The sequence below is a fragment of the Rhinolophus sinicus genome, linkage group LG05 (assembly GCF_036562045.2).
Source record: "Rhinolophus sinicus isolate RSC01 linkage group LG05, ASM3656204v1, whole genome shotgun sequence".
Taxonomy (NCBI): Eukaryota; Metazoa; Chordata; class Mammalia; order Chiroptera; family Rhinolophidae; genus Rhinolophus; species Rhinolophus sinicus.
Window position 1 is genome coordinate 134,667,934 of NC_133755.1, and position 144,179 is coordinate 134,812,112.

At 36.2% G+C, this 144,179-nt stretch overlaps 1 pseudogene; it reads left to right on the top strand.

Moving 5' to 3' along the window:
* Positions 1–1,840: 1,840 nt before the first annotated feature.
* Positions 1,841–114,318, top strand: LOC109449066 (inactive serine/threonine-protein kinase TEX14; annotated as a pseudogene).
* Positions 114,319–144,179: the final 29,861 nt, after the last annotated feature.

A 144,179-nucleotide genomic window follows, 5' to 3' on the forward strand; every position in this document is an offset into this window, starting at 1 on the left:
AAAATCTGTTGTGTTTCTATACACTAACAATGAACTATCAGAAAGAGAAATTAAGAAAACAATGTCACTTATAATTGCATCAAAAATAATAAAATACCCAGAAATACATTTAAACAAGGAGGTGAAGTACCTGTACACTGAAAACTATAAGACCTTGATGAAGAAATTGAAGGTTACACAAATGGAATTGTAAGAATTAGTGTTAAAATATCCATACTGCCCAAAGCAATCTATAGACTCAAGGCAATTCCTATCAAAATTACAATGGAATTTTCACAGAACTAAAAGAAACAATTCTAAAAAGTGTATGGAGCCAAAAAGTAACCCAAATTGCCAAAGCAATCTTGAGAAAGAAGAACAAAGCTAAAGGCATCACACTTTTTAATTTCAAACCACATTATAAAGCTAGAGCAATCAAAAGGGTATGGTATTATCATAAAAAGACACATAAATCACTGGAACAGCCTAGAAAAAAAATCAATATAAAGTTCAGAAATAAACCAATGCATATATGATCAACTACCTTATGAGAAAGTAGCCAAAAATGTACAACAGTTTCTTCAATAAATGATGTTAGAAACACTGGACAGCAACATGCAAAAAAATGAAACTGTACCACTATTTTACACTATACACAAAAATTAACTCAAAATTGATTGAATATAGGTGTTAAGCTCCTTGACATCAGTATTGGCATGATTTTGTGGCTTTGACACCCAAAGCAAACAAAAGCAAAAATAAACAAGTGGGGCTACATCAAACTGAAAAGCTTCTGCACAGTGAAGAAAACCATCAATGAAATGAAAATGCAACCTGCCAAATGGGAAACAACATATTTGCAAATCACACCTGATAAGGGTTTAATATTCATAATATATAAAGAACTCACACAATTCAATAGAAAAAAAACAAATAATTTAAAAAATAGGCAGAAGACCTGAATAGACATTTTTCCAAAGAATACATACAGATGGCCAAGGGGTACATGAAAAGGTGCTCAATGTCACTAATCACCAAGGAAATGCAAATCAAAACCACAATGAGACATCACCTCACCCATGTTAATAAAAAAAAATTATAAAAAAGACAAATAACAAATGTTGGTGAGGATATAGAGAACAGAGAACCCTTGTGTACTGTTAATGGGAATGTAAATTGGTGTAGCCATTATGGAAAGCGGTATGGAAGTTCCTCAAAAAATTAAAAAATAGAACTACTATATGATCCAGCAATTCCACTTCTGGGTATTTATTCTAAGAAAACCAAATCACTAACTCAAGAAGATATATGTATTCATAAGTTCACTGTAGCATTATTTACACTAAACAAGACAAGGAAACAAACTAAGTGTCTGTCAACAGATGAATAAAGAAAATGTGGTTAGGCAGAAAAAGAAAAGTACTGTACTATCTCACTTATACTGTGATCTGAAAAAACAAAACAAAACACAGAAAACCATGAGCTTATAGATACAGAGAACAGATCAGAGGTTGCCAGAGGCAGAGTGTGGGATTGGGTTAAAAGGATGAAGAGGACAAAAGATACAAACTTTCAGTTATAAAATAAATAAGTCATGAGGATAGAATGTACAGCACCATGACTATTGTTAATAATATTTATAGTTAATGAGTATTTGAGAGTAAATCTTAAAAGTTCTTATCACAAAAAAATGTGTACCTATGTATGGTGATGGGTGTTAACTAGACTTAACATGGTGATCACTTTGCAGCATAAACAAATATCAAGCCATGTTGTGCATCTGAAACTAATATAATGTTATATGTCAACTTATACCTCAATAATAATAATAAAAAAAAAAACAGTGCTACAACCAGATGCCATGATCCTCTCAGGAATAAGGGGCTTTGCACTGGGGAAGAAGAGCAATAACAGAAAGGTAGCTGTGAAGATCCAGGAGAATGCCAATGTCATCTGCCCGAACTTTGATCAGCCTGCAGCTAAGCAATCTACAGGAGGAGTGCAACCGGGAAGTGCCATGCTTCGGTTAGGGTCTGAAGGTATAGGGAATGGTGCATGGGAGCTTGCTGGGATGGAAAGAGGATTCCTAAGGGCACTATGAAAATATTATGGAAGGAGTGGGCTACATAGGTCAATGAACAAGAATCTGAAAGAGGCTGAATGACAAAAGGTTTACATTTGGGGTGAAACCCAGGGATGAGTGGCATGATTGAAATTAATTGTCCTTGGAGTTTCAAATGAAATCTTTATGTAGTAGCATAGTGTGAGGGGGGTGGTGGTGAGGCAGTGAGAGGCAGATTAGAGTTGAGGAGTAAAAAGGGAGCATTAAAAAGGAAGAAGTCATATCATAATGTTCCTCTCAGCCTCAGACCATTACAAAGGAATCAAGATTAACAGGACATTAGCTAAAGTGATGATGGTAGGTACCTTATTAATTTTCATAAATTAAAATATTTTTAACTTATGCTTTAGAGTTTACATAACTGATATCATTTAGAATGATATTTTATGTTTTGTCAAATGCGGGGAGGTTACAGATGTTTGTACCAGGTGAAAATAGGAGAATTTAGAGGCTCTAAATTTTGAAATGGAAAGGGACCTTATGAAACAGTAAAAGGGAGTACAGGCCACACTTGACTTACGTTGTCTTGCATAAAAAGCTGCTTTGATGCAATATAGAATTTTGGTGAAAGCTGGGTAATATTTCTCCTCAAGCTGGAAATTGAATATTGTCTGAAAAAGTCTTCCCTTTCTTTTTAATCAGTCTAAAGTTCCCTTGACAGTAAGGCAGAACATGTAAGGTATATTTTAAGCTTTAAAAAAATAAATAAGATTAAACTAAAAACAACAAGAACAAAAAATTGTTAGTGAATTCAGTCAAAATACCAAACAAATCTTAGTATACGCAGCCTGAATTTTATCCCAATAGTCTATTTACTGGTAGCAATTGCAAGTGACATGTTCAGCTTACTTATAACAATTGATTTCCATTGAAGTGAATCTTTTCTCAAAATTGAGTATTTTTTCTCATTCATTTATTCAATACTAATACAAAATATATTTACTCAATCCTTGCAATGCACCAGGAACGGATTAGGTAATAGATCTGCAAAGGTAAATCACACGTAGTCCCTATATTACCATCCCACACAGTGACATGGGCACCAAATATGGAAAATCACATGATTAAATAAACAAGTTAAAAAGTTTTCAAAGATGATTAAAATTTTAAAAATCCAATTTTTTTTTCACATTAGCATTTTCAACTGGGTGCATATAATATTAAGTGCATACAGACTTTTTAAATTTGTAATATTATGTTTCCCCCAAAATAACACCGGGTCTTATGTTAAGGTTTGCTCCAAAAAACATATTACGGCTATGTTCAGGGATGTCACCCTGAAAAATCATGCTGGGGCTTATTTTCCGGTTAGGTCTTATTTTCGGGGAAATACAGTACTTATTTAATATTTAATAGTTGCCATATTCCATCTTAGTCAAATCCCTAATAACTTTAATGTTGAACCCAACCCAAAGATACTTTTTCTTCCATTTCAATGTTAACATAAATTTTCTGTTTATCTCTAGACATTGCTCACACTTTAATGTGTAACCATGTTTTATTCCCTTATCTTTTACTTCTATGGCTTTCTCACAGTCATAAATCAATAAATGATTGCATAAAAAGTCAATATTTTCTGACAGATGTGATTTTTATACTGGATAGAGGAGAGATAAACAGTATATACCAGAGATGTAATTGCCAACGTCAATTTAGAGGGGATGAGAGTTTTGGTCTCTGTTCTACCTGTTATTATCACATTCCAAATATGGTTGCTAACAAAATGTATACTGATGTCAAACAAGCAATTCACTCCCAGGGTATTCCATTCTATTTTATTTGCAACTGCTATTATCGTATCCCATATGAATTGAGCCCTGCTTACATAAGTGGATTGTACTAATTTTTAAATATGAACTCTGGCTTTGTAACAATTTTCATAAAATGGCTGATGTGAAACATACTGAACACTACTTTTAGGAATGACAGGGTATATATCTTATCCTATAGTTGCAGATTTTTTAAACTAAGGTTGAAAGGCTCAAAGGATATACTAATAATAAAGTCAAGATTGTAGTCTATGTATTGCTATGCCATACTACTCCATTATGAACTCAGAAGCATTCAGATAACACAAAATAAACTTTGTTTGAACCCATAAGCTTGTGTGCAGTAAATATGTTTTGTAGCTTGACTTTACAGTTACTCTACCTCTTTTTACATTTTAGTTTTTTACATTTTAGCTCTTCAAAAGACATTTGTGTAAACAAAGTACTTAATTTATATATAATGCATGAGCATTTCAGTATTTCATTTGAAAATACCACACCTCTACATGTTTATCCTATTTCCCAAAAGTTAACGCTGATAATGTATTTTCAGTTCATAGTGCTACCAGTACTTGTGAGATGAACTCCTCATTTACCAGAAGACTTAATTTTCTGATTGAAAAATTTCTGTTGATAAGTAACTGTTAGAAACACTCATTTCTCTTGTCTATTGTCAGCTATGATGTACAAAAGCAAATTATGCTTAAATTATAATGTTTGACAAAATGAATTAAATAAAAGGCAGCTACCAATGAACTAAGCACACTATATTTTCTATTTTCTTAAAGATCTGTTCAAAAATTTATTATTTCATTAATTCATGACTAAAGCTGCCCCTGACTGATGTTAAAAACAATCATCTGTTCTCTGCAAAATTATTCAGATTCTTGTCTCCTTTTATATACAAGTATTTTTTTAAGAAGACCAGTGAATTACAGTGTTTAAAGTGAGGGAACCTAATTATTTTTAAAGGAAAGTTGCAACTTATTTTTTGACAGAAATAAATGATTGCACCTTTTCTCCTGTGTTTTGTTTGGTTTTTTAAAAACTAGCTTTTAAAGTGGAAGCTAAGCAATGAAAACATTACTGTGTATTTGATATTAAAAAGTACCAATAAAGTACTTTATTACCAAAAAAATCGTCAATACAGTGATTTTTAAAAAGTCAAACCAGTTATAGTAATTGGAGAAAAATAGGCTCCCTTTCATCTATTCCATTAAAAAGTGACTTTCTGAGGCAGATATGACTCATGGTACAACATTTCCAATTTTAGGGTGGAAAGGAAACATTAATTCAATTTTTTCATTTTTGAAATGTTTCTATTGGTGTTAAATGTCTTACATAGAGATTTATAGTCAAGTGGTGATATGATATGCATATTCTCACATATGTGAAATTATAACATAGGAGACTGGATAAATTCAGTCTTCATTTCAAATTCATCGTGTTTTATAGTATGCATATATTTCTATCTCCAGGCTGGATTTCCACATAGATAAGATAAAGAATGATGAAATAATAGAGTTCATCACTACATAAACATGGTCCTGATGAGTTCAAATATCACTGGAAAATGCCAATTATTTATATACTCACTTTTCAGGCCCATTTATATATAATTAAATCATAAGGATGGAATTTTTTTCAATATTCCCATATTTTTATATTGGCTTATATCCAGTATATTCAAAACTGAATTGGTTGTTTCAGATATACTTTCCCTACGAAAATAATTGTAGATGGTTTAGCTGGATGCTTACTAAAGAATATAATTAAAAATAATATGAGATTTGAAAAACATGCAGACATAGCATTTTAATTAAGATCGCTCTTCCTTTTTTTAACAGATAGAATTCTGTCAAGACATACCATTCTTGTCTGTTCAAAATACTCCATTTTTTTGTAAAGATTACAAAACAATTGTTAGGTAAAAGCTGTGTGTGTATTTAGCCACAGCTGTGAAGGTTTTCTGTAAAGAACAACTGGCAGCCACCTATATGGCTTGCTTTCTGAAAGTGGGTATAGTTTCTGTTCCATGATCAAGCTCCTGTGATGTGAGTGAATGCAATATGCATATCAGTTTTCATTACCAGTGGTGTTGCTTGCTCCCCAATTTTAAAGAGTGCATCAAAAGATAGTCTACAAACATATGAAAAAAGTGTGCAATAAAAAGGTACACACAGCCTTTGGAATATGAAAGTATGGTAAATATACTGTGTCTTGTTTTATATTCAGAATAATCCTATGAGATACCCTGGTATTATTACATCAATAAAGGAGGTAGCCAACTTTCCAAGAATTAAAGTAATTTTAAGATACTTTTCACATTGGGGTACATAAGCCCTTCTACGTGATTGAATTTCCCAGTATGGAGAGTGTCCTAGTTTTACGTATGTGTTGTAAATTCATATATGTAGTAGAAGCTAACTATTTTGTGGTTTTAAAGGATTATCTTGGTGGATTTTTGATATTGAGTGATGAGGAGGGGAAGAAAAGGAAAGGTGAGTTAGCTGAAAGAGATTACATCTTTCTGATTTTTTAACTTGACCAAAATACACAGCCATCTAGATACTTTTAGTATTTAGCACAACAGCATGATTTGCATGCCTTAAGAAGGGGATAGAAATGTAAATGATACAGTTGGGTTAGTCAGAGTTACTGGAAGTCTTTTATAGGTTCTAATGAGGCTGCAGCAAATTGTTCATGATGTGATATTTGTCATCTGATCACATATCTATCAACACAGTAAAATGTTTGAGAGGAATGCAATATCAGCACTTGAGCATAAACTTCAATTGGTTTCTGGTAAAATGAGAAGCTGAGGCTTTTAGAGGAACAGATGCAAAGCTAGCAGAACATTTATAGTAATATAAATAGGAGGCCTGGAGTTAGCAAAGGAGTAAAGAATTTGGCAGAAAGCTTGTTCTAAGGATCGTGTAGGGAGTGGTCCTTAAGTTAAATGGCCAAGAATCAAAGAGATTATAAGAGTTGAAAACACAAGGTTACAGAAAATAACATGATTAGAGATAAGCGACTTCAAATTAAAGAGCTCGGAAACAGCTATGTAATAGAAGTTGAAGAAAGAGAAGAAAGAACAAATGGAGGAGAGTAAATTTTAAAATCAATAATACAGAGAACTCCCCCTAACCTGAAACAATACTTAATTCTGCATATTGAATGGCTAAATGAGGCCTTGGATAGAGTAATTTTATAAGCTCACAGGAAAATTTAAGTGTACTGTCAGAATGACCAGTGTCCCTGCCATCACCTCCTTTGCCCTCAAAGGAAGGAAATCCAATTAGTACCAGACTCACCGTCATTGCTTCAAACTATAAGCTAGAGTTAGGTGAGAACAGCTGCCATTTCTGGGTTTCTAGTAGCATATTCTCTGCTTCTCACATTAACTTATATCCCTAAAAATAGCTGTTAGCAGAATTTAAGATGATAATATGGCATTCACCGGGCATATCATTGTTTTATATTTTTCATAACACTGGGGGAAAATAAGAGTGTTATCTAATAGGCACCCCTGAAAACCAAATAAAATTTTAAATATGAATTTTTTATATTTAATATTTTTACAATAAATTTCGTTTTACAGAAAAGTTAGTACAGAGCTCTGTTTTACCTCAAGCCCTTTTCTCTATTATTGTTTTCTTTTTTTTTTCCAGATTTACTTGTATAAAATTGACATACAACATTGTGTGTGAGTTTAAGGTATACAACCTGACGACTTGATATACACATATATTGCAAAATGATTAACACAATAAAGTTAGTTAACACATTCATCATCTCACATAGTTATCTTTTCTACGTGTGTGTGGTGAGAACTTTAAAGATTTACTCATTCAGCAACTTTCAGGTATACAAATAGAATATTGTTAACTACAGTTGTCACGCTGTACATTAGATCCCCAGAACTTATTCATCTTATCACTGGAAGTTCACACCCTTTGACTACGTTCACTCATTTTCCCCACCCCACTCCATCCCTGGTAACCACCAATCTAGTCTCTGTTTCTGACTTCATTTTTTGTGGGTTTTTTTCAGATTCCTTATATAAATGAGATTATACAGTATTTAACTTTTTTTTCCGACTAATTTCACTTAGCATTATGCCCTCAGGAAATACCCATGTTGTCACAAATGTCAGGATTTCCTTCTTTTTTATGGCTGTATAATATTTTAGTGGTGTGTGTGTGTGTGTGTGTGTGTGTGTGTGTGTGTGTGTGTGTAGCACATTTTCAGTGGCCAGGCTCTTCCTATGGGAAAGACCAGAGGCTATGCTCAGAAGTTGGGTGGGCTTTTGAACTTGCTTCCCTGTCCAGGTGAGACCCGGAATGTACCATCAGTACAGCCCATTGGCTGGGGATGCAGACTAAACAGAACTGCCAACCAAGCTCCCTGGCCTGATAGGGCCACTGGCTCAGCTTTGCAGATGGGCAGAGTCACTCACTGTCATCTATTTGGATGCCACCTCCAGCAAGAACACTCTGCCAAGATCCCAGCTCTGGTTGCTGTAAACACTGACCCCACCTTTCTCTGTCCCTATCTGATTTTGAGTGGTCCAGTCCTGCAGATTTTCCACAGTGATCCCTGTGAGGTGACATGTAAGTGGGCCTCCTGGGAAGCATCCCACAATGTTAGGGAAGCTGGAAGTCCGTCTTGGGCCCTTCTTCTCACTGGAAAATCAGTGGCCCATGGAGGGGCACTCCTGCAGCAGCACTGTTCCAGCCTGGAGAGGGGTGATATACTCACCCCTTTTATTATCATTTTATATAAGTTTGGGACATGAGTTATAATTAATGGACCAATACTGATACATCATTATTAACTAAAGTCCATATTCAGATTGTTGTTTACTTAATGTCCTTTTTAGTTATCATCTAATGCTCTTTTTTCTCCTTCAGGATCCCATCCAGTACAACACATTACATTTAGTCAACATGTCTCTTTAGGTTCTTCTTAGCTGAGAAAATTTCTCAGACTTCCATTTTTTAAGACCTTCACAGATTCATACACATTTAGGGTTGTTATGTGTTCTTAGAGAATTGACTACTCTGTTATTATATAATGCCTCCTTTTTCCCTGGTAATCTTTCTGTGGTGTAAGTCCAAAAATTATGGTCCATTGTCATATGCTGCCTTGATATCTGATAAACTTGGGAGGGCCTCAAATGACTAAACACAACTTCCCCTCCCCATTTTGCTCCCTCAGATAAGGTTCTCCTAGCCCAACAGCCCTTACCTTAGGGACCAGGCACAGGTCCTACTTATCCCTAAACAGCAGGTTTCGCTCTCTTGTGTACCAGAGGAATTACTAAACAGAGCTAAACGCATTGTGCTGCAGGAAATACGGAACACAACCTCTTGCCTCCACAGCCCGTTTGCTCACTTTTTTCTGGAATGCACTTCCCATATGGTCCAGTGTAGTGTGCATGTCCTCCTCCCCTGGGCTGTGAGTATATATGACTAATAAACTACTGTGCTTTCATCTGTCCAGTGTTAGGTATTGTGTGTTCAGCCATATTCTCACAGCATGGTCAACAGGAGGTGACTAAGCACTTCCCTGTTCTTAAGTTTGCTTAGGTGAAATTAAAAGAGCTACTCCAACTTTCTTTTGATGAGCGTTAGCACGCTATACCTTTTTCTAACTCTCATTTTTAATGTATCTGGTCTTTATATTTAAAACGAATTTCTTGTAGACATTATACAGTTGGGTCTCAAATGCTTTAACCATTCTGAAAATCTCCATCTTTTAATTGGTATATTTAGGTCATTCATATTTAACGTGATTATTGACATAGTTGGATTAATATTTACCAAGTTTATAACTGCTTTCTATTTATTGCATTTGCTCTTTGTTTCTCTTTTGCTCCTGTTTTTCTGCCTTAATTTTAACTGAGCATTTTATATTTCATTTTATCTCAACACATTTTATTTTATCACAGACATTACGCTATACTCTTTATAAAAAATCGTTTTAGTGGTTTCGCTAGTATCTACAATATACATTTTTAACTAATATGAATCACTTCAAGTAATAGTACACCACTGTAATTCCTAATCCTTCCTTCCTATCCCTTACAACATCACTGCTATTCATTTTGCTTATCCATAGTCTATAACCACACAATTCATTGTTACTATTATTCCTTTAAACAAATTTTTAAAGCAAGTATGAATGACAGAACTAATTTCAGACAACGTGCAATGCAAGACTAAAAGTACTGAATGCAAGAGAGGGTTGTTTTCCACCTATAAGAAGTATATTGTATACTTAAACTTAAACATTTAGAACATTTTATGAGCAACATAGCATATATATGTGAGTACATAAAATTAATATTATTAGAATGTCACGAAGGATTTAAGGTTGTTGTGATTGACATTAACCTATTTCTCAGCCTTTAAATCAGCAAGTAAATAAATAAATTAGGACATGGAAGTTTTGTTATTATAATAAAATCATTACGTGACCTATAAACTGACAGTGCAGATTTATTTTAAGCAGTTATGAAACATTTATACAAATTAATCAAATTAGGTCACAAATATTTGTAGCATTTATTCTCTGACCTAAATGTTCTATAATTTAAAATTACTAATAAAAGTTTAAACAAAATACCAGATGATGGAGGAATTTGAAATGTTCTTAAATAAAACTATCAGGTAAAAGGTGTACTTGAAAGCATAACATACTTAGAAAATGATGAAAACAACCATACAATTAATCAAGAAATTATATATGCAGACAAAAAAGGGTTGAAACCCAAAGTAATTATAATTACCTTAAATGATTTTATTATTTAATGAAATATTTGACTCAAATGTAATTTCAAAAATCTAAGAAATGTAATTCATTCATTTAACCGATAGACATTGCTACCTACTAGGTGCCAGACATATTATAGGCACTGAGGATATAATACAATGCTTCACCAGTAGACATTGCCCCTACTCTCATGAAGCTTACCATACTAAAATTAAAAGCTAAAATTATTCAAGAGTAAATAAAAGCAAAATTGATTAATAAATCCAAAAGATAATTGTAAAAGGTATCAAATATTAAATTAATGCAAAACATTTAAAAAATAAAGCAAATAATATGCTGCAATAATTTATTTAAAAATAAATTTAATTGTAAATATAACAATAGCCATAAGTTATTAGATTAAATAAATACTACACATAATATACTTGAACTTTTTGTGTGTGAAATTTATGGTTTCTCAGAAAACATAAATAGCCCAAATTGGCTCATAAAGAAGTCCACAAGCCTGCAATAAATCAAGATATTAACCAAATATTTCTTTTAAAAAAAATCAAAGTTTTTAAAACTCTAAAGTAGCAGTATATTCATTATGTCACAGAAAAAAAAAGAGAGAGATGAGAGGCACAGATACCATTAGAATAAATCTGATATCGCAAGTAATATTTTTAATGACCATACTGCATAGGATTCAAGAAGAAAACTTTGATAACATAATAAAAACTGTTTACTTTAAACCAAAATTAACATATATCTACTACTAAAATGACAGTAATATTGTCATTAAAATTGGGAACAAGTTACCTATTATCATCATATTATATGAAATCGCTCTGAAAATATTTGCTAATTCAATAGGACAAGGAAAAGAAATAAGAGGTACAGATGTACTCCACTAATAAAACTATTATAACTGGTAAAGGAATTTAGTAAAGTAGCAGGATACAAAATTAATATTCAGAAATCAGTTGCATTTGTATGTACCAATAATAAAATATCAGAAGGAGAAATTAAGAAAACAGTCCCATTTACAATTGCTTCAAAGACTATAAAATACCTAGGAATAAATTTAACCAAAGAAGTGAAAGACCTGTATTCAGAAAATTATAAAGCACTGAACAGAGAAATTAAAGAAGATACAAATAGATAGAAACACATATTGTGCTCATGGATAGGAAGAATTAATATCATTAAAATGTCCATACTGCCTAAGGCAATATACAGATTCAACACAATTCCTATCAAACTACCATGACGTTTTTCACAGCAATAGAACATATAATCCTAAAATTTATATGGAACCATAAAAGACCCCAGCTAGCCTCAGCAATCTTGAGAAATAAGAACAAAGTGGGAGGTATCATGATACCTGACATCAAATTACACTACAAGGCTACAGTAATCAAAACAGCATGGTACTGGCATAAAAACAGACTCATAGACCAATAGAACAGAATAGAGAGCCCAGCAACAAATCCATGCCTATCTGGTCATTTAATCCACAACAATGGAAGCAAGAATTTAGGCTGGCGTAAAGACAGTCTATTCAATAAATGGTGCTGGGAAACCTGGACAGACACATGCAAAAAAAATGAAGCTGGGCCACCTCCTTACACCATGTACAAAAATAAATTCAAAATGGTTTAAAGACTTAAATGTAAGATCTGAAACCATAAAATTCCTCGAAGAAAATATAGGAAGAAATTTTACAGACATTACCCGGAGTAAGATTTTTACTGATATATCCCCTCGGGCAACAGAAGTAAGAGAAAAAATAAACATGTGGGATTACATCAAACTAAAAAGTTTTTTCACAGCAAAGGAAACCATCAATAAAACAAAAAGAGATCCTACTGAATGGGAAAAGATATTTGCCAATGATATATCCGATAAGAGGTTAATATCACAAATTTATAAAAAACTCACTCAACTCAACTCCAAAAAAAACAAACAACCCAATTAAAAAATGGGCAGAGGACATGAAGAGACATTTTTCTAAAAAGGACATACAGATGGCAAACAAACGTATGAAAAAATGCTCAAACTCACTAACCATCAGAGAAATGCAAATAAAAACCACAATGAAATACCACCTCACCCCAGTCAAAATGGCTATCATCAATAAATCAACAAACAACAAGTGCTGGTGAGGATGTGGAGAAAAGGGAACCCTTGTGCATTGTTGGTGGGATTGCAGATTGGTACAGCCACTATGGAAAACAGTATGGAGGTATCTCAAAAATCTGAAAATGGAACTACCTTATGATCCAGCAATTCCACTCCTAGGTATCTATCTGGAGAAATCCAAAACTCCAATTCAAAAAAATGTATGCACCCCCATGTTTACTGCAGCACAATACACAATAGCCAAGACACAGAAACAACCAAAATGCCCATCGGTAGACGACTGGATTAAGAAACTGTGGTACATTTATACAATGGAGTATTACACAGCCATAAATAAGAAAGAAATCTTACCATTTGCAACAACATGGATGGACCTAGAGAACAGTACATTAAGTGAAATAAGTCAGTCAGAGAAAGACAAATACCATATGATCTCACTTATATGTGGAATCTAAAGAATAAGATAAATGAACAAACTAACCAGGAACAATCTCAGAGACATAGAGGAAAAACAGAGTTGCTAGATGGGGGGAGGGGGGAATAAGGGAGAAGGTGAGGGGATTAGAAAGCACAATCAGTAACCACAAGATTGCCACGGGGATACGAAAGTCAATTTGGGGAACGTAATCAATAATGTTGTTAAGATTTTGTAGGGTATCCGATGGACACTTGTCTCATTAGGGAGACCACCTCAGGGAAGATGTAGATGCCTGATCACTGCACTGTACACCTGAAGCTGAAGCTGAACAACAATGAATGTCAACTATAATTATATATATATATATATATATATATATATATATATATATATATATATATATATATTCACAAGAAGTGGAGTACAGCAAAAGGAATACAGACAGCGGAAATGTAACAGCTAAATGCAATGCCAGAGGGGTAGTAGATTGGGGGAGAGAGGTTATCACTTTGTGAGGGGTATAAATCACAAATGTCTAACTATTGCTGTGTTTTGTACACATGAAACTAATTAAAAAAAAAAAAAAGAGGTATAAATCTTAGAAAGAATAAAATATTTTAATTATTTTCAGAAAATTGTTTTATATTTATTTATAAGATTAATTATGTAAATTTTAAAAAGGAGGGGAAAGGTGAAGGGGAACAAGAGGTTCAAATTTCCAGGTATAAAACCAATAAGTCATGGGGATGTAATGTACAGCATAGGAATATAGACAATAATGTGATAGTATGTGATAGTACGGTGTCAAACGGTTGTCGGACTTATTACGGTGATCATTTCTTTAGGGATATAAATGTTGAATAACTATGGTGTGCACTGAAATCAATATAATATTGTATGTTAGCTATATTTTAATAAAAATCATTTTTAAAAGTACAATAAAGAAAAGAATCACCTATTTAAAAAAAAGCTTGATTATGTATATCTAAAATCCCCCCAAAAATAAAGAGAAAGGTTAATTATGTAAATCTAGAAATTTCAAGAATTTCAAGTGAAAATAGCATTCAGAAGATTTTCTTGTGTATATATATATAATGCAAATGGGAAATTAGTAATTTACCTTCATAACATCAAAAACAAAGTACAAAATATAGTGGAAAACTCCTCCAGTCAAAATATTAATACTAACTATTAAATACCTACAAATAATCTTAAGAAAAATATGCCAGGGCCTATAAACCAGCCACAAACATTTACAGAGAAATATGTTATGCTTAAAAGAGTATATCATGGTTCTACATATGCAGATTCTTTTAATATTTTGATTCTTTCTTTATTATTTCATAGAATTAATAATCTTCAGTCCAAAATTCCTTTTGGAATTTGACAACATAATACTAAATTTCATTTGGGAGAAATCAAGACTGATGTTAGAAAATAAATGTGAAAAAAGGGTAAAAAATAAGAAGGCACTTGACATTCTAGATATAAAAATACATTATGAATAGACAACAAGTATATTGTCATTGGCCTGTAATTTAACTAGAACTCTTCCCCCCCTCAGCAAGGGACAATTTCCCTATATATTTAACAAAATAAAAGAGTAAAAGAGTATCTGAGTAAGAAAGAAAGATTATTTACTATATGGTAATGGAGATATAAGGCTATTATTGAAGGACAAAGTTTCTTTCTTCGCATCATGCTCCAAATTATATCCTAGATTGATTATCATGAAATTCAAAATAACAATATTGTTATACATAGTTTAATATCTAATTTAAGGGTGAAAATAGACCTTCTAAGTATAAAGACATTAAAAGAAAGCAAAAAAGAAAATTCAATGGATTGATCACATAATACTTACAAATTTTTTGTACCTCTTCAAGGTACAAAATTTTACACCACCATTTGTCCTAAGTATGACAAAGTTTACTATTCTTATTATTTGAAGATCTTATACAAATCAAACTTAACCACTAAAAACGCAATAGAATAAATGGCAAGCAACATGAAAAGACAATTTATGGAAGTAATTTAAATGTTTAATAAATATTTAAAATTTTCTTTCTCAATAATAATAGAGAAGCAAATTGAGATAATGAATACAATTTTTCACTTATCAAATTAACAAAATTTTATTCAACTATTATAACCTAATTTTGGAAAAGCTAAAGTAGCATTTTCCCTCTTATACACTGGCAGAAGAATTTTTATCGTCAGATATTTTAGGAAGAATAAATTTGATAGCAATCCTTTATATATTTATATGCTTAGAACTAGAATTTTATTTCTAATGATTAAGTAAATTATAAATTCAGAGGTGATTATATGCCAAGCTATTTATATTACCTATATTATCATAATTTGTGCTGTGTAACAAATTACCACAAACTTAGGAGCTTTATAACACCTATTTAATAGCACACGGTTTGGTAGGTTCGAGGCCTAATATGGTGTAGCTGGATTCTCTGCCCAAGGATGAAATCAATGGGTCCTCAGGCCTGTATGTCTTTCTGGAGTTTCCAGGGAAGAATCCACTTGTAAGCTCAGTTTTGGTTTTGGTAAAACTCAGTTCCTTGCAGTTATAGGACTGAGGTTCCTTTTCCTTACTGGTTGTCCCTTGTTGTCCCAGCCTTGTTGTTTGGGATCAGTCAGCTTCCAGAGGCCACCTGCATTCTTTAGTACATGCCCCGCACCTCCCATCTTCAAAGTTAGCAAAAATGCATAGAATCCTTCCTGTGCTTTCAATCTTGTCAATTTTCTGCCGTCAGTGGAAGAAAAAAATCTGCTCTTAAATTGACGCCTTCAAAATTCTGCTCTTATGTGATTAGATTAGGCCCACCTGGATAATTTCCCTATCATAAGGTCATCTGTGGCATATATGCAATGAAATCCTGGGAATGGTATCTCATTGTCTTCACAGGTTCCAACAAAATGGAGAACAGCAGAAGGGGGACACTTTTAGAATTCTGCATGTTACAGCAGCATTATTTTTAATAATGAAAAAATTCTGTAATAACAGCAGAATACTTAAATAAATTAAGATGTGGCATCCATCAAATTGATGGCTTCAAATAATAATTACCTGGAAAAAATGCTTAAAGTCTAATGTTAAATTAAAAAACAAAATTCCTAAAACATATGAAGCTAAGTTGGTACAAAGATATATGTGTACCTTTTTTTTTTTTACTTTTGGACTGTTTTTAGAATCTAATAAGAGCTACAAATCTTTTTATAAAATGTTCAATATAGACCATCCACAGAGCCCCTAGGCATCCCAGATTAAGAACCTCAACTAATTATATGCATTTTTAACGATAATACTAAAGGCAGTATGTTCTACTACCCTCACTTTAATAATCAACTACTGCAGACAGCTCCCCCATTCTGTGTTCCTGCAGGCAGTCTTTTATCGTGTTCTTATCACTATTTGTGAGAATCTTCAGGGAAGATCTACATGCTCCATAAATCTATTCTCCTCATCCCTTTCTACCTCTTGTTCTGGGCTACTGCTCCTAGTTTCTTGGTGCCTGGTAATCATTGTGCGTGCGTGTGTGTGTGTGTGTGTGTGTGTGTGTGTGTGTGCAATTGCAGCTATATTCATATCTAATGAGCCACAAATGAAAACACAGTCTCCTTCTTGAGTGCCCTTAGAGAGCTCAGTTAACACAAGCCTTAGAGTTTAAACAAATTTTATAAAAGGCTAGCCAATATAAATACGCCACAAGACAGAAAACAAAAGCCCAAAACACTTCTAACATTAAACATTGAAATAAATGTGAGCTATACATACATTTTTTAAAAGATTAATAAAAGCAAGTGGGATCATTCTTTTCCAACCCGCTTATTCCAGTTTAGGGTCATGGGTCCTATTCCAGCAGCTCAGGGCACCAGGTGGAAGTCACCCTGGACAGGACGTCCTTCCATTGCAGGGCGGACACACACACACTTACACACACTCACTCACTCACTCAAACTGGGGCAATGTAGATACACCAGCTCACCTAACATGCACATCTTTAGGATGGGGGAGGAAACAGATTACTTGAAGAAAACCCACACAAACATGGGAAGAATGTGCAAACTCCACACAGTCAGTGGTCCTGGCCAGGAATTGATTTTTTTTTTCATCAACATCATAACAAAATGACGTTACCTGAGGACCTGCTGTACTTAACTTGCTCAGATACACACTAGGAATGTAAAGACCTACCAAGGAAAACCTGCCTTGCATAGTCGTGAATAAAAGACTCCCCAACAGTTTCCTTTCAGAGCAAAGGCAGGGCTTAAAACAAACATGAGCCTCCACTCTGTATAGAATGCCACACTTTGGGAAATGGCAGTTTTCTAACAACATTCAAGAAATCCAAACATAATCGACGGCAACAGTAAAAACATATTGGCAACTTCACCTGTTTTTAAAAATATACTAAAAGAAAAGGCATAAAAAAATAGAGTTGCCATTTTATGACTTTTAGTTTCTGTTTTCTCTTATACTCTTTATGAAATACATACTCACTTAAGAATATATTGTTAAAAATCAATACAGACATATTGGACGCAGTTTAATCCTTATGTAGACACTTTATAAGATTCCCAGTAATAATTATTCTTTTTAGGCTAATATTTTCACTATGTTTAAACTGAAAAACACTGATTTTTTATTCCAATGTGAATAAAAATTTCAGAAATAAAAGAACAGTAGGAGACCAAAGATTGTTGAAACTGAAAATGCCTAATAATTAATCAACCACCTATAATAAGAAAAAATAAGAGTCCAAACAGTCCTCCCAGACCTAGTGGTGATCATTTGTTTGCTATATTTTGACCTGCTGAATATAACTGCTCTGTGCTTTGACAAATGTGACACCAGGAAGATGTTAATTTTTACCTACTTCAGAAACATGTTTTGGAGGAGGAATTATTTAAATATAGGCTGTAAATAAACTGTTAAAATAACAAGAATATGAATAGGTTTGGCAGCTGAGCAACTGAAAACGCAATCAGGAATGAGTGACTTACTGTTTACATGCTTATTCTTGATGATGGGCATTCAACACTCAAAGTTAAATTTAACATATAAGGCAGTTTCTTAGCATGCTAAAGAGAAGAGGGACTTCATTTTAAACCCGCTAACCACCTCAACAAGGGAAACCATTGTAAGCCATCTAAAATGGTGGCATCTTTAAAATTGTGAAGACCTGTTGAGACAGGATAGCAAAAAGAGCAGTCAACATGGCTATACCTCTCCGAAAGCTTTATATTCCAGAAACAACATAAGGATACAATTACAGGTTCTTTTGTAGTTCACCATCTTGCTTTGTTATTTACATCCTCAAGGAACCAAATACTAAGTGAAATCTGTTGTTCAGGAGTTTACCCTGAAGAAGTTTAAGGAGCTAAGCAGAGAAAATGTTCCTAAAGCAAGCGCCATCTTCAGTAGCAGGTAAATCTGAAGACGGATTGGTTCTAGGAAGCGGAGGAGAGGAACAATCTGTTGAAAAAGGATTTAACACCAAGTTTCAAGAATAAGGAGGGCTGAAAAATAAGCTCTTAAATTTAAATGACTCCAATTGCCCTGTTGTTTTCATTAGCTTTAATCAAATTATAGTAATATCCCATGCAACACATTTGTCCATACAAAAGTAACACGGCTTGGTTAGCCATGAACATTGTATTCAGACAATTATTCCTCTGGTTTGGGCTCAGTCCTTTATTTCAATGAAAGCCTAGTAACAGATCATCTTAACAATTTCTTGTGAGGCCACGTTCCCACATAGCTCTAAGTTGACACCTAGTCTCAGAACTATCCATCTTAATGTATTAGTTCCATGCTCATATATTTTGACCCCAAATATACATCAGGTCAAAAGCTATATTTAGGATTTGATATATAAAACTATACAGTTAATAGCTTCTGAACGCACAGCCTGTCAACTTCATAGCAATAAAGAACATCTTGATAAGCTTCATTTGGGGCCTATTTAAAACTAGATATAATGTTCACCATCAAGTACAAAGCTGAACTGTGGCATAACATATACTGTATCAAAATTGAAACCAAAACTAAAATAGAACAATTCAAAATCAGGCATATTTTAATTGGGATGCATTCTCATGCACTGGGGGAAAAATGTATTAAATACCTGTACTTTCCATTCTAACACTTAGGACAATTTAAACTAAATAAGTGTTAATGTAAATCTTAGTTCATTTGTGCCTTTCATGATAGAAGAAGCCAATTCTGTCATACTCCTGTTATAACTCCACTGCCTGGCATATTGTAGGTGAATTATTAAGTGATTAATAATTAAATATTAAATGGATGAATATGTGAGGGCACATATGAAATAATTCTCTAGTGTTTGTCTCCTGCTGTTGTAGATAAAACCTCATTGTTAGCCTAATTTACCTTGTTTCCCAGCTTCCCCTCCATGTGCTCATCCAATTCACATAAATTGTGTTATTTCTTTTTCAAAATCCTACTGTTTTGATTCTTTCAGGAAAGGAAATGGTATCAAATATTCACATTTAACATAAAAGTACGAAAAACTCTCATGATTTTCAGTACTACTACTAGATTATGGAAGTGAAGGAGTTTTCCCAGATTATAGGACTTCCCAGCATAAGCAGCCAGTGAAGGATACAGGGACTATAGCAGCTGATAATTCCAGGAAAGAAACAACAAGACATTCTTCCCTCTTACTTACTTGCTTCCACAGAATCGTGTAATTTTTTAAACAACTCAAAATACTTGTATGCTAAAATTTGGATTAACATCAATATACAGCCACTTCTCAGATTCTGGCTGCTGGTTAAAAATCTATGTGTGATTTTTCAGATCTGACCGTAGGCAATTACAAAGGCTTTACCTGGCAGGCCTCAAAGGGGAAGGATGCCATCCTCACATCCACCAATGCTTTAGTCTCTGTAGGGAGCTGCAGTCATGAACTCAGGTATCCCTGGCTAGTCATGATCTTCGTTTACATTGCCAGCCCCAGTGCCTTTATTCCTAAGTCTCTTATTTGAGGACTTGGGTCTTCAAGTCACTTCCCTCTGATTTAGTACCCAGTGCTTTTCCACTACTAGCCCACCTCACTCAAACTCTCTTTGACCCAGGGTCCATAAAACTGCCAGAACCTTTAGTTCTGTGCTCTCCCAAGAATGAGATGACCCCTACCTCACATCTGTGCTGATCCACCTGACCCTGGATCAGTGTATAGTTATATGGGGGAAATGGAAGAGCAGGGGATGTGTGTGGGGTGCTGGGGATGGGGGGAGAGTGGGGTGTCGGAATTTTCTCCAGTTTTAGCTTCTTACTTGTACCATCACAGTAAGTCATTCAAGGCCTAACTCCTTCATTTTTTGCTTATTGCTTCACTGGGCTTCTCTGACACCTGACAGCTCAGCTCTCTCCTCCAGCGGGCTGAGCTCCTGACAATCCTTTCTAAGAAGGGAGTGAAGACTCCTGAGTTCAGAGTCCCTTTCTTTATTCCTAGCTCTGTGATCTTGAACAAGTTGCTTAATCTATGTAAACCTCAATTTTCTTACTTAGAAAATAGGGATAAATATAGAGATAACTACCTAAATGTAAAGGGTTCCTGTGAGGATTAACTAAAACAAGGCATATAAAATATTCAGCACTGGAGAATTTTCAATACCAAGATGAGATGTTTGTACATTGCTAAGCAAATGTAGTTAATTGTGTTTCTTTTTCGAATAGGTAGTATATGGACAAGGTAAAAAAAAAAAAAATTGCTAAGGAAAAATATATACATAACCTAAAGATAATTCTTACTTCCTCGTCCCTCCTCCTCACTAATAGCACATCTGTAGTATAATCCTGTAAATTTGTATCACTCATAGATAAGCAGAATTCTTAGTCTCCCCAAAATGTATATTTAAAAATGTAGTATACTATAGTTAATGTATATCCTGTTTCAGTCCTTCTTTTTTTTCACCATCTTAAACGTCATTAAATGAAAATCTTCACTATACTTCTAGAGGCTAAGAATGATTTCCTGAGTGCTATACCTTGCCGATAAGTTATATAAAGCTTTTTGGAAAACAAATACCAGTTTTTCCTTTGAAATATATTAAAATATTTAATGTACCTAGAGCAGTCCTTTGTGTTTTTACACAGGAAAGGCTTTTCTATTTAAGCAGAAAGAACAGTGAAGTTTATCAATTAATATGTCTTGAGAAAAGGCTTTAGTTTTCATTCTTAAGGTGATGTGGATTCTTCACTAGCCATTATTATTAGGAATTATCTATTTGGTATATATGAATGTTTCTCGTGTTTAAGTACCCAGTAATATTATTTGAAATCAAAAAGAGAAAATAGATTCATAATAAAAATTAAAGAAATTCATTTACTTTTGAATTCATTTATCTTCCATTCCTAAGCAGAATAGCTAGAACAAACGGTATATACATTTAACATTTCTGCCTCTGTCATGAGAGATAAGTAAGGAGCTCATGTACTTGAAGTAAGTCTGCCCCAACCCTGGCTCCCTTTCTGGAGCCATGTGGAAGTTCCAGAGTCTGCACGCTCTTGGCAAGTTACTAAGCCACTTCTCCTCAATACTCACTATACTTATCTCATTATGTCCTTTTCCCTTCTTTACATCAATCTCCACAAGAAACTCAAGTTGCCTTCTTCAGATGTCATCCCCACACTATTGTGCACACCCCCTCCTCAATCTACCATTCCTTCCCAATTCATTAAAACCCTTCCACTGAGTCATAGGTAATTCACAGCTGATCATTAGTTAAACCCTAAAATCCCACTGCATCTCTAATATTTATTTTCTTTCCTTTGTCTAACTGAAATTTGTCCTCTGAGGAAATTGCTCCCCCGAACACTACTTAAATATAGACATGTTCTCTTCCACAGCCCCCCCAACACCAGGAATAATGATAGATTAAAGAAGATGGAAATTAAATGCAATGCATAATCCCAGATGGTATTTTGGGCCAGGGAAAACCATACAGTGGATCAAACGGTATTATATCAATATTAATTTTTTATTTTGATAATTATCAAATAATTATATCAGACATATATCACATAATTATGCTGTGATGTTATAAGATATTGTCTGTTTTGGGGGAAAATACATACTGACTTTTTTTAGGGGCGAAGGACATAATGTCCAACTTACTCTAAAACATTCCAAAAGCTATGTATATATTGAGTGAGACAGACAGAAGAGATTAATAAAAAAAAAAAATGAGGCAAAATGTGAACAACTCCTGAATCAGGATATCTGGCATACAGGTGGTAACCTTGCAAAGTTTTTGTAATAATTTGAAATGTATCCAAAGCAAAAATGACAATCAATCAGTCAATCATGGCTGACCCCAAAGTTTTGAAGCAGAATGATGGGAAGATGAGTGGTGCCGCCAATAATGCAGGAGGGAAATAAGAAAGGTGGAGGGGAAGATAGGATTGAATTGTGAACAGGTGAATTTTGAGGTGTGACACATTCAGTAGGATATTATCTTCAGGCAGCAACTGGAACTTTATATTTGGAAAAAAGACAGTGGCAGCAAGACAGATGCCTTATCATTATTATGAAGGAGCTAACAAATACATCCAAAACTCTCCAGTGGAAAAGGTGTTAAGAATGATTATGTGCAGGTTATTTTAAAAGGCCAGCAAACCAATCAGAAATCTCTCTGAATAAGACAACTCAATGAAATAAATGTATTATTCACAGTTCAGAAAACTGCAGAAAAGCATCTTAAACTAAACTGATTTAATGCAGGCTGATCACTGTCCTTTGTTTTTCTACATGGTGTTAACTCACAAATCTTGAAGGCTGGATGGATGTTAGTTGTTACTTTAACTGTGTGCAGAGAATAAAAGGGACATTTCATACTTTAGCATTATTATTTTTATTCCTGACAGCACCAGAGAATATGTGGCCTGTAAATTATACTTTAGAAGTAGCTCAAGATTGCAGACTGTGTTGCATATTAATAGACAAGCTTAATTGACTCCTGTTCTTGAATGACTGATGTGTGGTCTCTCTGGTTATGCTGACTACCACCTGTTCTATAACCATTTTAATCATCGAATTGCCACATGGCACCAGTTATGGATGCTACCAGTCTGTAACATGACAGACATTTTTAAGGGCCATTTGTTATTCTATTTAAATTGTACTGATAAATTAAATTTGAGGAGATATGTATGGTCCAAAGGGGACTGATTTAGGGTAGGGATGCACCCTCATCTCTAAAAGAGTGCTTCTCTAAAACCCAAGAACCAGTGAGCCCTTTCACCTAATCAAAGAAAATATGTTTGTTCGCTAGAACTGCACAAATGTAAAATTGGTCTGAAACTGTTTTTTTTTCTCTCCCAAAAACAAATATGTCTTATTAGAAAATTGAAATTTTACTCACACAAACAACTATTTTAAGAAGTGGTTGCTATAAGGATGCTGCATACTGGAGGGGATCTTTCAAAAACTTCAGTCTCCAGTGCAAATTCTTTTCTTAGATCACACCACACAGCAATGCAGTAAGTGTATGTGCTCTTGGCTATAGCTATGGCACATTTTTTGAAGGAAACCTCCTCTATGAAAATTATCAGTCAAGGGGTACAGAAAACAGACTAGAAATTCCACTCCATTACTTTTGTGCTTACTGCTTTCACATGCTGTACTTTCATGCTTGCTTGTCCAATAATCATATATTTATTTTAAAAGAATTGGCTTTATTGTATATCTAAAATAATACAAAGCACATAGAACAAGTACCTGTGGGAACAGGAAATGCTACTCTTATCATTTGAACACAATGATGAAGTGTACCCCTATTTTGAAGCAAAAACATTTGTGGAAAACTATCTTGCTATTATCTTTCCTTTGTAGTGGTTGTCTTAGCACTAACCTTGGCACCAAAGCACAATTCAGTTTATTTACTTTTCCAACAGTACTACTGCTAACTGTGGGGGATTTAAGTAACACAGGAGGAAACCTTAATCAAAATCATGTTCCCATTGCTTCAGAGTGTATTTTACAATGGTATTTCTAGTTTTTATGGAGTTACCCAGGTTGCAACTAAATTAATTCTTTTAATCATTTTATACAATATTTACTAAAGTAAAACTGTTACACAAAGCATATTTTCTGCTTTGTGAATATAAAACTATAGTAATTGTATGGTTCATTTACTACACACACACCAAAAAAAATGTGTTTTGTTAATTAAAAGGAACATATCTATTATTTGTTCCAATGGTATATACTTTACATTTTTAATGCTACTGATAGTAAATTTTGCTTCCAACTCATTATACTAGAGTCTATATGGTATTTTCAAATGGGAAATGACACAACCATTCAGACTATGGTGACATTACATGACTTGTTAAAAAGAAAACCACAGGCCCAAAATGGCATCACTTGTAGTTTGACCTTCACCAAGAATGATATCTTACTTAACCATTCTGTAATTTTCTTGTCAACACCAATGAGGTAATTTGTCACAATGGCCACTAAATTCCCCATAGGAAGAAGAGGCAATCTGCATGATAAACCCCCTGCCATTACCTTCCTGCTGAAAAGGAGATATCCTGGACTAAAAATAACCCTTTCTTTTCTTTTGCTAATAGCTCTTTTGTCCCACCTTTCTTCCTGTAAAATGAGCAACCTCTTGTAATTGCAGAAGTCAAATGTGACTTGTATTCATGACTATGTGTTCCTTTGAGGGTAGTTATTCCTCCAAAGGGTCTGAAAAAGAGGCACTTTAAAGGTTTATTAACCTAGATATACAAAAATAATGGACAAAGCTTGCTTAAGGCAAAGATAAACCTTTTACTAAAGAAATTATATGCCTGGGGCATGACTACCCATCATGACCTGCCCAGTTAAGAATTTAAGATCAGATTACGCTGTGAGGTTACATTCAGTTAGATTTGTTATAGCACCTTTTTCATCCATACTTGACAACAAACTGATATTTATATATTTAGATATTATATAAAAAGGAACAGACCTATTAAAACTAAGGATTGTCTCTTATTTCAAACTGAAAAAAACACGTTTATTTTTATTTGTATTTTTGGGGGTTGTTTTCTTCATGAGGGTGATTCGTTCTACAGATATTGCATTGAGGAATACTCAGGAAATGAAAATAGTGTTTTACACAGTTAAAAATATAGGAATAAAGCCCATAATTGAGGGTATGTATTTGAAGTCATCTGGAGAGTAGTGGTAGTTAAACTCATGAGAAGGATCAGGGTTTTAAAAGAAAACGGTGCATAATTAAGGAAGGTAGAGGGTTAAGAATGCCTATGAAGAGTGAAGAAAGTACTAGAAATAGAAATAGAGGAACAGAAATAGAAGCGGGCAGTGCAAGGCTACAAAGGCCAAAGTGGAATGACTTGTACTAAGAAAGTGCTGTCTAATAATATATACTGTACAGAGGACACACAAAGTAGAAAAGTCATCTCATCTGGCATATGTCTTTAAAGAAATACTTTTAGTATCTGATTGGGCAGATACCAGTTTAAAAGAGGAATAGGATGCATCTTTACTTTATGTTAATCTTTGGAAATACCTAAGTATGTTTTAAAAGAGAGGGGATGAAGTGATTGAGAAAATGAGAATTAAAATGTGAAAGAGCAGTGGTTGCAAATGCAGGAAAGATTAAAACACAGAGTAGGAGAAATAGCCTTAGAATCCTCTCTCTGTCAAAGTGAAAAGAACTGGTAAAGAATATGGTTAGGATACAGGGATGTTTTGGTGTTAAAAAAAAAAAAGAGGGAATTTCATTGGCTCAGATTCCTTTTTAAGGAATGTAGTTCTTAAAAGCAATAGAGATACAGCAACAACCAAAAGCCACAATGCCCTGCCCTCTCAGAATCTATCCAACCTGGTGAACAGCAGCCATTGAACAAGAAGGAGCTGATGCAGGATGCTTGAAAAGGAGGAAAGATGTTTGAACTAATGTGAGAAATGTGATAAACAGTTAACAACAACAACAAAAAAGAACTGCCAAATAATAGCTTTTGCTCAAAGATAAAGTTCAGAATGGACAAAACCTGTGGGGTTATATGAGTTTTTCCAGTTAATTTTTGATAATCTAGATGCAGGAAAAGATAAAAATGGCAGAAGTTAACGAATGACATTTCTATGACATGTGGATTGTTTTTCTTTTTTACAATAAGTATATTTTTCAATGTTAAGTAGAACAAGACTTTTAAAAGTCTTCGACAAAAGCCAAGAACAGAAACTACTACTTTACATAGAATAATGGTTAAAAAAGCTAATCAGTGAATGAAAACATATCAGCTATAGGATTCAAAAACAAAGAAATTTGATATTAGAAGTCTGAGAAAGATGAAACTATATCTGAGAGATGAAAAAGAAATATTAAAGGTCAAATCTTGCTATGTCTATCCTGGCACAGGAAGTCAGTTTTTTCCACACAAAAAAATAACAATAATATTGATAAACCTCAAAGCATGAAGATAAACTGTGGAAAAGTATAAATACCATAACTAATACTATTGTTAGGAAAGGATGTTGTTAGAAAAGGGCTGTGTTAAATACGGGTTCCACTGGCAGTTAATTCTATTCACGTAAGCATGAAGCAGAGTATTTATCTAGAAAGCTGATGATCACAGATTAGCATAAAGCTGAGTTTTTAATGACAAAGCCTAAAGTCCAAGAGAAACATGTAGCTGAAAGAGAAATAACATGTTACAATCACTTGGTTACCTAAACAGTGATTAGTAGGAGCTAAAACTTCATAACGTTAGACAAATTAATGTTTGGTTTATGTATTTGTTTATTTTTCCTTATGGGCTAATTTTATGCCTTTTTAAAAGTTAAAGTCTGTATCAGTGAAGGTTAATAATTTCATGCATGTTAGGATTTTTAGAATACCCATGAGCAATTCTTCTGCTTTATCCACCCAAGACCTGAACCTACTGAGACAAAGGAGTCGGACAGATGGTCATCAAAATTGTCAGCCTTGTCACTGATGGAGCTTGTAGAACAAGGCTTAGTTTAGGGAAAATATAGTCTTCCTAATAATGAACCTCTTAAAGAGGCATATTTAGAAAACCAATCACAGCAAACTTGGAAATGGAAGGATCCCCTTAAAAGGTGAGGGATGCAGATTCCATATTTGCCACATGGCCAAGAGAAAGTCAAAGCTTTCATTTCTGGCAGGCAGTCAAGTGTCAAAGACTAGAAAGAGAGACGGGATGAGCCACGTATGCAGACCCATTTCCCTCTTTCTACACACCTAGGGTGGTAGAGCTAACACAGGTGAAGAGTGAACAATAATGGAGACATCTTGAGGGTGCAAAAGGGTAAGGAGGTTCTCAGTAACAATGCAGAGCTATATTCCAGTGGGAAAAAAAAAATCTTTATAAACTGGGTATTCTCTCAGGAAAGTTGCAAATTCAACCTCAAAAAGACTGATCTTACAAAGCCAGAAACATCCCAACCTTATGTGGTCTGGATAATTGCCACTTCCCACTGTCTCATTTTGACACCAGAAGACATGAAATGGGATGTACCTGATTAGACTCAATTACATTATGAAAAAAAGCACATTCATGGATAGCTTCTGGAAAGATGATGATTTTATCATGCTCATAGCATTTTGAGCTCTGGAGAAATGTTTATTATAATCCTATGTTTAATTCTTTATGTAATATTATCCCTTTCTCTAAACACAGCCAAGCCTAATCCCCAGAAATGCAGTTTTTAAAAAAGGCAACCAAGCATGTCATATAAAATGAATGCCAGTATTCACAGCATGTGAATCCAAGTTCAAAATTCTTATCTTTCAGCAAGTCTGGGGAAATTCTGATGGGTCGCTAGACCATTTTTTTAATCTCCTCCAGAATCTTTTCCAACATGAGATCCAAGTATGACAAGACACCCAATCAAGTTCCAAAAAACTCCAAGACTTTGAAAAATCATCACTTTAATGGACATATTTTCATTCTATTCCTGTCAGTGATAAACAGAATGATTATGGCAGGTCCTTTGATGGTTGTTATTGTGTTTCCTATAAGCACAGGGTCTGACAGGAGATACTGCATTAAATCTTCCCTCATTTCCTCCTGTTTTTCTTTTTCCCTCATTTCGTTTTCTCAAAGTAATATTGTGTAGCTGACATTTTATTTGAGAAGGTGCTTCATCAATTTCAGTTTTTATTAAAAACATTAGTATTATAACTATATCAATTATTCCTTTCCTACTATGTACAAAGAATTGTGAACTGTGGGTGGAAAAAATCCTACAATCTGACCACTGCCTTCAGGGTGTTTATAGCATAACTGGAAAAAACAATGGTAAAAATGCAATATGTAAGGACCTAATCCATGATATTAAAATCCACTCAAATGCATGTAGAATGAGACTCTAAATAATGCACTGTGTACTTCAAATATTTGACACTTCTGATGGCCAGATATTTTAATTAGCCTCACCTTGCCACATTTTCAAACTATGAACTTCCTTTTTTATTAAATGACTTAAAATTTTCTGAGGTAACAAACCAAAATTAAGATTGATTTTTAATTATCATATCCTTTTAAGACATTTATAAGTAAATCATTAAGTTTCCTTAAACACAAATTTAGCAATTCTGCTTTTATATTAGAATTAGAGTTTTCCGCTTTATGATTAAATGATGAATAGAAGATGAATTAATTTGAAAAATTAAAGGCTTTCTAATATTTCCATTACAAATGTATTTCCTCCTTGATTTCAGAATATGAAACTAACTATTTGAAAATAAGCACCTTTTACATATGCTGAATAGATCATTGTAGAAGCTATAGAATACAAGACTAACCTTCAGAACTCAAAATAATTCACAAAATAATTGAGTAGAAAAATCCACTATGCTCTCTTCCTATAAAGAAATTACTTTCTAAGATTTGAGATGGCTAATAATATAAGGAGCCTTATTATTCAAGCAAAAGGGTTACCAGCTTAGCATAGAAAGATTGGTATTTTGTGGAGTACAACATAACAGATAATCATGACATAAATAAAAGCACTTACAGAACCACATTATAGATAGAATTAAACTGAATGTTGCTGGTTAGTATCACAGGATGAGAAAAGAAAAAACTGAAAGGAAAAAGAGGCATACATTAATCTTAATATATATTTTTCACTATAATCTTGTGAAAATTAAGGGTTCCATAACTTTAAAATGTCTTAAAATAATCAGATCATTTGTGGAGAAAGACAAAGCACTACTTACAAGTTGTCAGGATCAGAGAGGTATAGAAACATCAGTGCTTTTGATCATTCAGCTGGGGTGAGAGCAGTGATGATGAGCTAGGGCATTTGAAAATGTATGAACCCTAACAGACAATAAGGCAGCATGAATCATCAAACTTTGGCTTTTTGAAGGCAGTTAACTGAAATTTTCCAGCAGCTCCTATAAACTTATTTACCTACTATTTGATTCCGTTATGTAAGAACTAAGAGAAAATTCATGTTACCAATAAGTTTATTCTGTATGTAGAAAAGTATATGTTAGATGGCTAAATGGGTAAATATTAAGACTCATTAATATAGCTAACATTTTGATAACTTGAATTGGTTTCTAAAGTATTCCACTTATAAGGTTACATAGTAATAGAGTTTTTGCACATCTAGATCTTAAAAAAAAAAAGAGAGAGACCCTGCAATTTGAATGGCATGTTTTTTTGATGGAAGTATCTACCTACTCTTTCAATAATAAAATTAGAAATTCTGGAGAGAGATTAATAATGTAAATAGCAAAATTCTATAACAATTTTTGCTAAAATGAAGTCAGTTTTTAAAAATATGATCAGTCAATTACAGAGAAAGGCATAACAAGTATGGAAATAAGAAATCGATCACTTATTAGCACAGATTGCTGGTGATCAAGAAAAGTTAATGCAAGGTGAAGTGAAAAAAGTTCCAAATATCTTAAGGCACACTTTTGGAGACAAATCTGTGTTATTCTAAGTCATATGTTCTTTTTGTATTTCAGTAGACAAAATTCTACAGTGCCTCCAGCAAGAACATTATTTACAGTAAACTGCTTTGTTACATTTCTAAAGATGTCAAGTAGGATTTTTAACTGTATTATATTTCAGTTAAAGCTTCTCTATTTCACATGACTCTAAAAGAAAACTAAATAATTCTTCCATTGTTATTGTTTATAGCCTATCTTGAAATAAGGAGGGCCACAATTTCTCATTGATTTGATTAAACAATAAGCTATATTATTTGAACATTTCCTCCAAAGTTGGTACTTCCAGAGACGTAATTATTCCAATTATCTCCTTGCAGTTGGTTAAAACATTCCCCTAGTTGACCCAAACTTTCTCAGTACAAGTGACCCAAATTCAAACAAAACCTCTATAATTATACAGAGAATGACTTGTACTTGTAGACTTTATCACATAGTCTGTAGCTAACCATCCCAAAAGATGTCACTTACCACTAACCAAAATTGAAAGTTTGTTTTTAATTCGTTATCCAGCACCAACCATTATTCACCTAAAAAACGATCACTCATCACTGCTTTCCAATATTTTTCCTTTCGCTGAATTACGACTTTTATCATATTTTCAGGATGGATTCATTTGCATTCTTAAGAAATAAATCTCACTCTCTAATTTATTGCCTATGTTTGTAATCTAAAGGTATTCATACAGCTTCAAGTCATATTTGCATTTGTAGATTTTTAATTTCTTTAAAACACAACTGACAATAAATTTTATTATGCCCTTAAGTCTCTCATATAAATGTTACAACTACACAACTTCAAAGTCCAGAAGAGAAGAGTTTGCACGCTTAATGCTTTGAAGTCTCACCTTAAGTTTGACATAACTTGGAAGTCTCAAAAAGCCATACCAAATAAATGTTAATTGGAAGTACCAGTATGTTTCCCAGGTACTGGGAGAGGAACACAGAAGGCGTGCTGAGAGATTATATCAAATATTTCAAGAAAACATTTAATACTGGCCTTGTCCACAAGAAAGCAGTGGGAAATTCCCTTATATTTCTTTTTCCTAGAGTTCTTTCTCTTCTGCAGAGTTCTGTGCTTTTTACACCAAGCGATCAGTCCAGTGCTATTAATACTTAGAGCATTATCATAGACCACTGTGGTCTGCTACGAACATATCAATAATTTATTTGTAGTTGGTTTATTCATCATTTATTGAGCACCAAGTAAATGTTACATATGAAGTGTGATAAAAAAAACAGTGAATGTTTAAATTAAAATTTATTACCGTAAAAGATACACTGCTTTTAATCCCCTTTAAAATACCACTCCCCACCTCCTTGCTTCAAACACACTTAGTCCATCGTTCTTGCCACTTTCTGAAGCAGTTCTGGAAGTCCTCTTTTGTGAGTCTTTGGTTGTGCTGCCATGGCTGCCTCGATGTCCTGAATCAAAGTCAAAATGTTTTCCTTTCATGGTCATTTTGACTTTGGGAAAGAGCCAGAAGTTTCATGATGCCAGATCTGGTGAATAAGGTGGATAAGGACACACATTCTGTCAAATGTTTTTATTGTACAGAAATTGCCATATATCAGAAGCGATGTGTGACACAGAGCGTTGTCGTGATGAGGATGAAGTAAAAACACTTACAAAAGAGGACTTCCAGAACTGCTTAAGAAAGTGGCAAGAATGATGTGATAAATGTGTTCGAAGCAAGGGGAAGTATTTTGAGGGGGGTTAATAGCAGTATGTCTTTTACTGTAATACATTTTTTAGTTTAAACATTCACCATGTTTTTCTATCACATCTCATGCAGCATTGTTAATGAATGAACAAAAATATGATTAGTGCCCTTACCTAACTAATTTCCCAGGGAAAAGGCTGACATTTAAACTAGTAAATTCCAATACAAAAGGGATACCTGCAGGATATATAGGACAACTTAATGCCACCTGTAATCAGTTCTGAACTCCAAATAGTTGATTTATAAGTGACTTTTTGAAAACATAGCATAACTCATGAGTCAGATATTGTCTCTATAAATATCCCAGTACCATACATATAAATATTAATTTTGCAACCTAATTTGAAGGCTCTAGAAACCAAAAAAATCATTAAGTAAAGATTAATAAACAATGTTATTAAGTCTGCTTATGACCCTTCACAGAAAATTGGAGTATAAATGTAAAAAATAAAACTTGAAAATAATTATTCAGTTCCTTTGTTTGCAAAATATTAAAAAGATACTTTAGGAGAATTAGTTTTATTCAGAAACTAAACAGTTAAAGGGCAGTGTTTTATCCCGGCTATTGGCTAGTTTTGACTCTTCAGTTTCTCAAAGTCATGCAATCTGCACAATTTTTGTGGTTGTTTCTCATCATTCTTACCTGATACGCATCCTCAGCCCTGACTAGGGATGTGAACTGTCATTATTTTAAGCACTTTAGTGCCGTCAAAGATTTTAGTTTCCCTGAGGCATCATACTTCATCAACAGTTCGACAAACCTGCAAAATGTTTTACTTATTCTGAAGGAAAAACACGTTTAGAAAATATTAACCCCTTAATACTTTGAGGACTTCTATGAAGTGACTCTCCAGTAGGAATAAATGTCAAAAATAGAACCTTTGCTCACAATGTCAAGCTCAGCCAGATACAGTGTTTCTTGTAACCGATTGAATGCGGGGATTTATATCATTCTTCCTTAGATTATATTTTATTCCTATTTTATTATGAATGGCTTTATTCTGATTTGTTGGTAAAATACAGTGAGAATGAAATCAGTCTCAACTATAAATACAGAAACAGAAGAAGCAATATATGGCAGATACATCTCTATACCGTCATACCCCAATTGACATAGAGTTACTGAAGTCTTCTACTGATATATTTTTAAATATAACTCTATTCATTTTACAACAAAAAGTCATATAAACCAAGGTTATTTATGGCTACTGAATGTAAACTGCATGTGAGGGGTAGACTCCTGAAGATACACAAAAGTGTAAATGTAGCAAAAGATGCTTTGTCAAGAATTCTTCCCATTACTTATTTTTAACATACTAAGTTTGATTTAACTGAAGATCTGAGGTCAATCCCAAAGAAAAGGTGAATGTCATTCTCTGAACTACTTGAGGAAAACATATTTACACTAAAAAATTTTCCCTGAGACACACTAAAAACTCTATGACACACTTAAATTACTTAGAAATAATACAGAAAGACATTCAGAAGGAGAAAATTATTAGCATTCAAGGATAACTTTTTCTCTGTCATAATCTATTTATACACTTGAAAATACAGTTTGAAACAAATCCGTTATATCTTAAATCATGAATCTACAAAAAATTTAAAGGAAAATAGCTTGTGATTTATGTTATCCTCTCTAGAAGAACAAATAAAATTCATTTCAAAATTCCGTACTCCATTTTTTAATAGACTGTATTGATGATATTTCTTTCAAAGAGATAACAAATCAGTAAATAACTATAGGGAAAGATATGGGGAAAAAGCAATTTGGTGAGGTAAATTTGGGCATTGCTTGTGTCCTTCAGGTATCTGATTATTCCAGAAGAGGCAGGTAAGAGGCTGAGAAGCTTAGCAAAACTTCTGATGAGATTTCAACAGTATCATTGGGCTAATAGACAAAATATTGAACTTCAAGCAACTGATTTCAAAATGTGCCAAGAACACCAGAAACATAAATACAGCAAACTACTTACTCCTAGGCACACTGTGGAAAAAAGCAAACAACAAAATAAATCTTTAGAACAGCCAGAGGAAAAAAAGACATAACCTGCAAAGGAGAGGCAATCAGACATACAGTTGACTTCTCAACAGAAACAGTGGAAGCTAGAACACGATAAAATGATATCTTTAAGGAGCTGAAAGGATATAAGTACAGACCTTAATTCCATCGCTAAAAAAGGTTTCATGAAGACCAAACATAAAGACCCCCACCCACCGGAAAAAAAACAACATTTCAGACAAAAGAATTGACAGAATTCATTATCAGTAGGCTACATTCAAGATGATTTTTTAAGAAAATGAAAAATAATATTAGTTGAAATACAGATGCAAATGGAAATGAACAAAGGAAAGGGTGAATAAAATATGTAGTTAAATCTCAATGTTTATGGAATGAAATAATAATTATTATAGTTTGTGGTATGTAAAATGTGTAGAGAATCACAATACTTGAGACTTATAACACTTAAAACCACGCATGACTTCATTTGTATCACATGCATTCTGTGTCAATCCAAGCTCGCTTTGCTTATTCTGATAGAACTGTAACTCACCTGCATTCTTTCCCCAAATCCTCCTACCTGTTCATACACCGTATGTCCACTCCTTTTAATCATTAAGCCCCTAGGACATTAGGTTCTGGTAAACACCAAATTTATTTAAGAATAAAGCTTCAACAAATGAGAAACAAAAACTCATAGACACAGACAATAGTTTAGTGGTTACCAGAGGGTAAGGGGGATGGAGGGTGGGAGATGAGGGTAAGGGGGATCAAATATATGGTGATGGAAGGAGAACAGACTCTGGGTGGTGAACACACAATGGAATTTATAGATGATGTAATACAGTATTGTACTCCTGAAATCTATGTAATTTTCCTAACAATTTTCACCCCAATAAATTAAAAAAAGAAGAACGCTTCAGGTCTATCAATCATGACCAAGATACAATAACCAAACTTCAAACTAGAATAAAGTTTTAGTCAAACGAAGATAACACCTTAGCCTTAATTATGTCTCAGCTCCAGACTCATGAAAGCAGAACAGCCCCAAGGACTGTACCCCTGGGAACTGGACCGAACAACACCATTACTGACACCAGGACCTGAAGCCTCGATCAATTGCTCCCTGCTTTAGCCCCGACCAATCAGTAGAGCCCATGACCCCAACTCCCATAGTAACTGTAATTCATGACTTTTCCCTTCCATAACCTAGATACTAGAGGCCATCGGGAGCCAGGTCTGAGAGCCCTAGCTCACCTGTGCCTCTGGGCTTGGCGCCAACTCCTTAAACAAACCTTTACTTTCTTTGCTGAAAATTCCTTCTCGTGTTTTCTTTGGACTTGGATGCGCTGCAGGCAAACAGACCCCTTTGAGTCTGTGGTAACACACTTAAGTTGAACATGTTAGGCCATATTTAGGCCAGGAACAGGAACCTTCTTATCTTAAAAGCCATCTTGTCTTGCTTCCTACCTTGTACCTGCCGGCTTGTGTTTGCCTTAAGCCTGGAGAAGCCGCCTGGAATGTGGAAACCATCTTATCCAGTCTTGCTTTGTACTTTGTCTAATAGACGCTTGTGATCAGGGGACCTGGGAGGTCTGAGATGGAAGCCTGGGGACCAGGGTGTGGAGCCAGAGGGCTTGGTCAGGTTCCGAAACCCTTTGTAGCTAGAGACAATGCAACGAAAACTGCCTGAAGCATTGAAGGGGGAACAGCCTATAAAACTCCATACCCCTTTTTGCTTGGGGAGGTTATGGTCTTTTCTAGCGTGACCTCCCACAGCTCAAACACGCCAAATAGATTCTAATAGACCAATTTTGGTCTCCCACAACTCATTCCTCTGGCCATGCGGAACAGAACAGGTAGTAAATTATGTTCAAGTATTTTAGGGTTTTTGCACTCTCAAGGAAGGGGTAAAAGTACTATTTATATTAGACATTAACAAATTAAGGAAGTATTTTGTAGTGGGGGCAATCAAAATAATAGTTTTAAAACAGCATAAAAATGCCACCCTGCTTGAGGAGAGGGAGAATAATAGAAAAACAAGATTATTTACAAAAATCATAACCAAAATAGAATTTAAAAAAAATTCTAAGTAGAAAATAAAAGGTTGAACAAAAGAGCATATAATGAACACTAACGTATATGGAAAAATTGATAAAATGCACTGTATTAAATTTTAGAACTTATGTTTTTCAAAAGATACCATTAAGAGATAAAAGGCAAACTGCAAAGCAGGGAAAGCTATTTACAAAACCCATATGAACAAAAAAGGGGTTTAATTGAAAGTAACCTCACTGGGTTATCAGATCTTAAATTCCTAACTGGGCATGTTATGGTGACTAGTCACGCCCAGGGCACATAGCTTCTTAGTAGTAAAAGGTTTATCTTTGCCTTAAGTCAGCCCTGTCCATTGTTTTTGTACATCTAGGTTAACACACCTTTAAAATAAGCATAACAACCCTCAAGAGAGCACATGCTCTTGTTAACCATCCTGTAATCCAATCCCCCGCCTCGCATTCTCCCACCTTCATGTATTCTTCTGTATGTTCCCTCCTTAATTTTAAATGCATAAAAGAAATCGCAAAACTGTCATCCTCCTGAGCATTTGAGATCTTGCTTCCCAGCAACTGTCATCAGTTCTGCCTCAAATAAACTCATAAAAATTCTCTACAGGTTTGGATGTTTTTTACATTAACACTGCCCAGTCTAGGTAAAATATATTAAATACTTCTTATGTGCCAGTCTCTGTACTAAAAATTGTATGTATGAAATCTAACTTGATTCTGGCACAATCCTGTAAGATAAGGGCTATTATCTCCTTTTTCTGATGTGGAAACTGAGGCACAGCAAGCTTAAATAACTTGCCATGCCCCACAGCTAGAAACTGCTAAAGCCAGGTTTCAAAATGTATCCTGTGATTTGAGAGACTGTGTTCTTAACCCACCCACTAGCCAAGCTCTGACATATTCTTGAAACATATTCCCACCCATCTCTCAGTGTAGTCGATCTCTTAGAGCCTCTTAGGATTTCTCTGCTTGTTATCACTCTTCTCCAACCTGTCTGTTATGTCGCTTGATATCTTTCTGAATACCTTCACTAATTGCCACTAGTCTACTGTTTGTTTTTTATACCTGTAATGGGCAACATTATCAGGAATTAATAAGAAGTGTGGTGTTTTCTTTGAAAATTATTTGCAGTTGAACTATGTAATTCCATCCATTCGAGTTAATTATATTAGCTAGAATAAGTGCTTGGGGGAAAAATTAGCTTTAGTAAATGGATTTACCAGTATATTTGCCTTTTAAAAAACTGTTTTCTGATTTTCTTCCCTGAAGCTAAAAGCACATAATCTGTATGTGCAAAAAAAAAAAAAAAAAAAAAATCTAGGCATTATGACTATGTACTCTTTTTTTATATTTTTAACCCATTTACTTCTGAGACTTGAGAGGGTTATTACATTAAAACAGCTGGGCAGGAGGACAAAGACCAGAAGAAAAGCTACAACTATACATTTGCTGCAGCTGAACACTGAGTATACCTCTGATCAGTGTACTGGCTAACAAAAACAGGGTGTTGCATCAGTTTTCTTTAGGCCAGGAGAAGCATGCATGCACCAGTAGTTAATGTCACAGCCTCTACATCCCTGCGTGGGATTCCTCACCTTAAAGGGATGAATGCTGAGTGAAAACACTGCACTAAAAAGCCAGCAGTGATTTAACTTAATACTCTCTTGGGCCAGATGGCTTTCCGTTGTCTGTTAGAAGTAGACCACAGAATAAACTCTCTTTTGTAGTGTTCCTACCAAGGCTCTTTACCTTCCGGCCCCAAACCTGCCTCTGAGCCTTATCTCTACCTTACGCTACCTCCTCTTTGGCCAGGACTGCACCATGGGCATCCCAGTTGGTCTCTCTGCTTCCGCTCTTACCCTTCCTACAGTCAGTTATCCTCCAAGTAGATGGGTTATCCTTTAAAACTGTAAACTTCATGTGGGCATGGCCTTGTTCAAAATCCTCCAATATTTCCTAGTGCATTTAAAATGGAATGCAGAATCTCGTCCATGGTCTACAAGCCCTACATTATTGTTGCTTGTCTTCCACTTTGACACCATCCTCTACCATCCATTCCTTACCACTGCTGGAAGATACCAACACTCTCCTACTTCAGGACCTTCACATTTGCTACTCCCTGACTAAATTGTTCTTGCATCAATTATTTTATGATTTCTACTTCATTTATCTCCAGAGAGCCTTCTCTTAGCCCTCTTAGCTAATAAAACATCACTCATTATTCCCCATGTCCCTGCCCCTCTTTATTTTACCATCTAACACTTATCACATCATCAGACATTATGCTATCTATTTGATGATGTTTTAATAGTCTTTCGTCCTCTTCATAATGTTAGCAGGAAATTTGTCTCTGTTGTTTAGACTATTGAATTCTAAGTTCCCAAAATAGGGCATGCGGCATAGTGGGTACTCAATAAATTTTCAATGAATGAATGAATGAACATATGAATACAGCATATGGCTTACCTACATAAAAACATTATTGTCTTTAGACAGAGGCATTCCATGTCTCTCTCAAAGAAGCTCCACCTACCTTCTAGTGGCTTTACATAGCCTTCTGACTTACAATTTACAGGGCTGCCGTTGACCACTTGCTATTTCCTAAGAGGCTTCAGTACGTTGTATCTTTACACTTTCCTTAAAATAAACCATCTTCCTAGAAATCTATACCCTCTCTTCTCCTCTTAATGAAATTCTACTCATCTTTCAAGATTCACCTAAACTATTACTTCCTTTGTAAAGGCCCCACTGGAAAATGTTTATCTTCAATTAGTAATAAGTATGGTTTTAATTGTATAATACCTGTCTACAAAAGGACATCCATTACTTCTTTTTTTGAATGGTATTAAATTTTCATGGAATCCACCTTTGGCCCAACTAGTGGGACATTCATTCTCAATCATTACAGGATTTTCTCTGGGTTGTAAATGAGGGTCTTGGAATCTTATAAAGTCCACATAATTTGTGGAAATGTTCTGTAGTCTTCAGAACATCCTGAGATCTGCCAACATGACTATTGTCTAAGCTGGATTTTTTCTGGAAAGGGGCAGCTCCAGGGCTTGTAAATCAAGCTCAGACCCAGACTTGTAATTCAGAAATGGTTAGTGTTTGATGTCTCCAACATAGAGAGAAATCCCCCATCTAGTACCCAGCATGTAAGTGCCGCCTAGGTGTCTACTCTGGCTAGATTCTCAACTCCAGAAACCTATCACTTCTGACATTTTTATCCATGCTCTTAGTCTCAGAGATTCTTTAGATATTTTACTTTCACTCATCTGACCCTAAAATCTAATACTCAACTCAGTCCTTTCATCTTTCTAGGACATTCTAATATATACTCATTAATTAGCTAAATCAAATATGGAGGAAAGGCCACAAAAAAGTCAGGATACCTTCTTGAGTTGTGTAAGGAACAATAAAAAGCAGTGAGAACAAAATAGAAGTTAACAGCAAGACATTATTCTTGCTACCTAACACTAGATAACAGTGAATTTAACAAGAAGTCAAGTACTTCTAGATCCACAAATAGATACAGAAAAATCACTGAGAATTTTATTATTATAGGACCATTTTTCTTCAGAGCAAATATAAGACAAGTAGGAAATACTCATTACACGAGTGAAAAGGGTAATATAATTATTGAAAGCTGCCCTTCCATATGACTTTGGTATGCTTCCCTAATCATGATAGTTTATGGGATAGTGGATAAGAAAATCTATACAAGGAACAAAGAAGACTACTGAGAAGGAAATGCCTGAGACCTCTATTACTTCAAGCAATTCACAATTAAGAAAATTTAGTTGGACAAGGTGGTCCTGACTAATTTCTGCTGACAGGACGGGACTCCAAAATCCCCACAGTGAAATAACCAGGAGGGAAGGAGGAGTAGGTACTTATGACTAAGCCTCGGCATAACACACAAGCAATTCAGGGGAAAAGGCCAGTTCCAAGAGCACACGCAGTTAACCCAATCAGCTGTGAAATAGGCTGAGCTTGAGAATGAACAAACTGTATTCTTTCAGTGGGCATTAGCAGGGAAAGGACAGGTATCCATCAGACTCTGAAGGAACAACATTGGACAATGATACCACGCTTTAAGCAACCAAAGAAAGGTAATCAGATTTCATAGTTCAGACATATTTCCTTGGCCTACTTCAATTCCAGGATGCTTGAAAAATCAGAAAGAATAAAGGCACACAGGGACTTGCATAATTAATCGGAAAAAATTATAGACACGTGACTATATGTTTCCAAAATGGAGAAGCAGATGATACTATTTAGATGTCTATATCTCCAAATAGACTGAAATCCTTATAGCTCTAGATTGCATTTTCTTTTCTTTGAAAAGCTAGTATGAAAAAAAACAAAGTTCAGTAACTTTATTGAAAGAACAGTCGAATATTTTTCATTTTGACACTCTAAATGAGACGGAATATGTATCTTACCTTATCTTATTTAGTCAACATCCTATCAGTCATTCAATGTTGGCAGTTCTTAAAACCTATTCATTCCATGAACCAGATCCCAGATGCACTATTAATTTTTCTTTTCTTTCACCACTTATACCTTACCTCTTCTAATTCTAAAATCCTGGTTTGACTGAGCAAAAATACAACAGTATATTCAGTTTGCTCCCCCACCTCCATGTTTTCAGTATATCATCTTTAAAAATCAGGTTATTTGGGTTTCATTAAAATATTCATATGTACAACGAATGGGTTTTTTTGCTGAATATTTAACAGCACAAGACAGAATCTGTGTTTTGTCCAAATCATATTGGTAATTAAAACAGGAAAAGGTTGTTTTGTCATAGAAGAGTTCTCTGTGTTCGTTCCTACTTCAGTTCTCCTCTGTCATGAGTTAAAGCAGATTTTCAGGATCCTTGTCCCCACAGACAATTGCTCATCCATAGGTTCCTGGAAACACTCATTTGTGTTCTGCTTTGACTGAGGGATCATTTATGAGCAGCCTACTCAGAGCAAAACATCCATTCTCTCATTGCCTGAGACACATTGATTGTTGGGGAGAGAGTGACACACTAGTGAACACAAGGTAAGCAGCTCTAAAGTGGAAAGACATCACCCCCATGAAACACACACAGAAACACACAGGTACCATGTGGGATCTCTATAAATCAGAAAGGAAATTCTTTACAAGCTTCTTCCTACCTGTCAATATCTATCACCCAAAGAACCAGGAAAGCCTTAGGCAAGCAACAATTATTTTAGACTCAGCAGGCTGGCAGGTTCACTGACACCCACCACTGGAACTGATCCCATCCGAATATTATGAATGTCTTCCTTCTAAGCTACCTGATGTAAGTGTCTGACTCTCACCATCTCTCTGCTCAGATATAGAATGAAAAATGGTCAAAGTTTTAAACTACTCTTTGGCAATACTAAGTCTGTTTAAGCTCCTCTCAAAGGAGGACTGGCCAAAGGTATGATGATTTAGCCTGACTTATAGCTTCACAAATAATACGTAAATAAGAAAGTGACTTTGGGTTCACCAAATCAGGAAACACCACAGTATTGGCAAATTCCAAGGGAAACAGACATTGTTATACAATGATAGAGATAAAAATTGACCTGATTTATAGGCAACACCATTATCAATAGCTATTAAAATAAAAAGAAAATGTGCATCCTCTTTAATCTGGCAATGCTACTCTTAGATTTCCTCAAACAGATAGCTCTAACTGCATAATGACTATAAAAGGAAAATGGAATATGGTTTGGGGCTAGCTGATTTGGGGGATTCATCATTATTTTGTAAGTGTGATGAGGATATTGTTATTACACGGTTAATGCCATTTGTAGAAAATGTATACTGAAGTATTTAGGCAGGAAGTTCCATGAGTTCTAAAGCTCATTTTCAAATGGTCCAGCCTACTTCTCCCCCCAAAAGAGACCTTGGTAAGTAGAAAAAGCAAACATGGCAAAATATCAGTAATTAGATGGTGAGAATATAAATGTTCATGTTACATCCATCAGAGTTTAATCAAAGATGTAGAACCACCATTGAGCGATACAGAATAAAGGAAATAGACCTTTGCCCTGTGGGAGCTGAGGGAGCAGTATATGCGCTGCTGGCCCTGTGTCTAGGGTAGAGCCTCAAGTCGTTATTGATATACAGCCAGATAGGCAGCTGGAAAGGGAAGCTGGGTACGGACAAAAACGAGGGCAAGATGGAAGTTACAAGGATGAACTGGAACTCCATCGGTATCTCAGTATCTCCAGCCTCACTGTCATGGTAACCTGAAGGAAAAGCTGGCAGCATTTCCCTCAGAACTACCTGTGTGCTTTCCCAGAGATGGAGAAGCTAGAGGAGGGGCTCTAGCAGGAGTGGGGGGAAAGGCCAGTCCAGGTGCGGTCCCATTCCTGAATTCAGCAACAGTATGCCTGGCACCCTGCATCAACTTCAGAGCATAAAATCAAAGCTGGTGCTTCATATGTGCTTTCCAAACATTATGCATAAAATGTCTTTTCTGGTTAGGGCTAATCAGAAATCATAAAAGGATAAGATTTCTGGGAAATTAAGTGCACACAATGCAAAGCCACCACAATTCATTCATTTGTATGTATACAAACTTTCAAAACAAAAGTTAAGAAAATCCCTTGCTATCCTTTTAGCATACAACAAAAATCTTTATAAGCTAATGTTTATAATTTATATGTGAAAACTAGACTTTTCAAAATGTTCACCTTCGTAATCCTGATAAGTTAGAAAGGGTAGGAACAATCCTCTGACAAATTAAATTCCTATGTAATTATTGTAAGCTATGATTGTCTTTTCTTACCGTAAATAAAAGCTTGAATGTAGATCAACTGACACATAATTAGTTTAAATAGATTCATGTCTACCCACTAAAGCAAATAGTTAAATGAGAACCTTTCTTTTCCTTGATGATATAAACTAGAAATTGCTAATAATGTACATAGATTGATCATTTTCAGAAAGCAAGACTTAGCCTCACTTACTCAAAACAGTGAATTTGACAACCTTTCCTAAATGGTAGTCCTAAATCATTTCGTGTGAATGAATTAAGTGATTAAAGTATCCAAACAAGTGACTAAAATAACATAGGCAGTTTGTTTAAAAATCAGAAGCTCAACAGGGAGCTCAGTCTTGGATGCATGTAGAATCCCCTGGAGGAAATCTGGGTCCGACCTCACAAAACCACCTGAGCCACAACCTCACGGAGGCTGAACCCTGACATGTTGTGAGAAGCTCACGGGCTATTGTAATGCCCAAAAAGTGTTAAGAACCATTGGAAACCAGGGTGGGGAAGTAATTTCTTAAGACCCAAGAGGTTAAGTACTATAATTAGACAAAGACAAATGGAGTTGGAGATGGAAGAAATTAATCCTAAATGGATGACTCTGAAAAGAATTTAGTGAGGAGGTAGATTTAACTTAGATCTTGAAAAATAGGTATAAATTCATCAGATGGATTTTGAAAGGGAAGGTCATTCTGGAAATGATCGGAGCTTAAGCAACAGACTGTGGGCAGGAAAGTGTAGCAGAGGTTGGAGAAAAAGCAAGGAATCCTATTTCCAACTGAATGGAAGCAAGATGACAACATAAGGAATCTAGGAGTGGTGACTTTGATGGACATGGTTTACCTTTTTCAGAAGACAATCTTTAAAGTCAAGAGGAATGTCTAAGATAAAAGCAGAGATTATTTGAGGTGTAAGCAGAACCTCTTCATTCTAAGGAGGGTACTGTTATGGCTACACTTCCCCAAAGCTAGGCTGACATTTCTGGGACCCACAGGCTGGTTGTCTTATCTGCAAGAAGCCGGCTTATATCACAGCATCTGTAGAGACAGTTTTCTTCTGTAAATGTGCCAGGACATGAGAAAATTTAAGAAGCAGTGATCTAACCTACACAACCACTTTGCTTGATCCAGGGCCCACTGCCTGACCTTGGAATTCCCATTTCCTATTAAGCCTAAAAATTAAATAGAAAAGTAAAAATTAAAATTTTAATGAAAATAACCAAATATATTAAGTAAAAAATATAGTAAAATATGTAAGGATAAAAAAAAATTTATTTTAACAAAATATAACTCAGTGAATTTTTAATCTTTTTTTCCCCCCAAATAAGTAACACATTCCTTGGTGACAAAATAAAAAGGATAGAAAAGAGCAAATGTTGAAGGAGCATCTTTAATCAAATGTCCTCCTGTCTTTCAGTCATTCAATTACTTTTCCCAAAGAAAGCACCATCACTAATTAATTTTTTTTATGGTTCCAGGGATATTCTATACAGAAGCTGTGCAGAAAAAAAGTGAATATAGCAGGCCTGAGACAGCTGGCCTAAGAAAGACTCCTTGCAAGGCTGGCCGTCAGCTGGAGTTTGGGAACTTGGATTTGTTCTCACCACACCCTCACTAATAAGAGTAGTCTACTCTGCCTAGACTGTTTGTGCAATCATTGTGGCTTGTGGTGAACAGACTTCTGGAATTTTGATATGTGTTAGGCAGGGGTGCCTATGTAACCATCCGCCCATAAAAACCCTGGGCCCCAAGTCTCTCCTAAGCTTCCCTGGTAGATAACACTTCACACATGTTACCACAGTTTGCAGCTGGAGGAAACTGTGTGTCTTTCATGACTCCATGGGGAGAGGACTCTGGGACGTTGGCACTAACTTTCCTCCAGGTTTTATTTCATGTGCCTTTTCCCTTTGCTGAATTTGCTTTGTATCTTTTTCTGTAATAAATCCTAGTCATGAATATGGTTAAATACAGTCATACGTTACTTAATGACAGGGACACATTCTGAGAAATGCATCATTAGGTGATTTTCGTCATTGTGCCAACATCAGAGTGTACTCTACTTGCACAAACCTAGGTGGTATATACGAGTACAGCATACGACAGACTTAGGCTATGTGGTGTACCCCCTTCGTACATGTGTTCTGTCATTGACCAAAACATTGCTATGCAGCACATGACTATACTGAGTCCTGTGAGTCTTCCTAGGGAATGACTGAACCAGGGATGGCCTTGCGAATCCCCTCACCTCCCAATAACACAAGCATATATATGACATAATTGTTACACAATGGCAGCACAACATATACACTGTTCTGAATATTAACTTTTTTATATAGTGTGTCTTGGACATTTTTTCTTATTGGTACCTATAGGCCCAGTTTATCCTTCTTAACAGCTAAATAATATTTCACTATATGAATGTATTATAACTTATTTAATTAGTCCTTTATTTAGGGACATTTGGGTGTGTCCAGTCCTTTGCTATTACAAAAGAAAAACAAACAAACAAAAAACAAACTCTGCAATGAGTACCTTTGTAAATTGTTCACTCTTCCTTTAAGTGGGTAGATACATCTGTTTGAGGAAATCTAACAGTAGTACTATTGCCAGATCAAAGGGGATGCACATTTTTAAAATTTTAATAGCTATTGATAATTGTGTTCCTTATAAATCAAGTCAATTTTTACCTCCATCATTATATGAAAATGTCTGTTTCCCTTGGAATTTGCCAATACTATGTTTTTTAAAATTATTATTTATTTATTTATTTATTTAAATTTCTTAGCATGATATTGGTTAATAAAATTATATAGGTTTAAAGTATATAATTCTATAATATATCATTCATATATTGCATTGTGTGCTTACTACCCAGAGTCAAATCTCCTTCTGTCATCATATATTTGACCCCCTTTGCCTTCTTCTAACTTCTCCCCCTTACCATCTGGTAAGTAACCATTAAATTGTTGTCTGTGTCTACAAATTTTTATTTGTCTTGTTTGTTTGTTGCTTTCAGTTTTATATCCTACCTATGATTTCAATCATAAGTTCTCAACTTTTTCTGACTTAATTTAATTTAGTATACTGTGTTCTTTAAGTTGATATTTTCTAATCTGAAAAGTGAGAAATGACATTGTAGTTTCAACTGACATTTCTCTTAATTATCAGGCTGAGCATTTTTTTTTATAAGAATCATTTGTAGTTTGTTTTTTTTTTGTTTTTTTTTTCTGTTAACCCTCTTATGATTTACAAATATATCCCGCCTGTTGTTTATCTATTGCCTTTTTTTAATGGTAAATTTTAAAGTGGAAATAAATTTTCATGGCTTCTTAGATTTGTGTCAAAATGGGATTTTCCTTAAAGTATAGTACTTAATGAATATAAATAAAACATTTATGTCTCAGACTTTTTGCCTGAAATAAAAAAGTATGAAAGCAATAATAATAATAATAATGAAACATACAAAAGTGTTTAAAATAAAAACACTAAAATTTCTTAAATTCTATTTCAAGTAAACATAAATTGGTAAGTCTGTATCACATCTGTTTCACCCATTCCTGATCAACCATTAAAAACATTAACATCCCAAATGACACTTACTAAGGACACCATATTTCAATTGCTTTGGCACTAATGTATACAAAAATATTAATTTCAGGCTCTCGTTGACATTTCAACTGGCTATTATAAATTACTTGAATTCTTTTATAAGTGAATTTGATTTAAAAGTCCCTAAAAGAAGCTGATGGACAGGATATGACAGTGGTCAACTTCTATATTAGTACAAATTTCAGACATGCATATCTGAAATCTCTCAATACTTATTTGAGAGATTTGTCTGGCAGGAATTACATTTAAGAAAAAAACTGCATGTGCACACCATCTTTTTATGCAGTATATAACTTCAGAGATTCTAAATTAAAACACAAAAATAATAATTTTGTTCTGATTGACTATTTCCCTCCCTCCTTTCCCTGCTTCCTACATTCTTTCATTCTTTCATCTCTCCCTTCTCCTTCTCTCCTCGCTCCTTTTTTCCTCCATCCACCCGCCCTTCCCTTCCTGATACTTAGTCATAACTAATGATAAGAGCTAATATAATACCAGCTTTATGTTCAGATCTGTGCTAAGTGGTTTACATGCAGATAGTGTGAAGTGGATTATCCTCATTTTACGTATGAGGAAACTGAGCTCGACACTGTTAAATAACTTGACCAATATCATACAAAAAAAATGAGAAACTAGGAACTGAAATCCAGCCGCACGTTAACTCCAGCTCATACCCTTAACCTACGCTTTCTGGTATATTTAAGTGTAAACCATCTGACTATATTTCATCTTTTAATTGTTTTGTTCAAGTACTTGAATCTTGTTTTTATTATTACATACAAGCAGAAACAAAAGAACCTAAAAATTCATTAAAAATCAAAAGGAAATATTATGTTACCCCAAAATATTCCTCATGGGAAATGAGCCTTCAATTTATTCTACATTCCTCACAAAACAATCATAAATTAGTGAAATAATGTGGTCACAGGCCAACAGTTGCCTATCTCCCTTCCCATTAAAATACAATCTCTTGTCTGATTCGACAGGATTAGAACCTCATCAGAGGCTCACAAAGTTGAGCTGGCTGGCATAACTTCCCAAGCGTTAACATTTTAGTTTATAGCACCATCTTGACTGTTTTAATTTTTTCCTCTCTCCCTTGTAACATTTTACTTTCCCTTCATCAGTTAGTAAAATCCCCTCTTCCTAATCCTATCTTTTCTTCCCTCCAGCCCTTATTATTCTAAATTGCTTTCCTTCTGTGTCTAGTCTTGATGAATTAATTAATGCCTGGGTTTTCACAACAGTCCTTGAATTCTTTCCTTCTACCCTGACTTCAGTTATTTCGTCTAACTTTTTTTGTGAAAATATCCAACTTTATTAAATTTTGATTTACCTAATAGAGTATGAATCCTAAATTCTTAAGCAATAGTTCCCCTCATACCCAGAGCTTATAGAGAAAGGAAACTAACATATATTGCCACTTACTACGCATTAGACATTTTAAATACATTATTGAAACCTCCCTAAGATAAAGACCTAAAACTGAAGTTCAGACATTTTAAGTAATACCTCCACTATCACACAACTAAAATATGGCAAAACCAGGATTTGAATCTGTATATTGCTTTAAGTTATTTTCTTTTTATTCTACCACCCAGACACACAGTTTTCTGCCTTTGTGGAATTCTAAGTACTGAAATTTTTGTCTGAATCGCACCTATAAGAGAAGAGCCCTTTGGTTGTTCATTTGGATTAATTCTTAGACTCTGAAAATCTCAAAATACTTTATTTTTTATTGCTTTTTCTTTCCTTGTTCATTTTTGAACATAGTAGATGCTAGGCAATTTGATAGATTTGTTGCATATTGTCTCCTTTATATAGGGTTTTCTTTTATGTCTCATACTATATTATATGAATTTTTTAGCTCCTCACAGTTATGTATAGAGATACACATATTAGACTCTCCATTTGCTAGTTTGTTTATCTTAAGTATCAGCATACGCCCTTCATTCATTCAAGGTTCACACTGAGATTTAGTCATAAAGTGCCTCATTCATTATTTTCAGTTTCCCAGTGTTACTGTATAAGAATTCACATGCTATATAATTGATCCAAATAGATTAAACAAGCAAGAAGCAATGTTGGAATTCAAGCAAATTTTTGAATATGAAATTACACTAATAATAAAACTTGAAAATTGTATTGTCCTATCATCATTCATGCTAAAATATATATATATATATATATATATATATATATATATATATGCTAAATATATTTAAATAAAATTTAAAAGTTGACCATAAAATTACAGTCTTGGTATTCTTAAAATTAGAAATCCTTACTACGCAGGTAGAATGACTCAGCCATATCCTGAAATTTCTTAAAGATTATCGTATCTATCCTTGTTAATAAAATTCAGATGCTTAATGCTAAAAATCACACTAACAAAATTTAAATAGTCAATAATCAGTATGATTAATGATTTAAACTAAATGGAAACTTTTTTTTTCTCCTGAGAAGTTGCTGCCAACCTCTTTTCATAATACTTGGCAAAAGTCTATGTTATTACAATAACCTCAACTACGGATGACGTAATTTTTATTTAGATGAATGCAGTCTTTATTATATTTTCCTTTTTAAGTAGAAGTACTATGACTTCATACTGACTTTTTCCCTTTTGGCTTGGTCTTACCCTCTAATAGCTATAGCTTATAGTAATGTGAAACAACAAATCCAATCTTCAAACAAGTAGAGCCCTAAATTCATCTTTACACTTTTCATAATTTTTATTTTAATTCATTCACCTATAAAAGGACTTATTGGACTAGATGATTTCCAAAATCTTTCTAGCTTGAACATTCTATGTGCCTCAAGTTGATGGAAAACAATGTAGTGCCCAAGCATAGAAAACAATTTTCAGGCTTAAATACATATTTCAAAATATCAAGCCCAACAGTTGCTGCCATAAAATTTTGCCCAGAGTTTTACATCTTGAGTAAGGGCACTTCCATTTCAAATGCAACACGTTATATGTAAGTGCCTGTTTCACATGTATGCAATTATGTACAGAGCAGTAGGATATAAATGTTATGTTATAGTACAATCAAGAGTTAAATTTTAAGAAAACTTAAAAAGTGTTGCATCCTGCACAACACAAGCAGTGGGGAAAGCGAGGGAGGCGGCAAGGGCTAAATTCTATTATAGAAATAAAGAGACCAGAGACACTGAATGCAAAGAAACCACAGAGGACCAAGGGACTCACAGCCTCAAGGGACTGGAGCCCCGAATCGGGTCGTCGTGGGTATTTATTGTTTTTTTACAATAGGCATCACATGATTCTGGGCAGGGTCTGCAAAACTCTCACACCACTATTAGCATATATCCAATACCCAATCATATTGTCCCAAAGCAACCCATGCATGCCGTCCCCACATGATCAAGGTGCGGTGTGTACAAACCCTGGGGGAGTAGGTTTCTCAGAGCAATTACCTCATGAGCTAAGCGGGAAGCGAGATAAGTTCGCTCAGTAAACGTTCCTTAGCACAATAGGGTGCCGGACATCAGAAGCATGCGTCAGCAGCTTCCAGAAAGCATTGGAGGAGGGGCATCCCTCCTACTTTCACATTAACTCATGGGGGTCCCTGGGGTCCCGTCTGGCTTAAGTCGTTCCTCCCTTGAGGAATCTTACTCGTCTTTGACTGCAGACCCAGCATACTGGGACCAAGAGAGGAAACCTATAAAACTCAACCCCTAAGAGGGACAACCCCACAACCCTCTTTCCTTAAGGAAAGGATGGTAGGGACAAACGGTTAGGGTGCTGTGTGACAACAAAAAAGAATTGTGGAAGTTTGCCTTAAAGCCATCACACACCTGTCTTTCCATCTTCCTTGACAGCTTCCTTTTCCTTCCCTTTACCCCAAATCTTCCACTAAAGAAGTAATGTGTCATTTATCACAAAGGAAAATTTCTACGGGTGTTTCACAAGAATTTCAGTCACTACTTTTGTTTACTACATTCTTTAATATATTCCTTGGCAGATGGTAAAAGCAAAGTAATTAAGGAATACAGCTTTATTACTGATTATAGATTTCATATTTATGACTAGAAGATAATTTATAATCTTTGATTCTAAATACCATTATCCAAAGCAAATGTTTTATTTACACATTCAAAGGCACAGTAACAAGATATTAAGGTGCACTGAATGAAAATAAAAACACAGACTTGCAAAATTTTGACATTTGTCCTTAAATACTCATATTTCTAAGTTCTTAAATAAAAAAGTTTAAAGCCATGAGACTTTTTATTTACTATTTGTTTCAAGGTGATTTCACAACAATTGAAAGAGAAGGGAAAGTAGATGAGTAATAGAACTTCTACATGACAAGAGAGCAGAGGGAAAGACCTAGGAAAGAAGTGAAAAAATGAAATATAAAATCTGGCTAAGAAAGCCCCACAAGAGAAAAACAAGGAGTCACACAACATTTCAAGACCTGTGATGCAGATTTGGGGGTTGGGTAGGGAGGAGGAGGGCAGGAAAACATAATTCACAGAAATCTTAGTTAGTATGTGAATTTTGTAAGGAAGAACCAGCCAAACTAAACTCAAGATAATGAAGACACAGCTGTAGTTTATAAGGAAGCCTGTAGTTGGGCTAAGATGAGGTGAATGCATGATACTAGGATGATTAACAGACATATCCTAGTAAAAATGTATGACTACTGCAGTCATCAAAATTGAAAGAACATTAGTGGAGTCTTAGGTTACATGGGTGCAAGGCTTTTCCTTGCAGTGTGTCATGTTGTTTTGCAAAAACTTGGGTTTTTTAGAGCAGCTTTAGGTTCACAGCAAAATTAAGAGGAAGATACAGATATTTCCCATATACTCTTTTGCCCCCATATGCATAGCCTCCCCCATTATCAACAACCCCCACCATAGTGGTACAATGGATGAAGCTATATTGATACACCATTATCACCCAGAGTCCATTTGGTTTACATGGTTTACATTAGGGTTCTCTCTTGGTGTCGTATATATTCTATGGACTTGTACAAATGAATAATGAAGAGTATCCACCATCACGGTATCATACAGAGTAGTTTCACCGCCCTAACAATCCTCTGTACTCTACCTAATTATCCCCCCCTCGCTCCTAACCCCTACCAGTCAATGAACTTTTCACTGTCTCCATAGTTTTGCTTTTGCCAAAATGTCATAGGATTGGAATCGTATAGTAGCTAACCTTTTCAGATTGGCTTCTTTCACTCAGTGATTTGTGTTTAAATTTCCTCCATGTGTTTTCATGAAGGATCATATTATTTTTAAAAGTGCTTTTGTAAACACAAAAATATCATTCAGAAGATCACAATGATAACACAATAGGAAACTCTGGACAAGTTAGGCTGCCTGAAGGAATAAGTGGATTCATCTCTTACTTTGAGGCAAGTACGATTGCGTGGAATGGTAGGCAGATTCACTCACACTCTTAAAATATTTTGTTTTTGCTGAAAGGATTTTTTTTGCGTTTTATTTTTAAATGTTTTATTTTTGTCAAACCCTTAGTTTACGTTTTTGTCAGTTTAACGCAAAATTATATGAGTACATCCTATGATGACTGTTTGTCTCAATAGAATTATTAAATGGCATTATGAACAAAAATTAATAGAAGAGATTTGTACAGGAAAATTCTTCTTTCTGTATACTGTGTAGAAAACATGAGTTAAGGGTGAAGTAACCTTGAAAGGTGTTACCCTCTGCTCTCTGCACTGGGACAGGCTTTTATTTGTACAGCACCCCACAGTAAAAGTTACAGAGGATATAGAAGATGGGCTTCCGTAGGTACTCAGGCATGCTGGTAATCTGCAGCACCAGGATTTTCATTCATCATGGTACAAGAGATGTTATTTCCTTTAAGTATGGTGATAAATAGCAAGTGCTATGCAGGAAGATCAGCCTAGCATTGTCAGATTTGTTTGATGATGCAAAAGAAGCTGGAAATTCAGATTTTTTGGGTAATATATCTAAATTTTGGCAATCAATTCTGTGCTGGTCAACAATGTCCCAACCAAATAAAGCACATTTTCAGGCTGGAGGCTGCCTAAATCAAAGGGGCAGGTACAAAGATGTGAGTGAGGCTGATCCAAATGAAATCATTGAAGCAGAAATCTCAACATTGAAGCCACTTCTGATCAAAAGTGTGTTTCCCTGAAGAAACATTATCAGAGACAGGGTCTCTCTTGAAAACACCAAAAAAAAAAAAAAAAAAAAAGAAAGAAAAGAAAAGAAAACACCATGCCCATAATCCCTCGCATACTGACCTCTACACGTACAAGCTGAAAACCCTCCCTGTTCACGCCAAATACAGAGTACTTAGTATGTGCCTGATAATAACATCTTCCATTCCCCTCCCACTCTGTCTTACTAATATGTGTCCCAGGGACATAAAACAAGAAGATGAGGCAAAACTAGGTAGAAGGAAATGACAGAGAGAAGCACCCTAAGAATTAGACTGTGATACTGTAAACTAGGCACAAAGCAAGTTGAAAGAGCTCAGTGGTTTTTAAAAATAAGATGTCAATATTTCTTCAAAAAATTTTTATTAGAGAAATTTTTATTAAAAATCTATCTATGATTGTAGCTAATTTAGTTTCGAGTATATTCTAAACTTTTTTACCTTCTTGCCTTATATTGCTTCATATTTTTATTAATACTTAGCACAATAAGTTGCACAAGGCAGATATGGTAAGTTGATGAATTGATTTGTCATTGCAAAGACAGGAAGAATATGTACTAAAATACATCTTTTTTCTATCTCAGTGCAAAATATTCAAAAGAAGACTTACGAGTCCCACAGAAATCTAAAACATTTAACAAAAAAAATTAAAGGAAAAAATACATAAGTAGTAAATAACAAAAAACATGACCATTTTATTCTAGGTTTCTTTTTCTAATTAGAGCTGTTTTGAATCCAAAAGTAGTTTGAAATTACAGGAGAATCAGTCCTACTTTGCTTGTAAACAACGGGGAGGAGCAGTAGGAAAGAGATAGGGGTGCTCAGTATCTAACAATCTTTAAACATGTATGTAGTTTCTCATACATATAGAAGAGTTACAAAAATAGTACAAGGCTTTCTCTACATGTTTCATCCAGCTTCTCCTAATGTTAATAAATTGCATAACCATTGATGGTACAATAAGGAAAACTAAGAAAGCAACATTGTTATTGTTGTGTTAACTATAGACTACAGTTGAATTTCACCTATTTTTTTAATGTTTTTTTTCTGTTCCAGAATTCAGTCCAGTGTTTCATGACTCATTTAGTTGTCATATCTCTTTAGTATCCTACATCTTTGACACTTCCTCAGTCTTTTCTTGCCCTTCATTATACTAACACTTTGAGTAGTACTAGTCAGGTATTCTGTACAATGTCCTTTGGTTGGGTTTGTGTGATGTTTTTTCGTGCTTAGCTCGAGCTTATGCATTTTGACAAGAATTTTGACAAGAAAAACACAGAAGTGAAGTGTGCCCTTCTCAGTGCATCACACCAGGGAATGGCTCATTCTCTTCAACAACTGCTCACATTACATTATATGAAAGTCCACAGGTGAGCATTTTTGATTGTCTCTATTCTTTTTATAAACACAAAAAACAATGTTACCATAAATATCTTTATATCTCTATATATCTATACCTATATCTATATCTATATCTATATATATATATACACACACACACACACACATACAGATACATATATTATGCCTGTCATGTGTGAGTATATCTGCAAGACAAATTCCAAAAATTAGGATTTCTGGATCATGTAGAATTCCTGGGTCTTTTGACAGACATTGCTAAATTGTTCCCCATAATGTTAGCACTAGTTTACAGTTTCATCAGCAATGTTCTCCCCACCAATTTTTAACTAATCCATCCTTTCCCCCTAATTTGAAATGTGGCTGTTTTTATTCTACTTTATATTACAGTAATTTGCACACAGTTTTTATCTTCCTTAATATATTGTCAACTATTGAATCTGTGTTTCTAAAACAATGTATTCCACGTCAGAAGAACTCAGTAAATATTCATTAAATGGATGAGTAAATAAGGTTGTCATTCGACTTTAATTCCAGGTGATTTTGCTCTAGGCACTAGATCACAACAAGTGAATTGCTGTTTCTGAATAAACAATAGTCCAAATATGCAATCAGGAGATGTGTCAAAATATAAAGAACTGCCTCATAGCTCTTAACTGGACCGATATCGTTAAACAAATCAGCATTATTTTCAAATAACTTGGAACATCAGCGTCTCTTTAGGCTGTAGGAGTTAGACACAGCTCTTCTTACAGAATTTCTATGTTCTTGTATGTTCAAGTCTTTCATTTGGGGAAGGGCACTGGTTAGAGAGGTATAACTGGTCCCAGCAGCTAGAAACCCATTTTAATGTAATTACATTATTAATGTAATAAGGTATTATATGTAGAAAGAAAATTTAATAAACCTCACCTAAGTTTCACATTATTAAAAATGAGAAACATTCAACTGGCAACAGTTTTAAATGATTTTTTTCTTACCAGTGGTAAGATAATTGTTCAAGCAGATTAAGTCATTGGCTTTAAGAATGCTATATTGAGTGACCTGCCCTCAGTAAGAACTGTTTGAGTAAGATTTTATGTTCAGAGCAACCTGCTAAGGCACGATTCTCAGTCAATACAACCTGTTCACTGTGAAACTACCACACTATAAAGACTGTTTGAAAGGGCAACAGTTTTTTCTTGGGCAACTTCTCAACCAAAAATCCCTGAGAGCTGAGCTTCTTCCTTAGGGCACAGATCAGAATTGTTATGACGTCTAAGTCCTTTGAAATCTTAAAGAGGGGGACTGGAAAAAAAATTTAAAGGTAATATATTAATTATAGAATTATACTGTAGCATTTCCATTTTCATAAAAAACAACAACCTCTGTTTGAGACTCATCCCATAACCACAATGATAGGATAAGACAGTATCTATAAATAGCTACAACCGAGACTGTCATCTCAAAAGGGAAAGGTTGTCTTAGACTCTTCAAAATTATAACTTTAGATGTCATCAAATGAGTGTCTACTTGACAATTAATGCTATTATTTTGTTGGAAAAAAACAACCTTGTCAAGCTACACTTTCTTCACTTTCTTTTTATCTTTTTTTTCTTAAACAGGGAAGGGTTCCCAGCAGTAGTTTTGGCTTGATATAGAGCTTTTATCATATTTTGATATATCTCCAAAAGGTTTTAATTAAGTTCAGTTATAACCAATTTTGTAAGTCTACCACTCCCATGTTTTATTTCCTTCAAATCTGAGGTCTATTCGGAGCAATGAAGTGATTGTGACTAATATATATGTCCCCTTGTGATACTAGATACTGATGTCTGATAAAGAAAACAGCCTCAGATACTTTTTTTCTGATAGTTTCTGATTTCCAGTACTACACAGTCACACGCACAGAGATGACCCTTCATGGTAAATCCAAACTCACTCTCTAAATCAGTTTTAGCCTGAATGGTCCACATTAGGGCTTCAACATTGTTACTTCATATTGCCTCTCTACACAGTGGCGCATTAATTTAGGAAATGTCTTCTATTCCATAACTACAGTTCACTTCATTGACGGAAAGTTACACATGAAAAACATGTTGTTCCTGTCTAAACAAAATCATGAACTTGGAATAAACTAACAGGTTAGCCGTTTGGGTTTTAAATATTTGAAAGCTTAAAACTACCTCTCAAAGCAGTACAGCTATTTAAACCTCTAAATATAGTAATGAGCAATAAACACACACAGTTTGATACTTAATAACCCATATGTACTCTCAATTAAAATGATTGCATCATAATGAGTTTTGCCTGATAGCAGGGGAAACTTGTCTAAATCTGTCATCAGTATTTCAGATTAAAGTCAGAGTTTTACATGAGAATGTCATTGGAGATTGCAAATTCTGTGCATACATTTTGCTGTGGAAAAGATCGTCATTATTAAGTAATTTTTACTCATTCTGAGCTGTACAGAGTTGGTCAAGAGGATGCACAGTTTTTGACCATTATTTGCCTGTCTAAAGACTGCCCAGCCAATCTGCCCAGAGCCCATGAGCCTGACAGCCAGACCTAATTTGCAAGAATCTAACAAAGGCTGCAGACTCTCAATCTATGTAAGCACGGAAGAGTACAGATTTCAGCAGACAATTATCTGCCTCGATTTTAAACAATTTTACCCGCTCATAGAAATAAGCTGTATTTCAGGCTAAGATATGTTCTTTTGGAGGAGCAAGTACTCATTCTGTCTAAAGAATGCCTAACAAACAGGTTCATGGGTAAAGAGAGGGTCATCCCCTGACCATCAGTTAATAGATGCACTCAGGGTGAAAATTTCCAACCCTACCCTCTTTGAAGGAAGCTCAGCTTTTCTCCTCTGAGAAGTATAAAAGAGCAGCTTCTGCTAAAAGCAGGTCATCACATGTTTCCCCCCTTCTTGCCTCTCTTTGAGCCTCTCTGATACAGAGATACACTGCAGTGTCTCTGGTCACGTGTGCTGGAAAATGGTCTTCCCTGTTCCCATCCAGCAGAAAAGCACAAGTTGTACTAATGCTGCCCATGTAATAGTGGATTTGATGTGATTAAATGAGAAACCTCTGAGATATTTCAGCCAAGGACAATATTTGATGATATTGCATGAGAAGGATCAAAGCCTCTTTTTGTTTCTCCCCACAAAGTCACTGTTTTCAGTTCAAGACTGTCTAGAAAGTTCTTGAAAAAGGAGCATTTGGGGATTCTTACTGAGCACCCTTTTGTGACAAGACATTCTACAAACACCTATGGAGATGCAAAGAGAAATAACACATGGTATCCGTTTTCAAGATCACAAAGGACAAATTTCCACAAATAGCCACACAAAAATGGACTAAGAAGAAAGTTAAGTCAGCTTTTCACTAAAGTTTATAGACTATTTGAACCTAACCCAACAGAGTTTTTCATCTTCTGATCCTGAAACCGTCCAGCAAGAATATTAAAATATGATTCCAAATTAAAATAAAATAATATGCCAAATAAGTTACATATATTTAGGACAAAGTTGAGGCTGCATCCAATTTGAACATATGTCCTTGTTAGAGACCTCAATTTTCATAAAGGACTGTCGGCACTCTCCCCAACCTAGCTAGTTGTTAAAGTGAATTTCTTGACATTGATTCATTGACCCAGAAGAGCTGCTCTCTAGTCACTTGTTGGGGAATATAACCTTGGCTCACTGTAGCAAAACTTGGAAAATAAAAATAAATAAATACCTAAGGGAATTTGCATTTGCTTAAGCTCATTTAAGTAACAGACACCTCCTTCCTTCCATTCCTTATAGGAAACAGAGATGTCTCATGGAAGCCAAGAACAGGGATATAATCAGGTCTCAGAAATGAATTCAAATCTTTTCTCATGTATTCTATTCTTGGTATACCTGATGCATGGCTCTATCTACAGGTCATCTTCTGCTATTTGGGTTCCTAAAGCTGTCTAATTATGATTAACCATGAGCTTTTTTTACTTTGTAAGTTCAACATCCAGAAAAGAGATCGGTTTCTCTCTTCTCTTCTCTTTCTCTGACTCATAGTGAACTGATAAATTATGGGCAAGGAATAGAATGTAAAGATCAGCTTAGTCCATCTTGAATCAGTCCCCTACTTCTGATTACTTCTGATCCAGCCAAGAGGTCAGGACTATGTTTTGCAAATTGCCTTGTGGGTTGACTGTTATGTGAATCATGGAGAAGAGAAAGCAATCATAACATGTGGGAGAGTGAGAAATGGGAAGGCAACACATTAGGGTCCACAACAGATATTCAAGGCATCTATTTCTATAGAAACTCTAAAATGTAGTGTTTAATGAAGCAAAGGGTGGCTTACTCGCTTATATCAGCAGCAACCACCCTGAGTAGTGTCATGGCCGATGCCTTCAGCCTACCAGGAATCCCTCTAGGAGAAACACCTTCAAGGCGCACCCTGTGAATTCCTTGTTGTGGACCTTGTTTACTATCTCATGCGGGCAGACAAGAAACAAGTCTCAAGCATCTCAGTACTGAGAACAAATGTTTTTGTTTTATGAGTCTTGGGGTATATGTCAAAAATTGTGTTGTTCGCTTCACATTTGCTACTGGAAATCCAGAAGTGCTAAGTGTATTTTTAAATATCTTTTATATATCATCCTTCTACTTTGATTCACCTTTGCCTACGATCCCTCACTTATTTTAAATCTTTCTTTATCTATCTGGAGATTTTCAGTGCAGTTTAAGCTGTCCCTTCTATGTATTGTATTTATTTGATTTTAGCATAGAAAATTTTTTAAACTTTAGAAAACAATCTTCATGTTCATATCTATATCTCAGTTAAAATAAATTTTTAAATGACAAACCTGTATGGTTTTGTTCATATAAAAATGCAGAAATTTTCCCAGGCTTGGTCAGCAAATTTCAAGTTATTTTTTCTAGTTTGGTAGTCCTAGCGAGAAATCCTTCCCCTTTCTATGTATTTTCTTATGTTCTGTTTTAATTACTGCTTCCTGGTCCCATAAGCCTCTTCAAGCTTCCTTCCAAAAGCAAAGATAAAAAAAAATTCTCATGCGGTTAGAAATTTCAAAACATACCCAAAAGGTACAAAATGAAGAGTAATGCTATGTTTCAAGCAGCTTTCAAGTGTCAAGAAAAGAATGCCTGTCCATGTTTCACTCCTCAGGGAGCCAGGCATATACGTGACCCTCCTCTGAAGTGGCAACTACATATAAACTCTCAGAAACTCTTTTACCCCACCCCTGTACAAGCTTCTATTGAAACACAAGCCACTCAGGTAAGTTTTCAGCATAGGCTGGGTAGCCAGATTAGAAAGCCATCTATCTGGAAGTGCTGCCTGTTATCAGAGGCACTGCAGTTAACTTGTGCTCCTTAGCTCTCCAGAGAGACAGGGTTTCCGTCTTTAGTTCGAGCAAGGTGCAGAGGCTCAGCCCTTTGGCATCTCTATTGAGTCATGGCCTCACAGCATGGCATTCTGTCTTGTTATGTCAAGTGCCACTTTACTAGGAAACATCTTAGCACAATTGGACAAAACATTTGCTTTCTCCTCAACATGAAAATATGTTTGATCTGTTAGAATCTATTTTTTTAAATGCTAAAATAGTGATGTAGTCATGGTTAAACTCATAGAAAAGCAGGTTCTCTTGGAACTCTATTTCAACTACATTTCTCTTTTCAGAAATCCACAGTGATGATGATTCCGATCGCCAGCTGAGGAGTAGAAAGAATTATTGAATAAAGTAAAGGTGATTGAGCTTTGACAGCAACTCACTGCTGACATTTTAAATATTAATCATCTATTCTTTTCCATTCTCTCTATAAACATGTATTAAGACCCTATCATGCAGCAAGCATTGAAGTTACAAAGGTTAACGAGACATATTTTTCTCGTCCTTCAGCAGCTTAGAGCCCAGTGTAAGAGATAAAAATGTAAAGAATTAAGTTCTGACTAAATGTGTAAAAGGAAAAAAAATGGAAGCAATAAGAAAATGCTCTGTTTGTAGAGCATTTAACAGGGCAAAGAAACCAACTTGGGATAACATCTTTAAGAGAAATTGTCCTCTTTAGGAGCTGAACTGAGGTTTGGTAACTAAAGAAAGGAAAGTCACAGCAGATGCCTAGGCAGGTCCTGTGAAAAAGTGAAAGGTTGAAAATGAATCAAATAGCAATTTTTTTTAACTTTTTCAAATTTTAACAATAATAAAATAGCAAACATTTTTTTAAATTGACTTGGATCTAATGTAATAATATGAAAAATTCTATAAAATAGAATGAATAAATAATAAAATGAATAAACAGCATCATGTATAAGATGATCCATTTGTGATCAAAGAATATATTTGTGTGCATGTCTACAAGCATATGTAACTGTACAGGCAAAGGAAAGAAAAGGATACACCTCTAAGTGATAAGAGCATTTACCTCATAAATGGAATAGCTTTTATAATGAAAATGTATTAGTCTATTATAGTTAAAGATTTAAAAATATTGAAAAGTTAAAAAGTAAATGCGCATGGCAAATATTTCAGACAACATGGAAGGTTACAGAAGTAAAATAATTAATACTCCCACCACTCACAAAGAACCACTACTGATATCTTAATGTATAAACTTCCAAATATAAAGCTTTGCATACACATTGCATATTTCTTATAAAAATTGTATCACACACATATACCTGTATACAACCTTATATTTATCACTTCTATACTGTGTATATTTCCATGTCTATCAATTTTATAGATGAACTATAATCTGTCTAAATTTCTCTTATTGGTCATTTTATTTTTTCACCTTATAAACAATGATACAGCACTATATACTTATACCAGCAACTTTGCATATTTGTGCAATCATTTCCTTCTATGAAAATGACCTGTTCACCAGGATTTCTTTTAAAGTGATTCAAGTAACTTTAGTCCTTAGCCACATAAGGACAGCTTATTTTTACCCTTTTTTCTCTGTGGCTCCAGATAAACTGGAGTTCATTTGTCTGTAAAACATGTTCAATTCTCTTTCTTTTGTCTTCTGACATATATATCCCAAACAAAAATTTTAATTCAAAGTTGCTGTAATAGATGCTAAGTTCTGGAGACGCCATTTTTAAGACATTATATTTCATACTTAGTTTAGGCTATTTGAGTTTCCCTTTCCAATTATTACAAAACAATCATAATCACAGGGCAATACTTCAGGAGTCAATTCCTTGGTACCTATAGATAATTGGTGGTCTGAAAATACCTTATGCCTAATAAATATAAATATATAGGTAAAAAGCTCTTCGGAATAAACAATGAGAAATATAGATGGAAATTTAGATGTAAAAGAAGAAATATATGTCCAACATCGTATATTGAGCTTCGCACATTTGAGCTGATACAACACAGATCAGATAAACTCTAAGGTCATTTTTGACTCTAACATTCTACCATTCTATGATCAATATGCTTGTCTTTCAGTGTTTTCAAAACCCACATCCTGGGATATGCTTGTCTAGTTATGTTAGATGGTTGGATCTTGATATATTTATCTGTATGCAAGCGTTAATGCTTCATTTATCAGAAATGACAGGAAACAAAGTTTATCAACTAAACTACTAACCCGCATTTTCAAGGTGCTATTCTTAATACCTTTAGGTACAAATATGCTTTAGAGGTTTGTTACAAATTTTCAGTTGAACATTTACCATTGCTTATTACCTTATATTGATAAATGTTCACTAGGGAAAATTACTGAAGTGTGGCAAAGTATGGCAACTTTAGAAGTTTTAGCATTTGTAGAGCTGTTTGCCTCTATAATATCACACACCAATTAATGTGATAAAATCTATTAGCTAAACTATATGTATGCCAAATCTTTTCAGATGAACTTGTCTCATTATCCAAAATTTGTTTTGTCTAGTTCCTATGTTGATTTCTGTCACTTTCCATGCTGCCACTGTGTTTTGCTTGTAAGTCTGTTTCCTTAGTTTATATATAATAACTTAGGGTTACAACACTAAGGTTCTCTGAGTTAAAATATATGAGTTTAGTGATATTCATTTGCTATTCATGTATTTTTTTCAATTATCTCTTGCTTTATTCTATATTCTAAATTTCGATGTTACTGGCTAAAAGGAGTGAGATTTTAGAGTGTTCGTTAGTTTCCTCTTAAAAATATGTATTGTAGTATCACCACTATTAATCATTTTATAATGATATTCTGAAAGCAAAGCTGCTATAGACACAGTTATAAGGAATTTCACTGCACACTATGAAAAATGTAGGAGAGAAAGGGGAGAATTACAAGATCCCTTGTGCCTTACCAATACAAATATACTCTAGCAAGTTTCCTGTCTCTTTTGACTATCATTTTTTCCTTTCTATTTGGTCATTCCCTCGCACATACAAAGATACTGTTATTTCTCCCATCTTAAAAATTCCTATCACCACTCTCCAACTGCTTACTAGACTCTCTTTGGCACCAAATGCTTCAAAAATTGCCTATACTCAATTTCTCCAATTCCCTTTATTCCATTCTCCCATTTTTCAATCTGGCTTTTGTCCTTTACCTCTCCACTAAAACTGCTCCTTGTAAAGTTATCCAATGATCTCCATGTTGCTGACTCCAATAGTCACTCTCAGTCCTCATCTTACTCAGAATAACATCAGCATTTGTCAAATCTAATCTCTCCCACTTCATACACTTTCTTAACTGGGATTCAAAAATATTTCCCTAACTGTTCGTTTTCAGTCTTTCTGCTTGTTCTATTTCATTCTCTTAGTTTTGGAAGGCTGCAGAACTGAGACTTTTGTTTTCTTTTTTTTGTCAGTACTCACTCCACTAGAGCTGCTATTTTCTCAGTCTTAAGTACTCTATGAGACTAACTCCCACATTTATATATCTTGTCCAGCTATGCCTCCCAATTCCAGAATTATATATCAGACTATCTACTCAACATATCCTCTTAAAATTCTAACTGGCATATCAAGTATATATCAAAAATTGAACTTCTCGTGTTCCCTCAAACCTGTTTTGTACAGCCCTCCTTATTTAAGTTTATTGCAATACCAACCATCAAACTGCACAGGCCAAAAGCCTTAGAGTAATCCTTGGCTCCCACATTCCACAGCCAATCTGTCAGGAAAGTATCCTTGTGTTATTATTGTTCTATCATAAAATACAGCCAGAAAACAACAAGAAATAGGAAAAAAACACAAAGACTAAAATAATTTTGAAAAGAATGATAAAGCCTTAGGAAGTGTTAAAACCTTAGAAAGACTGGTCAATAAAAAAGAGAAAACCCAAATTACTAGGAGTAGGATGAATTGGTAGCGATCTTTCAGACATTAAATAATAGATAATATGCACAACGCCATGCCAAAATATTGGACGATTAAATAAAATTTAAAAATTCCTTGAAAAACACATCTTACCAAAACTAACAAGAGTTAATTGAAAAACCTAGCAAAAATCTTTCACAAAAACATCTTAAGGTACAGATGTGTGAACAAAATTTTAGCAATCTAGTGATATTACTCTTTTCTTTCAGTTTTGTATGACTATTCTAGCCAATGCTATTAGTCAAGAAAAAGTTATAAAAAGTGGAAAGGAAAAGATTAACACACCATTATTCAAAGACAACATGATTATACCTATAAGAAACTAGGAGAAATAAATTGTGCAACAAGAGTTGATAGAAGATCAATATAAAAAGTGTTTCTATATACCACAAAATGTGAGCTATTTATTAAGGTTACATTTATAATAGTCTCAAAGACATCAAATATCTAGGAAAAAATTAATGAAAAATACATAAGCTCTATACAAAAGTTACAAAACTTTGAGAAATTAAAGATCACCTAGATAAATGCAGGGATATACCATGTTCATGGATTGAATCACTCAATATTGTAAATATAATTTTTCCCAAATCAATCTTTAGGTTCAATGCAATTTCAATCAAAATGTAAACAATATTTTTGTGGAAATTTATAGGCTAATTATAAAGTTTGTTTATAATGTGCCATTTAAAACTATATTTAAAATAAATGTGATACTTAAAACTGTATAGATATAAAAAGAAAATGTAGGATAATATTTTTATGATCTTCAGGTAGACAAAAAAATATTTCTTAAGCAGGGCATAAAAAATGCATTAATTATAATTAAAGTTCTTAAAAATTAAGAATTTCTCCAATGTTCATTGCAGCATTGTTTACAGTGGCCAAGACATGGAAACAACCAAAATGTCCTTCGATAGATGAATGGATAAAGAAGTAGTGGTATATATACACAATGGAATACTATTTGGCAGTAAGAAAAGATGATATAGGAACATTTGTGACAACATGGATGGATCTTGAGAGTGTAATGCTGAGCGAAATAAGTCAGGCAGAAAAAGCAGAGAACCATGTGATTTCACTGATATGTGGTATATAAACCAAAAACAACAAAAGAACAAGACAAACAAATGAGAAACAGAAACTCATAGACACAGACAATAGTTTAGTGGTTAACAGAGGGTAAGGAGGATGGGGGTGGGATATGAGGGTAAGGGGGATCAAATATACGTGATGGAAGGAGAACTGACTCTGGGTGGTGAACACACAATGGGATTTATAGATGATGTAATACAGAATTGTACACCTGAAATCTATGTAATTTTACTAACAATTGTCACCCCAATAAATTTAAAAAATAAATTATAAAAAAAAAAAAGAAATTCTCCACTACAGCATTATTTACAATAGGCAAGACATGCCTAAGTGTCCGTTGATGGATAAATGCATAAAGAAAATATGGCATATATACACAGTAGAATATTATTTAGCCATAAAAAAGAAAATCCTGCCATGTGCCAATATGGATGAACCTAGATGTCAATATGCTAAGTGAAGTAAGTCAGAGAAAGACAAATATAGTATGATCTCATACATGAAATCTAAAAACCGAACTCATAGAAACAACAAGCATATTTGTGGTTGTCAATCTAGTAAAGAGAGAGTAGATTGGTGGGGCTGTTGGAGGGAATGGGTGAAGGTGGCCAAAGGGTATAAACTTCCAGTTACAAGATGAATAATTTCTGGGGATGTAATGTACAGCATGGTGACTCTAGTTAACAATAGTTTATTATATACTTGAAATTTGCTGAGAGAGTTTTTCTTAAATGCTCTCATCACACACAAAAAAGAAATGGTAACTATATAAGGTGATAGATATGTTAACTAACCTTACTGTGATAATCATTTCATTACTTACGAGCTCAGACAATTAAGTTCGCGAACTCATCCTAGAAAAAGTACTACATACATTACTGCTGAATATTACAATGGTCACCTTCAAAGCACTCCCCCTTGGAAGCTATGCTCTGACTCCAGCACCTAGTCCACCCTTCAAAGCAATTTTGGAACAGTTTTCTGGAATGGCCATAAGAACTGTCGTCGTATTACCCCCTTGATTTTCTGAATGTCATCAAAATGTCTTCCTTTCAATATTTAGTTTATCTTCAGGTAAAGAAAGAAGTCATTGAGGGACAGATCAGATGAGTAAGGAGGGTGTTACAATACAGTCATTTGTTTACTGGCTAAAAACTCCCTCACAGACAGTGCCATGTGAGCGGGTACATTGTCATGATGCAAGAGCCATGAATTGTTGGCAAAAAGTTCAGGTTGTCTAACTTTTTTATGCAGCCTTTTCAGTACTTCCAAGTAGTAAATTTGGTTAACTGTTTGTCAATTGGTACAAACTGTTTGTCAGTTGGTACAAATTCATAATGAATAATCCCTCTTATATCAAAAAAGGTTAGTAACATCACTGCAAGAAGTTTACAAACTTAATTGTCCAAACTTTGTGTGTGTGTGTGGCAGCGGGGAGACAGAACCAGGAGTGCAGTTTCCAGGCTCTTGGACTCACGTGGAAAGGTGCTGGATCAGGTAGTAAATGGCCATCAACTGTGATTGGATGGCCATCAGCTGTGGCTAGTTGGGCAGCAGCTGTAACCAGTGAACCATTGGCCACTAATATAACTGCTGTGGCTACGCTAGCAGCAAAATAGGGGCTAGCAAGAAGATGATGGCTGAGCTAGCAAGAGCGGATTACAGTTAGCATGTGAGGTTGGTTGGTGGAGAAGTGGACGGCAGGTTGTGGATTGTGTGGCTCCTGCTTCCTGTGTCTCCAACCCAGCCGCCAGAGAAACTATAGTGGTATTACTCTGCTATCTATGGCTCCATGGGTGTTCCTTTTTGGCCTCACCATGTCCTGTGTTCTTATGTGGGGAGCGGGACCAGAGACCCTGCATGATACCCTACATGACAGTGTGTGTAATATATATAGTATAGTGTGTATATTACATATATATGTATATGTATGTATATATGAGATATATATATGATAGATATATATATATATATATATATCCTATATATTACATAGATACCAAATGATCATCATATATACCTTAAACTTATACAATGTTATATGCCCATTTTATATCAATAAAGCTGGGAAAAAGAATCTCACAGACTCTGACATTCAGGAGGTACTTGATAAAAAAATGAAGAATTGCTCTTAAAATCACAGCATTCAAATAGTGAAAAAATAATTCACAGACCAGGAGGATATTTGCAATAAATATACAGCACAATGAACTCATATTAGTTTTCTATTGCAATTATAACAACTTAACCAAAAAGCCAACAGCTTAAACAACACAAACCTGTTCTTAACAGTTTTGTAAGTCATACACACAGCTTTCACTTGGTTAAAATCAAGGTGTCTACGTCAGCAAGGTTGTGTTTTTTCTGGAGACTCTAAGGGAAGATTCATTTTTTCGCTCATTGGTTTGTTGGCAAAGTTCAATTGCTTGTGGTTGTAGGATCAAAGTCCTCATCTCCTTGCTGGCTATCAGCTGAGAGCCATTCCCAGCTCCTTAAGGCTGATACATTTCTTGGCTGATGGAACCCGTTTCCACCATCAAAGCCAGCAAAGGTGCTTCAAGCCCCTCTCGTGTCATATCTCTCTGACTCTCTCCTCTGCCTTCCTATTCCACTTTGAAAGGCTCATGATTAGTTTTGGGCCTAGCAGGATAATCTCCCCAACTCAAGGCCCTTAACTTTAAATCACATTGACAATGTCTCTTTTGTCATGGGAGGTAACATACTCACAGGTGTCAGGGATTCAAACGTAGACATGTTTGGAGGCCATTAACCTGCCTACCACAGATTTGTATCTAGAATATAAAAGTAACTTCTATAAATCAATATGAGAAAGAAAGAAATCAATTGAAAAAAATGGACAAGTAAACTTGAACCGGTGCTTCACAGAAGAGGCTATCTAAATGGCTATTAAACTTATGAAAGTTCCTCAAATTCCTAACAAAGAGATGACAGTTAAAATCACAATGCAATTCCACTCCATGTGCCCCAGAATGACTAAAATGTGACATAAAGACAGTTCCAAGTATTGGCAAGGATGTGGAAAAATTAGAATTCAAATCTTGTTGATAGATATGTAAATTAATATAATCACTTTGGCAAACTTTTCAGCAGCATCCACTAAATTTGAACATAAGTATACTCTGTGACCCAGTAATTCCACTCATAAGTGGATGTTAAACGAAAATGCTTAGTATCTGCATTGGAGGATGTACAAGAATGTTCATAGCAGCACTAACCATAATAGTCAAAAAGTGGCAACAAATCAAATATTTATCAACAGAGGAATGGATAAAGTATGGCATCATAAAACAATACTAGTAAGTAATAAGAATGTTGGAACTGCAACTGTAATTCACAAATACTAAACAAAATATGCCAGATACAAAAGAGTACAACGTCATGATTTTTTTACCATAAAGTTAATCTTTGGTGTTAAAAGTCAGGATATTTTCCTTGGTGGGAAGAAGTGTCTGGGAGGTAGAAGAAGGAAAGGATTATGGGTACTAGTGATAGTGTTTCTTGATCTGAATAATTACATTGGTCAGTTTATTTTGTGAAAATTCAGATTTGTGCATTTATGGTTTGTGCATATTCTATATGTGTCATACATCAAAAAAGAATTATTATCACTTCTTTGCTCTAAATCCTGCAATGGCTCCCCAGTTTTTCGCATTAAATCCCTAAACCCCTACACTGCATCCATGCCCTACATCATCTGCCCTCCATTACCTTTCTCAGCTCGTCTCATCTCTCACTGCTCTCCTTGCTCACTCTGCTCCAGCACTGCTGGCTTCCTTGCTGTTTCTGATGTCAGTTCCTCTCCTCTGAGAGCTTTGGTTGTATCTTTTTGCTCTTCCTGGAATGCTCTGGCCATACATTTATTTATCTCCCTAACCTCCTTTAAATCTTTGCTCAAATCTCACCCCCTCCATAAAGCCTACTCTGAATGCTTCGACCCCCAACACAAGCACAAACCCTGGCTGCCCGATGTTGCTTATGTTGCTCTACTTTGTTTTCCTATAGCATTATTATCTTCTAACACATCATAGAGTTAACTTGTTAAGTCTTTTGTTTAATGTCGCTCTACTTACTGTAAGCTTTTCATTTTCATGAAATCAGGGATCTTGTATCCCAAGGACCCTGTGCCTAATACGAGTTGAATGAATGAAGTGAATGAATTAATCAAACAGCTCAGTGTGCGATATGTTTCTCTGTTTAATGCTTAATAGAGCTCTTAGAGATAAATATAGGGTTTACCTCACACACTCTGTCCATAGCTGTTTACTAAAAGAAATAACAGAATTCCTAAGCGGGTGCTGTAGTTTCTGTATCTCAGTAACAAACAACTTAGCTGACAATTAGGTATGTGTTTATAAGAATAAAAGTCTTTCTCATTGCACAAAAGGGTTTACCATAGCAGTCCTGACAGCGATCTTTAGAAGGGCCTACGTACAAGGTTAGCCCTTGGCTGATATCTGGGAACTTGGATTTTGGGAGTGTTCCCATTGTTGTCTAACTGGTAATGGTGATTTACGTCTCTAGATCAGGGGTGTCCAAATTTTTTTCAACGTTTTCACCAAGGGCCAGATGCGGTAAAATACACAAACAGCCGGGCCACTCATTCGAGGTGAAGTACGTATTGCCTCACCTGGTTTATTTAAGTAAACTAAATATATTTTTGGAATTTGCTGTGGGCCAATTAACAATGGATCATGGGCCGCAGTTGGCCCGCAGGCCGCAGTTTGGACACCCCTGCTCTAGACTGTGCAAACATACAATGTGGTTTATGTTAATGCTTGCTTTCCTACTGAGAATCTGAAATTTTGGTACAGGTTAAGCAGAGGGTGCCTACACCCAATCCCCAGTAAAAATCCTGGGCCTTAGTCTCTAATGAGCTTTCCTGATAGACAATATTTTGTATGTGTTGTCACAATCTGATGCTAAAGGAATTAAGCATGTCTTGTGTGGTTCTAATGGGAGAGGACTGTTTGAAGCTCGTACACAGTTTCCTCCACACCTTGCCCATGTGCCTTTTCTCTTTGCTAATTTTGCCCTGTATCCTTTTGCTGTAATAAATCTTAGCCACGAGCATGACTATATGCTGAGTCCTATGAGTCTTCTTTGCAAATCACCAAACCTGAGGGGGTTCTTGGGAACATGAACAACAGGCTCTTCATCCACAAATGAGGTAGTAGGAAATGTATAACATGCTCTTCTCATTTTGCACAGTGTCTCAGAAAACAAATGTTTAATTTGAGAAGGAATGCAGATATTGTGATACATGGGCTCATTCATTAGGGAGATGCTACAGCAACTAGGATAGACCTTAGCCATTGAAACTGTAAAGAATGTAAACTCAGTATGAATATCCTAGTCCCAAACACCGACAAAAATAAAAAAATGATCTGTATGCAGAGAAATAGATAATACTGAGCTGCTCGCAATCATCTGTACGAGGTGCCCACAGAGACAGGAGTATGCCATGCGTAGGGAAGTGAGTCTGGAAGGATCAGAGGCAACATAGAGTACACTGTCCAAACCATAAGACACGGTAGCTGTCTAGTGATGGCTGACTGACCTTGCAGGAATTGGATCCCAGTGCTGCCAGGACTTTGAATTTTTAAGTCAGAAAAGCATATTTTTAACTGAAGTTTCCCAATGTGTAAACCTTGGCAACAAACTAAAACAATTTTTAAAGTGGTCAAACAAAATGTAACCACTGTGGCCAGTGCAAAGATCTGGGATCATTAAACTAAATAATCTTAGCTCTTGCTCAGCAGCAATTTGCTTTCAGATAACGCAATTAGAAAAATTCATGCACAACAGCAAAATAGCATCAAAGCTGACAACGTCATTAGAGTACTTTGAATAAACTAACAACCAGAGTGTTCATTATTTAGTCCCCAAGAATGGCAACCTTTACTTTCACACAGATGCCAAATGATAATGTCTATGTAATTTTAGCCCAACACACAAATATACAAAGCAGCTAGGCCCTCAGCAGAAGAGCTGACCTGTCCTCATTCATCAAACCCACTCTCATCCCCAGGATAAACAGTTCCAAAATTACTACTTGGCTAAAGATCTGGCCTAACCCAGACTGTGAAAATGCACTCACCTATTTTGAAGTTGTCAAGTATTTTAACTATAGATTTAAGACAACCATTATGCCCCCTTCTTACCACTTGATTTTTCTCTGTGTTATTGTTTTGCTCTCTGGATCAATCCAAGAAAAAATATGCCTTTTTACAAATATTTATTATCTTTTCAGCAGGTTCCTGGTGGAATTTTGAATTTTCTAAACTAGACTGCTGGTCAAGGCATGATCTCAGAATTTCATCCATTTTGAATGTGATGTGATTCTAAGTGGATCATTTATTTATCCAGAAAAAAAGCTAAGTAGGAGGTAAAAAAGCAACATAATCAGAAGTAAAAATGCTCATGTCATTATCTCAAACACACATGTTGATGATAACTATTCTGGGCAGTTTATTTTGCTCTCCCTCCTTGTTTTCAAGTTTGTACTCAGTGACAGATCTCTCCTTACTAAAAATAAACCATTTGTCTTTCAGAAATTAACTAAGTATGTCCCAGTTTTGTGAGGCTGTATTTCTCATGGCATAAAATCTCTAATAGATGAGTTCTTCAGAAGTTCTAGTGAAACGTAAAATTCCCAAACAGCTTTATCTTGTTTGTGTGTCTATGTACAAATAGTCAATATGCTAACCATAATACATATTCAAGAGTAGAAGATACTTGCTTTATTATAAGTCGCGATGCAACATATAATTTTAAAGCTCCATCTCATTCTATTAAGTATATATATATATATATATTCCATAGTTTTGATAGGGCTAATAATTAAGTTTTAGAAAACAAAAATCCAAGATGTATTTGATCATTATTTCCTGAGATAAAATTTCAGCAGGTTTTTTGCTTGTTTGTTTTTTGCTTGTTTGTTTTTTGAGAAGATTAATTCACTTGGAGATAAGAAGGATGCCTTTGAGCTGGGTTCACTTGACTGAGCCTTAGGAGGCCTCAATTTTATTTCAGGATATATGAGACACTGTCATTCATCACAGAAGTAATTGGAATAGGCAATGGTCTATATAAGGGGCACCAGGAAAAACTCTGTCCAAAGATTCATTCTATCATATACTGCCCCAACTGTTTCTGCCAGAAATTCCACAAGTTGGTAATTCATGGCTTTATTGTGCATTTTCCTCATTGTGTCCCTATTTTAACACACAAACACCCCTAGAAGAGTAACAAATCAGGTGCCTCACATCTTTGTATAAACAGTGATATCAGATTGAACTATCTCCTCAAACGAGACCCTTACAAACATTCCTGTCCTGGTTGTCAGTGGCTTTGAGAAGGGGAAGAAGGGCAGGGAAAGAAGGGGTTTCGAGATAAATGAAAACAAACTTTATTTTACATATCCGTCAGCTTTGCAACAGCAAAAGTCTTCCTCAAATAAATTATTACCAAATTTTCATTTCATTTACCTTAATAAAATTTTACTAACAAAATGATATATGTTCAACTAATATAAATATGGTACTGTTAATTTTTAAAAGTGATATGTTCTGTAAATGACTTTTTAAACCTTTAGAATATACGAGCAATTACAACTAAGTTTGCGAACTCATCCTAGAAAAAGTTCTATATACCTCACTGCTGAATACCACTATGGTCACCCTCAATGTACTCCCCTTGGGAAGCTATGCACTGATGCCAACCCCAAGTCCACCCTTCAAAGCAATTTTGAAACTCTTTTTCTGGAATGGCCATCAGAGCTGTCCTTGTATTACCCTTGATGTCCTGAAAGTCAACAAAATGTTTTTCCTTCAATATTTCCTTTATCTTCAGGTAAAGAAAGAAGTCATTGAGGGCCAGATCAGGTGAGTAGGGACAGTGTTCTAATATACTGTCAGTTATTTGTTTACTGGCTAAAAACTCTCTCACAGACAATGCCGTGTAAGTTGGTGCATTGTCGTGATGCGAGAACAATGAATTGTTGGCAAAAAGTTCAGGTTATCTAACTTTTTTATGCAGCCTTTTCAGTACTTCCAAGTAGTAAATTTGGTTAACTGTTTGTCAATTGGTACAAACTGTTTCTCAGTTGGTACAAATTCATAATGAATAATCCCTCTTATATCAAAAAAGGTTAGTAACATCGCTGCAAGAAGTTCACAAATTTAATTGTCCCACCTTCGTTTGTGTGTGTGTGTGTGCGTGCACATGTGTAATATATATCTATTACATAGATACCAGATTATCATGGTGTATACCTTAAACTTATACGATGTTATATGCCCATTTTATATCAATAAAGCTGGGAAAAAGAATTTCATAGACTCTGGCATTCAGGAGGTACTTGATAAAAATAAATGAAGAATTTCTCTTAAAATCACAGCATTCAAACAGTGATTTCTGGAACAGTGATGGCCATTCCAGAAAAAATAATTCACAGACCAGGAGGATATTTGCAATAAATATACAGCACAATGAACTCATATTAGTTTTCTATTGCAATTATAACAAATTACCAAAAAGCCAACAGCTTAAACAACACAAACCTCTTCTTAACAGTTTTGTAAGTCATACACACACAGCTTTCACTTGGTTAAAATCAAGGTGTCTGTGTCAGCGAGGTTGGAGACTCTAAGGGAAGATTCATTTTCTTGCTCATTGGTTTGTTGGCAAAGTTCAATTGCTTGTGGTTGTAGGATCAAAGTCCTCATCTCCTTGCTGGCTATCAGCTGAGAGCCATTCCCAGCTCCTTAAGGCTGATACATTTCTTGGCTGATGGAACCCGTTTCCACCATCAAAGCCAGCAAAGGTGCTTCAAGCCCCTCTCGTGTCATATCTCTCTGACTCTCTCCTCTGCCTTCCTCTTCCACTTTAAAGGCTCATGATTAGTTTTGGGCGTAGCAGAATAATCTCCCCAACTCAAGGCCCTTAACTTTAAATCACATTGACAATGTCTCTTTTGTCATGGGAGGTAACATACTCACAGGTGTCAGGGATTCAAACGTTGACATGTTTGGAGGCCATTAACCTGCCTACCACAGATTCGTATCTAGAATATAAAAGTAACTTCTATAAATCAATATGAGAAAGAAAGAAATCAATTGAAAAAAATGGACAAGTAAACTTGAACCGGTGCTTCACAGAAGAGGCTATCTAAATGGCTATTAAACTTATGAAAGTTCCTCAAATTCCTAACAAAGAGATGACAGTTAAAATCACAATGCAATTCCACTCCATGTGCCCCAGAATGACTAAAATGTGACATAAAGACAGTTCCAAGTATTGGCAAGGATGTGGAAAAATTAGAATTCAAATCTTGTTGCTAGATATGTAAATTAATATAATCACTTTGGCAAACTTTTCAGCAGCATCCACTAAATTTGAACATAAGTATACTCTGTGACCCAGTAATTCCACTCATAAGTGGATTTAAATGAAAATGCTTAATTTATGCATTGTTCAGTGTTAATATTCTATCAGTGTTAATATATGCATAGTTCAGGTCGTCTAACTTTTTCACGCAGTCTTTTCAGCACTTCTAAATAGTAAACTTGGTTAACTGTTTGTCCAGTTGGTACAAATTCATAATGAATACTCCCTCTGATAGCAAAAAAGGTTAGCAATATCGGTTCAACAAGTTCGCGAACTTAATTGTCAGGCTTCATAGAAGTGATGAAAGTTTCTTCCTAGGTTTCTAACATGGGTCTATCTGATGACCAGTTTTATGTTTAATAGGAAAGCAAATTTATTCTAAACTATGAGGAGTACAAGTAGAGACTAGTGAGGAAAATACTGACATTAAATAAAGCTGACTCAAGTTCTAGTTCTGGCTCAGTTTCCAGCTCTAGAATTTTGTGGATATTCATTTTTTCTTCCTTGGGAAATCTAGCCCTAATCTTTAAAATATATATTCAAATGTTTCTTCCTGGAAAACACAAATAAGAATCTGTATAGAACATAATTTACATTATTATAGGGCATAATTTAATCTGTATAATTTATAATTAAGCTAGGAAAGTCTATCCTTATCTCTGGGGACTCCAGATGTTCGCTTTGACCTTTGGCCAAGTTAAATACAATGGGATTTATCATGGGAAGTTTAAAGTCCCATCTCCCCAACATCTCCCCAGGGCCAGTTTGTTTAATGATGGTTTTTACCTGCTGTATATTGTTAGCCAGCCTGGTGTGACCACATGACCAGAGGAGCATAAATACCCGCAATGGGAACTTCTGCCTTGAACGCTCCCAAAACCAAGATTCCTCACACAAACATTGGTGTTTAATTCAGAGATAAATTGTGTCCTTAGCTGAATAAGAGCCCCGCAAAGCTTGCACATGAATGTCTTTCAGAACTCCAATTGTTTGCCTGAATTTTTCTCTTGCTGCACTGTATCATTTGCCTGTAAATACCAATAAACATTTTATGTGAGTAAGCCTTTTTGTGTTTGTTGAGTCCTTTCAGGAACAACTGAACTTGTGGAATCCTTGCAGTGTCTAATGGATAGACTCCAGTAATCTTCCAACATCAATGAATATGCACAGTCTATTGAAATCAGTCTACACAATACCTCTGACTTAAGCATGATTGTATGCAAGTTTCTACCATCAAATTATATTCTGCCTGAGGACTTGAATAAACATTTCTCCAAAGAGGACGTACAGATGGCCAATAGGCATATGAAAAGATGCTACACATCACTAATCATCAGAGAAATGCAAATTAAAACCACAATGAGATATCATCTCACACCACTTAGAATGGTTATCATCAATAAATCAATCAACAAGTGTGGATGAAGATGTGGAGAAAAGGGAACCCTTGTTCACTGTTTGTAGGATTGCAAATTGGTATAGGCACAATGGAAAACAGCATGGTATTTCCTCAAAAAATTAAAAATAGAAGTGCTACATGATCCAGCAACTCTACTTCTGGTACCCGTAGTTATCTGAAGAAACCCAAAATATGAATTTGAAAAGACATATGCACCCCTATGTACACTGTAGCATTATTTACAATAGCCAAGTTATGGAAGCAAACTAAATATCCATTGACAGAAGAAATAAAGCAGAGGTAGTACATGTATACAACAAAATATTACTCAGCCACAAAAAAGAATGAAATCTTGCCATTTGCCATTTGCAACAACATGAGTGGACCTAAAGGGTATTATGCTAAGTGAAGTAAGTCAGACAGATAAAGACATGTACCATATGATTTTACTTATACATTTTGATGGTTGTCAGATGGGAGGGGGATTTGCAGAGGGTGGGTGAAAAGGGGAAGGGATTAAGATGTACAAATTACCAGTTATAAAAACATTCACAATGATGTAAAGTACAGCATAAGGAAATAGTCGATAATACTATAACTATGTATAATATCAGATGGATATTAGACTTATCAGTGATCACTTCGTAAGTCATATAAATGACTAATCACTATGTTGTACACCTGAAACTAATATATTAGGTTGGTGCAAAAGTAATTGAGGTTTTTACAATTATTTTTAACCTTTTAAACTGCAATAACTTTTGCACCAACCTAATAGCATCGTATGCCAACTGTAATTGAAAAAATATATATATTTTTAAAAATTGTACTCTGCCCCTCTTTGCCCTTTTGCAAATGATTCTCATTTTGCAAAAACTTCTCCCACATTAAAAAAAACAACAACAACAACAACTATATATATTTTTTCTTTTCGGTACTCTGACACCTACAATCCCTACAACTACATACAATCCCAGGATTATTGATAGAAATACTTACATAGCACACCTAAAATATCCTTGGCAGGTAAATATTAAATCTCAAAAATTCTGATAGATTTAATATTTTGCTGATTAGACATGTGGGAAATGTTAAATATGTGGGAAATGACTTTGCCTCAGAGTGGAACTCAGACATGAAAGTGAAGCTCCTGACAGTTAAGTGTGGAAGAATTTGAGGGTTTAACAAGAGCAATTAGCAAAAAATGTATCTGCTGCAAATTAAGAACAAAGTTGAGAGAAAACAGGTTGCACCTACAATATCAAAAGCAAATAAAAATTTTAAAACAAATGCTCTTGGCTAGGGTGGATCCATGAAGAGGGCTTATCTAGAATTCCCCCTTTCCTCAGCATGCTGTGTATGGCGTGTCCTCTGGCATGCTAGGGTCTGGTGACCCACTCGAGTGGGAATGTCTGTTCCATGCAGATTAACAGCCCCTACCAGATCTCCCCAGACAGAAATGCTTAGTGAACCACTGTGCCAGTGGCCAAGCTGTTCTCTGGCTGTAAATTGCTCACAGTGGGAATGAATTTACTCTTCTAGAACAGAATTGATGAGAGTCACATCTTCTCTTAGGAAAAGAAAACAATGCAGTGATTCTGAGACATTTAAGGCAACTTTAAAAAGTACCTGTTGTACTTCACAGTTAACTCTGGGACATCCAGAAGGAAGAAACAATCACCCATGGAGAAAAAGCAAAGCTCTGCCTTGATCATTTTGTAAAAAGTGGCATTTTTCTTGCACTGGCTTTCCAGTTCCCACCACTGATCCACTTTTCCCCTCTTCAGAATGCCTTGCACAAGAATCATGTTTTTCTCTGAAACTAATGAGAATTCGATTCACAGGTGTATGGAAATTCAAGGAGGGGTAATTCCCTTGCTGCAAGTCTTCGTTTTTTACCCATTTAAATATTTACATATACCATGAGAAGTGGTATTTAGAGAGTTTTCTTTATCCATATAATTTAACAATCTTTTTAACTGTCTTAATAATCATAAAAGTTTTGTGTCATTTTGGTTTAATATTTCCTCATAATTATTATTTACCACCTATCATCAGTTTTTGTGCCTCTGAGATACTGCTGAGCTGAATACTTGCCCAGCCGTACAGAGGCCTTGAACAGCACTGGTTGAATTAAAGATGAAACCCAAGCTGTCCACTGCTTAATGACAAGTTATCACATTGTACTAGACCTTCTCATTATCTACTTTAGTTTTGTATTTTATGATTTAATTATACTGGCACTAAATTAGAGCTATAGGAGGAAATCAGTAGGGTCTACTTTAAAATTTTCAACTTGAGACTATGGTCTGAATTATTCTTATCCTATTCAGTTATAAACTATAACTTTGCCTATGCGAATATAGACTCACAATCTAAACCATACCTATCCCACTTGCTTGCCTGGAATACTAGACATCTGGATACTCTTCACCCTATTCTGGGATTAATAAGCAATACCACCATTGGGCTATGTCTAAAAAGGTTCTTGGCTGGTCCAGACGCTAGAGATGAACTGCCGAGTGCTTCAGAGACACTAAGACACAATAGAGCCCCTCATTACCCACATAAAAAGATCAGGCCATATGACTACCACTCATCCCTTAACTTCATAGGCACAAAGAGATTACTCAAGTTAATGATGACTTGTCCTGCATTCTAGTCTGCTGATTAGGGCCCATTCCCCCACTTCGTTCCCACTAACCTTGTTTCACAGGGGCTAGACTCTATTATTCTCTGCCTCGTTTTTTTCCAGGATGCCTCGATGGACTCGATGCTTCCATTACTTCTTTCCTGTAGCTCTACACTGTACCCAGTACCCCCTCCTCCCAGATGTGACCTGCAGCCATGGATTATCTACCTCAGTCTGGGACTGGTTTGAATTTGCCATGCTCCTGTGAAAACTTGATGTAAAATTTTTACTGCATTCCTTGAACTGGAATTCCAGTTCCCATCACTACCGTGTTTCCTGTGTGAATCCCTTGGCTCCTCAAACTCAGCTCCTTCCTTTCCCAGCAGACTTCTCAGCTAATGCCAGCTGCATGTATTTCAAAACTTCCTGTAAGTTTACAGCACATACCCAATCACCCCTGCACTTAAAAATTCCTCTGACTTTGACTGTGAATTCCTCGCCTTTACCTGCTTCAGCAACACCACAAGCAGCAGGCATTTCAAAGCATTTTGCAGGCCTGCCTTTATGGTCTCTCATTTTTTCACCACTGCACTGCCCCTCCTTTCATTCACTGAACTCAACCAGGCCTGATGAAAGGTTTTGTAAAACTTGCTCTCGGAAAGCACCGTTTTGTGCCAGACCAAGTCATCATTTTCTAACCGGTTTTGAGGGCTTATAAAGCCCACTGACATGATCTGTGCTTTTCAGATCCATGCCTCACCATGTCCTCTCCATATGCTACAGGATCGAAGCAGTTCTGTTTGATTGCCCCTCACACACCTCTAGCCCTCCTTCCCTTTGGTCATCTCTATTTACAGCTGCGCTGGCAACTTGCCTGATCTGCTATTTCATCTTCTGTCCACATCCCCACATCCATACAAAATTTGCAGCAGACAGTAAAGGAGCAGGGATGGGGATAGGTCCGATACCACTGGAACAGACTAAGCAGAAGTTTGCTGAAGAGACAGACATGCCGATAGCAAATCACCAACTTGTTATTCAGAGCATGCCAAGGGTGTCATTTAGATTATGAAAATAAAGGTGTCCTGCTACATAAATTAGATTTGTGATGTAAACGATCTGTGGATTTATAACCCCAAATAACTTCTAAGGAAATATAAGAGGGTTATTTGGATATACTGTATATGCTTAATAGTAAAAATAAAAATGAAACATCAAACTAAATATATCTGAAAACATACTGTTTGATTTTGAGAACTGTATGCATGCAAGTATGCACAGGAGAGGGTGTTAAAAACACTCATGTCATCCCAAATAGCAATGCATCACTTTAGGTAAGGGAGAATAAGGTTTACTACTATAGTAGAATGTGTTCTCCAATGCACATGACAAAAGAAAATACTTTCACCAATAAATTATTAGTACGAGTATAGGCTAGTTTTATTATTCCCTCTTATTGCAAATTTTTATTCACCATATAAAAACACAGTAACAAATTTGGGGGAGGAGAGTCTACCTGTATTAATCGTTCCCAAGAATAATGAAGCAAAAAGCTTCATTAAGTATTTGAAAAAGAAAGTTTGATCCACATGCGATGTTCAAGTTAGAGATGTGAGTTCAGTTTGAAGATTATAAGGAAAATAAAAGCTTCCTCTCCCAAAGTTTATCTCTCTTCCAAAAAGGAAATGATCTTCACAGTGGAACACACACACACACACACACACACACACACACACACACACACACACAATAATCAAGTTTCAGTCACTTCAATTCTTTTTAACAGAAACTTCTGCAAATGTAAGCTTTTTCAGATACTTGCAGGTATAATGCAAAGCTATTTTCCCATCTGGTTGAACAACTGTGAAAAACTATTCATTGTAATAAAATCATGTCTGTTTACAAAATGTGCTTTGAATTCTTTCTTCCCTGTTACCTAATGAAGTAGTTGGTTAATAATAGGCAAAACCTTCACTTACAGTCTCAAAATCATTCTTCTGACAAGAATTAATTGAACTGGAACTGTTTATTTTTATGCATGCATACATTATCCCAAAATGGATATGTAAAATGTAGTAATTATTGTCCTTGATAAACACGAATTAGAGAGCTTTCATCCACTGTCTTTTTGATTCATGAATACTTATCAAGTATCTTCCAGAAAGATGATCCAGAAAAGACTTAGCTATTGCCATTGCTACTATGGTGCCCAACCCCTAGGGTCCAGAGGAGAGAACACTGACACTCTCACATTTGAAAGGGATTCATATTTACAGCAACAGAATTCTCAAGAAGGCCAAAATTAAAAAAACAAAACGAAAAAAGGCCTTAAACTTATAAATACAATCCCACTTCTAATTCTTCGCTATTTTATTTTAGAAATAGGTTGTGTTTGATAAAAGATTTGTAGTCAAAAGCCTGGTGCACATGCTTGCCTGGGCTTAAACATAGTCCTGAGTATACAAGCCCTCACTGGGAGGAAGATATTTTTCTCAGTCTTTCTTAACCTACTTTACATTACATGTGTGTCTGCACCATTCTGCACAATGACTAACACCCTCTCCTCCACCTTGCAAAACATCATTTCCACAAATCACATCTCTTTATAGCTAAATAAAACAACTCTAACCCCAAATTAACTCAGAGAGAAACCATCTCCGGAAAGCAAAGGAGACAACTTACCTAATAACACATATTTATGTCCACTGGGCTACAAGGATCTTACCCTACCATCTGACATCTTTAAAATTCTTGGCCTGAGATACAGTTTTGTATTGCTTTTATTTTACCTGAATTCTGGAATGCAAACATGTTTTTAATGAGAGAGAACTTCCAGACCTATAGGAAAAGACTTTGGTTAAAATTCAGACCAAAGCCTTATAATACTGTTTAAAGTTAGCCACTAAAACTTGTATTTGGTATTATAATACCAAAGGAAATAAAAAGCTCAGTCCATGTATTACAAAAACCAAATTTGACAACTTCCCATGACAGTTAGCTTGAGTGCACAAGTAAACCATCCGCATGTCAAAAAGGAGTACGAGTATATGCACTTTACAATCAAAAGAGATAATTTATTTGTAGTTATTTGTAATACATAGATATTAGCTGTTAGATTTTAAACGTCCCAGAGATCTGAAGTTCAGACCTGACATCATGTTGCTTACAGATTCTCTAATCAACAGAGTGGGTTGAATTAAAGATTATGAATTCCGCTACTAAAAATGATTCCACGAGCAGACAGCAATGAAGAAACAGTAGAAAGACATCAACACTGAAGCAGCAAACCATCTTGCCAAGGAATTATCCTGGGATCTTAGCAAGCTAGATATATGAGTACCACTGTCTACATGTCTGCTTACCCCACAAATATCTTGGGTAGTTTTAGCATCTACTCCAAATGTGGTCACCTGGGAGCTTATGCAGAATCTCAGGCCACATTGTACATCTACTGAATCAGATTCTGCATCTTAACAAGACACCTAGGTTATTTGAATGCATGATAAATTTGAGAAGTATTATTTCAGAATATACATTTGAAAATTCTGAGACTTCTTTTCTTAATTCAGAGCAATGATACATCACATGATTAACTCAGATAAACCACCTTTTTGAGAAAGAGGGCATAGAAAAATCTCAGGGAGGTAACAAAAGTTTTTCTTCAATGTATGAGGTAAAAGAATCATAGTCCTTATTTTTCTCAGTGGTGATTCTAGAATTTCTATGCAAAAGAAAGGATTAAACAGTTTATCTGCAAGTGTGTATTTTCTGTAAGGTTGAGACCACATCTAATATCCCTACAAAGAATGGGAAGTGGACTGATGTACTCACCTGGAATGTTCTTCTGCCTTGTAAATACCAGCAATTATCTTTCCCACGTCTAGGAATTTACTTTTCATTTTTGTCACTGACTTGTGTACAAGTATCCTCAGGAGAGGTAAACGGATATCAGTAATTTCAGTTACTATATTTACGAAAAATTCCATCTGTAAATTTGAATAGAAGTTGAGGAGATCTCTAATTGTTCTTGCTTTATTTTAGGCATTTTCGGTTGTTCTAAATGTATATTTCTGGGTTTTGGCAAAGGTAGAGTTAAGTGAAAGGACTTGAAATGAAATGCATTTCAGCTACCCATTTGTTCATTTAGCAAATGTTTATGGAGTATGTACTATACCCTAAGCTGTGAATAGGTGCTAAGTGCTAGAAATACAATGATGAAAAAGCATAGCCACTGGCCCCTCAACACATGGCCAATGGAGATACTATACAAAGCAATAATTTCACTTAGATGTTTAGGGGTACAGGAGAGAATACAAGACACTAATGTATAACAAAATCACCTTCATAAAAGTATTCAGAGAGGAAGGAAAAGATGACATGTGACTTTGATTTCACTACTACATGCATTTCGTTAAATTCCATTAGCCTTTTAAAGTCATAATTATTTAATTCTGGCCTACAACTATCTCAATACATGCTTTTGAAATCATTATTGAGGGCTATAAGAAGCAGGTACATATTACTAATATTAATTGTCACTAGCCACACCTAGGGCTGAACATTTTGTTAACAGTCCAAAACATACAACTCCAAATAAATGTCATTCTCACAAAATACATCACCTTGGGTGGTTTACAGTTGTTCAATCTATGAATTCTAAAGTAGTTACTGAAATTTGACAGTGATTGTTAATGTCATTTACAAATAAATTCTTATAGATAACTTTTAATTGCAAAGCACATTTGATAATGACTATGCAGCAAAAGGTGATTAAATCCATTGTAATGAATCAGGGAAGAAATTGAGAGAAAGAAAAAGCATGTGTAATGTTTCGAAAAGCTGGTTTTACATAAAACACAGAAAACAATGAACAATATAATCACTGGGCTGGAGCAGCTCTCAGCCCCCAACCTGATCTGAGATCAAAGATACTTTTACATCAGTTGATAAAATGGATCAATACACTCTCCAGTGTAAACATGGTCTTGCAGAGTTACATGTTTCTTTATAAAACAAATTATAATTAGGTAAATAAATAAGTAGAGACTTCAGCATGCTTTTTGATTTTCCTAAAATAATTGTGAAAGTGAACTTGCTTTGTAATGATGTTCCATTGAAATTACTCCTATAAAGGAATCTCTACCTTTCTGATGTGTAGATTTGACCGTTCTGTTGGGATTCAGATGATAGTGGACTATCAATGCAAGGAGATGTGAGCACACATATGCACATGTGTATCTGGATCTCTGGAGACTTTTATCTTAGACGGCATTTTTAGAAACAGTATTGAGATTTTATTTGTCACATTGCTTAAAATATTTTGGAAGATTCTTTTCTAAGTTACCTCTTAATCATCTTAAATGAAGCAAATCATTTTTCCCTCTCTGGGTGAATTTGATTTTTAAAATAGCAAGAGCCATTCAGATCCCAATCTGGTGAATTACATGTATAATCATGAGAGAGATTTTTTCAACAAAATTAGGCCACGGAAAAAAAAAACACATGATGATAAAGATACTGATTTTCTTATAATGCTTACAAATCAATTTCAAGGCCATTATCAACTTCAAAAAATTATAGTAATATTGAAATAAACAGTATCCAAAGGCCATCACTAATAATTGTGTTCTAAAGAACTAATAATATGAGCTATTGTGCATACCAAGATATGATTTATCCCTTCTACCTTATATAAGTATCCCAATAGCAAACAAAACAATTGATTTACCTGATGGTATTTTCCTCTAGATCAAGTTTAATTGTGACAATTATAACTTCAATTCATACTTCTAGTCCTTAAGAAAGTTGCTAGCACAGGGTCGGCGCTCGATAAGTGTGAAATAGGTGAATGAAGTGCATAAAATGAGTAATTTGGCAGAATCTATAATACTGTGGACTCTACCATGCATGAGTGTAACCAAACGTGTATACTAGTTTGACCTAAAGAAATCCTTTATCTATGTGATTTCCTTCCATAGGAAGTCCTATGACTGTCAAAAATAATGACCAAAAGGCAATGAATAAAAACTTCTCATCTAGAAATCACTGTAGCAAAATATTCTTTAAAAGATGAAAGTTTAAAAATAATACATTCAAATATTTATTTTATCCCTCATACAGATAAACTATGATATCAAACTCAGAACAGATATCCTGGCCAGAGTACTCAATTTTTATCTGGTTACAAGGACAGATACCGTATTTCACTCCCACCGACCACCCCCACCAAACACACGCACACACACGCACTTGCACAATAACATTGTACAAGAACCACATTCTGAGTTCTTGCACAATATTCTCATTTTTCACAGGGTATACTTCAGTCTTCAAGTATCGCAGCTAATAAGATTTCAAGAAACTATCCATTAATTCAACTCTGTCTGTAACTTTGTAGATTGGTAGAGGATATATCATTTTATGTGCAGAAATATGTATTGAACAATATGTATATAATTTATATAGGCGGGAGATATATGTGTACATATGTATGCGATAAACAAGCACATTATCTGAAGACAGTTAAGAGGGAAATAAAGGTAAGTGGAGAGAAAATGTCACCAGAACTGAAATTGAAATGTCTAGGATTATGTTACTGTAAACAAAACAAAACAAAAACCCACAGTAGATTTTGCTTCTACTGGAAATGTTTCACATTGAGAAAAAAACACATTGAAAGTCTCATAAAAAGTTCAAAACATGGTAAAAGTTAGGGCCCAAAAATCTCTAGTTAAAGCTCCATGTCTCATCCCAGGCTTTATCTGCACATGGCTGGAATGGACTGTCATACCTGAGTGGTTTTAACAATATACATACACGATGTCAGTAAATCTCATCCAAAAGGAACAATGTGATTCATTTTACCCTGACAAACTGCTTCCAGCAAACAAATATGAAATCTTCTATTTTATATGTAGTCTAATAGACTTTATAAATAAAAGATATAAGAAATATAAGCACTATTTGACTCTAAATTTTTTAGAAAAGATGCTAATACCAGCAATATAAAGCAAATTTGCCCCAAGAGTTTTTGTTTACACAAAGCAAAAGGCTTGCCCGGTAGAAATAACATGAATGTTAAAGGAAATTTAGCAAAGGCTATAATTTATGACAGCAAAAAAGTCTAAATAAAGACTTCCTTTAACACAATGTAAGACTCTTTAGAATCCTGAAGCAAGAGACTAGAATATTGGCCACAGTGAAACTTGATACTACTTCAAAGGAAGTATCACATAAGGGCAGTGGGGCAAAGGGCAGGGGGGAATCTAACAGTTCAGTTACACCAAGATAAATAAGAGTTTCACCACCTAGAGATATCTTTCTTCCAAAAGTACAAATTCCATAGGGAGATATAAGGTCAACAGAAATCACAAGAAAGGAATTGCTCTAATCTTTCCTCTGAGTCTTCAATGAGAAGGATCTCAGACTTACAAGCACTCAACCTGAAAAAAATTGGATGGCAACCCAATTTCAAATTGATTAAACTGCCATTTACCCATAGAAAGCCAAAACTGAAGAAGATAGAGAACTATCTGATATGTGTGTCATCTCCAGTTTACTGTGGTAGGGACTGAGTGTTTAAAAAATATATATCACACAGGCTGAGCACCAAACTATAATTTAGAAAGAGTCCCAAATATAATGGAAGCAATCCTAAAGATATTTGAGAAAATGCTCACAATTACAGATTGAAGTCTGCCAAACCATCACTGACAACTTGCTATCGTGCCTCCAACACCATTATAGGTCATAATGGTGTTGAGATATAACAATCTTGGAATGTCTACCAAAGGTAGCACAGCACAGCATGAAAGTCTATTTTTAAGTCATATTTATAATATCAGCAATATTTATATTAGTAATATAATAATAGTAACATTTATAATAGAGCACTTTATATTCCTAATGAGAACCCAAAGAATCCCTTCGATAGCAACATTTTCAAGGTTGAAAAGCAACCATCTCTCTATATTTTTGGTCTTGAAAAGTTGGATACTGATACAATGTTAGTAATGTAATAAAAGTAATATTTATAACACTTTATATGCCTAATGAGAACCCCGAGGATACCTTCACTAGCAATATTCTCAAGGTTGAAAATCAACTGTTTCTATATATACATTTTTGTCTCGAAAAATTGGAAAATTTTGAAAGATTAAAAATATATCCAGAATTGTACTGAGTTTCAAGATCTGGCTCAAGTTGCCTTCATCTCTTACTAGTAATATTGAAATAGCTTAGAAATCTTCAAACGTGTTTGCTCACGTACTCCTTTAAACAATTTAAAGTCAACAACTACGAATTCATTATGTGTTTAAATTGTTGTAAAGGATGAAATTTTTATTTTACATGTGTCTCGTGGAATCTATAGGTCATATTGTTTTAATCCCACCTTCCAATTAAAAACATATATAAGTACCAACAGGTAGAAATATTATCTTGTTTCTCTAATTCAAACATGTGTTTTCATTCCGTTACCCACACAAAAATTTATATAATACACACATGTATGCATGTATTTAAAAGTTAGAGCCGCGCTGTAGTGTGTGTGAGCTAATAGCTGTTGGTCACGTGTGGCTACTGAGCACTGGAAATATGGCTACTTCAAACTGAGATGTGCTGTACAGAATGGTGGTTTTTCTGGCAATAGAAGGAGGGTTCAAGAGGTGAGAATGTCAAGTCAAAATATCTGGAAATGTCCCTTCATTTTTACACCCTGGGGAAATGCACCACAGTAAAATCTGGAATGAATGAGAAATAAGCCTTTCTTTTGAAAGTGAAGGGAGATGCCAAATGGAAGATGAGACTGGTGAGCAAGCACAATGCCTTGACCTCAGATTCATTATCTGTCAGCTAAATTTGAGGCAGTTCGGTGATCTGGAAATTCATTCCTTTAAAGCCTTATGTGATTGCCAAGTTTTCAGGTGGCCTTAGAGGTTGTGTATTTTACTTTGAACACCACTCCATTATCTAACTAATTGTTGTCCTGTCTTTGTTCCTGACTCCTACAACCTGATCACAGCACAGCATACAGAGTGATTCTTCTAAATCAGAAATCAAGGCAGAAAATCACTCTTCTGCTCAGAACCTTCCACGAATTCCCAGTCTCACACACAATAAAAGCCAACTATCTTGACAGTAGCCTACAAGGCTCTTAACAATTTGCCCTTCGACACTGCTACCCCTGACTCCTATCCTGCTAGGAGACTCACTCTGCTCAACCACACTAACCTTCAACATTTCTTGTCAGGCTATCATCTCTGGAAGATGTTCCCTCTGCCAAAGTGTTTTTCCTTGACCCCATGAATCGTTACCTCACTTTCTTTAGGTTGTTACTCAGATACCTTCTCTGTGAGGTTTTTCTTGGCCTGTTCTATCACTTACTTACTTACCCTCCCTGTCCCCTTTTACAGCTTAATTTTTTTCCAAAGTACTTATTACAATGTGAGCATATATTTTCTTGCTTGTTGTTTGCTTTTTTACCCCTCATAGAATATAAGCTCATGAAAACCAGATTTTTTGGGTCTATTCCACATTCTACTGTATCCCTAAGCCAATATAAGGAACTTATGAGGCATCCAATAAACACCTGCCAAGTGAAAAAATTGTTTGATCCCCACTTATAAACGAGGCAAGTTGAACATTGAAGAACTGGATTGTTTTATTTTAGTTTGTTTTTTGTGTATGTATGAAATTTGAGGAATAGTTAATGCTCAAAATTATGCTCTAATGCACAGTTTCAGGTGGTTCTGTGGACATCAAGATTTACGCTGAATTCATCTGACTTTGCACATGTGACCCAAGTGTGTGCATGTTACTTGGAAAGCCACACGGTAATAGTGTATGTTCATTCAGTACTTAGCCCAACAGTATGCACATTCTTTTCAAATGATTTCCTTTGTTTTTAGTAAAATTGTTTTTTCAAACTCCAAAGCAGTTTCCTTAGAGTTATAAGACATGATTAATGGAAACATTAACTTTACTAATGGTAACACATTAATCAATTCCTTTTTTGTATATTTTATCACAGGTCTGGGGGGGGAAAAATCTAAATGGGCACTGCCCCTGAAATAAAATAACTTTTGTACATCAAAATGCACGAAGAGAATGTAGCTAGACTGTTAATCAATAGTAAATATATATGGTTGACAGCATATTGGAATTGGGTACCCTGAACTGTAGCCAATTGTGGATGTTATCAATTTTGTCCTTAAAAGCATTTAAGGCAAGTTTGCCAGCTGTCACTACCAGACTATAACTTTCTCTTTTGTCTTTTGAGTCATTTAGAAATCCTGTTGCATTTCATTTTATAAACAGGTTAACAGAGCTATTACATTTCACTAGAGTACTATCAACTAACTTCAAAAGATTATCCACTTTGCCTCTTGTCACTTGTGCAGCATTCCCCCTCCCCCTCCCAGATATCAAAGTATCAGAGTCAGGAAAGCTATCAGTCTTGAAGCATGGTTAGTGTAATTTGATTGCTGCTGAACATACCTCAGAAAACCGTGAACCATATGTATCTATCGATCATCATATATAAAACTGTATTTATGTTCATTCAACGATATTTATAAAGAACATACTCCATGGTAGTTACTCTGAAGGAGTATAAAAACAAACAAACAAACAAAATTATACCTTATGATCAAAGATCTAAGCTTATTTAAGAAGCCAAACAAAAAAAGATTTTTAAAAATCTGAAGAATATGTGTCCCATAAATGAATAGTGATAATATAAATTTAAGAATCATCCCAATCAGTATCTTTGGTAGAGAATCATAAAATACAGGTTTTTCTAAATTATTTACTGTTTTCATTCTCTAGAGATGGTGTCCAGAGAGCTACAGAGAAAATCCTGGACAAAGCTAAGGCTAGTGGCCTTCAACATTCCTTGTTCCTCAAGGAGTGTTCATATAACATAAGATTTATAGGTTTAAAAGAAAAGTAATCTTGATAAGTAAATCTAAAAAAATAAGTATTATATTTAAAAAGTAATCTTAGTGTTACCAAAAGGAGTAGTATTCCCATTTCAAGAAAAGTATTGATACTAGTCCCTTTCATCTCGGAAGTTAAGGTCTTTTCTCAAATTTTCCCATAAGGGGATAATTCACCCTGTAATTAATACAGAGTTCACAATGGATGTACAAATGAATTATGATTTAGAATTAAAGTTCTAATGAGGTTTTCATGAAATAGTGAAGTAATCATGAAATTACTTTCTGTCCCTTGCCGAGATTTAAATTATGAAAGAATTTCAATAAAAGTTGCTGAGCTTCAGGTGTACAGTGCAGTGGTCAGGTATCTACACCATCCCTGAGATGGTCTGTCTCCCTGATAAGACAAGTGTCCATTGGATACCCTACAAAATCTTTACATTATTGATTATATTCCCCGAAATATCTTTCATATCCCTGTGGCAATATTTTGACTACTAATTTGTACTTTCTAATGCTTTCACCTTCTTCCTCATCCCCACCCCCTTCCCATCTAGCAAACATCAGCTTTGTTCTCTTTATCTCTGAGTTTATTTCTGTTTAATTTGCTCATTTATTCTGTTTTTTAGATTCCGCATATAAGTGAGACCATATGGTATCTGTCTTTCTCCCGTCTGAATAATATTGAATGTTAATTATAATTAATTATATATATGTAACTATAATTATATATGTATGTATATATGTATGTATATATGTATGTATGTATGTATAATCACAGGATATGGAGTACAGCATAGGGAATAGAGTCAATGGAATTGTAACAGCTATATACAATGTCAGAGGCGTAGTAGACTGGGGGAGGAGGGTATCACTTTGTGAGGGGTGTAAATGTCTAACTATTACATGGTTTTGTATACCTGGAACTAATAAAAAAAAAGTTGCTGAGGTTTTCATTCCTCACAAAAGGTAACATAAAAAGAATAAATGTGTCTTCTAAAAACTACCAGCTTTTTAAATATAGTTTTCAAAAAATATATAGTTAATGCAAGAAAAAAAAAGTATTTTTTCTAATCTGAAAATTCTAGGGAGCTTTCCAAATAAGAATTTTGACATTTTTATTTTGAAAAGGTTTTTGAAGTCTTAGTTTTCTCCAAAGCAATGTTTCAGAACAAACCACGTCACATATCAATTTGCACTTAGACACTGTAAAGTATTAGTGCTTTTCAATATAATTAATTTAACAGTAGTTCACAGTAGAGTAAAATATAACACACATTTTATATAAACAATAGAGTATTTTTATGAAATACTGTTTGAAGATAATTATAATCTATGTTTTAAAACAAATGTGATACATTCTAAAAAGATAACATTATCACAAGTATTTTCCTCTAATTATAATATTTCAGGAAGAATAACCAATTTACACAATGTAGATATGACTTGGATAATGCATATAAAATATTTAAAATAATGCATATAAAATATTAAAGAAATTGTATTTTAAACACGGTTATATTACCTGAGCATTATGAAGTTTGAAACAAAACATTAAATTATACACAATTATATTAATTTTCTAGGTAAAATGTTACTTTAATTTTTAGATAACAGATTAAAATAATAACTTTGAATGAAATATATAAAGTCTATACTACTCAAGCATCAGAGTCTGCAGAATGCACGTTCAACTAAAGTAGGAAAAATTGAGGATAATATAAAGCATCATAGCTTTAGTTACACAAAATTTAAGCAAAAATATGTAAGTTTTAGGCAAGAAATATGCGTAAGAGATGTTGGATGAAAACAAATATGTTCCTTTTCATTCCAAAGACTGCTGACCCTGGCTCTGATTATGTATCCATGATTATGAATCCACATGTTGATGGAACTAAACATTTTAGCTGCCATTTTATCTGCATGAGAGGAAACTCAATTATTTGTAGGCTTCTTAATGACTGAATTATATATAAATTATCTGCAGCTCTCAGTGGCTCCAAGATACAACAAGGGCTATAATTGAAATTGTCCAACTTTTCTTGGCAGTCAATTCAGTGAGATAAAACAAAAAACTGTCTTAATTAATACTTTCTTACTCATCGATATCTCCTACTACCTGAGCAACAAGCAATTATACCCAGTGTTGTTCAATGACCCAAATAGGACTGATCTACAAAGCATCATGATATCTGACTTCACTTGGAACAAGTCTACTGCCACTCTACCTTCTTTCTGCAATCTGGGAAGTAGACCCACAAAAGCCAAGCTGTTTGCTGGGTACCCCAAGTCCAGTATCTTAGACTTGAAAGGAATCTTGGAGATCTTTCCATGTTATATCTATCTTTTGAAGATGGTTGAGTAAAGAACATATTTCCTGAAGCTAAAATTGTATCCGGAATGTAAAAGCTTTTAATCAAATAATTTATGTATCAGATAAAACATTCTGTATTAAAAATAAAATTCAGAGACGTGTCTAAAAAGGAAAAGGGTATGTTTTTCCTTCTCTTGAAATCTGCTTTCCCTGAAGCCCCCTCACCTACTCTGCACAAGAGAGTAAGAGGAATACAATCATCCACCAAGGGCAGTGGGGTTAGTGACCGAGGATACTTTCTAACCTTGATGTCTATAGGAATCAATAGTTGTGACTTTCTTGGCAAGTTTTAGGAAGGAGGTATATTCTTCAGTATAAAGTGTTATTTTGTTAAAGTTCTTCAAATGTGTATAATGGCTCTATTCCCTATGGGTCATTCTTTGCTTATAAAACTAGCTCCTCTAAGGAAAATTCTTTTTGTGGATAACATCCTAACACATGGTCCTTTAAAAGCTATAAAGCCAAATAATTTTTCTTCTAACATTAAATAATACCTTGCTGCAGAATCCTGGCATCGTAAAGGTACAAATAAAACAGCATAGTGTTATTGAGAAAGGGGAGGAACAGGTATTGTTGGTCATGGCACAAGAAACAACTTCAAATCACTTTCTTTAACTGAGTCTGATGTCCAGACACCATACAGATACTTACGATCTAAGTTCAAATTAAATTGCTTGACTCCAAGATATCATTATTTCTTTCCTTTAAGGAATCTGAGATTCAAATAAACACTTTTGCAACTTGGAATAGTAGTGAACTCTGAAAAGTAAGCTCATCCTCCTCATTTTTCAATTGTAATTCTCTAAAAGTAGTTTTTATTTTGCAGATGTTTTAGGTAACGAGTTTATCCTCTACTGGGGAAAAATAGTGTATTTAATTCTTTCACTAGATAGCCTCACAAAAATAGAATATTTTTGAGATTCCATATACATAACATTCCATCAGGAGAAATATTTCAACTCTTTTACTTTCTCTATTCTTAACCTATGACCTTGATTAGTTTATCACTGAAAACAATCACCTCACCTAAATACCCACAACTTCCTTTCTCTTTGTGTCAATTTCTCTGTGTCTTTATTTAGCCTTTATTCTTATAACTGGATGATACTTTGAAGTATTAGGTGATGTGTTTCTGCATCCTGTCATGTTCAAACTCTATTTGTAATTAGAGGGCCTAGATTCGAGTTCAAACACTTTCAATTTGGAAATGATTCACCTTCCCATGGCTTTCAGGGCTGAGCCACTATAGGGATAAAAACACACTCAACATGAAGTGAGAATTAGAATCAAGTGTATTCTTACAGCGTTCCAGTGAACATAGAAGACTTTACAGTTTGGGGAGAAGAGGTTCCAAGAGAGCACAGAAACAAGAGCAGGTTAGATAGAAGGTGTATCACAGAAACAAGCCTAGGCTCTTCCCTCTTCAGCCACTCAGTAAAGACCTTTAATAACCAAGCCAGTAAGTCATCCACTTGCTACATTTCTGTGCTCCTGGACTTCATTCAATATCCCCCCAACACTACCACCACCACCAGCCATCTGAAGCTCACTGTATAGACAACTCCAATTCAGTTAGCTAGAACTTATAGAAAACTCTGAAATGATGGGAACTTGGACCTTAGAGCAATGGTGGCAAACTGAAGGCATAGCCCTATACCTGTCACAAAGAAGATCAGAACTGAAGACTTCTCCTAGCCTCTTTTTTCCCTCCAAGGTATAAATAAGGAAGCTAAATCTCTCTCTCTCCCTCCCACTTAAATGGCAAATCCCTCCAATTGTGCTCTTAAACTCAGCTGCTCTCTTCTCTTCAAGGCTTGGCTCCATTAACTTTCTATCCTATCACTTCTCGCTTTCTCTTCTACCTCAAGGGCTATTTGCTCTCTCCTAGCCCACACAAAAGTTCCAAAAAAGATTCAAAGGATTTACTGACCTAATTGCAAAGCATTAATTCCCTTCTCTGAGGCCTACTTGTCAGACTAGAATTTCCCTTGTGAGAATTAAGGTAATATGGATTGAGGAAAGACAAGAGAAAAAACAGAATGGTAACTCAAAAACAGAGAATCCAAAGCGTAAGGCAGAAGGAAAATCTTGTGGAGAGAACCAAAGTGTGGAAGGGACTCTGAAAATGAATCGTCCGTGAAAGTGAACTTCCTATTCCCACCTCATCTGTGAATAACCTATTATTCAACACTCCTGGAGACCTATAAGACCACTTGAACCACTAGCTGCACCCCACAAACTGTGATATGTTGTGTGTTTATCATTCTAATTAAACAGATTCTAATTTCTCTTGTGATTTCTTCTTGGATCCAATGATCATTTAGAAGTCTTGTTTACTTTCCATTTGTTTGGGGGTTTCAGGTTATCTTAATGTTATTGATATTCAGTTCCATTGCTGTCAGCAAACAATATATCAATTTTTCTAAATTTATTGATACCTGTTCTATTGCCAGAATATGGTCTATCCTGGTAAAGTACCACACCCACTACAAAAAAATCAGTTTTTTTCATTTTTGGTTGTATTGTCCTGTGAATCTCAATTAAATCAGTGATTAATAGCGTTATTCCCATCTATGTCTGATTTTGTTTTTAGTCTAATTGTTCCGTCTGTTCTTGAAAAGGGCTATTAAAAACTGTAAGTATGATTGTGTACTAGACTATTTATCCCTTTAATTCTGTCAACTTTTGTCTCGTGTATTTGAATTTATGTTATCGGGCCCATGCACATTTATGAATGCACAATTTCCTGCAGAATTGAACTTTTTTATCATTATGGACTGTATTCTTTATCTGTGGTAATACATTTTGTTTTTCAGATATTGTATCTGACAGTAATATGGTAAATTCAGCGTTCATATACTTGCTCTTTTCATGATATATCTTTTTCTATCATTTGTTTTAACCCGTGTATTTATACTTAAAATACATCAGTTTTACATGGCATAGAGTTGGGTAGTGATTGTTTGTTTGTTTGAATCTTTTCTAACAATATCAATCTTTATTTGGAGTGTTTAGTCCATTAACATTTCTTTTAATTATTAATAGGGTTCAGCGTGAGTCTACCATTTTACTTTTTGTTTTCTATTGACTCTTTTTGGTTCTCTAGACCTCCTTTTCTGCCTTTTGTGGAGGCATTATTCGAATATTTTCAGACTTCATTTTATTGGTATCTTAGCTATTCTTTTTAACAAGCGGGTCTATTAACTACAATATGTATCCTTGACTCTTCACGTTGACAGAGTTAGTACTGCTACTTCATATAAAATACAGAGGTTCATAGCCTCCATTCTTGATGTTTTGGTGGCTATATCTGTATTATATCTACATAAATTATAAAGCCCTCAATATAATGTTATACTTTGTGCTTTACATTCTTACACAGTTTATATAGCTATGAGAGAAAAGACAAAGCAAACATTTCTATTTGTATTGCATTTGCCATTTCTGATGCTCTTTATTCTTTCCCAAGAATAGAATTTCTAATTTTTTCACGCTAGAGAGTGATACTAATCAAGAGGCATAAAGTTGCAGCTAAGCAAGGTGAATAATCTCTAGATATCTGCTGTACAGCATTGCACCTATACCGTGCTTCCCTGAAAATAAGACCTACCCCGACAATCAGCTCTAATGCGTCTTTTGGAGTAAAAATCAATATAAGACCCGGATCTTATATTAATTTTTGCTCCAAAAGATGCATTAGAGCTGATTGTCCGCCTAGGTCTTATTTTTGGGGAAACACGGTAGTTAACAATATGTATTATACATTTAAATATTCGTTAAGAGGAAAGACCTCGTGTTAAGTATTCTTACAACAATAAAATAAAATTTAATGAATAACATGTAATAAAGTTCTATAGCATATCTTTTGATGGTCTGCTAGTGACAAATTTCCTTAGTTTATTTTATCTTCAATATGTCTTTACTTTCATTCTTAAAAGATTTTCAGTGAAATTGACTTCTGGATTGACAGTTTTCTTTTGTCTCCCCCCACACACACACACACCCCAGTATTTTAAAGATGTTTCATTCTTTCCTGGCCTCTGCGGTTTCATATGAGAAGGCAGCTGTTAATTAGATTCTTGTTCCCCAATATGCAGTATGTCATTTTTCTCTTCTTTCAAGATTTTCTTTTCTTTATCTTTGGCTTTCAAACAGCTGACTATAATATGCTTCAACATAGGCATATTTATCTTCATTCTGCTTGGTGTTTAACATTTCATACCTATAAAATTTATTTCATAAATCTTGGGAAAATTTTTGGTATATCTTAAAATACTTTCTTTTGCCCCAATTTATTTTCTCTTTCTAGTTTTCCACTTTTCTGTATGTTGGACTGTTTGATATTCTCACAGCTCACTAACATTCTATTCATTTTTTTTTCCAATCATTTTTCTGTCTGTTCTTCACCTTGGATAATTTCTATTGATCTATTATCAAGTTCACTTACTCTGCTCTGTCATGTTCACTCAGCCGTATGTCCTGTTAATATTTTTATTTTAGAAATTGTATTAAGTTCTAGAATTTCCATTTATTTTATTGTGTATATTTCTCTGCTGAAATCTTATTCGTTGAAAATATCTTTTTTGTTTGTTTTTGTTTTTGTTTTGTTTTTTTACCTCATAAAGAATAGGTAGTTACTGTAAAATCTTTGTCAGTTTCAACAGCGGGATGATCTTAGATTTGGACTCAGGAGAATTTTTTCTTTTGAGAATGTGTTCCATTTTCTTGGTACTTTGTTGAGTATTTTTGGATCTTATCTTGAACATTATGAATGTTATTTTGTAAAGAATCTGAATTTTTCTGTTTTTCTCCATGAGCATTAGTTCCTTTGTTTTAGCAGGTAATTTTTCTAGCTGGGTTGAACTTTCAATGGCATTACTTAGGCAACAGCTCCAGGATCATTCTGATCTTCAAGTCTTTATCTGAGCTGCTCTGAGTCAGTTGCGCACGCACATCATCCAGGGAAAAGTCAGAGATGTAGGAAGGCCAGGTTTGGAGATATTTCTCCAGCTCTTTACCTTCTGGGATTCTCTACACTCTTCAGCATTCATAGTTTTCTAGCTTCACTTTTGTTGTTCCCCAGGTCATAAGGACAGGGGATTTTTCTACCTGAACCCCTGCTGCCACTGTATGTGGTAGACTGTAAGTGTTATTATAAGTGTTTACTGTGTCACTCAAAGGGAATTTAGCTCCAGAATATAAACCTCACAGAGGAAACAGTGGTGTAGTTGATCATCTCTTCTCCTCCAAAAAAAAACATGCACTCATCACTAAAGTCTGTCTACATCTCTTCACTCTCCAGTAGCTTCAGAGAATTCCTTTTTTGCACGAGCTCCAGCTTTTATAGTTGTTTTCTGTAATCAGGTAATCTGGTGAGGTGTTATCCTGACATTCACAGAAGCAGAAGAACTTGGATCATTTCTAACTCCCCTCTTTCCTTCAAATCCTGCATTTAATCCTGCCACAAATCTTGCTGATTATAGTTTAGAAATAGATCCATCATCTGGATACCTCCATGACGACTACACTGTTTGAAGGTACCAACCTCTCTCACCTGGAGTCCTGACATACCTAATTGGTCTTCCTCCTGGTTTGGTTCCCCTGCTGTGTGGAGGCACTGCAGCCAGAACAATCTTTTAAAACGTAAGTCAAATCGTGTCACTCCATTATTCAAAATCCTCCAGTGGCTTCCTATTTCACTCGGAGGAAAAATCCAAATGCCTTTCAATCGGCTACAAGGGTGTAAGTGATCCAGGGCTCTGTAACTCCCTTGATATCCTAATATCCTCCACCTTTATTCACTCTTCTCCAGACCACTGGCTTCCTTGTTGCTTCTCAAACACACTCCTCCATGTTTGCTATCCCTCTTCTGGAAAACTCTTCCTCAGATAGGTCCGTTGCTTTTTTTCCCCCCAGGTCTCTGATCAAACATCACTTCACCATTATAACTTTCCCTGACCACCCTGTATAAAATAGCCCACACCCTTCCCCACATACCATCCTCTTTTGTGGTTCATTCTTACCTGGCCTTTTGCCTTCAAAGCACTTAGTTCTGCCTGACCTATTATTTATTCATTAATGTATTTGTTTCTCCTTCTATCTCCACATGCTAGAAGTTAAGCTCCTTTAAATGGCATGTTTTATTCCCTTCTGTATATCCAAATCTTGGAAGATTGCCCAGTCCATAGTAAATATGCATTAAATAATTTGCTGAGAGGATGCATCAACAGTTTAAATTCCATTTTGACAATAAGTGTCATTCATAAATTTATTTAAATAAATGTCCTTTCATATTTAATATTTATTAATAAAATATGCATTTTCATTTTTTGCCTGTTTGATTTTTAAACACCTCTGATTAATATTATACACATACAAATGGCTAAGTTCTTTAAAGCATCTCTTAAAACTACCAAATCAACATCAGTTGTTTAAAAGCAATTTTAAATCTTAAGTTGGAATGTTAAGGGTTTGTCCCAGTAAGAATAAAATTCATTTCTAAACCTAACATAAAAGTATAAATAGCAAATAATTGATTTACTTACCAAAAAATATATATATTTTCTAAACCCCCTGGTTTTGAAAGACCCTTACTAAGGAAAGCATACTTCTTTCAGGAGAACCAAGGTTAACTTTTCAAGCCATTCAAGGATAGTGGATGGAAAATTTGTGACCACAATGCACAGTGTTATTGGCCAGAGATTTATGACGAGGAAGATGTACTTTGAGGCTGAAGTTGTCCAGTGTAATCATCTTCAGTTTCAGATGAACATAGTGAGCCTTTTATAGCGTCGTATGACAACAGTAACTTAGAGAGCATGCCATTCAGATGGGTTTGGTACTGCCACTTAACTTCTCTAGTTCAATTTAAACCCTAAAAGACAATAGCCTTTTCTGACTTATTGCCTGATTTTGGTAGATATACTTCTGTGACCCCACCTTGGTTTCTTCATGACCTGAGTGTGTATTCAACCCATCAGTTAACCAACCAAATCTGATTATTAGTCAGATCTTTCAGGTCATTTTTAAAGTCAGAATTCATTTTCCCTGCAGGTATCTATCTACTCTGATATCACTCTTCCTTTCATTTGCAGTCTTATTTTACTTAATTGAGTCACCCTTATTTGAGAGGTTCATAGATAAACTTAAGTAATAGAAACTTGAGCTGAATCAGCAGTCCCTGTTTCTCCTTTCTCCTACCTTCACCATTCATCTCAACTTTCCCAGCTCTTCTCAGGGCTATGATGTAAATTTATCATGGCCATAACTGTACAAAGCCACTAAGGGACAGTTGCTTGCAGCCCTACTATTCTTACAAAAATAGAGACAATCTGTTTTCTCTTGTTTCCATGGAGGAGACAAAGTTATACCCTTACTAACAAGAATTAACATTTATTTAGTGCTTATGATGTGTTAGTCACTTTAATTATGATATTCCATTAATATTCATAATGAAGCAGGTGCTACCTTATTTTACAGATGAGAAAACTGAGGATTAGAGAGTAAATTTCTCAAGTTCACTCTGGCAGAGCAGAACACAAACTTGAGTATGTGTAACTCTTCTCTGTCACTGTAGAGTGAGGCCACACATGTAAAGTCCCAGAAATAGTCAAGAGGTCAGGTTTCCAGAGCACGTATTTCTTCTTATAGAGTAATTAATTTAATTAAAACCACAAACTGACTTGGTTGAAGCAGCTTAAGGTACAACCTGCATTGATTCCTTTTTGATGGTCAATTCCATCTGTGTACTGCAACTGATACTAGCAAATGGAGGCTTATTAAAACTACTCAAACTTCTAGTCTCAGGAAGATTTTGACTGGTCCACAGCCAAATCTGGAAGGATCTCAATCTCTCAGTGCTTTCACCAAGGGCAGACTTCATGTCTTCCCCTCTGCATCTGCACCTGATGCTCTGACGATTGGCACAGGGAGTTGGACTCATTCACAACCCACGTGGCCTTGACGATAAGTTCAACAAGGTCCATCTTTTTCAAAAGACTCACAGCAATTTATCAGTTCTAATGGCCAAAAAAATCATCAGAAGCAAGTCTTGGATATCTATGTTAAAGAACTATATTAACAGAGCTAGGAATAGTCATCTGAGAAAGTAAAAACTTTCTCAGATGGTAGGGATAGAGGAAAGCCAGGAAGTTAATGCCAAAGCAAACTGGCCTCAGGCCAGTCATCCAAAACTCAAGAAAGAAAGCAGGCTGTATTAGGGCAGCCTGACAGCAGGTGGCACAGAACCGATCACTAGAATAAAGATAAAAGGAATGTATTAAGGTTTTAAGAAAGACTAATTACAGTGGGACACAACCTCGAGCTCAGGGGAATATGGGGATGGTAGCAGAGTCCCATGTCAAGGTCTCAAGTCCACAGAATAAACCAGAAACCCATGTATGTAAACTATAGAAAAAGGTGAAGATTTACTCACAAAAGCAAGGCAAGTAGAACCCCTTTTACTATAATCATGGTAGAAGATTTGTAACAGCAACAGCGAGGTTGATTTCTTGCTGAGTTATAGATCCTTAAATTCTTCCTGACAAACAATAGAACCAATCCCAGGGCCTGGGGAATTCTATATGGGAAGATTCAGGCAGAGCAAAGCCCTAGCCTCCTAGACTATTTCTAAGCTGTGTACTCATTTAACTAGGCATCAGCAAACTTTGTCCATGAAATGCCACATAGTAAATATTTTAAGATTTGAGGGCCATAGAGTCCATTCCTTGTGGCAACTACTCGACTGTGCCATCGTAGTATGAAAGAAGCCACAGATAAGACATTAAAAATGGAGCTTGCTATACTTCAGTAAATTTTATTTATGAGATATTGAAATTTATATAATTTTCCTATCATAGAATAATATTCTACTATTCTTCTTGTTTATTTTATTTATTTTTTCCCCTGAATTATTTGAAAAGGTAAAAGCCATCCTTGGCTCACAAGCCATGCCAAAACATGCAGCAATCCAGATTTGGCCCATAGCCCATAGGTTGCCAACATTTGCAGTTAGACAACATGTTGCCTTATAGTTTCTTGTGCGAAGGACCTCTGTAGCTTTTCATCATTTGTAGAACAAGGAGCAATGACAAGTCTTCAGCTGAATAAATGGCTATGCCCTTGACACACAAAGCCCTCCCCAATGTGTACTTTTCCCTCACATTTTTATTAATTGTAAGTAATGTCCACACCACTTTTGCATGATTCTTTGGCTTTCATTTCAAAATTCTTACAGTAATATATAGAATGGCAATGTCAAAATTCATGCAAATGCATATGTACACAATCATCTTCCAGGTTACTAGCTCTTTCCAACTTTGAAGTTTTGCTATGATTTATTGTTATCCCTCCCATCTCCTCCCCCCAGGAATGATCTTCAATAATGCTATCACATTATGAATCTATATTATTATAGGCACATATTTTTCATAAAACAAAGGAGAATTTTCCCTTTACAAATGCTCATCTGTTGTTGATGCTCTCATAAAATGACCCCAGCATTCAAAGGAAATCACCTCAGTCTGAAATAAGTTGATGAGCTGATCAAATCCAGTGATCAAGCCCATGGGGTAGGGGAACAACCCTAAAAATTGAACCTTTGAAATTTTCCCGATAAATGAATAGTTTTGTGTTTGTTTGCACGTAGTAGTTTTTCTTTTCTTTTTTTTTTTTTTGGTTTTTTTTGTGTGTGTGTGTTTTCATTTTAAAACTTTCTTCCAGAGTATCACTGTAACACACGCTTATTGGTATTTATCAGGTCAAGCCTCTCCCGTCCATCCTCATACCATTTTGGATACTTCCAAGACAATGCTTTAAGGAAGCTTTGAGATTCTGCTCTATGGAGTCATTCTTTGCTACTTTCATACCTCTCACTGTGATAAAGTATTAGAAGGTTCTAGCACAGGTATCATCAGCCCTACCTAGAAATATCCTTTTTTCAACATAAGAAAATAACTAAAATATAAATTTGTAAAGTCAGAGTAGGACAAAAAAAAAGTAACCGTCTGCAAAAGGGTTGCAAAATAAAAGAAAATATGATTCACACAAAAAGTGCTCCAAGATAAAATGATTTCCTGGTTTGAAAATTTTGTATGGTTCATGCTTAGTTATTCACACTAATGACTGTCAAGAGACACAAAAATGAATAAACCAAAACCATTTATAATTCTATTGAAGGTCCAGTAGGAGTTTCCAAAATCTGAGGGTTTATGTCTTCTTTAAAATAATTTAATTATCTCACCACAACAAAATGCATGCCTACACATTCATTCAATTTGTAAACGCTTGGCAGAAATCTTCTCTACAATCTAATTTATAAAGCTACCACTCTACTGCATTGTAAACTCAACAATAACTAAAAAAAAAAAAAAAGAAAAAAGAAAAAAAAACTGGAAATTATGTGAACAGATGCATCATTATGCACAGATTAAACATAATGAAAATAATAGCAATGATATCTTCTACTTATTGGGCACTAACCATGTGTCATGCACTGTGCTATGTGATTTCAGTGCAATCTCCATTTAATTCACTAAAGACCTATAGAGGAAGTAACATCTTGCTTTCTATTTTATGGATGGTAACACGTTCAACTTGTGATGGATCTTAAGGGAATTGCAGTCCTACTCTGTTCTTTTATACAGAGGGAGAAACTGGATTCTAGAAGGCTGTCACTTGTCATGGGTCACACATCTCATCAACAATGCTGTGGTTAACAGAGCCCAAGTCTCTGGCATACACTTCCTTCCTGACACAATCTTCTCTTCTAGGGTTTTGCAGCGGCGTGGACCTTGTGCAGATTCACAATTGGGGCCTGCATCATGGCCATTTGTATTACAGACCAGAGCACAGTAAACACTAAATGTTCTTACTTCATTCATCAAATATTTATTGTACACTTCACAATGAGGCAAGCATGGTTCTAAGAGCTGTGGAGTGAGCAGTGAACAAAATCCTGGCCTACCTCACATAATGTTTCCCTGGTTAATGTTTTCTGGGTAGAACACCTCTAGGCTTTTAATACCCAAACTTTATAGAAAACACCTATCTTTCAATAAAACATTTTTGAATCAATATGTAGGAAAGAAAAATATTTAGAAAAATGTATTTTTCTAAAACTCGAATACCAGTTTTTTACAAAACATTGTGCATGAAGGCTCAATTTATATTGCAAAAGCATCTGTAAAACATCAAAACCGCACATCAATATTTAGAACATCATGGTGTCAACGCAGAGGATGTATGTCTTGAGTATCTCTTGCTCTAACGAGTGACATGCTCCTACATATAGAGCAACTGTGAACTAGATTATCTGTTTACAGCACAGAAAAGGATTTTTTTCATGCATTTTACACTTTTACATAGTAGCTTTTTTACTTCTTTATAAATGTTTTAGTTACATGGTGGGAAATTGGTTATGGGTCTTGGGTTGACAGATAATGCATCATGTTTTCCCCCCACCTGTAATAATTGGAAATAGGTTTCTAGTTAACATTTTCACATAGAACATGTGATTTTCTGGAATGGATTATGAACATTAAGAGGGAGATGCCTGGTAGACAGAAATCCCTGCTCTGTTGGAGCCTACATTCTAGAGGGAAGAGAGATAATTAACATGATAGATGAGTATATTACACAGTATGTTAGACTGTGATAAGTACTAAGAAGGATAATTAAGCCAGGAGTAGAGTAGGGAGTATATGTATATGCGGCAGGGACAAATGTAAACTTGAATAGAATTCTTAAGAAAGGCCTCACTAATAAAAAATCAGAGAGGGGAAGCAGACAACTATAGGTATGTTAGTGACGAACAGTCCAGGCAGAGAAACAAGTATAAAGAATATTCCTGGTGAGTTTCAAGGACATCAAGTTGGAATTTGGCTGGAGGAATATAAGCAAGGGGGAGAATGGAAGATATATAATGGCTTCAGAGAAGCAAGATTCCTGGGGGAGTGAGGGAGGAGGACATGTAGAAATGATAGTGGTAACAATGGAAAACAACAGTATTTTTCTGATATTGAACCACTGTCAGTCCCCCAAGGTATTTTTGTCTTCTACTTTACCTGAGATAGCAGCCTTATGCAGAAACTTTTCCCCCTGTGCTTTCTTGAGAACTATGTGATAATAGGAACATAATTAATTATAGGAAAGGTCTGTTTCACAGTGACAGTTATTACCTCCACCAATCAAATCCCATGGTACCAAGTTCCGTTTGTGTGCCTTTTTATTCCTCATTTCCCCAACTCATGTCTAGGACAAAATGGCACATGGAAAGTGCACACCTTTCCTGAAAGTGCACACATGGAAAGTGCACACATGGTACAAGGTGCCAACCTTGTACCATGATTCACTGAAACATGTTGACAGGCAGGATTCTGGAATCTCCATTCCCTAGAACTGTTTAAGAATGGAGTCCCTCTGAAAGGACAGGAAACCCACCCAAAAGACAGAAGGTGGGTGGACTTCAATGAGCCCTCTCAACATAGTGATTCTATTATTTCTCTCTGAGGGTCTCTTGTAGGGGTAAATTATTTAGTGATTATAAAGAGATTTTATTTTCTTCACCAGGAAATAATGTGCTATACACAGAAATCATACATGGATTGCTGGCAAGTTGAAATGTTGCTCCAAACTATATACCTCCTAATCTTTTTTTTTTTTTTTTTTTTAATACCAAAGGACTGCTTTCATGAAATTTAATTTGATCCTGAAATGCTTAACGAAGACCAAGACATGAGGTAAGCAGAGGTCAGACTCAGACACATAGGTTGAGAAAAAGAATGATGACACAGACTCTGGTGACAGCTCTGTGCTGACCCAAAGGCAGATGAGGAGAAAGATACAGAAATTTGAAGGTGAAAAGGAGGATAAATCAAAGAAGGTAGTCTGAAGAAAAGGTTTTAAAATAGCATTTCCCAGGAAAGTAATAGGTTGAATCATTTTTGTAATGATACCAGGATGTATGTTTCTACTTAAGAGTTTCTTGGGTTTAAAGAAAGGAAAATTTGAAGAATTTAAACAAGGAAAAGCAGAAAGCCAATTGGAAATGTAGCCTAGAACATAGTCAAACATCGCTGAATGCCCAATAACTTATTACAAAGAAGAAAACAGAAATAATAATAGTGTCATTAGGAAAATAAATTTCATTGTATCTTCTCATCATTATATGTATTTTATTGTTAACCTATAGAATCAAGATTTTAAACAAATTTAAAATTAAAGCTACATAAGCTCACCTTTTTCTTTTTTCAAGAGAAAAATGGAAAACTTCAAATAATGAAATAGATATAGTGTTAACTTTTAAAGTAAAAATTTTAAACAGAACATGTTTTCCAATTGTGAATAGTATAAAGCAGAAAACATTCTTTTGGAGGAAAAATCAGTCCCGATTTGGAACTGTGCAAAGAGCAATAATCACCTCCCATAGCTTGCTTGGCTATGATTCTAATGTTTGGACAGTTCTCATGGGGTGGTGACACTAAGAAAGTCATGGATGGGTACGGAATGCATCTTGTAGTTAGAATTACTATGCTCCTGTGATTGGGAGTAAGAAAAGGAAAACTCCACTTATCAGATTGCTATATATCAGGAGATATCCTTCAAAATAACTCAGAAAATTGTTCATGTGTTTCAGAATTCCACAGAGTAGGGATTATAGCAAAATAACCTGTATACCCAGGGAGTTCCTAATCATAAGAACAAGGCCACATGATGCAGATATTGGTGCAATTATACCTTTCACAGAAGAGAAAATGCTTCTCTTACTGACAAGAGATTTGAATAAAATAACCTATACATACTTTGTTAACAAGAAAAAGAAAGATATGTCAAAGAATAGAATATAGAAGCCAACAGGCACCACTACACTGCTTTGGTGAAGAGGTCTAAGAAATGGAGAAGAAATGAAAAGCACGGAATTTGAAAAGTTGAAGGTGCTTATTCGGGCCAGATGGTACTTGTACCCTTTGCTGCAGAAAATGCTACCATAAGGTTTGTTGGAGGAAATTGACAACTTCAATACAATGAAAAATTTGGTTTACAAAGTCATTCTCTGATATCACCTGTCCCAATGTCCGCTTTCCTGAGCTGTGCAAGCTTTAGCCTCTGAGCCCTACAGCTGCCCTCCTTATGGCTTAGCATTGGGATTAGCCTTAAGTTCAACAGCCTGTAATGAGAGGCAATTCTTTAGCCCAACCTTTAAAAGGGGTCACATTTTATTAAAGTATGTAAGAAAGGTCTGAAAGAAAACATTCAAATGTAGAACTTTATATAGGCTAAAGTGTGAATTAGATGTTCATAAAATGAACTCCTACCTCTGACATCTGCTTCAAGGTAAGAAAACTTAATCCTCTTATTTCTGTCTAAGTTCATAAATAAAGAAAATTGAGGTGTTAATAAACTTAATAAATATACAGAGTTAGAATGTGTGATAAAGAATGATTTGCCCACATTTTAGTTTTTTATGGCAGAATTAGAAATAAAAACCAGATCTTCTCTTCAATACTTTTTTCCATCACACACCACACCTGTGTTCCCACCCCCAAAATCCAAACTATCATGAGTATGATTCCATTCTTAGGTGAACCATTAATTAAACATATGATTTAGGCCCAAGTAATTTCCCTCTACCTAAGGAATGTGTGTTCCACAGCACTAAAAAATTGAGAAATGTATCCTCCACTTGAAGTGCCCATCCTTGCTGCTACTATAGTTAACTGGCAGCCAAAGCTAAACCAAAGCAAGAAATGCATATTAGTATTCCTTACAAGTGATTAATCAGCAATACATTATTTTCTTCTATAAACCTGAAAGTTGCCATATGATAGCTCAGAACCCATTATTTGCAGTTGATAAAAAAAAAAAAAAAAAAAAAAAAAGGTAAGTTACTATTGCCCTTGTTTGTTATTTTCTGAACTAGATGCAGGAAAACTATCTGGCCTTATGGTAACATGTATTTAGTCTGCCCGCAGGGCATCTGCAATCACTCCTCACAAGGCCCAGCAGAGGAGCCAGCCCTTGGGTAACTGATGGGACAGCCCCACAGCTGGTTTGACAACAATTAGTATATAAAATTTACCACTGGATATACCTCTGGGGTTTATTTTCATCTCAAAGGAAAAAGCTAATTGACTAAGAAACAAGATAATTTTTCTATCAGTGACTTATTGGTATTATCATCTCAATCTTGAGAATCTATAATCCACTAAAATTAAACTGTTAGAAATTCTGTTTGCATATGTGCTCCTTGACACCACATTGAACCATGAGGTAAACATCAGGAGAGTAAAACGTTAGTGCTATTTTTTTTTGTTCATCTTAATATCCAGCATATAGGTAACTTTTAAATTAAAGACTAGTCAATTATTTTAAGTAAAGAGCATTCTGATTTCTCCTTGAGAAAAGTTATTGTCTCTTTTCATTGCACATGTCTTTATTCTATTGTCCTTAATTTTATGGAATTTTCTCCCCTGCATAGATAAACTATCCTTTCAACTATATTTTTGTAATATATTGCTGTGTTATCTTTTCATTAAACATGATGGAAAATCAGTTTATGTCCCATGATGCTTAATCAAAACTAACGATAACATGCATATTGATTTTTCTCTTTAAATTCATAAAACAGCAAACAAAACTACTGCCATACACACACACACACACACACACACACACACACACACAATTAGAACTTGAAATAAACTAAGTCCCTTTAAAGAAACTTTTGGCAGTCAGATTTGGGTGGATCTAATGTGCTGGCTTATTCTCCTCTAATTAGAAACACTCTGGGAAAATCCTTAGGGGGGAATTACTATGGATGACAAGAAGTGATTTTGCTTTGGTTATCCAGGCCTTGTCTTCTCAATTAATTATATCCATGCTGGGGAAAGTATGACTCCTGAGGCAATTAACATACTCTTTGGACAACAAGAGTAAAGAAATCAGCAAAATTATGGTGACTGGGTGACCTAACACAGAGAGGAACTAACTTATTATCAGACATTTTTTGAAAACAAAATGTAATAAGGTGAGAGGAAATAATCCTGATACAGATACTTATAGAACAAATTGTTATACCATCAAAAGAAGGTGTTATAAATATTCTACCAGACAAAAAAATATTTTAAGTAACAGAAGGCTTTGAGGAAGGGAAAACAAAGGGTTTAGGGTGTCTACCCAAAGGAAGGCTTAATTCCTGCATTTCAGCCCACTTTAAAGGCAGGTAAAGACAAGAGATGAAATGTTCTAGGTTCTAATTCTGGCTCCACCACTTACTAGCTATGTATCTTTGAGAAAATGACTTAACATCTATCCTCAGATTCCTTGTCTGTAAAATAATGATAGCATTAACACTTATCTTTAACGATTGTGAGAATTAAGTGAGATAGCCTGTGTAAAGCTTTTTTTTTTTTTTTAATAATAGTGGTGGCAGGTAGTAAGTGTTATAGAAAAGTATTGGCCACATTCAATGCTATTATTTCTGGAAAGTTCTTACATAATCGAGCTCATGCCTTGCTCCTTCCTCCCCATCACCCACCGACTATTTCATTTATGTATGTCTCCTCTCTGCCCCCACATGCACCCCACATGTCTCTAGGTGTATCCATTTCCTAAGGCTGCCATGACAAATTACCACAAATTGGGTGGCTTAAAACAACAGAAATGTATTGTCTCACAGTTTGGAGGCCAGAGTCTGAAATCAAAATGTCACCATGGTTGGTACTTTCTGGAGGACGTGAGGGAGAATCTGCTCCTGCCTCCATCCTGGTTTCTGACAGTCGATGTAATCCTGGCATTCCTTTGCTTGGTAATGCATCCCTCTAATCTCTGCTTCCGTCATCACATGGCATTTTCTCCCTGTTTGTGTCTGTGCCCAAATTTCTTTCTTCTGATAAGGACACTAGTCATTGGATTAGCACCCATCCTAATCCAGTATGATCTCATTTAGTTTCATTACACCTGCAAGGACCCTATTTCCAAATGACGTCACATTTACAGTTTCCAGTGGTTAATACTTGAACATATCTTTTTGGGGACATGATTCAATACACAACACTACATTTTTACTCCAAAAGGTTTCCAGCCCTATAGTTCTCTTTTTATCTGCATTCTATATGTCTTGTCTTTCCATCCTTTGTAATTAACTTATTTTTCAAAGCATCTCCAATTACTACTGCAATCATTTCTTTCATATTGCCATAAAGCTGTGTGTTAGTTCTGTCTGCAAAGCTAGACTCTGAACTATTAAAAAAACAAGTGGATCCTAGGATACCCCCCGTTCCTCATGGTACCCAGCACTCATGTGGGCAGAGAGGACATTTTATAAAAATTATTGGTAAGTTCATTACTTTGTTAGTTTAATAAATGTACCTATATGGTTTGGTATGATTTGCCTCTGTTTGTGAAATAATTGGAGGGTTGAAGGTTGTTGTGTCTTAATCATGGTGTTTATTACACCAGCAAAATTAGCCTGAGAGCACTTTCATAAGCCATTTTAATAAAAAGCATACAGTCTTTGGTCCTTGTTCAAATGAAAGATAATCTAGTTGGAAAGACAAAGAATAGACAGAGCAATTAGAGGGAAAGAAAATTACACGTTCTGGCATTACACAGTAATTATAAACTAATGAATTCTGACACTGAAATAACTAGAAAATAGGGCAACACATGATAAGGAGCTAATTATGTAGGACACACTATAAGGACAAAATAGAAGAAATCAAAGTTTTAAACATAAAACTACTTTTAGATATCTTGTGGATTGGGGGGGGGTATTAATTTCCTTTTGTTTCAGTTAATTCACACGCACACAAAAGGATGTTGATGTCATTTACTCACTTACCAATTAGAAGAGTGTCTTGCTATTTAGGGATGTAGCAGCCTGTCTTTCTAATCTGTTCAGAGTGAGTGACAGAAAGTTGTTTTACTTACATAAATGTCATATAATGTCACAAACTTTGCAAGGCCCTGACACAAAGTTCTCTGCGGCTAACAACAGAACTTGAAATCCTAGGACCAGGAGAAAACTTCCTGACTGTTCCCTCTTAGGATTGCTCTGACTAAAGAATTTTAACCCATATATTATAGCTGAAAGCTGTCTGCGGGATGTTTTAACACCATGGTCCTAGTTCTGTTGGGCCACACAAGACCAACTTTAATTAATCCCCCTTCTACAGGACAACCCTTCAAAGAACTGAAAGCAGTGATCAGTCTCACTGCATTTTCCTTCTCTCGAGCTTAAGCCGTATGACTTGTTATCAAGACTTTCCCTCCTAATCATGCTCACCTGTGTGTGCCCACCTTGTCTATCACCCTAGGAAAGGGTGAAGTCCAGAACTGAATAAAACTTCCAGGTGCTCACTGACAGCCACAGCACACGTACAGCAAAAATATCCCTGAAATACCTCATGTCTCGTCTCTTCTCTGTGCCCAAAGTGAGAGTCCAGGTCTTTACTGCAAAGAAATTGGCCTCCTACTGGACCGCTTAACGCTACCATCCTCACTTTTCCACTTCCTTCAAAATACAACTGTGACATAGGATAACAGCACATCCATAATTTAAAGATTTCTCTAGGCCCTCTATTTTCAGCATAAACTTCAATTCCTTAGGAAGATATGAGAGTCTAGCAACAAGTATCAATTTGGCATCATTTTCAGCTCATTTCTGTTAAATTTCTCCCCAGTTGTTATGGGTTGGGCTGTGGCCTCCCAAAATTCATATCTTGAAGTCCTAACCTACGCAGTTTTAATCTGGGCTGAGCTCAGCTGATTTCAATTGGACCCATACATGCATCAAATTCAGTTGGTGGTCACTTGGGCCTGGCTGGTCTATAGTGGCCCTGGCTGGGACATTTGACAATAACAGAACCTCTTTCTACATGGTCTCTCATCTTCCAGCAGGTTGCCCTCAGGAGTTCCAAGAAGCAAAAGAGTAAGTCCCAATGTGAAGGAACACCTCAAGTTTGTTCTTATACCCCATTTGCTATCCCATAAGTCAAAGCAAGTGGTGAAGACAGGCCAAATTCAAAGGGTGTGGAAGTAGACCACCTCCTTATGGGAGGAATGCAAAGTTGTATTGTAAGGGTATGGATGTAGGGATGGGAAGTATATGCAACCATTTTTGCGACTACCACATTCATTCATTACAAAATTCTTATTGCGACTCCCACAAAAGATGTAAAGCACGGTGAGGACAGTAGTTAAATAAAACCACATTATTTTTTAAAGCAGACACACTCCCTGACTTTATATCATATTTAACATGAGAAAACTATTCAATATTTAAGATGAATGTGTAAAATGAAAGTGTCTTAGAGAAAGTAAATATATTCAATATGCGTGAAGTGGGAGGAAGAGCCTAGAGAGAAGATATATCTTCTAGTTGAGTGGTTTTCAAACAGGGGTGATTTTGTCCCCTAAGGGACATTTGGCAACATCTGAAGAGTTCTTTTGTTTGTTTGTTGGTTGGTTTGTTTTTTACCACAACTAGGGGTGAGGGAGCCACTACTGGCAACTTCTGTGTTTCCCCAAAAATAAAACCTAGCCGGACCATCAGCTCTAATGTACCTTTTGGAGCAAAAATTAATGTAAGACCTGGTCTTATACTACATAAGGCCTGGTCTTATATTAAAATAAGATGATGTCACATATTAATTTTTGCTCCAAAAGACGCATTAGAGCTGATGGTCCAGCTAGGTCTTATTTTGGGGGAAACACGTAATGGGTAGAGGTCATGGATGCTGCTAAATATCCTACAATGTACAGGACAACGTGGCACAACAAAGACTTGTCTAACCCAAAGTGTCAATAGTTCTATGGTTCAGAAACCCTGTTTCAGTCTGAAGGTTCTAACCAATGCTAGCAAACCTGGGGACAGTTCCTATTCTCATTACTGTCACCCCTTCAGTGGTTCCTTTTACTTGAAAATGTCAGAAGAAATGAAGGCATTTCTTCAGCCCCTAGGAGCAGGCAATGTTTCTCTGTCCTGACACCCCCTCCAAGGCACTAGGATGCAATGATGAGAATAGACTTCTGGAAGGCAGGACCCCATCCCAGTCCAGGGGGAACAAGCTTCCTGAGACCTACTCAATGAGTCTAGCACCCGTCTCCACCTCTGCTTTATATCACAACTTGTCACTGATGTGTTTGTCTCTTATTAGGCTACAAGATTCTGTAGGGGAGGCCTTCTTTTATTTATCTCTGGATCTTCTAGGTCTATAAGTCTTGAATGAAGCACATGAAGGGCAAATCATAAGGAATGTTTCACTCTAGTCACCATGTGGTCAAATCAGTGAGGTACATTGTGTTTGAGCCCTCAAGCATGTGCGAAGGAGCACAAAAATGGTTGCTGGCACCATCTACACTCAGGCACCGGAGATTCTGGCACTACCGTGTATCCATAATGAAAAGACAACATTAGCATTGTTATTCCTTTCATGAAGAATTAAAATCAATGAAGTATCTGTATGAATTACCAAATCTCCTTCTTCAGAAAAGCCTGGTCTTTTACGTGGTTGCCCAGTGCCATTTAAGGCAATTGGTATTTCTTTGGCCACTGAATATGTTTATCTAACACTTGATTTGTGACTTTTTCATTAGAAGTCTTTCCTCTCTTTTTCCATGGTTAATATGCCTAAAAATGTTTACTATTTGTTTGAATGAATAGTCTCCTGACATTTTACTCCCACATAGTTTAATAGTCACCAAAAAGCTGTCATTTAAAAATACTTCTTCCTGGCCGGCCCGATTGCTCAGGCGGTTAGAGCTCCATGCTCCTGACTCCAAAGGTTGCCAGTTTGATTCCCACATGGGCCAGTGGGCTCTCAACCACAAGGTTGCCAGTTCAACTCCTCAAGTCCCGCAAGGGATGGTGAGCAGCGCCCCCTGCAACTAAGATTGAACAGGGCATCTTGAGCTGAGTTCTTGGATGGCTCAGTTGGTTGGAATGCGTCCTCTCAACCACAATGTTGCCGGGTTGACTCCCGCAAGGGATGGTGGGCTGTGCCCCCTGCAATTAGAAACAGCAACTGGACCTGGAGCTGAGCTGCGCCCTCCACAACTAAGACTGAAAGGACAACAACTTGAAGCTGAACGGCACCCTCCACAACCAAGGTTGAAAGGACAACAACTTGACTTGGGGGAAAAAAAAGGCCTGGAAGTACACACTGTTCCCCAATAAAGTCTTGTTCCCCTTCCCCAATAAAATCTTAAAAAATAATAAAAATAAAATAATAATAATACTTCTTCCTGTGTGCAAGCATCTGGCCTACCCACTTAGCATTTGAAATAAATAGTAATCATTTGATTCTGTTTAGGTATGAGATTGGGTGACAAATTAAAACCCCAGCCTCTATTCTCAAACCTGGTTGCTGTTTGTTACTGAGCATAATTCATTGATGGGAACTCAGGAGTTTCATTTAGTACAGCACACTCTTGCCTCCTAAAATCCATAACTAAGTGCTTGGTATTATTGCTTATCCACACATTAAGTGAAATCAGAAAAACTGGAGGAGTGACGTGGTGGAGTGTGGATTACAGATTGCAGAGAGGCAGATTGTAGCTCGCAAGTGAGCTGCCAATTCTTTATGGCTCTGGAAAACAGAGCACAGGTGAACAATTTCAGCTCAGTCAAGGAGCCAACGACAGTTTGGAAACATATAGGAACCAAAATGCCAGCAGCCAGGGAAAGCCTAGAGAATCCAAGACCCAAGCCCTAGTGACACAGCTAAATAGTGCACTCTTCACTGAGTCAAACCACCCACAGGGACCTCCAGTGGCATCCAGCAGTGTCAAGGGCTCTACCAGGATCAGTATGGAATCTGTGGCTGCTGAAATCTATAATGCAAAGTCAAGAAATAATGAAGATGATGGAAAGGTACACTTAAAATGGAAAATGGAGGTGAAAGAAATGGCAGAGAAAGCAGCTACTGGGCAGCTGGCGGTACTTCCTTGGCATCCTCAGAGTAGTTTGACTTTAGAGAATGAGGCTGAAAACGAGCTTGATCCCCTGCCACAACCCCCATTAGGGACCCTGAGAATATGGATTGCCATCGTGTTGTAGAGTACCCCAGGAAAAATATAAGCCAAGAGGAAACAGCAAGTGTGACAAAACAGACAGCAGTGACCGTGACAATGACCAGCATGGAACACAGCCTGGGCCTGGGAGATTTACCAGTGAAGTAAAGGTCCAAATGAGAAAAAGCCTTGGAAAGAATGTTGAGATGTTGGAATTGAGACCTGATCAAAGTACTGAAGGTGAACAAGAGGAGGCCTTAAAGGAGTCACCAAAGGAACTAAAAGAGAAAGACATATCATTGACAGACATTCAAGACTATCTAGTATCTCCTATGAACAAAGTGGTTCTTTTAAGTAAGTCTCATGCAAAACACTCAAAATAAACCACGGACCTACTAGTTTCAACACTCCCCTCATCCCAGGGTCAATTTCTTCAACTGCCAGTTTCTATAAAGACTGCCTTGAAAGTATCACATTTCAGGTTAAAACAAGGTCTACCTTGTGCTGGAACAGTCAAGAGTCTATTCAAACTTTGTCTGACAAATTTATAGCTGCCCGAGAGAAAGCAAAGAGCCTAGATTCCCTTCTTACCTCCTTTGAAACTCTCCCTTAAAGACAGACTGATCTCAAAAAATTGTCTTCATTTAGTGGGGCTGGTTCCTCAAGAAGTGCTAAGGCACCTGACACATCATCCCATGCCATCCAGAGAAGCAGTCTGCTGAAAGAACTAGTAAAAACCATCTCACAGCATCACACTGACGAGATATCACCACCATCTCAGTAGCTACTGTACAAAATTGAGGACCTGAAGGGGCAGCAGGCTTCATACACAGCAAGTCCTCTAAGCATCACTGCAAATGATCAAGGTCATTTAGAAGAACAAGAAACCAACAGTAAAAAAGAAGATAGCAGTATGCTTTGGATCAAAGAAACTCAGGATTTAGAAGAGGACACAGAAAGAGCTCACTCTACTCTCAGTGAGGACCTGGAAAGATGGCTGCAGCCACCTGAGGACAGCACAGAGCTACAGGATCTCCCCAAGGGCTCTGCAAGGAAGACAAACATCAAGCATCAAGAAATTGGTGAAAAGAAGGGAAAAGGGGAGGAAGGCATCAAATCAGAGAGAAGGGAATCGGAGAGCTTTTTAGGGACTTCTGAAGAAGAGGAACTAAAGCCTGGTTTTTAGAAGCAACTGGATTGGTCAGAACCATCCAAGATAATCGTGCTGGATCAGAGTGACTTGTCAGACTGACCAGAACCAGATCACAGATGTACTCCTGGCCTGAGTTTAAGCATCCTGTTTATAAGCTCCCTTCTTCCCTTTCTGCTTCAGTCACCACCAGGGCAGTGGTTGCCTAACTTACTTGGTTCAGCTGCCACAATAGACAAAGACTTGGACCTTTCTGTTTGCAGTACATATAACTGTTTGTTTTCAGTCATATTTCTGAAAAGTGAAAGGTAGTTTTGATTGCAGAAATTTCTCATGTACCCAGAATGGCTTTTGGTTTTGTTGATAATAGATTTTCCAAAGCTTTTACTCCTGTTATATAATAAAATGTTTAGTTTAACACCATTTATTTTTTAAAAAAAGAAAGAAAAAAAGAAAAACTGAAAATGGTTCTGGGTATTGAACATAGAGAAAGCAAAACAATTTTACAGCTTGAATTCTGAAACTGTGACATCTGGAATTCAAAACTATTTAAAGGGTGAGGTGGGGCTCTGGAAATCCCCCCTGGAATTTACAACACATTGAACAACTATAACTCCACAAAGAACTCCCTGCACAACAGACAGACAAGATGAAGAGGCTCACCACTGAATTCACTAAAAGGTGGGCAAATCGTGCGCAAGGGAAGGGAGAAGTGCGGAGACCGAGCCTCACGGGTGCAGGAGGCAGACCTAGCTCAGTGCTCCGATCTCACTGCATCCCAGAACTACCACAGCTGTGGGAGAGGGAAGAACTCGGACTGCTAGGGCTCCGTTTATGGCCCACAGGGCTGAGAGGACACCCTATAATGGCTGAACCCAATACTCACAACAGAGAGCTCAGAGCAAAGACTGAGGGAAGAAGGATGAAAATGGTGGTTTAAGCCCTCAATGCTGAGCAGAGAATGGAAGCCTTAGGCACTGAGACTAGCCGCCCCTTCCCTACCCTCCCAGAGCTCGCTCTGCCCCCACCTGCCCAGTGCTAGAAGTGGAACAGTAGCAGTGTCAGATGAGAACAGAATATTTGTAGTTCTGACAACTGTGGTCCGCAGACACAGATTTGCAGCCCAACTAGTTCCAGCAAAGGGGAAGGAGCTATGGAAGTAGGACCGGCTATGGTGGTGGTCGCCACCATTGCTCTGGACCAATTCTCAGAACCCACCCCACCCCTGTCCCCACCAATTTGGGCGGATCCCTGCAGGAGTAAACAGAACTGCTAAAATACACAGGCTCTGAATCTGGTGCAGGAAGAGTTTTGGAACTTCAAAAGCTCTCCACATCCCGACACAGACAAGGAGCCCTATGAACCAGGCGAACTGTTAATAGAGGAGAAGCCTGCCTTCCAGGGAATCCCCTCATTGTGTGAGAAGGTGGAATAGTGCAGAGAAAACATAACACTACAGTGTGAGAGAGAAGAAAAGGCTGCAGTCGGAGAGAAAATAAAACATTCTACCAACACCCACTGGAATGCTAAAGAAAGACCTCTTCCTATCAACCAGTTGCAGAAGCCACTCCTGTAGATGTCTAGGAAGAGAAATAATAAATCAGTAATTGCCATGAATAACCAAGGCAACAAGACAGCTCAGAAAGAAAGTGAAAAGTCTCCAAAAAGGAACTTAAAGATATGGAAATATATGACTTAAATAACATAGAATTCAAGATTGCAGTTCTGAAAAAACTCAACGAGATGCAAGAAAACACAGAAAGGCAGTTTAATGAACTCAGAAACACAATCAAAGAACAACATGAGCATTTTAGGAAAGAGATTGAAATTTTAAAAAAGAACCAAATAGAATTTCTGGAGATTAAGAACTCAATAGAAGAAATTAAGAATGAAATAACCAGCTTAGGTAGTAGAGTTGACCAGATGGAGGAAAGAATCAGTGACATCGAAGATAGAAACCTGGAAATTACACAGATGGAAGAAGAAAGAGACTTGAGACTTAAAAGAAATGAAAGAACTCTACAAGAACTTTCCGACTCCATCAGAAAGAGCAATATAAGAATAATGGGCATACCAGAAGGAAAAGAAAGAGCGAAGGGAACAGAGAATATATTCAAACAAATTGTTGATGACAACTTCCCAAATTTGTGGACAGAACTGGATCCTCGAATTCAAGAAGCAAATAGAACACCTAATTACCTCAATCCCAACAGGCCTTCTCCAAGGTACATTGTATTGAAGCTGTCTAAAATCAACGACAAAGAAAGAATCCTCAAGGCAGCCAGGGAAAGCAAGACGGTAACCTACAAAGCAAAGCCCATTAGATTATCATCAGATTTTTCAGCAGAAACTCTACAAGCCAGGAGGGAGTGGAACCAAATATTCAAACTATTGAAAGAGAGAAATTATGAGCCAAGAATAATATATCCAGCAAAGATATCCTTTAGATATGAAGGAGGAATGAAGAACTTTCCAGACATACAGAAGCTGAGGGAATTTTCTAATACACGACCTGCACTACAAGAAATACTAAAGGAGGCTATTCGACCACCATCAACAGGGACAATTTGTGGCAACCAAAACAAAAAAAGGGGGAGAGTCAAGGCCTGAACCGGAATATAGGAATGGAGAAAGTAAGCGTGTTGAAGAAAATGGAATAGTCTAAATATCAAACTTTCTTTTACATAAAATTAAGGGTAACCACTCAAAAAAAAAAAAATCCAGAACTAAAATATATACTGTAATAAAAGAAGAAACAGAGGGAAACATCATAGAATACCACCACACAGAAATAATAGACAACAACAAAAAGGCAAGGAAACAATGGAGACACAGCCTTACCAGAAAACTAAAGATAAAATGACAGGAAATCCTCACATATCAATAATCACCCTAAATGTAAATGGACTGAACTCACCAATAAGAAGGCAGAGTAGCAGATTGGATCAAAAAACTAAACCCAACCATATACTGTCTCCAAGAGACTCATCTCAGCTACAAAGATAAGCATAGACTCAAAGTGAAAGGGTGGAAATTGACACTCTAAGTAAATGGTATTATCCAGAGAAAATCAGGTGTAGCCACAATGATATCAGATAAAACAGACTTCAGGGTGAAAAAGATAACAAGAGACAAAGATGGACATTTCATAATGGTAAAGGGGACTATACAACAAGAAGACATAACAGTCATCAATATTTATGCCCCAATCAGGGAGCACCGAAATATACCAAGCAACTACTAACAGAACTAAAGGGAGAGATTGACCAAAACACAAATATACTAGGGGACTTAAATACATCATTGACAGCTATGGATAGCTCATCCAAACAGAAAATAATGAAACAGCAGCCCTAAATGACACATTAGATGAAATGGACATAATTGACATTTATAGAGCACTTCATCCTAAAACATCAGACTATACATTATTTTTTCTAGTGTACACAGAACATTCTCAAGGATAGACCATATATTGGGACATAAAACTAACTTCAGCAAATTTAAGAAGATTGAAATCATACCATGCATATTCTCTGATCACAAGGCTTTGAAATTGGATATCAACAGCAAAAAGAAAGCAGGAAAAACCACAAATACATGGAGATTAAACAACATACCTTTAAAGAACGACCGGGTCAAAGAAGAAATTAGAGGAGAGATCAAAAGATACATAAAAACAAATGACAATGAAAATATATTCTACCAAAATTTTTGGGATGCAGCGAAAGCAGTTCTAAGAGGGAAATTTATCTCATTACAGGCCTATCTCAAGAAACAAGAAAAATCCCAAATAAATAACCTCATGTTACACCTTAAAGAAATAGAAAAGAAGAACAAATGAAACCCAAGGTCAGCAGAAGAAAGGAAATAACAAAAATCAGAGCAGAACTAAATGAAATAGAGAACAAAAAGACAATAGAAAAAATTAATGTGACAAAGAGCTGGTTCTTTGAAAAGATTAACAAAATTGACAAACCCTTGGCTAGACTCACTAAGATAAAAAGAGAGAAGACACTAATTAACAAAATCAGAAATGAAAAAGGGGAAGTTATCACGGACACCACAGAAATACAAAGGATCATCCAAGAATACTATGAAGGACTATATGCCACCAAATTCAATAACCTAGAAGAAATGGACAAGTTCTTAGAAACATATAGCCTTCCAAGGCTGAACCATGAAGAACTGGAAAATCTAAACAGACCGATCACCAGTAACGAAATTGAATCAGTCATCCAAAACCTTCCCAAAAGCAAAAGTCCGGGACCAGATGGCTTCACTAGTGAATTCTACCAAACCTTCAAAGAGGACCTAATACCAACCTTGCTCAAACTCTTCCAAAAAATTGAAGAAGAGACAGTACTCCCTAAGTCATTTTATGAGGCCAACATTACCCTGATATCAAAACCTGGTAAGGACAACACAAAAAAAGAAAACTACGGACCAATATCTCTGATGAATACAGGTGCAAAATTCCTAAACAAAATTCTAGCAATCGAATGCAACAATGCATTAAAAAGATTATTCATCATGACCAAGTGGGGTTCATCCCCGGGGCACAAGCATGGTTTAACATATGCAAATCCATCAATGTGATACATCACATAAACAAAATAAAGGACAAAAATCATATGATTAGATTAATTGATGCAGAAAAATCATTGACAAGATACAACATCCATTTCTGATTAAAACACTTAATGAAGTAGGGATAGAAGGAAAATACCTTAACATTATAAAGGCCATATATGACAAGCCCTCAGCTAATCTCACAATTAATGGTGAAAAACTGAAGCCCTTTGCTCTACGTTCAGGAACACAACAGGGCTGTCCCCTATCACCTCTGCTTTTCAACATAGTGTTGGAAGTCCTTGCCAGAGCAATCAGGCAAGAGAAAGAAATAAAAGGCATCCAAATTGGGAATGAAGAAGTTAAATTGTCACTCTTTGCAGATGACATGATGCTATATATAGAAAACCCTAAAAACTCCACCAAAAAGCTATTAGAAACAATAAACAAATACAGTAAAGTTGCCGGCTACAAAATCAACGTACAAAAGTCCACTGCATTCCTATACATTAACAATGAAATCTCAGAAAAAGAAATTTAAAAAACCCAATTCCTTTTGTAATTGCAGCAAAAAGAATAAATTACCTAGGAATAAACTTAAGCAAGGATATGAAAGATCTATATGCTGAAAACTACAAGACATTTTTTAAAGAAATTGAAGACACAAAGAAATGGAAAGACATTCCGTTCTCATGGATTGGAAGAATCAACATAGTTAAAATGGCCATAGTACCCAAAGCAATACACAGGTTTAATGCAATCTCCATCAAAATCCCAATGGCATTTTTTAAAGAAATAGAACAAAAAATCATCAGATTTGTTTGGAACCACAAAAGACCCCGAATAGCCAAAGCAATCTTAAGAAAAAAGAACTATACTGGAGGTATCACACTCCCTGACTTTAGCTTGTACTACAGGGCTACAATAATCAAAACAGCATGGTATTGGCAGAAAACAGACACATAGACCAATGGAATAGAATTGAGAACACAGAAATAAAACCACATAAATATGGACAGATAATTTTTGACAAAGAAGCTAAAAACATACAATGGAGGAAAGACAGCCTCTTCAATACATGGTGCTGGGAGAACTGGATAACCACGTGCAAAAGAATGAAACAACTGCTATCTGTCATCATGTACCAAAGTTAATTCAAAATGGATCAAATAGTTAAGCACAAGACTTGAAACAATAAACTGCATAGAAGAAAACATAGGTACTAAACTTACGGACCTTGGGTTCAAAGAGCATTTTATGAATTTGACTCCAAAGGTAAGGGAAGTAAAAGCTAAAATAAATGAATGGGACTATATGAAACTTAAAAGCTTTTGCACAGCCAGTGAAACCATTGACAAAATAAGGAGGCAACCAACTGAATGGGAGAAGATTTTTGCAAACAGTACTTCCAGTAAAGGGCTAATATCCAAAGTATGCAAGGAACTCATGCAACTCAACAACAAAAAAACAACCCAATTGAAAAATGGGCAGAGGACCTGAAGAGACATTTCTCCAAAGAGGACATACAAATGGCAAATAGACATATGAAAAAATGCTCAACATCACTAATCATCAGAGAAATGCAAATAAAACCACAATGAGATATCACCTCACCCCAGTCAGAATGGCTATCATCAACAAGACAAATAGTAACAAGTGTTGGAGAGGCTGTGGAGAAAAAGGAACCCTCATACACTGTTGGTGGGAATGCAGACTGGTGCAGCCGTTATGGAAGGCAGTGTGGAGGTTCCTCAAAAAATTACGAATAGAATTACCATATGACCCAGCAATCCCTCTCCTGGGTACCTATCCAAAATATCTGAAAACATTTATCCATAAAGACACGTGTGCTCCAATGTTCACTGCAGCTTTATTTACGGTGGCCAAGACATGGAAACAACCAAAACGTCCTTCGATAGATGAATGGATAAAGAAGTTGTGGTATATGTGCACAATGGAATACTATTCGGCGGTAAGAAAAGATGATATAGGAACATTTGTGACAACATGGATGGATCTTGAGATTATAATGTTAAATGAAATAATTCAGACAGAAAAAGCAAAGAACCATATGATTTCACTGATATGTGGTATATAAACCGAAAACAACAAAAGAACAAGACAAACAAATGAGAAACAAAAACTCATAGACACAGATAATAGTTTAGTGGTTACCAGAGGGTAAGGGGGGAGGAAGATGGTAGATAAGGATAAAGGGGATCAAATATAAGGTGATGGAAGGAGAACTGACTCTGGGTGGTGAACACACAATATGATTTATAGATGAGGTAATACAGAATTGTACACCTGAAATCTATGTAACTTTGCTAACAATTGTCACCCTAATAAACTTTAATTTTAAAAATAAATAAATAGAAAGAAAAAAGAAAAAAAAACTATTTAAAAATATGCCTAAAATCAAGAGAAGAAGAGAATCTACTAACGCATCGCTAAAGACACTTTCACAAGCAGGAGTTTGTTCAGGTTCAACAATGAGGCTGGCCTCTGGGCATCATTTCCACTGATCTCTTTGGAGTAGAATCTTGTTGGAATAACACAGAGACAGTTTAGGCAAGTTTTACTGAATTCACAATGCTCCATTAATGGAAATGTGCTCATTTATGACAGAGACTGGCAGAATGGGCCTAGATTTCCAAGTCATTGCTTGGAGTAGAGCTTCCAGATGACCATAAGCACTCATTTAGATTTCTTGTGGGAGCCTTGTAGAAATAAATTATTGTGCCAAGTTACTGACATTAGGGGTTTATCGGCTGCTGCAGCTAACATTTTAACTAATGCACAATTTTTTTTCATAAACATCATCTAGAGGAATTCAGAGGAGAGGGATATTTACAGTAAACAACAGGGGATTTACTTATTCATTAATTCATTCTTTCAGCAAATACTAAGTTTGCAATATGTGTTTGTTATTATTCTAAAAACTAGAGCTAGAGGAGGGAACAAAACAGAAAACATACCCATCGTCATGGAGCTTCCATCCTAATGGAGGGTGGAGGACAGACGAAGAGATATGTAAGTAAAATCTAGTATCTCAGAGAGTAAGTGTATGCAATGTAAAAATATCAAAAAAGGGAGAGAAAGACCCTGTAGGAGAGAGCAGTGGTAAGGAATATAATTCATTCTGCTGGAACCATGCCTAGTGTACAGTCCAAGTGACACATAGGGCCACTGTTTTAGACAGTGATGGTATAGGGCAGGGGTTGGTTGAGAGACTGGCAATGCCACGGTGGGCTAGAGGGGTAGGGGTGTTACAGGAACACCCAGGGATTTCAGAATCCATCTCTCCATTTGGCTCATCCCAGAATACAGTGTTCTGTAATGTGTGTATACCTTTAACAAAAAGGGGAAAATAGGTTTTTCTATGGAACACAGATTTGCAAGCAGGAAAAGTGATGAGAAACCTAGAGAACTAAATCTTCTACCTGAAATGTTTACTTTCCACTTTTGCCCATCCACATGAAAGAAAGCTAAAAACAATGTAGAACTGGAGGGTAAAAATTTTCAAAGGAAAGTGTAATTAGAATTCAGCACTACATTAAAAATAATAGTACAGTGATGGCAACACATTAGTCACAGTTTCTACCAAACATCAGAAAAGAAGAACAGAAGCAAAAGGAGATAATACTTAATATTCATGTCCACTTTGCTTTAAGAAACCTGAATACATAAAACTAAATCCAACAAAACAGATCTTTTAGGGAGTGATCTTTTTTAGGTTAAAAATAAAAAGATGTATTACTCTAGAAGAGTTACTTTATGATTAGGTTAAATACAGAATTAATTTTCAGTGGGTATCTATCCCAAATGTATAAGAACTTATCAAGCTAAGGACTTTTCTAGACAAAAAAGGAATCCTACTTAGTATGAGACATTTCAGATGAGGATTTGGATAAACACTGAACGGAACAGATTCCAGAATCATACACACACATTTGTCTCATGAAAAGACAGGAAGGACAATATACACAGAAATGTACCTTCCTAATTATTTTTGCAGGGCATAGATACTGTAGGTACTCACAGAATATGGCTAAGTGAATATTCTCGAACATTTACTTTAACAAATATGTACTATGTAAAATATGCAAAACAGTTCTCCATTGTAAGAGCAGTTACTGGAACGTATACTCTTGGGAACAGCCATTATCATCTGATATCCCAACCAGTAAGAACAAAACAAAGTCAACCAAAGTGAACTGAGTGATGCCATGATTATAAATCAACTTCACACATGTACGGAATAGATATTTATTCCAGCTATGAAGCCTACAGCTATGAACTGTAGAAGATGAGGTAGCAATTTATAAATAGAAATGAATTAAAAATTAAATCATCTGTGGCTAGTGATTAAAAATAAAATACTAAAGTAATATTCATTGAAAATGTTCACAAAATAGAAAGGCACAAAATAAAGAAAAAAGCACAACTCAGGGGTTTTGCTTGGGGGCTGCCATGATGTAAAAAGGAAGGAGGAGAAGGGGACGATCATGCAGACCCTGGCTTGTGGCTGAACTCATTTAACTAGAGAAACTCTAGTTTAGCATATTATTAAAATTGGAGTTCAGTATAAGTTTGGGAAATGGTTTCACTGCTACAATTGTTTTACAAAGGTTTTAAAAATTTTATAATGAGTGTGATTTAACCACACTCATTTTACAGAAGGAAAAACTTAATCTCAGAAAGACAAAGTGATTTTACTAGGGTCTCTTAGTTAACTGATGACAAGTCAAGTCTCCAGATTGCCAAATCTGCTATACTTCCTGTTGATGGTGGTGTTTATCAATGACAAACATACTAGAGTCTCTAGCATATAGTGGAGAACAAGATAATAAAGAATTACTATCACAGAAATACTGAAGATAAAAATATACTTAGGGCATTCTTTGGTGTTTACCCAAAAGAGATGAAAATTTATGCCCACCCAAAAATCTGCACATGGATATATGTAGCAGATTTATTCATATTTTCCTGGAAGCAATCCAAAATGTCCTCCAGTGGGTACATGAATCAAACTATTCTACATCCAGACAACAGAATACTATTCAGCATGAAAAAGAAATGTGCTATCAATCCATGAAAAGATATGAAGGCAGCTTAGATGCAGATTATGAAGTGAAAGAAACCAATCTGAAAAGGCTATGTACTATATGATTCCAACTATACAACATTCTGGAAAAGGAAAAACTATACAAGTAGTAAAAAGATCAGCAGTTGCCAGGATTGATACAGGGGAGGGGAAAAGGATGAATAGGTGAAGGACAGAGGATTTATAGGACAGTGAGAACACTTGGTGTGATAACATAGTGATGGATACGTGCCATTATACATTTGTCCACACCCATAGGATGCACAACACCAAGTGTGAACCGTAAACTATGGACTTTCAATGATTAAGGTGTATCAATGCAGGGTCAGCAATTATAACAAACGTACTACTCTGGTGACAAATGTTAATGATGGAGAAGGCTATGCATCTGTGGGGTCAGGGCAGCATATGGGAAATCTCTGTACCTCCCCCTCAATTTTGCTATGAAATTAAAATTGCTCCAAACACGTAGTCTTAATAAAAAATATATAGATAGCATGTCCTTACTTCTTACTATACGCCAGGCACAATTCTGACCATTTTACAATTATTACCTCATTTAATAATGGAAATACATGCAGTATTAGTAGCCTGTTCTATTGATTGGAAAATAAAACTTAAAAATATAATTTGCTTTCCCAAGGTTACACAGAGGAGTAGACATACTATTTTCGACTCAATGATTTACATCCCAGTCTCTTAACCATTCTGAAAAGATGGATCATATAAAGATAACAAGGGTCTCAAAACTGAGGTTTATAGAAGCCACACAAATAGAGTAGGACTGGAATAAGACTAACAGAATAAATGGTCAGAGAGATCGGATATAAAAAAATTGCAAGATTTTCAAGAAGCGGTTCATGTTTGATACCCATTCATTTATTTTACAAATCTTTATTGAATGTCTATGTTAGCAGACTTTTAGTCAGTGGGGAGTCAGAGAAGTTCACATCTCTGCTTCCCATGGACCTATTTTAGTGGGGGGACATGTGCAATAAACAAGAATACCTGCAGAAGAAAAATATTAGAGTACTAAGTATTATAGAGAATTCAAGCCTGGTGATACAATGGAGAGTTACTAGGTAGCTAATTTAGACTGAGGGATTTAGATTAATGAAAGCCTGAAATGAGCTCTCTGAGGATATGGCATTTAAACTGGTATCTGAAGGACAAGAAGTAGCCAGCCATGAGAAGTTCAGAAGGAAAAGCATTCCACCCAGAGCAAACCAGGCCAAGTCCAAGACAGGAGGAGTGTAGTTGGAATCATTGTGAGCAACTCAGTGGAGAATGCCTTGAGATGAGGTTGGAGGGGGAGGCAGAGAGCAAGGTCCTGAGCTGGAAATGTTCAAGTGTCATGAGAAGACACTGGAGAGTTTTACACAGCAGAGCAACATGACCCATGCGTGTTAAGAGCATCACACAGCAGGTTGCTTGTGTGGAGACAGGTTTGTAGGAAGCAAAGGCAGAAGTAGGAAGAGCACCGAGAAAGCCACTGCTAGTATCCAAACCAGTCAGAAGATGACAGCTGTTTGGTGGGGATGGCGGAGAGATGTATGGGAAACAGACACAGCAGAGTTGCTGATGTGAGGAATGAGGGACAGAGGATTTGGAATACGCCCTTGGCATTGCACACAATTCAGATAGAATGATATGAGAAAACACCATGCTTTTAGGAAAAACAAAAAACAAAACACTCATATCTGAAGCATTTCCAAATTCTACAGAAAAATAATCACAGGAAAGACATATGTGGCAGTAGTTCAAAGACAACATAATAACAGTCTTTAAAAAACCATTATATGACTGCTATATTTGTCTTTCAAATTATGACTGGAGCCTGACCAGGGAATTCAGATGAAAAAGTAGCAGGCAACACAAGAGATACTTCATAAAAGTTAGAAATGTAGAAATAAAGACAGATTCGCCTCACTCAATATTTACAGCTGGATGATTTATACATTCATTTCATTTTTATGAGTACATGTGCATACGATTTTAGGGTTTTCTTTCAGCAAATACGTCAAATGAAAGTATCAGAAGTTATTCCCTTAAATGAGTATTGTCCCCTTCAAGTAGCCACTCTGGAAGAAAATAAACTTATTCTAATGACATACAGCAATTGCTCAAAAATCTGAGGGGGAACTCCTTTTATGAGATTTACTTTCAGAGTCAGCAGCTCTTTCTCAAGCAACAAGTGTATGTCCTTTGAGAGTGGGCTAATTCAGAGTCAGTGTGAGGTTGTGAGCAGAGCAGCTGGTGAAGTTGTGTTCTGTCATTGTTGCTCCAAGGTGTTCTCAGCAAGAGCACAGCAGTGAGCCTGAGCTACGCAGTGTGTACATGCGATCACACACACAGAAGCACTCAGACACCATGGAATTTCTATACGATAAGTCCAATTGATGGACAGGTTAACCTCATTGGTTTCATGAGCAAAGTCATGGGTATCAAAGAAACAAATCTACATTGTACCCATGGGCAATGTTTTGGTGTAACCTTTTATCTCAGGTCAGGGATAGTGGTGTGTTCCACTCCCATTTGGATGGTTTCTTTCCACATCATCCCAAATATGGCTCATTTTACCACTGATTTCTATGTTTTAATATATTATATTTCCACACCTTGGCTAGGGTGGGGAGCATTGGGGGGTGAACCCTCATGTCTCCGACTTAATGTGACAACTTCTCTCTCCCTGGTCTTCAGTACAAAGCACATGAACTTTTCAGAACTTGCTTCATTTCTGGAGTTTCATTTTTAGGAATACCTATACATCTTTGTCTAAATTGTTTCTTTAGCTCTCATTCTGACAGTTAATTGCTTATTTGACTTCACCAAATGTCTGACCTTTTCAAAGATTCTGTGGATTGCAGTGTAAACGGATGAGTGATTTCCAGGATTTTTCAGGCACATTTTCCCCCCAGAACGGAAAAATGATTGACATCGCTTTCTGTCATGAATTTCTTCTGCACGTCTAGTATCTCACTTGCATATTTGTTAAACCACACATGAAAAAAAAACACAGCTGAAATATTTGCTTTCAAAAATTGCCACTAGTTTATATGTTCTCTCAAAGCAACATGTTATTCCACTCACTTCCTTTGCTGACACAAGAGTGACTGGGCCAGACCTGAAAGTACTGCTGTTACAGGTAGAATAGGAATTTTTATTACTCTTCCAACAGTTTGCATCTTAACTACACGTGTACTCAAATTTACTACACAGAATAAATTATTTACTGCATCCTTTCTTTATAATTGATTTCATAATGATTTTACTTCATATGAAGAGCAAATTTAAAAGGAATGAAAGTATTTCCTTTTTTAAACAATCGCAGAGCAATTCTTCCCCCCCTCCCCCCCCAATTGGGTTTCCAGACCCAATTCCAATGAGTGTGTGCGGGAGGTGGGGGGAGTTCCCCCCACATCAACAAACAATTTTCAGGACACCTGCAGGATGTCAAAGAATTCATCTTATTTCTGATACTATCCAACCAGAGATAATGTGAAATTCCATAGGTTAAGGGTTTAGTCCTACAAGACTGCCTCCACTCGCCCATCCAACATACACATCAGGTACCAGAAACAAACCCAGGTACCTGTGTTTCTAGACAATTGGTCACTGATTGAAGGTTCCAACAACCTCCTTCAACTCAGAATGTCAATCATAAGTCCAGGTTGTCACCTGTACTTGTGACTGAATGATTGTACAATTAGAGGTTCCCGTACCCCTCCTTAGGTTTGCTTCATTTGCTAGAATGGCTCACAGAACTCAGAGAAATATGTTACCTACTAGATCAATGGTTTATTGTAACAGGATATAACCCTGAAATAGCCCGATGGAAGGGATGCATAGGGCAAGGTGTGGAGAAAGGGAGCAAAGCTTCTATGCCCTCTCCAGGTGTACAACTCTCCATGTATCTCCATGAACTCACAAACCCCAAAACTCTCCGAACCCCACCCTCTTGATTTTTTATGGCGGCTTAGTTACATAGCCATACGAGGTCTGAAAATTAAGTTTGTGAACTTGTTGCAACGATGTTGCTAACCTTTATTGATATCAAAGTGATTATTCATTATGAATTTGTGCCAGCTGGACAGTTAACCAAGTTTACTATTTGGAAGTACTAAAAAGGCTGTTTGAAAAAGTTAGGTGAAAAAAATAATTAATTTAAAACAAGTTAGACCTGAACTTTCTGCCAAAAATTCATGGCTCTTGCATCACGACAATGCACCAGCTCACATGGCACTCAATGTCTGTGAGGGAGTTTTTAGCCAGTAAACAAATAATTGTATTGGAATACCCTCCCTACTCACCTGATCTGGCCCCCAATGACTTCTTTATCTGAAGATAAAGGAAATATTGAAAGAAATACATTTTGATGACATTCAGGACATCAAGGGTAATACGATGACAGCTCCGAAGGCCATTCCAGAAAAAGAGTTCCAAAATTGCTTTGAAGGGTGGACTAGGCGCTGGCATCAGTGCATATCTTCCCAAGGGGGTTACTTCAAAGGTGACCATTGTGATGTTCAGCAATGAGATATGTAGCACTTTTGCTAAGATGAGTTCACAAACTTAATTGTCAGACCTCAGAATTGACAAAATCATTGGCCATTGGATTAGATTCTTTGATTCAAACTCCAGCTCCTCTCCCTTCCCCACAGGTAAGGAAGGAGGTTGGGGTGGGGACGTGCCAGTTCTAACCCTCTGATCACATGGTTCAATCCATTCCCAAGCAGCCTTTTGCTTTGCAAAAGTCACTTAATTAACAACAACAAAAAACACCTTTTTCAATCTCAACACTTAAAAATTCCAAGAGTTTCAGGAGTTGTGAACCAAGAATTGTGGACAAGAAATAAATACATATGAGAAATACATTTTAGTCACCTGAATGACCTAATTTACGTTTCTTATAAATCACAATATTACAGACCATCTTCTGGTGTTCAAACACAGATCGCTTGTAGCAAAACAATCATAAAAGTAAAAAGGCACGTTACTAGCACGTTACTAGAATCTCAGTCATTAAATAGCCACATCATCATCATGTCATATGAAAATGAGTCCCATGGTGCCACTCAGGGTTACAGGCTTCCATCTGATCTGATCAGGCTTCAAAAGCAGGAGTGGTTTCGGCAATACATGGCTTCACCCTTTCAGGCATCTTGTACAATTGAACTAAAAGACAGTATCATTTTCTTACTCTGTACCTCTTTTAAAATGTTAGTGTAGTATTGGATTTTTTTCTCATGAAACAACCCATTTTTTCATCCCTTAGTAGCCTCTGCTACGATCTTTCCTTCTCTCCATTTACACAGAAACATTTCCACCTTTGGAGGGGACATTAGGTTCGGTCACTCTGCTGGTCTAGATCGCTGGGAGCAATACTAGTCTAGCGAGTGCCTCCCCCACAGTCCACTTCTATTCGGATACAGTAAAGTTACATAGAGCGGAACTGATGGACTCTCTTTACCACCAGGCAACATAGCTGCAGTAACTATTAGCCTTAATTTTGCCAGATGGGTTGAAGCCCATCTGCCCATCAGGCCCTTGGAGAATTCTGACACCATGTTAAAAACATAGTTATAATTTCTTGCTTAAAATTGTCCTTGTTTACAGTCCTTGCCGTCAAAGTCCTGGCCCTGTGACCAATGCATCAAGCAGGGGTAAAAAAAGTGAGGCAATGTGGAAAAGAAAGAACACCAGCTCCTTCCCCAACCTCTTTTCCCCAGATCCCCAAGAAAAACTGAAGCCTACATAGAGGGAACATTCCTTTAGCTCCACTCATGTTCGCGTTGAGTGTAAGCACACACTCGCGAAGGCATGTAAGCCAGCCCTTCATGCCTTTATCTCCCCCCATTTTAGGTAGCCAATGTTTTGATTGTCCATGCAATTCTTTATCACACTAGTGCTATCTCCCTGCCCATTGTGGGACATTATGGGCTGCAAAGTGTGTTTCTTGGTCTGAAGAAATGATGCTCAGCCACCCAAATTGGTGCAGTATCTTCTGTTCAGATTCTTTCATAACACTGAGGATTTGCATCTCCCAGCAGTAAGCAAAGCCCAGTCCAGAAGCAGTGTCTATTCTTTGTCAAGTCCCATTTGGATTCCCACAAGCATCACTGGGTTTGCCAGCTGAGCTCAGGGCCTTACCCCAGGTAACCTGCCACATAGCCAGGTGCAGTCTGTCTCTGTTGCTGTCAGACAAAACAGTTCTTGTTGGTATTTTGTGCCTCAGAGGGTATGAGAGGAACATGTCTAGATTTAGCCTATCTTTCATTGCTGCAGACTCCCATGTCCACTCATTTCATGGACCCAGGTTGTCGCGTCCCGCATGACAAGAGATGTGGGGAATGAGGGTGAAGACAGACAGCAGCAAAGAATATAGAGTGCAAGTGGGGCCAAGGGACTCCAGCCTCAAGGACTGAGCCCTGAATCGGGCCTACCCATAGCTTTTATTAGTCAGGTGAGGAAGTAAAGGAGATAAAGCTTGTCAATCTCAAGATCTGTGAATTCCATACATTATAATAGGAAACTGATTCAAGCCAATAACCTTTGTCTGCAGGCAGCGGAACCGTAAGTCTCAGGATGTATGTACCTCCCCAAGGGACAAAACCTTTATGCATATGAATAGATGGAGAGCACATCACTGATTCACTTCCCCTGCAGGTTGTGGGAAGGAATGCAGCCACAGAGGCAGAGGCTCTCCTTAGCCAGGGGAAGATGGGGGGCTGTGCCCACCTCTATCAACCCCCGAGTTCCCGAGATGGTCCCCACACGGCTCCGCCTGGCTTGGGTTGTTCCCTCCATGGGGAATCTTACCCGTCATTGGCTGGCCAGCCATATTTTGGGGCCAAAAAGGGAGACATAAGGTATAAGCACAAAGGTGAAGCAAAGTCCCTGAAAGGATCCGTCTCACAGACTCTCCTTTCTTTAGGAAAGGAGACAGATGAGTAGGCTGCTGCGTGGCAACACCAGGTGGTCATCTCAAGGAAGCATAGGGGGATATCTTCTGGTCCATTCCAATCGCCTTCCAAACCTGGAAGGGAGTTCTTTGATGGACATAGACTTGTCCTACTTTAATGCACATCTCAAGTTTCCACAGGGCTGTGCCCCATATGGCCATCCCTTCAGGAGGCCAGGTTTCCACTGCAGTCCTGTGTGATCATACAGCTAGGTCATCGGTTGCTGCCAATAAGTCAATAAATACCCAAATATAGGGGCTTTTTACCACTGCTTAGTTCTTCAATCACTGCTTAGCTCTTCCTTCATTGGTAGGAAAACAGCATGCAATTCAGCCAAAGAAGCTGATCTGTTTTCACCTTCGATTAGAGTCTTTTCATCTGCTGGTCTTAGCACAGCAGTTTTCAAAACAGGATGTTGTCCATTCACCTTGGAACTGCTATCCACACACAAAATAGCTTGTGTCAGTCAGCCAAGAGCTGCTTACAGGGCACTGCCCAGGTGACAGTAGAATCCAGCCTCATCTCACATAGTCCCAGAGTCAGTCCTAAAGGATGAGGTTGCCTGACTCTCCTGGATCTCTTCATTGCATTCCATAAACAGCATGGTCCCATACAAACCATTCCCATTTTATTATGGAACTCTTCTGGGCACTGCCATCCCCATTGGATATTTCAGTTCTCTAGTCCAAAGTCCCAGTAGTCGTCACTGAGAGGCACTAACAGGCTCTTGCCATGGCCCCAGTCTATGCCTCACAAAGGGCTGGTGCACAGAGAATCTGTCCCCACCAGCACTCCAGCTTCTATAATACACAGTATGTGCTCAGGCAATCTTACTCGTCCCCATTCAGCATGTCCAATTAATATTGCTTGAAGGGCAGATTTACATGCCTTCTGTTTTACAGTACTAGGTAGGGGAATTGTTCCCCAACCAAAAAAGATTTCCATCCCTTAATACAATCAAGTAAAACAGATGCAACCATTTCAGATAATGCCCACTGAAACATACTAATTCTCCTACAAACTTTTTTTTTAGTTTCAGGTGTACAAAACAATGTAATAGACATTTATCATTTATATCCCTCACACAGTGATAACCTCCCTCCCCCCATCTACTACTCCTCTGACATCGCATACAGCTATTAGTTTCCACTGTTTCTATTCCTAATGCTGTACTTCGCTTCCTGTAACCATATACACACATATCTATACATATCTATACAAAAATTATAGTTGACATTCATTATTGTTCAGCTTCAGGTGTACAATGCAGTGATCAGGCATCTACATTATCCCTGAGGTGGTCTCGCTAATGGGACAAGTGACCATAGGATACCCTACATAAATTTCTCCATACTGGCGTAAATGGATTGGACCTGTTTGGAAACTTTGAACATTGGCAGACCAGCAGGGTGACCCTTTGGTCCAAAGTAGTGCTGTATTAAAAAGCTTTATTTTAACCCGTCATGTCTGTTCTTTAGTCCCATTTCTTAATAACCATTTAAAGATTTCCACCCTGATTTGATGAATTCTGTGAGTCTTCCCTTTCTGTTTCCTCTTTGTTTTGTCCCTATCAATAGTTGCTTTATTCACCTTATTTCTCAATAACCATTTAAACATTTCCACCACATCATTAGGAGTCTCTTGACTTTCCCTTGATCTCTCCCCATTCTCTTGTTAATTAACCTAAGTTTGTATTAGCATCTATAAGATCCATAAGGAGAAGCTGAGACAGCAAATACCATTAAGACTTCCAGAATCATTCCTTTTTTTGGTTTTACAATAAGGTTAGATGGGACCCCCTTACCATAGCATTTACCTTAACCTGGGTAATGGACATAGTCACTGGGTGAATATCCAGTTATCATGAAGGCAGTCTCACATGACTTGCATACAAAGCATATGAGCTGCTTAATCTGGGGTGCTCCACTTGGCATTCAAAGGGAAAGTTGGCAGTGCCCCTTCTTAGGGTAAACAGATATTATAGTTTTTATCCAGTTCATCAGGCTGGCTGTTCCCTCGGGAATAACCTCCTGTGTGTCTGGATCATGTAAAACCACCTGTGATTGTTAAGTGGTGAACTACGGATCCTGCATCAACCCAAACATGCTCTTCCACTCTGAACATTCAAAACCAAAGGCACAGCTTCCAAACTGGTTACTCTCAGCATCCATTTCAGTAAAGGTTCTTCGGGAAGCTGATGATACCCATCTACAAAATGAAACAACTTCACACTGTACTCTCTGGTTGCAATAATTTCTTGGTTTTGTCCTTCTCCCATGTTGACTACTTTCCAGGTGACCAGAGGTCTTAGAGATACTTTCTGTTGTCCCTGCATAATGTTTCCCTTTGGTGGTGGCTTTGAAGCAAGTGCCCTAAATTCATACTCACTGAAATCTGAGCTTGGTATATAGCATCAAGGTCTGACCCAGCACTCTCTCTTACTTTTAGTTTCGTTAATACAGATAACAACCAAGGGATTCAATATTTTGCCTTTTTCTTATTAGTTTTCATTTCCTTATGCATGAAGTGAACGAACTCCCTGGGAGTTGAGTCTACATCTAAATTCCATTGGTGACTTTCACCTTTGGTAACTGATTGCAGCACAGTTGATGCTCCATACTATGGTGACTATGTGGCTACCCAGGAATCAAAGGTTCCTCATCCCTTGCCCTTCCATCTTTGTCTTCCCAAACCACATGTTTCTGTGAGCCAGGGCCATTCTAGCAAATCCCACTTCACTGACACCAGCTAAATTGGGTGACAGGACTGCCACTCTCCCCACATCTCCACGTGTTCACCAACCCAGAAGCTCTCAGAACCTCATCCTCTTGGGCTACTATGGAGGCTTTGTTACACAGTCATGATTGATTAAATCACTAGCCATTGGTGATTGATTCAACTTCCAGCCCCTCTCCTCCCTCAAGGTGGGGGTTGGGGGAGAGATGGACCTGAAAGTTCCTACCCCATAATCACATAGTTGGTTTCAATGGCAACCAGCCCACCCCCATCCTTAGGTGCTTTCCAAAAGTCACCTCATTAACATAAAAAAGACACAGTTTTCACTCTCAATACTTAGGAAATTCCAAGAATTCTCAGATCTGTGAGCCAGGAATTGTGAACAAAGACCAAATATATATGAGAAATATATTTTTGGTCATCTGAGTGACCAAAGCTACATTTCTTATAAGTTACGATATCACACAGTCTTTCTCAACTAATGCCACTTGGTAAGGAGATGTTTTTCCAAAGCTTTAGCATTATGGGAATCTGCTACTTGGAAGCAAGATTTACTTTTGAGAGTGGAGATCTGGGCCCCAGTCCAAAAGAGGGAGAGAGGACAAATCTGATAAAATGGGACAAACGGATCTTGGGAATGCACCTCAAGATGGGTTTCAATGGTGTGTTATTTGTGCCCTGTAGTAGAGTCTACTTTGAAATAGAGTTGTAAGATGTTCTAGATGTGAACACTTCCTGGAGTCTTCTGCCACAAATGAATATACAGAAGGAAATTTTAGAAAAGAAACCGTTTATATGCAGCTAACATATAAAAGAGTAGTCTAGATAATTTTTTTAAGATGTTGTCATTAACAAATTAGTTTGATACAACTTTAAATCAACTAAAAAGTTCATTCCAATTTATCTTATTTTAAAAGAGCAAAGGTCAATTTAAAATGAATCATCCTTTTATTTTCAATACTACTCTTAAAGCAAATTAAGACAAATCCAAATTTTAAATTCAAGACTAGCTATACCTTTAAAGATAAACATTGGATGGGCAGATAGTTGTCATTTGGTTTGTTGATAGAGAATAATATGTGATAAAAGGACTTTACTTTGTTATAAAAAATTAACAACAGTATCAAAAATATGCTGCTATTACTGCCAGAGACAATTTTATTTGAAATCCTTTGTTACTTTAACGCCTAGTAAATCATCAAAACTCCAATTATTAGTGTATACTTAAACTTTTTAAAGACATACAAAAGCTACATAAAATTTAGTCACATGACTTAAAGGATTTTTTTCTAACACTCTCCTCCAGTTTTAAATATAAAAATATTAATTTCTCAAATCAATCAACAACCATAAGTAGGTCCATCATATATTTAGGACTTTAATAAGAGGATATCTGTGCCACTATGAACACATAACCAGTATATTCCCTATATTGCTTTATTACTACAAAGAATCAAATTCTAGGAATGTAACTTATTCAAGAGCTACAATGGGAACAATGCAGGCCCATTATAGACACATGCAGCTTTTCACAATTTTGAAGACGCATACCCAGAAAAATAAAACCACCTGATTATTCAGATTCCATCATAATAGAACAGTTATCTGTGTGCATAATGTAAATATTGATTTCAGAAGTTCTGCAACTATATGTAGATCAGATCTCTATCCTTCTAGGTTTGAGATAAACCTAGCAACTAGAAGGAAAGTGACACAAAGGACTAAACTAATTAGGTATTGTTAAAGAGAAAACCACAGGCCCAAAATGGTGTCACTTGTACTAAGGCCCATGACCTCCGCCCTCCACTTAATATCTGACTTAGTTGCTGTTTCAGCCTCTCCCAGAAACATTATCTTAATCAACCAGTCTGGAATTTTCTGGTCAACACCAATGAGGTAATCTGTCGCTTAGCTGCTCTCCATTTCCCATAGAAAGAGGCAATCTGCATGATAAAAACCCTTGCAGTTGTTGCCTTGTCCCCAAAAGATGTCCCAGTCTAAAAATAAATCCTTTTTCTTTTGTTAATAGCTCTCTTATCCCACCTTTCATCCTATAAAAACCTTCCATTTTATACAACCCCTGAGAACTCCCCTCTAGTTGCTAGATGGGATGCTGCCTGATTCATGAATCGCTTAATAAAACCAATTAGATGTTCAAATTTACTCAGTTGAATTTTCTTTTTTAACAGTATACAATTCCACTTCTGTAGGGGAATAATCACTCACTCAGATCCATGCCCTCTTCTGATGAATCATTTCTACAGAACATGATTCTGTTTTAGGAGAACCAGTTTTTGCAGACTTCTTTGTATTTTGTTTTTTTGTCACTGTTTCTCTTAATTGATATCCCACTTATCTTGTTGCTTTTGGGCTGCTGTCTTTCAATCACTCCTCTCTTTGTCTTTAACTTTCTTCTCCTTTTGCTGGTAGATGGATGGTGAGTAAAACAATTTAGTCTAGTTCTTCTCGATTTTTATTACTATTATTATTATTATTACTATTTCATTTTTACACTGCAAGATTTTGTTCTTTCTCAATTGTCTTTTTCTACACATTTTCTATAGTAGTTCAGGTCCTCCCAGAAGCAGACACCAAGACAGAATTATTTGCAAAGATTGTATTAGGGATGAAGACTGTGTGAGAGCAGGAGCCAGGTAAGACTGGGAGAGCCATCAGACTGCTATGCAAGCATGACCCAGAGAAGGAGAGGCTGAGGGGAAGCATGCTGGACTACTCACTATACAGTCTAAGGCAGGACCAGGGTAAGGCAGGCACCTACCAGCTCAGCTACAATCCTAGTCCTTACCAGGGAAGGGTGGGCCATCTCTGTGTGCTCAGAGAATCTTAAAGATGTTGCAGCGTAAATATCCTCAGAGGTATCCACACAAATGTCACTTCCACTTACCTGGGTTCCCAGATTTCCCCTGTCAAGGCCCTGGCCCTCCATGGGAACTGCCTGTTCTGAGCATTCAAGTGTCTCGGAGCTCTGGGACTCCTACAAGTGATAAGTTCATCTTGATAGGCTGCTGGAAAGTTCCCTGGTGCTTACACTTAGCCTGCTTGTTAGCTCTCAGTCTCTCTCACGATTCTTATCTCTCATTATTATTATCCAGGGTTTCAATACAACTTAGCAGCGAGCAGCCAACATCAACAAAGTGTATTATATGGTCTCAAGGTACCAGCAGAGTTGAGTCTCTGTTGCCTATTGGAGAGTCCTCAGTAACAACCTTATGTTAATATCCCCTGTTTTATTTTATTTATGCAATTACTCCTGTTTCCTGGAGTGACTTCTCCCAAAGTAACTACCTGCACATAAGTTTTTGTTTCGGGCTCTACTTTCCAGGGAACTCAAATCAAGACAGTTGATGCCTGCAATGTCCAGAGAGAGCAGACCCTTGAGATGAGATTCTGGACCTAGATCACTCATAAGACAAAGAACATCTATTAAATGCTGGTGGAAATATCTGTGGATGAGCTGTAGCATCTCAGTCACTAAATATCTGATCACAGTGGAGAAAAAAGCATTTGGTTGGATAGTATTGCTACCACTTGAACAACCTGGGGCCACAGTATACTCATAAGGATTGTGGAGTTAGCTTGGCTTTTGTTGCCTTAGAAGTCTTAAAAAGAGACCTGCAAGGATGCAAAGACTTAAATGATTCTATTATATCTCTTTTCTGTTCAGTTGAATGACCCTGAAAAATAAAAACATGGAGATGGAAGTGAATGTAAAAATTAGAAGATATTATTAGCGTTTATGGCACTTAGAATATGGCCACTGATGTTATGTGAACTCCTTTGTGACTCAGAGTGTAGGGCCAGGGAGGATTCACCAACCAAAATAATGGACAGAAAATAAACCATTCTGAAGTGGCCAAGGGAAGCCTGGAATTGCAGAGAAGACCATGGAGGAAGTAGGAACATTTCAACCAATGAAGCTGTCAGCTGCAGGTAAATATTCTGACTCCTGTTTTTGACACAGACATATTTGGAGGCATTCTGTTTGTTTTGCAGAGGATCTGGTAAAATATAGTCCATCTTGCCTACAGCAGGTACATCAGTAATGCACCAATCTTCCCTGTCATGCTCTATTCCCTGAGCCCCCCTCCCAAATTATACATAACCAAGTCGTCGTCTCAGGCTTTGCTTTCAGGGGAACCCAGACTATGAGAGTGGACAATAACCAACTCCACCGGTTTCTGGTATTACTAATGCCTACATGATCATCTGATGATTCTAGGGAGGTCCCAAGCTCAAGGAATTGTGCCCAGGGAACCCCAGGCAAGCCCCGAGTCCTCAGCAAAACCTCCATCAGTACATGTGATGCTGACAGAGCATGCCCAGTGCAGAAAGTGCTTTTGGATTTTGCATCGCTTGTCTGCTGTCTTTCCTCACCTCTAATACTTACACCTGATTCTAGGTTTCTGAATCGAAAGTTTAGCTACATAATATAGTAGTTATTAAAAACTTCTACATGACCAAAATAAAAACAACTGTCAGTTGCTAAAAATATGAAGGACTGGTCCAATTACTGAGTTAAGAGATTCAGGCAAAGGGAAACATTACAGGACTCCAGTTATCAGAACAGATACTAGGTGGAGGTGTGGTCACAAGAACAATGTGGAAACTTTGTTCTTAGAATTAGAACTCAACTTAAGAACCATATTTACAATAACATTACCTTGAGGCCTCCCCTGACAGCATTTATCCCAAACCCTGAAATTTAGTTGAACCCAGCCATGATCAGTCACTGGGAGGGGATATGGCATTTACAAGGTCTTGTCAGCACTTGAGCTGACTTCACAGCTTCAGAACTATTGTCACACTCTTTAGAAGATTCTGTCCTAATAAAAGTGGGAATAAAGCCAGGATACCAACCCTGAATTATTCCTAGAGATAAGACAAAAGTTGTGTGAAGTAAGTCTCAGAAAGTCTCCCCTACCTGCTCTTATTTATAGATTAGTGAATCATTCTCTAGAACTAATTTTTAAATGTCATTCTATATATTGGTTAATATTGTTAAGATTATATTTTACAGACATTTATGACAGTATTTATACCTAGCCCCTTCTAAATGTTTTCTTTCCTTTTCTTGACCAAGGTCAACATTAGCCTAATTATTTTCATATAGAAGAAAAACTGCCTATTTTTTTTTCTTTTCTTCCTTTTTAAACTTTGTCTATTAAAATTTCTTGACCTTTTACTTCCTCTGTAGTACAACCAAAGTTCTTTGATGAACTTCACCTGAACATCAGTATGCTAAATATTATTTTCCCATTTATTGCTACTTTAATAACATCACGTTAAAATCTGGTCTTATATGTCTTTTTATATACGTTAGTTCACATGCTTTACTTATACTCTTAAAAAATATATGTTTTAGTGCTTCCTCACCCACATCTGTCTTCATTGCTTTAGGTTATGTCTCTAGCCTTCATTGAGTGTCAACTTCATGTCCTATGTCATCCTATCATTCACATTCCAGTCATGTCAATGGCATCAATGCTATGGTCCCCTCCTTGACAGATAAATTTGTGGGCTCAACAACCTTTAAAATGTACCCATAAAACCAACTTCTAATATTAAAGAAATGTATATTCACAAACTCACATAAATTCTTTAGTGATGCTGAGACCAGTATGCAATGATTAATGTGACACTGCTCATCTGTGAGAAACTGTCTCTATTATTTGGACACTGACATGGCTGACAGTTTATCCATCTCTTTGTTTCAGTGTCTCCTTCCAAATTATGCCCTGGTTTTCCGTGTTTGGCAGATTGGACAATACGATACAAATATAATTATAATTGGAAAATATATAATATACCTTCTTTGGTTTGAATCAAAAACATGTTATTTTAAACAAATTTGTTCACCTCAAATTAAGTCCTACCAGTACAATGACATAGGCTGATGATAGTCAATTATGATTTAGAGAGTAGCAGCTTCCTGGGCCTTTCATCTGTACTTGTTAGTGACAGAGGGACGGTAGCGAATCTTAAAGAATTGTTTCCAAGACCCTGAGAACCAAAGCAACGGGCTTCCTTTGACCAAAGTTAACAGGGTCTTCCAGGAATGAAGGTGCGTAGACTAAGGCCCTGGATCTTAAAACGCTAAAGCAAACCTAGCTTTATACATCTGTTGTATTGATTGACATTATGTGGAAAGAGAAAGAACTGTTGTATTGTTTTATTATAGCTGCAATATTTTGCTAAAATACTTTTAGGTACATTATCTTGGCTATATCCTAGATGGCATTCATATATTATTCCAATCCCTATACATAAATTAACTCATTTAATACTTAAAACAATTGTGAAATAGATATTGTTCTTCCCAGGAACATCTGAAAGGAAGAGGAACCTGAAATATAACATGGATGCTGCTTTCTGTTAGCTGTCCCATGGGCTACATTAGTTTTAATGGGCAGGAATTGTCCAAAAAAGTAATATGTCACTAGTATAAGGATTTTAGTAGTGACTTCACTGAATGATATATGGATTTTAAAAAATCGAAATTATATTACCTAACTAAGAAAGAATGTTACGTCTTAAAAGAGACACTAGACTTCAATGTTAATATTTTGTTCTTTGTGATTACTTTGTGTGTTTAAGCTATGTAGGAAGGGGGAGAGGAAAAGGGTTCCATCATTAACTCAGATTTATTTTGCTGGAATAAAGTGTTATTTGGTCACAGATCTAGGAGTTTCTAGCTTGTGTTATTGCTATTCAATACCACTATGTCTTAGATATAATTATTCTTACTATTATTTAAACTGCAAACACCAGTAATATTGCACCATTCCAAAGTCTGAGTAACTTATGGAAAAGAGCTAATAGTCCTTGAAAGACGGTGGTTTCAAACTGGGAAAGTGTTAACAGGTAAAACTGTGCAATTTGCTGAAATCAGTATGATATCTTTATATATTCTGAGCTCAATTGTGCCAAATTTGACATTTTAAATTGCTATAATTTGGAGCATTCCCATTTTATTATTAAATAGAAGCCTAAAATTGTATAATTTTGCAAAGAAAAGATAACTTTCCTAGTTTTTGGTGATTAGTTGTAATTACATGTGGTACTGTGGTATCGTTACCTCCTCTGAAGACAGAGATACGGGTAGATTTTTCAGAGACAGATAAGTGGAAGGCACAGAAGTGTCAGCTTGATAACAGCTTAGAGGTACACATGTCAGGCTGTGCTCAGGGGAGTGGCAAAAATCACTTGATGGCAAGAACTGGGAAGGCAGGTTATGTTCGAGTTACAGAAGTCTTTGAATGACAGGCTGAAGAAATTGTATGTTATTCTGTAAGCGATGAGGAGATATTAAAGGTTAAAGAAGGTAGTCATATAGTAGGAGCAGTTGTCAAACTCTGGAAACAAAATTTGAGACATTAAAAAGAGCAATTAAAAGTAGGAAAATCATGTAGGAAGTAATTCCATATCAATAAATGTGTTATGAATCAGATGCTCTGAAAATAAATGCCTGTAACTTTTATATTGTGCTAAAGACCCAGGTCACTCACTTTATGAAGTGGCATGATTACTGCCAAGTCTCTACTTAAAATACTTGGAGGAACTATGTGAATCAGGCACCATTCTCGCCATTCCTCACCTTACAAATCATCTTAAGTTTATAAAAACTTTAACAAAAAACATAAACCTGAAGTCTGCTAATTGCCCAAAATACATCATTTCATTTATGTATTGTTCATGACTGCTTTCACACTATAAAGATAAAGTTGAATAATTGCAACAGAGACCGTATGGCCTGTGCAGCCTAAAATTTTTTACTATCTGGCCTTTTAAAGAAATAGTTTGCTGACCTTTGTGCTAAACTATTCTCTGCCCCCAGTGGAGGCCTTCTTTATAAATCTGAACAGCTATTCCAGAAATGTCTCACTGTTTCTTGCTAGTTTCTTTCCTGCCGCTGTAGGTTACCACTGCCTTTTCTCATTTCTCTGTTCTCAATGCAGCAACTGGAAATACACCGTTCCAGAGAACACCTACCATTCTGTTAGCTAGGAATGGCCAATGGACACTGCAGCTTCCATCTTTCATGATGGCTTTGGTTACTTGTGAATATCAATCAAAATGCGCAAGGTATGTCTAAGTGGAGCAGTGAAACATCTAGGACAATTCAACAGAATTAAGAAACAGACTGCCTCTGCCCGTTTCCACATAGCTCCTTTCCACTGTCCATTTCACATTGCTCCAGAAAAACTTTACTGCATAAAACCAATAGCAAAGTCTTTGATGAAATTTCTAAAGATGAATAGGATTGGAAAATGGTAATAATATTGTTTTCACCCTTCTCATCTAATTACAAGAAAGAAATATGTGGTCAAGAGACTTCAATTTTCTCATCACTAGCTAATAAATATCCCAATGAAATCAGTGTTTTATTATGGAGATCTGGAAACTATAGCTGTTTTCTCTCCCTGAAAAAGATGAAGAAATACGCTGGGGCTTTTATCAAATCTAAGTTGACAGTGCATAATCACTAATAAACTCTTAATGTCTTTTATGATTTTGTGCTAAAAGGTCATCTTTATTAATTTCTTCAAATATTCAAAAAAAGAGATATGAAATTAGAACATTTTTTGAATAATGTCAGAAAGCCTGTGAAGAAAAATATTCTTTTTTAATGTCTACACGCTCTCAGTGTTGTGCACTTCAGTTTAAAACTATAATCTGAATGAACAGCAATAAACATAACATGGAGCAAGCAAAATGACAGTGAAAATGTGGCAAAATGCAACATAGCACATCTTCCGGATGCAGTAAAAATACGGAAAAATATTTGAGTGACTATTTTAGTGTGTCTTCGAAAGTTCATAGCATCCTTCTTGTGATATAACAAAAGCAAAACTTAAGCCAATGCATTTCATTGAACTCTTAAAGCAAACAGCTGACAGCTAGATTACCTTGATTTGCAGAGAACTGTCATGTGACACTATTTATTGCATGCTTTGCTCTTTGTTCACAGCACTGTGGGTCAGTGTGGAGGCTCAAGAGATCAAACGGACTTCTGCTCCCATCAGGGTCTATAGCTAAAGACCCAAGAAGAAAGGCTGTATAGTCAAAGACAGTGATGTGAATATAGATTATTAAAAAATAAAATGCTTCCACTCAGAAAACAAATAACTCAGAAGGTTAAGTATGTCAGCTGTTTAGAAAGAACAATTAATCTGCTGGTTGTTTTCTCTGGTATGTGACAGCCCTAATTCAAAGAAGGATGAGAATGTCTACTGCTGTATTCCAGAACTTGTATGGCATGTAACACATTTTTTTCCCTAAAACATTTTGATTAATATTTTTCACATCCAAAGGCTCCCAGGTAGAGTGGAAAGAACAGGAACATTTAAGGTGAGCAAACAGGGTTGTATTCCCAGATACTCTATATCCGATTATTCTATCTATGACCTTGGAGAAGTCACTTTGCCTTTCTCAGCCTGAGTTTTCTCACCTGGAATTACAACCATCTCACAGAATCATTGTAAGAACTGAACAGCACATTTAAATCAAGCAGATGACTATTACTATTATTATATTATTAATTTATTTTTTGGCCTTCTGAACACGTCAGTGAGGTCAGAGCACAGGTATTATGGTTGTTTCTTTTTCTGTGAATGTCATGTGTCAGTTCAGCGACAGAGCCAGGAAAATAACTCATATCCCCACAGCTTGCTCTGGGTTATTTCTGCTGTATTATGAAAAAGTCATTGGAATAACTATAAAATGGATTGTATTATAAGGAGTTCTGATAGGCAAGTTTTCACTGACTCACTCATGAGTTCACAAAGTGATTCTTTGTTTTTATTGTGTCAAAACTTGTGATCTGTAGAGAGGCAGGAAAGTGTTCAACCAAATATTACTACCATGACTGAGAATATCAAACGTGAAAGATGACTATGGTCAGATACCAGCAAGGGTGGAGGCAGATCACCAAAGTCCCAGCTGGCTAAAATAAATATGGGGCCTGTGTCAGCAGGGAATACAATCAGAAAGTCATATACCCCAAAAAGTAAGAGTTTAAGTGCACTTTGAGGACAGGGTAGATGTCAGGCGTTGGTGAAGATGTACTAGGTAAAGTAAGGAAGACTATTTTAGAGATGCAGAAATAAAATTGCTCAAAATGCTCTACCAGAGGCAGAGCCTCTTTAGAAGGTTCATTTTTTTCAGAACTAGAATATTGTTTTGTATTCATTAGACAGTCACAGTGCTTTGCACACTGCATCTGATACTCTATTAGTAGTCACTACTTTAGGCATTTGACACCGGAAATTCAATATAGGGAACTGGTCACCCAACAATAAGTGTTAAGAAGCCAAATAGGGGATGAAGAGGCAACCTAAAGAATAACCACTACAAATAGACTATCACCCCTACAGCTGGAGACACAATAGGAGAGGTGACATCACACCGGAATGCAGATGTGAAAGTCATCTAGCAAGGACCTGAGCCATAGTGCAGTTCACCCAATAGAAGCTAAGACTGTGAAGAGTCTGACTTGTAAAAGATGGAGCTTCAGAAGAGATGCAATGCTGCTCGAGACACTACCTAAGTTAGAGTGTGAAGGAAAG